We start from the raw sequence: 120200 nt of genomic DNA on the forward strand, positions 1-120200 counted from the left end.
TGGCATAAGGGAGTTACATCTCTTTAAATCTGGCCTCAGGGTCCTATTCTTTCACTCTGCTTTTATGAACAGGTTTCTGATTTTCTTAAGGTAATTTTCCATATTTTTTCTAATTTTTTATTGGTGTTTAACAAGTACTCAACTATAATGGTTTTAATTTGCCAGAAAAATTAATTCCAACTACAGTATTCTTCTGAGTGAATAGGATGTAACAGGGCATTTGGCTCACCTCCAAAGTCTCTATGTGCCCTTGCTTTCAGGTGACTCTGAATGGATGGCACTTACCCATCAGGCCAGGCAGAGACCTTGCTTGCAGTCCCGTCACGGGTGACGTTCCACTCCTAGGCTGCCTTGCTGCAGAAAGATTCCTCCTGTACCTGGGGTGGAACGAGGCCCTGGCTACGCAGGTGCAGATTTGTTACTTAAAAAGTCACACCAGTTTATCAGTCACGCAGGCAGTGATGTTGAACACCCCGCAGCTTGTGTTTGAGCGGGTTAGAAGAGGGGTGACCAACCCATGGCCCTGGAGCCACAGGCAGCATATAAACTGCTCAAATCCCTCCTCGTTCCATGGCTGCTTCACGCAGACAGCTCTGCTGCGGGCTGTGGGGGAACACTGACGTCCCCAGGGCTGGAAGGAGAGAAGCCAGCAGGAGTTGTTGCAGCCATCATCTCCCAGCTGCCCTGGAGCGAGCTCCATGTCCCCCCTCAGCTCCGTGCCGAGACCTCGGGGTGTTACAGCCAGGTCCTTCAGCTGTCCCCGGTGCCCCCTCCCCTGTCTGTGCTATGCGTCCTGTGGCTTGCTGCCTTTTTCGTCTTTGGCTGTTCAGGCCAAAAAGGCTGGGCATAACTGAAGTAACATAGGGGGGAATGGTGGCTTTACATGTCCCGCCTACCGCTTGCGATAAAATCCCACTTGTACATAACTAAGCTAGGAAGTAGTACACATTAAACTATTCAGAATAATAGGTATTTATTTTCAGTGCTATTTTCATTAAATATTGGTATAATATATCCATGTCTGAGGTAATAAATTAAAAATAAATTCAAGATTTCAGTCCCATATTTGTGCTGCATATTTTTTCTACCATTATACATAATTTTGAAGCAAACACACATAGTCCATAATTCTGAATGCAGCTAGGAATATTATTTTAACACAGTCACTTTTTGTTTCACTATAATTTTGCTGATAATGGTTATTGCATGATACACTTTTAATAGCTGTTTTAGTTACACTAGAGTTTTCTATTAAATCACACATACCGTAGTTATAGGAAGATGGGCATGAAGATGTGCTTTGAGCCCAGGAAGGCAAATATTGAATCAGAGTGATAGCACATACTGCAGGATTATTGTCTGCCTGCACTAGAGCCCAGATCCAGCAAAGCCATTTCAGTGTGTGCTTAGCTTTAGACATATGAGTCGTTTCAGTGCCATCCATGGCCTTAAGTGTTTGCTGAATTAAGGACTAGCCAAGTCTGCAGACCTAAAATCAGAGACTTCTTTAACTGTGTGTTATTTGAAAACAGTTTTGCTGGTTTCATATTCTGTAAGATATTTTGTAACAACCTTCATAAGATTTTTCGTATCAGTGAAGCACCCATGAAAGTTTCTAACCTGGTTCATAAATATACTATGAAAAAATAAGCAGCTACAATGACTCTCTTCTACACATTTTGTTAAAAGCAACACCTGGTTTGAAAAGTTATTAAAGTAATTTTTCCCATGGTAAAATATATTTAAAAAAATAAACTCTTCATTTCATCATCTTCCATCAAACATATAAGCTAGTTAAAGGGCGGGGCATACCTCAGGTATTTTCATTTATAAATGCAAGAGATTGAGTGTGTCAATCTTTTTGCACTTAAATGCTGGTGGTAGTGAGGCCCTTTCAGCTAAGTCTCCATCAAGCCCAACATTAGCGAGCTAAAGAAACAAACAAACAAAAATTTTGCTTGCATATAACTTTTTCATAATCCTGAATTGAAAAAAAATCCTCTCTGCTTAGAAAAGAACTCTTATTTAACTGCTGCCATTAAAAGAGTTTACCTCACCTCCATGTTGTTTTAACTTTAATCAGTGATTCTGAATGCAAAGGATTTAAACACTCACTAAAATTATTGTGGCATGCCATCAGACTCTTAATGTTCATAAATTGTGCTAATCCCTGTTTAAATCAGGAAACTATAGTTTCGAGCTAGAGCTAATGGTTGTCTGGGCGTTCAAGGTCTATTTCCACCACATTTTCTTTATTCTATTCTGCAAATGACTGACAGTGCTCATGATGTGATCCTGAAAAACCGTTTGGCGTTATTACCAAAAGCTATAGTCTGTGTGAAAACTCCCCATGCTCATGCAGTGAATTGCCTCGTTGGGGGGACTGTGGCCTGCACTGCCGTGGTCTTGGGCCTGGCCACGAGGGCACGGCTGCGCAGCCCGGGGTCTTCAGTACTCCACCGAGCTCACGATTGCCATGGGTTCATCAAATGTTGCCAACCTTATCTGCTTTGGGGTAGGGATGGAGAGAATTTCCCCGGTGTCAGTTGGTGAGTGAATACCATTGTCTACAATGTTTGAAACGTCCTCCTCGTGATCCTCGTACAGTGTGTTGATGTGCAGCAAAGGGTGGGCTGGGTTGCAGTTCAGTGCAGGTGTTGGCTCTGGCTTGACTTGGTTCAAAGTCATGCTCGTTGCAGCAGCGGCTGTGGCTATATGGTTGTGGTTACATGTGACAAAAGCCCCAGCAGCAGGCACAGTTCTGCATGTCTCAGATGAGTATAGGATCTCTTTTGCAGGATGAGGGGTGTCTGAAAGAAAACAAACCAGCCAGTTAAAAGACAGGTAGTCTTTCACCCTTCCAGTCCATCAGAGAGGAGTGTCCTGAACCAATACAAGTCACTGGCAGTTTTGCCACTGATTTCAGTGGGAGCAGGATTGGACCCAAAAATGAATGGTCTTGGGACCCTTTGAGAAATCCAACAGGACTGTTTCAAAACAACAGGGTTGTAAGCTTGGGGAAATAGGACAAACAACGAATGGGTTTTGTAAATCTCGCTCTTTTTTACGCATGCTCATGCTTCCTTATGTGGATGGTATTTTTGTAAAATGAACAAAAAACAACTGAAAAGTATTTTTTATTCTCCTCTACAGTCTGGCAGGTGTTTTGTAAATGTTATGATTTAATGTTTTGACAAATGTTATGACTGTTGAAATCCACAGGATGGAATACAAAAGGCACTGATATTTTCAATGGGAAAAACTAGTGGTTACACATTGTAAGCCACTTGTCTTTAGAAAGAACTCAGCAATTTGACATTCACTGATGTCTCTTTCCAGAAAACATAAGTCTACCTTACCTGATGGACTGCAATGTAGGTCTAACTCAAAAGCAAAGCTGAAAGTTTTTAATGGGAATGGGGATTAACAGAGCCCCAAAACTACAGTAATTATTTTTTGCCCTTAAAATATTCAAGCACTAATTTAGATAAAGGTAATTGAGACCAGAAAACCCCAGTAGTTTTGAGGAGTTGAAATCAGAGCAGGTGACTGGATAAGGAATGCTGTAGAATAGCTCACATGCATATTGGGGAGTTGGAGGGCTCTAAGGAGCATAGGGATTTGGAAGTGACAGAAACTTTTATACCTCAAATCACTTCTTTGCTGGGCAGTGGGGTGACGGTAGCTGTCAGTCTGTCGAAGCCCAGAGGGAGGTCTTAGCTTGTAATGAGATGAGAGCCATTGCTTTAAGTACGTACAAATCTTTCTGTAACTTCAACTGCATACTGCTTCTTTCTTATATCAGTAGCTTACAAAAATAAACAAGAAGATATCTACCTGTCTATCAGTTTATCTACTGATCTATCACTTTTCTTAATGCTCACATGGCTTTCCCCATCACTCTAGCACCTAATAATTATTGATATATTTGAAACACTCCTTTGAAGTAAGAAAGAGACAGCATTTCCAAGACACACACAGGAAACTGGGGCACAGAAAGAGCATCTCCTGTGAAGCCACATGGGAAGAGAATGGCAGAATTCCTGAACCCCTGACCAGCACCCACACTTCAGACCATCCATCCTCTGGTCCACATGAGACAAAGGATAATTTCAAACACCTCTTGTGTGAACAATATCAATGATCTAAGTTGTGATTTCCTGGGTGGCAAACACATGTCAGCCCCTAAGAATTGGTAGTTAAAGAGATTTTTTTTTCTACAGGCAGCTTTAACTGCCGTTAGCACAGTTTCTCACACACTCCTAAGTGGCTATCACTGGTCAGAATACTGGTCATCTACCATGGCAGTTTCCATATGACTTGAAAATAATGCAGGTTTGAAATGTGCTAGGTGCTGGTGGAGCAGGAAGGGTATCATGGAGGCCAACCTCTCCTCATTTCATTGGCAAGGCATGACCACATTTGTAACTGTGAATATATGCTTACATTTGAAAAATTACCTGCACCAACAGCCTGCAGGCTGTTTTGTACAGCTCTAGCTGTAATAATCCTTATCCTCCATATAGCTATTAAAGAGAGAGAACCTCTGTTTCTGAGGCCTGCAAGCCCTAAGATTATTAGCTATCCCAAAATCTAGCAAGGTAGGTCAAACAGTTCAGATAAGCTTTGAGTTCCTGAAGATAGCTATGCAAATTATGGTCTCTGGAGGTGGTACGGGCATTATGGCATACTGTACCTTTGAGAGAGGAGGTAACGTGTACTACGACATTCTCTTCCTGGTTTAAAAATCCACCTTCTTGGCTTTTTGACGTAGGCATCGAGGGGATGGCTTGAATCTCTGGCTTGGGTTTTTTGCTACTAAGTATATATGGATGAACATCCAAGGAAAAGTGTCGTGTGTGTTTTTTTTCACTGCTTGTGCTTGGGATGGCGTTTGGCTCTGTTTTATGAGTGGACAATTGCTGTGAGGTTTTTGCAGCAGACTCTAACAAAGGAGCTATAAGGCTGTCTGTTGCTGTTTTTCTCCGCACAGGCTTCGGTTTTTCAGGTTTATGGTTTTCAACCTTCATAATGGCTAACTGTTCCTTGAATGGCTGAGGAAGGGGATTGGTAGTTGGGATCCATTTCATCTTCTTCCTTGGCCTCTTAATGATGAGCTGCTCATTAGCATCAATGTCTGCTGGATCAACGCTTGGGTCTATTGTTTGGATCCCTGAATCACGCATGGTTGGAGTGGCATCATGATTGGACTGGGCCAACGCTGCAAGCAGCTGGCGTACCACATTGTCATACATCAGATCGCTTTCATTTGTAATAAAATCCAGACGGTTCAATGATTTTATGTGGTCCCGATTTTCATTACAAAACATGGCCAAAATATTGATATCACAAAACTGGGACTTCTGCCACTGTTTCTTGGTCTTTATTCCAACTTTGTTCAGTTTATCAAATATGAAGTTAGACTTGCGAAATATGAAGAGGTGAATTAAGTTGATGAGGATTATCAAGTTCATGAAGCAGAGGAGAACGATATCTACACCAGCAATAATCCGCTGGAGCTGGACAGATGGCAGTTTACAGTTCACTCTGATATGCAATTTGGAGCTGCTTGTTTTGTCTGGAGGCTCTCCTAGTGCACATGTAAATTCATTTTGCTTCTGTGTAGCATAGTAGGTGGACAAGTATGTAATTGGTATGATGCTTAAAAAGATGATGAACAAATGTCTTGCAAGATAAAGCTTAGCTAAAAAGTTACTTCGTCCTCTTCTTTCCAGGTATTTCTCAAACAAGTTCTGCTCAGGGCTTTTTTCCTTCTCTGCATTCTCAATGATTTCTCTCTTCTCTCTCTCGGTGATCCCTGGGCCTTTGGACTGAATCTGTTTCTCTATTTTGGGTGCCCGCCCTTCAGCTGCACGGTGGTAGCAGTTATCGATCTCCTGAAGCAAAAAATTAAGCTCTGAAGTCAGTCGGGTAGAGGCCAGAAATTCCCAGCCCAGAGCTGGAATGTACATTATCCCAGCAAAAGCCAGCAGTGCATAAGGTAGGAACTTATGCTCAAACAAGGAGGGCCAGTGGCTGGCATCAACTCCTGGCAAGGCATCTTTTAATTCTGTCCAACAATATCCTCTGGCATACAAGGCTTGATCGCGGGTGAAGTTGTGTGGTGTATAACAGTATATTGGCTCCTCTGTATAACAGAGAGAAAAGTCACTGCTGTGCATTTAACCTACAAAAGGAGCTCTGGAAAATAAACATTTCAAATTATATCAATTTTATTTTATTGCATCTTTACATGACCGTCAAGCCCTCCATGTCTATTAGACAGCTCAGCCTGCGCACATCTTCACAAGCCCTCAGGCAAAACTATTTACCTGGAAGTTTTAGAATGAACCTGAGCTAGAAAAGTCAGCAAGAAATACATGTTTTGGTTTAATTACTTCTCTGAGAACAATATCCTAAGCAACTGTGACCTAAACTCTGTAAAGCTGAAAGACCTGATATCCACTATACAGTAGCTGAGGATATGTGCAAATGCTGAAAGGCTCATTTAGGTGAAATTTAAGGTGCATCCCAGCTAAATATTCTTCTAAATAGAAAAAAGTTAGATGTAGTTGAAGGCAATGTTTTTAATCCTTATTAACAAAGTCCACTCATTGGATATAGTAGAAAAAAATTAAAACTTAAAGACATACAAGCATTTAGTCCACTGTATCCCTCCCAGCTAACACTCTTGAATTAAAGTGTGACTGACCAGGACAGAATCTGGTGTGTTAACTGTATTTATCACTATGAAAATTTAATTCTACATTTGAAACTGTAACATTGTTTTTTACACAATGTACAATCAAATGCTGGAACTTGCTGTCATATAGTATTATGGAAGAAACAAATACTGTGGATTAAGAAAGCAATCAGACAAAGTAATGGAAGAAAAAGTATAGCAAGGATTATTAAATACCCAGATAGTGATGCAATTTTTCTCTCAGGACATGTTTAAGCCACAGGCTGCTGGAGGGTGGAAGGGTTTATCAAAAGAAGTATGCTTGTCTATTTTAACGCTCCTCCTGAGCATTTGCTTTTTACCACCATCAGAGACAGGATGTTGGGCTAAAAGGACTTTTGTCTCAACCCAGTAGATAAGTTAGGTTTTTATACAATTACATTTTTCTAGCAATATATGAAAGTAAGATAGAAAAACTTGTGAAAGCTAGAACAATATTAATTGCCCAAATAACAATGACCATTATCAAAACACCTTCTTCAAAGAGGAAGACCATATTTTCATGTTTTGGCAGGTAGTACAAAGGGAATATATTTTACAGGAAGAAGGCATGTTTGCTTGAATTGAGAATCGCTCAAGAACACCAAACTCGCTCCAGTTCTGAACGCAGTCTACAATTCAGATCAAGAACAGCTCACTGGAAGAGAGTGGTGGTACTGTTCTCTTAATAATACAAATCATGAAGAGAAATAATAAAATATTATGTTGTTTGAGAACAATAAATAAAATACTAAAAATTAATAGGCAGGCAAAAACCTCTAATCCTTTTGGCTTAACAGAGGACTCCTTACTTGACCAACTACTTCTCATATGCGAGCAAATCAAAAGCATTTACTAGTTCTTTAGTAAAATGTTGAGGTGTAAACCTCTTCTGTGACCTACAGAGATCTACATGCTGAGGACTGCACAAAAATTGTTTTGGTTTTTTTTTTTTTTAAAAAGTGATTCAGTGAGGATTCTTTTCTAAAAATACAACCAATTTAAACAGAATTGACAGAATAAATGATGTTACCCAAGATAGCATGTAAAGTGAGTAAGCCCTGCAAGTTCTTTAAAATCACTTTTGAATACTATTTTAAAATGATCTAACTTCAACCTCAGAAGAGAGCTTAAAGCAGTCTAATGTTACACAGCTTCCCATTTAGACTATTTTTGTGTATTTACAGCCACGTGTTACAAGAAAAATGCTCACTGACTCTTGGTTTCGGTAATTACATGCCCTCCCAACACCACCCATGAAGGGATGCATACAAATAATTTCAACTTCTACTGTCAAAGAGTTACTGTATGATTTCCCAGGAGGCAAAGTAAATTCCTATGTGAAAATGTTCCCGTGGGAAAAAAAAAGGCAAAGAAGCGTGGTGCATTTCTCATAGGCAGAAATATTTTTAATTGGGTGTCCCTGAGCTCAGTAGAATCTGCCAATATGAAACCTAGTTTCCTGTGACATACATGGGTTCATTTCTCCTAGGTCTCAACACCACGAATACTTGGGAAGACAGCAACAAGTATTCATACAACTCATCTATAAGGATTAGTTTTGGATTCATGTATCAGTTGTTACTACCAAATAAACTGTGAACAGTTCTCTTCACTGAGACCTGAAAGCTAAGGTGACTTCTGCCAAAATTGTATATATACAACAACAATCAAATATATATTTATTTTATAAATAAAAAAAGGGAAACAAATCAAAATGTCTCAGCATTTACATTTATGTTGAACAGATCACTTAGAGACTAATTCTGCACTTTCCATTGCCACTGCTTCAGTGAAAAAAGTCTGAAGAGCTTCACAACTCTGGTTTGGACTGAACAGCTTCATTAGAGGCTACTTCAAAAATGGGGCTGCCCAGCCCAGTAAAGAAAGCAAATGTCATTTTACAGGAATTTGTTTGCTTTTCCTCTGTTAAACACTTTTTTAGCTGCTCCCATTGCCTGGTAAGTTGTGAGAGATCTCTAATTTATTGGGATAGCTGAGCATGGTGTCCCATTCTTATTCAATGTTTTGTTATTTGTTGATGCTAGTCTAGTATTTTCTTTGCTTATTTGTTAAATTGACATGATTTTCATTACATGCCACGTAAATCCCAAGACCCTTCAGATGAAACCCAATCCTCAGTGAAGTCAGTGGGACTTCTGATAACTGATTGAAGTGGGGGCAGTGGGGTTACAACGCAATTTTATTCAAATGGCATTTTCTAATATGTTTGAGCCATACTCACTGTCAGTGAATGACACTAATTTTGGTAAAGTTATTCCACAGGGGAATTTAGCTTAACCTTCTCAGCATAGGACTTGACTCACAAAGCATAGCATCAGGCTTAGGAAACTCATTCATCTAGAAAACAGTCCAGACAACAGAGAAGAGAGGAATACCCTTCCAGACAACGATTCAAAGCAAAAGACTAATTTAGCTGTTGCCTGGAGGAGCCTGTCTCTCTTCATTGACAAGAGGCTGCCAAGCAAGACTGCCACTAGGTTTGAGTTAGCTTTTGTGAATGTTACTTCTTAGGTGATGGCAGCATTTAACCTGGCATTTAACACCATGAAGGTGTTTGATCCCATCATAGTAGCGTATGGACCTGTTTCCCCTCCACTGCAAACTGTGTCAATCAGGAATAAATGAGAAAGAAAAGCGCCATGTCAATAACTAATCTTGTTTGTTATGAAAGGTGGCAGTAACAGATAGCTGGATCTCAACATGCAGATCTGATGAGGATAGGGGAATAACAAGTTGTTCTCACACATATAGCTCACCCTAGCTGTGAGGACCCTACTTAATGCAGTTTCAAGAAGGCACAGCAGATGTACTTTTTTATTTTACAGTGTTCTCCTGATAGGTAAGTAGCATTAAAAAAAAAAGCTGTAACAGTGTTAAAATCATAGCTCTGACATTGGATCATGCAATAAAAAAAATGTATTTGCTTTTAACTTCATATTCATAAATATAGAAAGTTTCTACTGATATTCTTATTTAATCCTGAAAATCCTTGGCAGTTTAGGAAGTTTCTTTTTCATATAATCACTCCAGCCGTCATGAAATGCAGCTTTTTCCCAAGACTTTGCAGTTTAATTGCATACAGCGTAACTGTTTGATTGTGTAGGAAAAGACAATAGAGTAAGCTGCTGTAAAGAAATTTTTTTAAAAGGTTAGGGGACATTATTATGGCTGAGTGGATTGGTCATCTTCTCAATGTTGTCTAGGCTTAAGCCCATAAATATAATCTATCCCTCCACTCTCCTTGATAGCTACATTCTTGTGAGCCCAAGAGACAGAAATTCCTACCAAAAAAAAAATGGAGAGCAAGGTCATCATCTCCAAAATAATCTTTTGCCAGTTGCAAACAATAATGAAAAGGTGGTTCAGGGTGGACACGTGCCTGTGATTTGCGCATGTGTGCATCTGTAGCAAAGGCAAAAAAAAAAAAAGTAAGATAACTAAGCTGCCATTGCTATTGGTGGCTGGAATACTAAAATCAACTTTTCTGCATTAAATGTGATGGCTTACTGCAAGATTTTTAGTTCTGATGCTCAGAGTAAAATCTTAGTAAGTTCAAAGTCTGAAGGTCTGCCCTTAGGTTCACTGACACAAATATGTTAACTGCATGCCAGAATATGAAGTTCAACACAGTTTCAGAAAACATGACTAGGAATACCTAAGAACAAACCCTGTCTTCAGTAATACTTCCCTACAGTCACTGTAATTCCAGGAAATGTTCCTTTTGAATAATTTTTAAGAGACTAAGTAACCCTGTGCTAATGCTGTGCAGAAATAATTACTACATTGGAAAAAAAGTCCTTGATGTTAATATGTTATAAAGTAAATTATACTTTATTTTATACTGACTTGAGTATAAAGATGCATACTAAGAAGCTTAGCTTCCCTTTTTTCAGTACTATTAGATGATCACAGGAGCACTACATCAGAAGTTTTCAACAGTTGTACATAAATACATTGTATTCTGCCTACTATGCATGTAAATAGCTTCTAGAAGTCCACAAATCTATTCTCATGGATAAGGTATGAGAGACATCTCACTGAATTTTTTAGACATGCAAACAAGATGAAATAATCAACACAGAATTACTTAGTTGTGTAATATAATTGATTGTGTTATGCTACTTGAAAAATTAAAATCCCTTGGCAGCTAATTTTTTTCCCATGCTCCATCCTGTACCATCTCATCCCGTCAGTTTAAGTACTACTTAAATGGAGAAAAATGACTTGCAGGAAGTACTGTGGCATGCTTTAGGGGAATGAAAGAGAGTGCATGGTTGTGAAAAGATAGCCAGGGTAGGGAGAGGGATGAAGGAAGGGGCTGTGCTCAAAAAACTCTTCAGAAAGAATCCAAACAGAGAGTATGGAAAGAAGGAGTGAAGGCAAAGTGTGGAAGCTAGGAGCTGCCGAGTCTGCTGCCTGTTAGTAAAGGCTCTGAGAAATGCTTGTGGGATTCCTGCAGGCACAGGCTCCCACTCCTACTGCTCCCAATCCAAGGTCAGCCACGTCCTTTCAGTGGTTCCCAACCTCCATATACTTCAGTATATATTCAACTGCCCTCTTCAAGAGGCCCTGAATGAAACACTGTCAGGCTGCAAGTGCTAGGCATGAAAATATGTTAGATAAATAAATCTCCTGCTTAATTTCAACCAGGAGATATAATACTGTAAGTTCTGAAATTCTTCAAGCAAGGGGCTGGGGTGCTGAGGTTTAGCATTGGAACCCCTGTGAAACTTCCCACTGCAAAAATGCATCTCAGATCTGGAAATGGAGTTACCAATGGAAAAATCTGGTAACTGCTGTTCTAGACTATTCCCTGAAGTTATACCCTAATGCAGAATCATGGAAATGCTGGAAGGAACCTCAGAAGTTACCTAGTCCCACATCCTCTCAAAGCAGGGCAAAGACTGAGTTCAGACAAGCTTGATTAGGGCTTTGTCAGTCTGAAAACCTCCAAAGATGGGCACCACACAAGCTGCCTGTGCAACCTGCTCCAATGCTTGATTGTCCTCAAGGTGAATTTTTTTTTTTGCTTCACATCATGTCCAGCAAGAATGGCTGATTCAGGCAGGAGTAATTTTTTTCACTTTTGAGAAAGGGCCACTTCCAAAAATGAATGCAAGACCAGTCGCACTAAGAACATATTAGGTAAAATATGGCTAGAAGGCTATCATTGAAATACAAGTGGCTAGAGCTTGGGCCTCAGTATTGCATCTCAATTGAATGACGAGGTATCAATAGCATAGTTCACCAAGGAGGCTCTGTGTGTGTGCATTTGCTTATGTATAAAAAAAAAACAACCTTGCAAAAAAACCTGAGCTGGAGTATGGTACGTAGAAACGACATTGTCAAGAAGACACGGTGAAGATGTAGATATGTATCATTCTCCATTACCTTTGCAAAGTTAAGTTTTTACAAGTCTTCCTGGAAAAATGAGTGAATTGCATCTAATACAAACATTCACTTGCCCCTTTAAAATAAAGATAACAATGCCAACCTCTTAGTTTTCGACACACTGTAAATAACTAGACCTGCTCCCAAAAAGACTTTACTCACTCCATGCATTGGGCAGCTCCTTTGAAACCAATGGGATTACTCACAGTGCATAAAATTTGGCACGTGCATCTCTCTTTGAAGAACTGATGCTGTAGGGGGGTCAACTTCAAGCTTTTAAAATACTAGTATGAGCAAAAGTTATTTAAATAAATATGGACAACACATTTACAATGCTTTTGGTAGACATTAAAAAGTAAGAAAGGAAAACATTAGTAATAAACAGTATATGCCCCTATATAAAAAGGCAAATGACTTTTCACACCTATTGTATTCCCAGTGAAATAAAGTATATTCACCCAAAGCAAAATATAAACCATAATAATAAATTGTGTAAGTCTCCTGTGACCTTCAGCTTTTAGATTTATTCTGGAAAAAGAAATCACACCTCATTAATCTTCCAACTGAATTGCATGATTTCAGCATTCCAGTGCAGTAATTCAGTAATGCAGAAGGAATAGCACAATTTTCTAACAGCAGACAGAAAAAAAGATAAAAAAGGAACCCAGTTTTCAGAAAACATAATTAAAAAAATGAAAAAAGATGAAAATTCTTGTGCTTGCTGCACCAAGACAAAGGTAAGTATGCCTCTTGTGCAAAAAACTCTTTGAGGATCTAGAAGTAAACATTCACCCTGACCACCACGGCCCTACATTGGATATAGGCCCCAGAAGAGGTGCTTAGCTGCTGCCAAACAGGCTGGATCTCCCAGCTCCTGGACAAGTGCCTAAACTCTCATGCTGGGGACCCGAGTTAAGTATCAGGTAAGTATATTGATAAGTGTACTTACTGAGTTAAATATACTACAGACTCACCCTGGGCCTAGTGCTTCCTAGCAATTGGCTTTCTGCCCTCTTGAAGAGGGCTGCTAGATCATCCTCATGCTGGTGCCCAACCTGCCTATAAAGAAAAGCTGGCATTCCAGTCAAGTTCTCTGAAGCACTCCTTGTACGGTCCTCTCCGCTTGACTCTAAGGAGAAATTCAGCATTTAGGTAGAATCTCTGAATCTCCCTGCCCATCAGATGCCAGAACACAAGTTTCTAACAGCCAAGATAAACGAGAAACTCCCTGAATTCAGCAATAAATGCCAGTATTTGACAAGGGTAGTCCTTATCGTACTGCTCTCCTTACATTGTGTCACATACGTGTAAACAATCAGATATACATGCTTCATTCATCTTGGGTACTAAAAGGATTGCACAAGAAAGCAGGTAGCAAACTGTTTATTTTGAGAAACAGAAATAATTTATTTAGTAGTTTTTCGGCAATTTTTAAAAGGAAAAGAAGAAATGTCCTGGATCCTCTTCTCTCTGGAAAAAAAGAACAAAAAACATTCATGTTACTGAGGTTGAAAAGGTAGTCTAAGGAAGTATAACATTATCTAAACAGTATACAGGTTTTCCATCTCAGTCACGCAGTCCACAAGGAGTATGTAACTCTCTACTTTGAATGTGATTTTAACAAATGCTGGATAATACCCAAATCAATTCACAGCCAAAGGAAAAACTCCCTTAATTTAACTGGTTTATTTCAACTACTTTATTTAAAGGGTATTTAAAGGTTAGAAATTAGTACAGCATGAGGATGGATTCCTGAAATTACTTTTGTGTGTCAACTGTAGTCATACAGTCCTATTTAACTCACCAAGTTTACTCATATGAATAAGAAAAGAAAACATTCATCAAACTAAGCCTTAACTTAGCAAGCTAATTATTAAGAATTATTACTTTTATTAAAACAAAAAGACAATACCTTTACCTTTCTTAGGGAATATTCTTTCCAAATCTGAATATAGGTTCCATGCCCATGAAGTCTTCCTAAGGTACAAATTTCTCCATGATCAACAAGGTAAGGTATAGCCTTTTTTGCCCACTCTCTGAAACCACTTGTCCTGTTTAAGAAAAAAATCTTGAAAAGAAAGTCCCTAAAGAAATGAGACAGGAAACCACTGCTGCTAGTAAGTTTTACTGGCCTATACTCTACAAGGAATAGTCGTGATGGGTGAGGTGTAAATAAGCAGTTTCAAAGACTGATAGGTAATGGGTTACCCACAGGGGTAACTGCAATGTAAGGGCAGCAGCAGGTGTTCCTGTATTTACAATTTGGATCTTTTTTCCTTGGAGGACTGCTGCTTGAAGTGCATATATTTTGGATCTGCAGAATCAATAAATTAGTAATGCACTTTCCTAGTGTATATATAAATTTACAGAACTGTATTCCCTTTATGTAATGAACATTGGTCTTCTAAAATTAGCTGGTATGCTGAAGTTCACTTACCAGCAATGTGAGGCTTAAAGACTTGTAAACGCCTGCCCAGGTTACTCAGGAGAGAAAGATACCTACTCCTACTTGGTTGGTATGTTGAAGTCTGTTGGAGAAGGTTATTCCAGAAATGGCAACTGTTATGCAGAAGGTGCAGAAGCACCTAAATGAAATCCCTTAAGCTGCTTCTGTAGAGGAATATTTCCTCAATAATGAGCTAACATCTATCATGTGATGGCCATGCAGTATGGTGGTAACATCACTGGAAAGAGAGCATATTTAAAGTGACTGTACTGTTGAACATCACTAGGAGCATTTCTTCCTGTGCTCAAGAGAGCTCTGTGAGAACACAGAAAACACCTGGAAGGAAATTATAATGCTTGTATTTGTACATAGAGGTGTGTTTCTGTATTACAATGTTGCTTTGTATTATGTTAAGATTTGAGGGAAGGTTAGATCTGCATTTAAAAGAACGTATTCATCAAAATATAATTAATGAAATTCAGCCATGCAGACAGCCCTACAAAAGAGATCTGAATACTATTTACTTCTAAATTTAGCACTTACATGAGGAGGTGAGTGGAATTTTGGTGAGGTACAGATCTTCTGCATAGGAGAAGTAATGTGTGAAAATAAATGTTTTAATGTTTTCCAAAGATCAAAAAAACCAGTTTTGGGCAATTCAAAAATTCCCCTCTTGAGATGGAATCCCAAAGCAACTACACAAGCACCCAGACACTATGATAATGTGGACTAGAGTAACACCTAAAGTAAACTGCAAGAACATGTAAATGCCAAAGTGAAATGAATTATGAAAATCCAGTGAAACTGATGATACATAAACAAGGGTGGCTTCTTATGTCAAGAGTCAAGCGCAAAATACAAACACAGGAAGCAACAGGAAACAGCAGGTTTGTTCTATTGCATTATTGTTATTTAATGGCTAGAAATGAAAAAGATGGTTTGTATTAAGTACCTCTTGGCATAAACACAGCACCTGGAAAACTTCATATTGAAAAAGAAGAAAAATGCCAATAGTTAGCTCATTAGGTAATAATGTTATTTTAATAACATAGTATTTAGGAGGCAGAGATGGCTGGTCTATTGCTTTTTGGAAAACTGGTTCCTCCATGTGTAGAGAAATTGGGTTTTGTAAAGTATCAAAACTGTTTTGATCTATCACAACAGAGCCAGGAGAATCAGCCCCCCAAGGCTCCCAGGGGGCTCTGACAGTTCCAGTGTGGAGGTCTCCTGCCCTCCTGAAAGGTCATGGATCCCACAGAAGATAAGGTACCTCAACCTCAAAATGCTGAAATAATTACTTCAGCGTACAACTAAAATGCTCCAGAAATAGTCACTGAGCTCTAAGCTGCAAAAAACACACTACGCATCTCAGCACCTGGCTCCATCACTGCTCTGGTAACTTAGAATCTGCAAGACAGACATGGTGCCGGTAAAGAAAAGAACAAATCCCCAAACCTTGCTATCATAATGAACTGCTGTCTTTTCCAGTTCAAATGCAAGAGTATAATACATGCCTGGGACAAAATCCCTGACGATGTAAATATCTGCACTGATTTCAGTGTTTTTCTTAGAATAAATCCTGTATTGTGAAACAAAGGGAACCTCTACAAGAATCATGCCAGTCTACTGCAAAACTATTCAGCTTTTGTAATTAAACGTGTATACCTACTGAAGGTGCCCATTGCAGTTATTTTTAATACTGACAGAACCCAAGGAACTCAGTGATGACGCAGATTCTTCCTGAAGAGTTTACAGCTCTAAGAAACAATACAAGCTGAGATTTCTACTAGATCATGGTTGTATAATCTCCATGTAGTTTAGGGAGAAAAAAAGCCTCAAATACTTCAGGGTAGCTTTGAAAAACAGTCTCGACCTTACTCTTATTTATTCACAAGGTTTCCTCTTGACAAAGGTGAATGAATTAAGTAGTTCTTAATCAAAAATATTTTTGGCCATCTGTTCAAATTGTTGAAGGTCTCTGAAAGCATGTACTAAGCTAAATCTCATCCACATTTTGGACCTCTTCACATACATGACACTTGAGAAGATGAAGGGCTTAATAGTGCAAACAGGGTCATTAAAGTCCATATGAAAACAAGATGATGTATATGTGTCAATGAAGTTTGAGAAATGGAATTCATGACAGAAAAATATCTGTAGCCACTAGAAACTGAAGTGGAATGATTACATGTGTGAGACTCATGCATTTCCTCAAGAATACCTTTCTATTTAACAGTTAGCTGTGTAACTGCAAATCTTTAAATGATCAAAACTCACGGAGAGCCAGCTCACATATCTTGTGCACACCTTGTGTTTGTGTGTGTGTGAACTGCCCTTACCCTTTGGGAAAAATTCCATCAGCAGTGCAAACAGCCAGCAGTTGAACTGCAGCCAGCCTGTGGTTGCTTGTACGATTTCAGTTCTTTTTAAAAATACATGATTAGAAAGCACTTAAACCCAAGTGGTACTGAGACACTCCTTAAATTCTCTTTTCACTGCTAAGACCGCTTCAGAACCAATTTCTGCACTGGTGTCATCAGGTACATAAAACAATCTGGCCCTACACTCTTAGCACTAACAATAGTCACTTGGAAAAATGTCATCTTCACTTTCTTACTATATGTGGCTTTAAGTTCAGTTAAAGAGAAAAAATGGAAAATAAGATCAAAAGCCATCTATCAGATAAGTCGCCTAAGAAAGCGTATATAAATATCCTGCTCACAGCTTGAAACAGAAACACAAATTAGAAAAGTTGACCAGAAATACAAAATAAAACTCCATCTCATAATACAGAAATCCTCAACATATACTATTTCAAACATACTGTAGGGTGAAATGCATAAAAAGACATTGAACTCACGCATATACTGTATTACACAGTGAAGTAAGCATTGCTTATGCAAATGATTACAAATCAGGAAATAAAACATAAAAACTTGAACTGACCCTTCAGTCATTTAACTTACTGTCTCCTTCCATTACTTCCTCATGAGAATTTTCTAGCAGAAGGGTGGTAGAGGGCTGAGCTACGTAACTGCTAAGAGACATAGAAATACAGTATTTATGAGCAACTTTTTGGTATTTTGTAGTCACTGTTTTATAAACCTAGCAATAAAATCAATGCCAAAGCTTGGCTTTTGACTAAAGTATAAAAATCCAACTGGATGACTGTTTTGTTTTGATTTAATAAAGCATTGGTATTTAACAGCTTCTGAGGGAAAAGCAAACATGATTGCAATATGGAAAGAATAACTCACTGTGAATAGAAAGCACGAGGCACTATACAAGAGGGATATGACTTAGCAATCCCTGTAATTGACCACATCAGTCCTACAGCTTTTGAAAGTTTGGAAACCAAAATATTTCAATACTGTGAAGATAGCACATAACAGAAATAGCAATGTATTGTCCTCTGGGGCCCACCACTCTCTGGTCCCTTACACAGAGAACCTCCCACAGACATTACTGATAGCGTTGCTTCTGAACACAGCACAACACTGAACCGGAATATTTAAACCATTTGCTTACTAAAAACATTAAACAATACAAACAAAGTTGGACATCACGAAAGCCAAGTATCTCTTCATCTACTGGATTGTAGCACAGTGTCTTGCAAGTTCAGCAAATGCCATGAGACGCTTCGCTACAAAAGGCTGCCACTCGCTGCCGGTAGCATCGTTGCTCGTCACAGGGGACAGAATACAGCACTTGCTGCCCAGCAGCGTCCTACCTGTGGCTGTGGTTTGTGTGTAATAGTTCCATGGTAAAAACCAGGATAGTAGAGTAGAGGAAAGGATGAAAAACACATGGAACATCAAACAGACCCACTTCAAACTGGTAATAAATGTTGCAGTCTAATACTCCTCATTCTGTGCATTTTAGAAAGGAAGTGAAAGTGTATTAAAGGACTAATCACTTTTTATCTAGATCCATACTTCTCCAGACTGACCATGCCTTGACAGGAGATACTGAAACATCATAACTAAAAACAACTGCTGAACACCAACATGGACTCTAGCTGAACTAGAACCTTACCTACTAACATTTAATTAAAGTTTGGTGTTTTACCATTTTTTTCACTAAATATTAGCCTAAGGGTAGTCTGCTTCATCAAGGAAACACTTTAAATACTTTATTTAAAAATAACTAAATAGATCACTAACTAACTAAATAAAAAGAACCCCAAAACCTTTATCGTGGGAAAGAAAACAATCTAGCAGGTTCCAACACAGCTAAAATGGAAGGACACAAGTGACAACCTATACTTACAGGCTTACAATTTGCTTCTCCACCAGCCAGTACCTGGTATCATCACCTATTTCTGCACTGGGACAGTGCAGTACTACCAAATCTGAACTCTCCATTCATATTGGTTGTATTTTACTTCTAGTTTGCACAAGAATAACTAACTGTTCAAGCTGTTAGCGAATGAAAAGTCAGGCTTCTGGATCTTCAGGTATGAGAAAACAAACCTCTAACGAGTCAGATACAAGCATGGACCTTTGCAAAGCACTGCATATACATTTGCATGAGTGCTCCAGCAGATGCCTAAGGATATATAGGGTGTGATAGGGGTCATGTCACTGTTCTGACAGAAATTCAAACACACTGGTATCCATATTTAAATAAAAAATTTAATTGCTATCTTTAAAGCGGTAATTTCCAAACAAAAACAGAGCAAACCGAAGTAAGTTCCCTTGGGACTACCAACTGTGTGCACTGCTATTCTCAACAAGGACATTGCTACAGGAAAGGTTTCCTTTAGCCTATGCTGCCTTCTGTAGGCACCTTCACCAGGGCTGAGAGCCCTGTGCCTCCAGAAAACCAATTATACTTAAATACAGATCCATCCACTGGGTCAGAGAAACATGCCGCCAAAACTTTCCTTATTATCCTCAAGGTCAATGTACACTGGCCCCTAAATACAGGATGTCCTGGTTTTATATGAAGTCTGTCTATTGGTGAGTTTTGGAAAGGGAAACAACGTTCATTGTTCTCTTGTGGGTGCTCATGTGGGCTTTCTTTGTGTGGGGTAGCTGACTATTGCTCCTAAATGACTTTATGATGATCTTATGCCCAGTATAAATACGGGACATGGATTTATTTTAATTAACTTTCTAGAGACATCCTTTCTGGAATCACACTGGTTTACTTGAAAAACATTAAAGGAGAATTGGGTGACTCACAAAATAATAATGTAGGTTAGCTGAGTGATTTACTTTTCTCTTATGAAACAAAGTTTAGGAAGTGCAAAAACAGGCTGTATGCATTTCTTTGCAGAGGGGCCAGTGCAAGAATCGTATCTTACTTCAGCCATCAGAGTGAAGTCCTGTTGCCATTGAAATCAATAGTCAAACTCTTACTGACTCCTTTGCAGTTTGAATTTAATTCTCAGGAGCACATCCTAGCAACGTGTATGCCCTACGCCTTCCCTCTGCAGAGAGCTCAATTTCACCCAAAATGCACTGACATCTCGTAGTGAAGTTTGGAAAAAAAATTTTGTCTCCCAATAAATTTTGGTTATGTTACAGATTGATTTATAGGGCAAAAGTGAACCAAGGATGACAGCCTTTTTTTTTTTTTTTTTTTTTTACATTGAGTCAGACTGGAAGGATACTGTAAGCATCCTGGACTGCATAACAAGGAGCGTGACCAGCAGGTTGAGGGAGGTGATTCTGCCCCTCTACTCCACTCTGGGGAGACCCCACCTGCAGTACTGCGTTCAGCTCTGGGGCCCCCAACATAAGAAGGACTGTTGGAGCGGGTCCAGAGGAGGGCCACAAAGATGATCAGAGGGCTGGAGCATCTCCCCTATGAGGACAGGCTGAGAGAGTTGGGGTTGTTCAGCCTGAAGAAAAGAAGGCTCCAGGGAGACCTTACAGCAGCCTTCCAGTACTTAAAGGGGGCCTACAGGAAAGATGGGGAGAGACTTTTTATTAGGGAGTGTAGTGATAGGACGAGGGGTAACGGTTTTAAACTGAAAGAGGGTAGATTTAGATTAGGTATTAGGAAGAAGTTCTTTACCGTGAGGGTGGCGAGACACTGGAACAGGTTGCCCAGAGAAGCTGTGGATGCCCCATCCCTGGAAGTGTCCAAGGCCAGGTTGGATGGGGCTTTGAGCAACCTGGTCTAGTGGAAGGTGTCCCTGCCCATGGCAGGGGGGTTGGAACTAGATGATCTTTAAAGTCTTTTCCAACCCAAACCATTCTATGATTCTATGGTACACGTAATAGAAGAAAAGTGCAATACCTAATTTAAAGCCTTTTGTAACACATTAAGTTCAGCTGGATTGTGATTTATTCAGAAAATCAGCATAGTATCTGCTAAACAACCAGCTCTTGCCTTTTATGCTACTAAAACAGAAATTTATAATTTAATTTCTCCAAAGTGATGTAAAGATCAGAACACTCCAATATGAGGACAAACAAATCACTTACATGAATAGCAAATGCATTAACCTAAACAATGACTTTGCCCGTGGCACCAAAACAACATAATTAACTAAATAACTTTATCTTCACCCACAGGCAAACTACAGTGTACCATATATTATACTACAGACATAATGATTTTTAAGGTTGTTAATTATCATCTTTTAAATAAACAACACACTCGTTCTTTGTCCTGTGTTGTGGGGCCGAACTCTGCTTTCATACGTGCTCCACCGCAGCCTCTGACCCCAGAAGGCTTAGCACGGCCCTGGGACGCCCAGGCCTCCTGGGACGGGGTGCCTTCTGCACTCCCCCAGGGCAGGACGCCCACGCCACTCGGCCAGACAGCTCTCACTACACTTGCACTGGACTGTACAGTTGCTCTTGACTACGCTTTAAGCTACACTTGATCCCACAGACGTAAACTCAAAGGTAGATCAGAGAAGTACATAGGCTTTTATCTCTTCTATGCACTAATCATGCAGGCTCTTCCAATCCAGAGCAAAAAGTTTTGCGAGAAACCACTGCTTTTTGATCACTACATTTTTAAGTCTCAAGTGCACACACCACTGTTTCAAGAGCTTTACCAACACTGATTAAATAAGATGGGATAGACCCCGGAAAAGGGGGTTGTTGTCAGTTTAGTGGCATGATGATAGCTTTCCATGGCTTGCACTGGATATCATAAACGGAAGTAGGAATAATGGTAAGCGTCAGTTTTTGTTTCCTATTCTGAAGAAATAACTGATGCACACAAGGGCTCAAAAGCAAAATTTGGGAATGTATTTTGATATTCACAGCCAAAGGGGCAGCAGGAACCTTACTCAACTTTGTCAGCAAAGTTTGCACTTTTCTTACCTATTATTTAAATTGCACACAGGGAGCAGTATCCAAAGCAAGCAAAGACAGATTTTTGAAAGATCAATGGCAGTGCCTGGGTGAAACATAACACAAACTGCAGAATCAGGAATAAGTATGTATCCAGCTGACTATTGTTATTAGCACCCTCCGTGTCTCTGGACAAGCCTGACTTAGTAAAGAAGTCAGTTTTGTAACAGAGTAACACCTGATTCAGGTGACTTTAAAATTAATAAGAGTTTCGCTCTTGAACTCTGTGGAAGCAGAATTGAATCCACTAATCCTGAGCTCTTCAACTCCACTCCAAACAGGAATCTATTTAGTTTCATCAGACCCTTACAGTGTTTGTATTACATTCCCTTGTATCCTTAATTTTTTTCTTTTTCTCATATTATTTTTCTAACTGCAGACCATCTGAACAAACACATGACATCATATGACAGAAGAGGGTTGTCCCACATTTTTCCAAAGATGTAAGGGTGTCTTCTGTGTTGCCTTGGAAGCTTTGCCCTGGCAGGACACAGTAGGTTACTGACCTATATCTTACTGGGTCAAATGAGCATACATGGTTCGTAAGTAGACACAAATGATACTGCTTTTGATACTTCTGAAAAACAAATTTGGAACACAACCATCAGCCTGGAGAATAGTCTTCCACAGCATAAAATAAACTCAAATGCAGAAATTCAGTAGACCCCCTCTCTTCCACATACTTGTGTGGACCATGGTTTAGACTTGCAGAAGGATGTCCACTGTATTAATCTGAGTCTCTTAGACTTGAGGCTTCCTCCGCAATCTGCAGTCTCAGAAGATTTGTTCACACAGAACAAGTTATTGCTGTCTGCACAAGCAGTGAGTCATCAAAGGACTTCTGCTGGGAAACTTGAACAATGTAGAGGAACACACAGGAAGGGGCACGACCTTTCCTGCCCCCAAGGTTATCTTTAGGCATGCTGAAGTTCAAACCCGTACATCTCAAACAGTATGAAGGCACATATGTAGGTATGCAGTCTCATGAGCTTCTGCAGGATTGCCTTTTTACTAGTTCACTTCTCTACAAACCAAATAGAGGAAGGGATCCCCAAGCTTTTGCATTCTACAGAGGATCACCAAAGGTGACCTTGAATCCTGCCTTTCAGTTGCTATGAAGAGACAGTTTTCAGATGTTTAGCAAGCTCAGCATGCCCTGAAAATACGGTCTCTTTGAGATGCTTCTAGATGACCATCCAAAAAATGAGGCTCTTATCATTAACTGGCTGCAGATCTTGAGCTATATAACTATGTTTAAAAACTGAGGTAGATTGAAAAAGTTTTAACTATAATTAAGAAAAATCTCAAGACTCCATTTGCAAGCAGCTATTCTTCTAGGTAATTTAACTTTATTTTATAATGAAAACGAGTATTAAGGATAAGTAAGTGTTGGAAGTCAATCCCAAGGCAGCGTGCAAAGCAAGATCCTGATGCTGGTATGTTTAGACTGATTGAATACAGCCAATTGCCACTAACCTCACAACCTACAGACTGCCAGGTCAGTCCTGTATATTAAAGCGCTAATAATTTCACATGGAGCTTCAGGGAACCTTAAAAGCAGTCACGCACTGGCAGCTACAGTCATCAGGCCTATATTTCAGAAAGTAAAACCATGTTTACATATCTGCTAATGGCCTAAAAGGCATCATAACAGTTTACTGGGTCAGTAATTTTCAAGGTTCATCAAAACCTGACCTTCCTAGACTGGAAAGACTCTGCACTGGCGGTGACGGGCAATCAAACCAGGCTTTTTAAACTGTTACCGGCTGTATGCAAGATGTAGGCCCTCAACAGAAACAGACATCAGTGACTTCTGCCGTCACGATATGGCAAAGCAGAGCGTGCATGTGTCTCCATATATCCTATCAGTCTCCACGAAAGCATCTGCTTCTCCCTAGCAGGCCAGTTAAATGCTCACGTTGTCGACGCCTGAGCTGACGTCAGGACAAATGCTTGAAGTCAGCCAGGGTCCAGCTCAGGACCTGTCCAGGATCCACCTTGAGGAGGATAAAACCGCCCCCCGTGTCTCCCACACTAGCCCTCAGCCGCTGCAGGGCAGTGGACACCTCCCCGCAACATCGCTGCCTGCAGGTCAGCGACACGGGGCTGCTCGCCGAGCGGGGGCAGCCGGGGCACCCTCCCCACTGGCGGGAAAAGGTGCTCACCCGCCCGCCCACCCGGGCGCCAGGCGGCAGCTGCCCGCCCCCTCAGCGCCGGCGGCCATTAGGGAGCGGCCGCCACCGTGACACCGCTGCCCCCGCCCCCCAAGGCGCGAAGGCCAGGGGCAGCAGCCGCCTCCTCCTCAGCACAGTTGACTGCTAGGGAGCGGCCGCCGCCGCGACGCCGCCGCCGCCCGCCAAGGCGCCAGGGCGAGGGGCGGCAGCGGCCGCCCGTCAAGGCCCCAAGGGTCCCGCTCAGCGGCCATCAGGGCGCGGCCCTGTCCGCCCCGCCCCACCCCACCCGCTGCCGGCGTCCCGCCGCCCTTACCGGCGAAGTTCTTGGTGAAGACGAGGGTGACGAGGAGGATGGGGATGAGGACGGTGCCGATGGTGACCACGCGGTCGAAGGGCAACTCCAGCTTCAGCTGGAGGAGCAGAGCCGCCAGCGCGCCCGCCTTGTCGTCCTGCTGCCCGGGCAGGATGAGCTCCTTCAGCTTCTCGCCCGCCAGCAGCGCGGTGGCCATGTCGGGGTGGTTATCGATGATGTGTTGCATAAGCGGCGGCGGCGGGCGGCCTCGCGCCGCCGGGCCTCCCCGGGGACGGGCGGCGCGCTGCGGCGGGCTGGCTGCGGGCGGCCCCCGCCCGGCCTGCGGGGACAACACCGACAGCGGTAACGGCGGGGCCGCGGCCGGGCTCCGCCGCCGCAGCGGCACCGCGTTCGGGCCGGCGGGACGCTGCCGCTACCCCCGGCCTCCCGCCGGGCCCCGCGCGCGGCTCCCCGGCCGACGGCCCGGCGGGGGCATCCCCCCGCTCGCCCCCCGCAGCCGCGGGGAGAAGCGGCGCAAACGGGCCGGAGCAACGACGCGGCCGGGGGGCCGCAAGCCCCGCAGCGGCGCGGCGGCGGCGGCGGCTGTGCAGCGCGAGGCAGCCTCCCCTCGCCCCGGAGCCGGGCGGGGAGGTGTCCGCGGGAGGCGGGCAACGAAAAGAGCGGCCCGGTGACAGCTGTGCGAGTTAAACGCTGCCTCCGCTTTGCGATTCATGCTGTACAATAGCGGCGAAGCAGCCACGCAGCAAGACGGAGCGGAGCTGCCTCGCTGGAAGTGCTGCGGACAAGGAAGAGGGCATTTACCTGGCGACTTCGGTTCCCTCGGTTCCCGGGGGGTGGTGAGCAAAACCGATGACTTGTAAATAAGAGCGGAAGCCGCAAATAAACTTAGACTGGACCTTCCTGCCGGAAAACGGTCCCCGCACCTCCACAAGTAACGAAATCGCTCCGGATTCGGAGCGGGAGGCGAGTGATGGGTTGACGCGTGTTACTGCAGCGGGTGGCTGGCGCTTGCATGGAAATGCCCGCCTGCACCAAGCAGCAGTAACGTGCGGAGCAATTCAAGAGGGGCTTGCAGCACCCGTGGGGGGGAGGAGGAGGAGGAGGAGGAGGAAGAGGAGGAGGAGGAGGCGAGAGCAGCACCGGAATGAATTGCGGGAACGCAGAGGTCCTTTAAGGTTCTAGAATGAACAGCTGGAGCCTGCCGAGCTGGGAGCAGCAGCCGCAGCAGGGCGGCCGGGAGCGGCGGGCCCGCAGGCAGCCGGTACGGGCACAACCCATGCGAGGCTGCGGCGTGCAACACGTTGCGGCGGCAGCGGCGGCGGCCGCGTCCCCGCAGGAGCCACTGCGTGCCGGCAGGGCGCATGCGCCGGCGCGGCTCGTGGGGCGCGCGGGGCCGGGCGGGCTCGGCGGCCGCGGCCGCCCGCTGAGGGACGCCGAGGCGGGCGGGGGGAGGAGGAGGAGGAGGGCGGGGGGAGGCCCCGGAGGGGACCTGCAGGCAGCCGGGGCGGGTGACCCTGACAGGAGGAGGCCCTGGCTGCCCTCCCCTCTCCTGCCCCCCAGGCCGCCCCGCAGCGCACGCAGGGGAGCTCAGGCCCCGGTACGGCGGTGCCTCCCGCAGCCCAGTGGCTTGTGAGAAGGGGGAGGGGGGGGTGGCGGCCGGGAGGGAAAGGGAGACTCTCACCCGAGCAGGCCGTGCCCTGAAGGTCTGGAACCTGCGGGCACGTCAGGATTTAGGTGCTCCCGTCAGAAACCCTTCCAGCTGCTTGCTTTTTAAAGCTCATGTGGGGTTAGTCATGCCTGATAAAGCAGCCCGAGGGGTGGAGAGCTTGCCAGAAACGCAGAGGGCAGCTTTCGGCTTGCCTCAGCCTGATGGGGTTCGGGCCTGTATCTTCACAGAGGTGAGCAGACCTTGCTGTCCATCTCTGGAAAGGGCTGGGAACGGAGCACGTATTGTCACTCTCTGGGCAAAAGCTGGACCACACGGCATCAAAGGAGGACGTACGTGCTGCATCCTAGCCAGCAGCTATGGCGTTCAGACAAAAGCTTCAGGTCACAGTTCCTCTTTCTTAAGTTGTTTACGGATTTTATATTTAGCAGTACTTAGATGAAAACCAGAGATGCGCTTAAACAGGTATTGCTGACATTTCTTTCAAAGATTTGCAGTTGTCATCTGCAACGCAGCGTAAGGCAGAGATTTTCATCTTTCCCTTGAAATTTCCCATTCCACAGCCACTGTGAACAATATGATGGTCCTGCTTGTTATTCAAGTTTAAATATTTGGTGCAAAATTAAATAGTGCTTCTTGGCAGGGGTCCTTCCATCCAGGGAGGGATGTAATGAGCAAGGCAAGAGGGATGCCCTGATGGCGACAGCCCTGATGAAGGATCCCAGGCAGCAGACACAAAGCTGTCAGTGCCACATGCTGCTGAAGAGTACTGAGGATGAGAAGGCAGGAGAGCCTAAACCTGAAGCTGTCACCATCACTTGTTTCATCTTCCCTGCTCCTCACCTTCCATAGGCTCTGTGGCTTGTTGGTCCTCTGTAAGGACCAACACGCAGTGTCTGCCTCATGGGCAGAAGACGGGGAAGAGAGGTACCATCTCAACAATCGTTCCTGCCTGCGGTGATGAATGGATGCAACAAATTCTCTTGCCATAGCTGTATTTGGGCTGTGCGTGTATTTTGTCAGCCCCTAACATTCCAACAACAAACTGAAACTCCTTATGCACTTGTTATTGCTGCTGCCAGAGGGATGATACTGAGCAAGGTGGACTGACAGCCTGAGGCAGTACAGCTAATCTTCTGCAAAAATTTTGTTCAGACTTTCAACATCGTAGTCGTTTTACCATGCTTTTCTCTGCTGTTGACAATCTTGTCCTGCTCATTGAGAATGTTGCTGAAAGACCATTTTCCTAATCCTCACTTTGTCATCTCCTTTTTGAATCCTTTCTTTTGCCTGTCCAGTTATTTAATTCAAAACAACTGCTTGCTTTTTGCTTTCAGAGGCTTCCTGTGGTATTTCTCCTCCTATCTTCCCCTGCCTAAGCCCTTACCACTTGCCTGCTATCTAGATGCTGACTCTAGATGCTTCCTCGTGTTTTCCCATGCGGAAATAATGCCAGCCTCTAGCAACCATTTCTGAGGAAGCTCGGTGTAAACATCTACAAACTTTAAGAACATAGGAGCAGCCATCCTGGGTCCCTCTAGTCCCTCATTACATCTCCAAGTGTGGCCGTAACTGGACAATTAAGGAAGCGTAAAAATGAGGCAACCTGTGTTGATGCCTTTTCCCTGCCACTGTCCCATCTTTCAACTATGTTCAGGACATTTCCTCATCTTGTGATGGTGTAATAACCCCCAAAAGGTCTCTTCTCACAGTATTCTTTCTGCTCTCCTGTTGGGACTGTGCAAATTTCTGGCATCCACAGCCTTTTTGTTAAGGAATTCCACAGGCTTACAACCTGTTGTATCAACACCACTGTTTGTTTCAGTTTCTGTTTGTTTCAAACACAATGTAATTTGATGGGCCCCAGTTATGGGAAGGTATTTGGATCAATCTCTATTCATCTTTTCCATGACGCATATGCTTTTGTAGACATTTATTGTATCTTCCCCCTAAATTATATCTAGTTTGACATTTAATATGCAAGGAGTCCTACTGGCATAGAAAAATAACCATAAATCAGACACTCCACTTTTAAAATAAGTATGACATCCACAAGTAATTTAAATTTCTCTTTTGAAGCTTACTTCATTATAATACCATTATTTGATTTAATCATATCGATTTTGTAATCTTGCTTGGCAAGATTATGTCTGTATAGCAAGCCAAAGAGACAGTCAAGATGGAACAGTACTGTCAGACCAAAACATGTGGGTAAACAGAAATGTGTAGTAGGGCAGAGACTGGGACACAGAAAATTACTGCCATAATTTACAGACAAATACCATAGCCAAGTTTCTCAGCAATAATACGCTGGCATGTATGCTGCTGGATAATCTAGACAATAAGTAGGCTGTGATAATAATCCTGTGCTAATAAATATTTCACAAACTGCTGGTAGGGTCAGAAATTGATTTACAGATCAAAGTGGAAAGTCATGTGAATGAATTCTAATTAATTCTAACAAAAGATCAAAAAAGGAGTATTATTTTTAGACAGTTTGAATAAATCATTTGGTATTATCATACAGACTGTATTGATTCTTCAAGGTAAAGCGTGTGGCTTTTTAAAATCTTGTTTTCTGAAGTTCTGAAAGTTCAGAAATTTAAAAGCAAATGAGTAAAAGTGAGAGATTGATTGCAAATTCTGATGGGGAGACCTGTAGCATCTAGAATATGCCTTCTAAGCAGAGGGTACATTACCTCTAGGTGCAGGGTGAGATTTATCTGTTCAAATGTGAAGGCATCTGAGCTAGATATTGCAGAGCACTATTCCTGAATCATGTAGGAGGAGAAATAACTAAAAGTAATGGTGCAGTTCATGTGACAAAATGCAGAGGCCCTCTTCAAAATGAGATGAATCATCTCCATTGTAGGTGTCCAGAGTTTACACACGAATCCCACTCACTGTCTCTTATATTACAGTTTGTCCCAGCTTAGCCATTTCCCCAAGGGCAACTGTGTGCTGTCCTTGTCCTTGTCAGTTCCCAGTCACTTCGGAATTGCTGCCTTTTAATCTGGTGGTTTTAACATCGGTCACATTACCATGAATCCTTCATGCAGTCCCCTGGGGTGTCTTTATGGAAAGGATGCAGCTTCTCTGATAACATCGCCAAGGAGCAGAAGGACTGGGAAGCAGCTGTGGGGTGTTTCTTGCCTTCAGCCAAGGCTGTGACTCTAATCCGTGTAGCCTTTGCCCCATCAGCCCACCTTGGGAATCGCATCACTCACCAAGCAGTGGCGTGGGGGCAGTGTGGTCCTCGTGCAGACCAACTACTCCCATGGTTGCATGGATGCTTTTGCTAGGCTAGGTTTGCAGTTAGTGCTGCCACAGCTCTGCAGGTACTGCTGTCTGTCTACGTGAGCAGCAGTCATGCCTTTGGTGAGAGCAGTCATTCCTTTGCAGATGCACCCAGTAAGACAAGACTGTGTAGGGTTGGCAATGGGAACTGCCAGATGGCAGTGAGCTGTGACAGTGGGTCTTGGCACTGAGGTGGGGGTTTTGGCAGTAAAATGAAGTGAGATGCCGGATGATAGTGAAAAGTGGCAACTGGCAATGCAGCCTGGCTGTGGCTGCTGGCACCGAGATGAAGCTTTGGCAGTAAGAGGAGAATCTCTGCTCCCTGTCAAGAAAAAGTGACTCTTAACAGTACGATGTGATACTGTTGCTGACATTGGTGAAGTATTTTTTGCAGCAATGCATGTCTCCTTGCTAATGGATCTCTTCTGGGATTGTTTAGAATAGAATAGACTATTTCAGTTGGAAGGGACCTACAACAATCATCTAGTCCAACTGCCTGACCAATTCAGTGCTGACCAAGAGTTAAAGCATGTCATTAAGGGCATTGTCCAAATGCCTCTTAAACACTGACAGGCTTGGGGCATCGACCACCGCTCTAGGAAGCCTGTTCCAGTGTTTGACTACCCTCTCGGTAAAGAAATGCTTCCTCATGTCCAGTCTAAACCTCCCCTGATGCAGCTTTGAGCCATTCCCTATCACTGGATCCCAGGGAGAAGACCTCAGCACCTCCCTCTCCACTTCCCCTCCTCAGGAAGCTGTAGAGAGCAACGAGGTCGCCCCTCAGCCTCCTGTTCTTCAAACTAGATGACCCCAAATTCCTCAGCCGCTCCTAATAGGACATGCCTTCCAGCCCTTTCACCACCTTTGTTGCCCTCCTCTGGACTCATTCAAGGACCTTCACATCCTTCTTAAATTGTGAGGCCCAGAACTCCACACAGCACTCAAGGTGAGGCCACACTGATGCTAAATACAGCAGGATAATCACGTCTTTTGAGTAGCTGGTTATGCTGTGTTTGATGCACCCCAGGATGCGGTTTGCCCTCTTGGCTACCAGGGCACACCACTGACTGATATTGAGCCTGCTGCCAACCAGCACCCCCAGATCCCCTTCTGCAGGGCTGGTCTCGAGCCACTCCTCTCCCAATTTATGCTTGGGCCCGGCATTACTCCGTCCTAGGTGCAGAATCCTCCATTTTGACTTGTTAAATTTCTTCCCATTAATCATTGCCCAATGCTCCAATCTATTTAGATCCCTCTGCAAGGCCTTTTGTCCCTCAAGAGAGTCAACAGCACCTCCCAGTTTGGTATCATCAGCAAACTTGCTAACGGTGCATTTAACTCCTGCATCCAGATCATTGACTTCCCAACTAGTTATCCACAACAACCAAGAAAATGAAACAGGGAATACTTTTGTGTCCTTTGATGTGGGACTTTTTGCAACATTGACCTAGTTGTTGTGTTAAATGGTAAAGAAGTTTGGCAGAAAATAAACCCCCTTGCATTCCAGCTTATCCTCAGATATCGGACGGGCTGGGGATGGCTAGGTTTAGATGCTGAGTGAGGCCCAATTTAGCACTATAAGTCCAGTCGTGGTCAATATATTGAACTATCATGGTTACGGATGCACAAAAAGCACACTGTACTTTCAATTTAGTCATGTTCAATGAACTAGAATGGCCAGATTTAAGGAGTTTGGTCATGTCCAATGAACTATCATGGCTAGATTAATGAACAGTACAGTTTATTAAAGCAATTGGAGTACAGGTTCTTTTGGATTATCAGTGATAAATACACTGTCTGCAAAGCATATGCAAATAATAATATAGTTGACTACAAGCACACTAAATTATGGAAAAATGCTATAGAGATTTCTAAGTTTCCCAGGGAAGCACTTGGTATAACCGAGAGTTCGAATCTTACCCAATAGGCATCCCTGTGGGGGGGAAGAGAGGTTCAGCATGTCGACTGATCCCAGAAGTCACTGATGTCCTTCCGACTTGTCTATGATGGTATCTTCCCTAGCATTCCTCCACTCTTAAGCCCTTTTATACTATTTTCTTATTTTTAGGTGGAGCTTGAGGGACTCTAGTCATACATACCTTTATTATGATTGGTGTAAAATCTCCTTGCTTTACTTTTGAAGGTATATGCTAGAGGAAATTCAGAGTGCATGCTCAGTGAGGGGTGGTTGCACCTTGAAGGCGGGTAGGTTTTGGGGTGGAGGTGTGTTTTGGTATTATAATGAGATTATAATGAGCAAAGTTCACCCAGAGAACATGATTTAGCACATCACTACTCCAGAACTGGGCACTTCTGATATAAATCAGAAGTAAGGCCATAGCATTGACAGAACCCCATTGTTTCACCTCCTCGCTTCCGTGGATTCAATGCAGGGACCTTCCATTCTTGTTCCAGTAGTTCCAGTTCTCTATCCTTGCAGTGCTATCACAGAGCCTGGCCGTGGTGTCTCCACTCTGCTCCACCCTCCGTGTTGTTTCTCAGAGTCAGCATATCAAGCTCCCCTGGTGTTGCTAAAATCTAAGGTTGCAGGTTACGTTGCTTAGGGAACTATTATGGAACAGATTTCGTGTATATCCACCACATCCCACCCTGGAGGTTCACCTCCTCTTAAGAGGGGATGTATCAATAAGTCACCTCCAGCAACCATTCCACACCTAGTGCTTTTATTCTAATGTCATATGGCATTGATCATTGTGGAGTCAAGAGAACTTACAGTGGTGCAAGCCAAAAGGCTGTCTGGAGTCCAAACGTGGACGTTTTGTGGGGGCTCAATACTGTGGCTGAAGACAGCAAGACATGGTGCTGAAATGCTTCAGCAGCAGGGACTGCAGCTGCATACAGATTGCTCATGGTGGGAAACGCATACAGTATTGGAAAGGTTGGGTTTGACAGTGCATGGGACCTGGAGATGAAATTACCAATGTGAGATTGAAGACACACTCAGACAGAGCCCACCAAAGTACAGAAACTAATACCAAGGGAAAAAACAAAGAAAACAGCATCTTGAAAATTTATTTGAATTTAGTTTTGGCAGTTTGTATTAATTCAGAGAAGACTAAAGACATGAATGCATTGTGTATTGAGTTGATGGTGTCTTTATACTTGTATCTTTCTGTTGCTGGAAGACAGCTTGTTTCTTGTTTTAGTCTCTTGCTTCAAAATTTCAAATTCTGACAAAAGAAAGCAAAGCACATGCTTAACTGCTTTGCTCAGTACAGATTGCAATCAGCAACATTCTTTCAAATTCCACTCTGAAGCTTGCAAAGTAAAGGCTTCATCCTGCCAGGCAGTGGTATTAAGTATCACATGGAAGGCCGTCATAATTCCAGTTCAGTGTAGCAAGGAGCATTTAAAGTTGAAGTAAACTCCTAATGCAAATGAACAAGGAAGTACAGATGAGATGATGATGGCTTTTTTTTTTTCATTAAACCCTAAGTGAAGGGGTAAGAGCCCTGATTTCTGCTGCTAGTCCTGCTTGTTTTGGGCATCATAAGCTAAAATACGTAAGTATCATTTGGAGCAAGGAACAAGACTCTCCAGGACTCATAAACTGCTGGGAGTCCTCTTCTCGCTGTGCTACACACAGGTCGCCTATTGCTTGTCCCCTCTCCCTGGTCCCATTAATCTTGCACTCAGTGCTGTGCATTGGCTCTGCTTCAGCAGGACGGACAGAGAACACTGCTGCTGTAGCCTATTTTGTAGCATGATTAGGCATTTTATTGAGAAGTACAGATTCAAGTTCTTCAGGGTGAAGAGGACCTAAAGGTCAGATATTTCACTTCCCAGGGAAGTGCTCTAACCCCTAGGATACCACGTTGTCTCCTCTGCTACAGGATGTCAGAATTTTCTTTAATGAAAAATAAAGGAAAACGCTCATGTTGTAATTTTACAGTTGCTCAGAGCATTCAGTTATGCTCAATTGTTGCCTTGCTATTTCTGTGCATCAGCCTTCAAATAAATGGTATATTAAGAGGAAGGAAGGTTTTAACCTTACATCTTGACATACAGAAGTAGTACTGGAGGGATCCCTTCTTTTGTTAAGGAGTTGTAGCTGGGTGGGTTCTGCATGGAACTCTAAGATCTGCAAGATAAGCTGTGCTGCCAGAAGGCTGAGCATACTGCTGCTCCTCTGGAGGGAGTTTAGGAAGAGAGCTGTGGAAGATACTGCCGCAGAGGCAAAAGAGAGAGGCCATGTTCCAGGAGGTAGAGAAATGCAGGAGGAACAGAGCAGAGAATTTTGCACATGTCTGCGGAATAAGGAGACAAGTTGAGGTTAGGGAAAGCAATGCTGGTTCACAACCACCTTAAGCAACTTCCAGCACGCTTTCTTGTGGGTCTGTGATTCTGTACAGGGTTATGAGTACACAGCTCCCCTCTCCCTGCAGCGTGGGTCGGACCTCTGTGTCTTGTTCTGGAGAGATGCACATGCCTTTCACTGCAAAGATTCCTTTGCAGATGCTTAACAGGGAGTTAAGCTGGCCTTTCCATTTTTGCTACCACAGAGTGAAGACGATTCCAGGGAGATGGACAGCTCAAGCAAATGAAGGGGAGAAAGAGTTCTCATCCAGGTAGTCTCTAGCCAGCCCTGCATCACATGTCCAAGTACAGACATGAAAGGGAAAGGAAATGAGAAGAGGCAAGGAGGTAAGTGAAACTCCTTCATTTTTCGTCAGTTTTTGTTCATGCAGGTTGCAGTCTTTTTGATGGGGACCATTAACTGTTATTATCAATCAGGTGTTCTAACTACACAACTATTTTAACCCCGTTGCATACATTGGCAAAATTAATACAGGTCATTGTTTAACACTTGGTATTGTCCATTTAATTGTAAGGAAATGAGAAGGAGCAGCTGTGCCAACATATTATTAATGTATTTGGAAACAGTGAGTAATCTACATAGTTCAATTATAGGGATCCCCAGGTACCCAAGCCAGCAATCTGAGATATTTATATTTTAATTGATATTTTATTCTGTGAAGGAAAACAAAGGCCCTCAGCTACCTAAGTCCTTACAATTAATTAGGCACAAAATACTCCATAAAGATTAACAGTGCCCTCATCCCAGGAGTGCTCTTAAAAAAAAAAACAACCAAAAAAACCCCACCCCAAAAGGCAAAAGAAGCACTTTAAAATCTGGAAGCTATCAGTACAACATGTCTAACAACAGTTCACAATCCACAAAACAGCACATATATTTGCAGTGAGTAATTACTCATTAGAATTGTCAGGCGTGGCATGAATTTGAGCACATATGGCATCCCTAATTTCTGTTGCCTGCTTTAACCTTAAGTCTATAGCTCTTATGAGGGCACATGGTTTGGCTAAGGGATCCACCAGTGTGTAGGCTCCGCTCCACAAAAACATATTCGCCTCTAGTTTTCCAGTTGCAGACTGTGACAAAAGCAAGTCATGGCTGTATGTACATGCTTTTGCAATCTTGACATCCAGATGATGTTCAAGCCAGTGCCGTTTTACTTTTGTGTTCCACATGCACAGGCCAACCCTACCCCGAATCTTCTAAATGTACTGGACTGCAAAGTAGAATTGCTGAGAGCCCATTGCAGTACTTGAATAGATTTCTTCAGTCATGTACACTGGCCCTGAAAGGCTGGAGTACCTCCCTTGCAGCCATGACATCCTCCAGACGTTGTGGAGCCATTACTGGTCATCCCATGTTAGCAAGGCAGTATAATCCCACCTACCATGCTGCGTCTTGTTCTGCTGCTCCTTAAGCGTTGATGGATGAGAACGCAGCATTCATCTTGTTTGCCAGATTTATCATATGCTCCGTGTTCAGTCTCCATACTCAATGCCTTCACATAATGATGAACTGTCTCTCTGATCTAGTGTCTCAAACCACAATTGCCAGTAAACACAGAACCAAACAGTGTGCAGGCCCTGCAAAGCCATATGCCTTGGCAGACTAACACAACTTCTGCCCTTGAGCCTGCTAAGAAAAAGCAAGTCTCACAATGCACCACAGGGAAGTGTCCTCCTGGGAACAGCTCTGCATTCTCCCACGGAGAGGGTGGATTTGCCCCTAAACTGCCATAAGACCGTTAGGCACAGCAGGAGCACCAATAACCATTGATTGGAGCCTGTCAGGCATGACAGCATGTGTGGGAGCAAAGGGAGTTTACCGGTCTCAAGCTTGGCATCCACGTGCACAGACGTGTGGATACTTCCTAATATGTTCCTGCCTCATGAGGTCAATTATTTCTTGTATATCGAGTTACGGGGGTCAGGCAGCCTTTCTCACATCTGGCAGATGCCACTGGGTATGAATTTGGACATTGGCCTACCCTCAAGAAATGTTCCAGTGTAAACTGAACCAGATACTGGAAGGACTTAGTGTCCAGAAGACTTCAGCTGGTGACATGCTTCATTGTTAGAAAAAAGTATCACAGAAAAGGTAATGCAGAACCAGAATACAATCTTTAGTGGCTTTTGCTGTGTAATGTTTGCAAATGGGCACATACAAATGGAGATTTCCTGGCATTTATTTCCAGAGGTGGGCATATTTTCTCATGGATGCCAAAACATAAATTTCTGGAACAACAAGATTGGATGAAAACTCCTAATAAAACCAGTGCTTTGCCTAGTTAATAATAAAGCTGTTTTTAATAATAATAATATAGCAACAAAGAGAATGAGTTAAAATAGAAAATCATCTGTTTTTACTATTCAAGAACTCATAATCATGTTTTCCCCTTTGAATGAGCTTTGACTATAGCCTATACATGAATATTTTGGCTTAGTTTCAGCTCAGAGATTTAGAAGTGACTGAAGTAAAGAGCTGAGAAGGAAAAATTCTTGCAGCATTTCTCAAAAAATTCAGAATCCAAATATATGTGAGAAATAGTCAATTCTCAACAGCAATGATCAATATTGGTGCTGCAGATATTACCCTATGCAGCACAGTGAAAACATGTTTTTGCCCCTGTCAGAACCAGCTTGAGTCCAGCAGCAGTAGGCAGCATCTGCATTGCACCCTGCGGTAGTACTGCTGCGTTCCTGTGATTTCCCTGACAGAAGTGCATGAAGTCTGGCACAGATAAGAGAGACTCCTCACAATTTCTACAGGCACGCCACGCCTATTACCTGCCCAGTCCTGTATGTCCTGAATAAGTCAGGTTTGCTATGTGCTAGCAGGCTGTCTGTGCACTAACGCAGTGTTTGCATCCACAAACCCACAGTGTCCCCTGCAGTTGCAGTTCTGATCTGCACAAGTCCAACAGTCTTCAGGATGTCCAGCAGCTGGGTCTGAACCATCACTGCAACCAAACTGCCCAATGCTTAGAAGTAAGTGACAAACAGCAAAGTCCTTCTAGTCCATCCAGTAGCCTTGTCCCAGCTTCCCACAGGGCTTAGTAGCTCAGGTGTAGTGTGGGACAAAGGCAAGAAACCTGCCTGGGCTGAGGAACAGGAACTCGTTCCCCAGGAGTCTGGAGTGCTGTGCCATGCAGGGTCATTAGTGTGACTCTCTCGTTTTTGCTGTCTGCATCTGCGTTATCTAGATTTTAGGGCTATCTATCTGGAGTATCCTAGCCTCTTGTGCCCTTGAACCAAGTAAAACTACAGCTCAAAACCTGAATAATAAATATATTTTCTGTAATTTACATCCTCTGAGTAGTTCTATTGACTTAATGTTAAAATGGTGTGCAAGCAAATTTGATGCCCAAAATTATCACAAGGCAAACTAAACTGATAAAGGTTTGAAGTAATACTAATTCTGTCTTGTTCCAGAGATAGTAATTATCAGTCCTTCAGTAAAGGACAAAATTGCAAACAGATCCTCCCAGATATATTGTAAGAAATTTCTGCTTGCTTCAGACAGTTTTGACAAATTTTTTTATTTGGCTTTACTTTATTTCTCTTATTTTAGAAGATTATTGAAGAAATACTTTTCACCTTCCTATGAGAAGGAAAGAACATGTGTGAGCAATAGGAATGCTAATTAGGTGCAAGAAAAAAAAATTACCATAATGGTGGTCAAACACTGGAAGAGGTTGCTCAGCGAAGCAGTCTCCATCCTTGGAGCTATTAAAAACCCAACTGTACGTGGCCCTAAGCAACCTGACCCTGTTGGATGGGCTCAGAGCAGGAGAGATGGACTAGATGATCTCCAGAGGTCCCTTCCATGCTAAACCTATTCTATAACCTTATGTTACATAGGTAGTATTTCATGTCTCTGTTACATCTGGAAAAATGCCCAAACCCAGAAAGAAAACATGCCCTTGAGAGCTACTGTGGCATTAAGTGCTGTATAGCTGCTGCAAATCATGTCCCTCCATTCCTGGCTGCAAACATTTTGCTTTGTAAGTGATGTCACCCATAAGAGCTATTAGGGTAAGATTACATACATTTACTGAAGAGCTGGATTCTCATCTATCAACAAAACAGGTTTTCCTTGTAATCCTATGAATGTAACTGATGTAGCCTTGGGCAAAACATTTTTAATTCGTGTGCTGTTCTGTTAGTTTTGGCAAACCTGCACATACTGCTGGTTGTGTCCCTCGTTCCATAAAACCTGACACACTTCCTTAATCTTATTGTCCTACAGTCAGCCATACTAAAAAAAGTTTAAACATTCACATTAGTAAGGCTAAGCCACTGCACATGTTTGCACATGGTCTGCATTTGTACATCATTCAGCACAGGCAGGCTGCAGCCTGGCCGAGCTCTCGCTGGGTGCTGCTGTCATCTAGGTGTAATAACATAGAGGTCTCCAGTATTAACTTGACTGTACGGAGCTACTTACCTCTGAACAGAGAATATCAATGGTTGAATAATTTCCCCATTATGCTGAATTTATTTTATAAAATACTGATTTTGGCATAAGCCCCTACTGCTAAAGTTAGAGTATGCCGAAAGCTATAAGCTGAAGTTATTGATCAAATCCCTTTTGTTTGTGGGGATAAAGACAAGTGGCAAAGTTCCTTATATAAAGTTGGAACAGATGTGTCCTGGTTTCAGCTGGGATAGTTAATTTTCTTCCTAGTAGCTGGTACAGTGCTGTGTTCTGGATTCAGTGTGAGAATAATGTTGATAACACACTGATGTTGTTTTAGTTGTTGCTACGGAGTGCTTATCCTAAATCAAGGATTTCTCAGTTTCCCATACTCTGCAAGTGAGGAGGTGCACAAGAAGCTGGGAGGGAGTATAGCTGGGACAGCTGACCTGAACCTGCCAAAGGGATATTCCATACCATAGGATGTCATGGCCCATATACAAACTGGGGGGAGTTGGCCAGGAGGGGCAGATGGCTGCTCAGGCATCGGTCAGTGGGTGGTGAGCAATTGCATGGTGCATCACTTGTCTTTCTTGGATTTTATCTCTCTTTTTGTTATCTTCCTTTTCACTACTATTATTATATTTTATTTCAATTAGTAAACTGTTCTTATCTCAACCCACAAGTTTTACTCTTCCCTCCCCTCCCCCAATTCTCTCCCCCATCCCACTGGGGGAAAATAAGTGGGCAGCTGCACAGCGCCTAGTTGCCAGCTGGGGTTAAACCACAAGAAGATGAAACCCTAACAGCCAAACAGATCAGAGTGTGGGTAGGGAGGGTAAAGCTGTCAGTCATGATGCAGAAAATGGACTTACACTAAATTAGCATTTTCTTTGCAAAGTAGCAGGAAGATAAAATTAATATATTGCAGTAAGGGGGAGATACTTTATATTCCATCATTATCTACTAGAGCTTGTTAAAAAATAACTAGTCATGTGAAAAAACCCCACCAAATTAAGGGAACCAGTTAATCTGCAGTCAGTATATTAAGGAGTTCATTAAAAAATAGATCTGAATAATTTTGAACTTAAACAACTGCTTGAACCCTGAAGAAGTTCTATTTAGTCTGGAAGAAACATACCATTTTACCCATAATTAAGTGCCATGACATGGGGAACTACAGGCCATGCAGCTGGCCCTGAGGAGAAATTGTAGAGACCATGCTGTGTACAGTATAACTAATGCCAATCAACAAGATAAGGGCAGACGCTGCCCCAGGTTGAAGGCTGTGGAATGGATGTGGCTTCTTCCCAACCCTGCTAATGTCAGATCACGTAATATTTTCTGCTGGCAGGAACCAAAGGCTTTCCAGCTTTGCCATTGTGTCACTGTAGCTTCTTCTAACTGATGTATTTTGCTGAGAAGCTGAAGAGAAGACCAGGTGTTACACCAGGAACCCAGAAATTCACATTCGAAGCAAATTGTATCAAAAGCATTTGGACAAAATTACAAATTTGGTTGATAAACTCTGAAATAATTATTTGATGTAACAGCCTTTTTGAAGGCATTTATAAGATATTAAATATGTACTTACTTTTTGATACAGAAAATCACAGCATATGAATAACTTTTATGCTGATTCACAAGCTGCTAGATATATGACAATAACAACAGCATAGGTATTTGATGGAAAAAGCTTATAGGCTTAGATTATTCAATAAAGATTCTGCTGGAGCAGAATTAAATTAGTATATAATGATGTTTTCACATTAGAAGAAAAAGTCAAGTAAAAAACAGTCAAGTCAAGCAAGACAGGTAGTATCTGCAGAAAAACTGATGCTGCCCTTCAGGCATTCAGCTTAGTATCTGTGGGCTGTAGTTGTTCATCATGATCCTAAAACGACAAAAGGAAAATTAGTCTTTGCAATATTAGATCATAATGTATTTTCTTATCTGAATGTAAGATAAATACACATTTTTGATTACTAAAAGAAATGAAGCTGGGAAAAATTATTAAAGGAATATCATAGTGGCAACAATCTTTAACAGTTATCCTGATTAAACCTACAAAAACCTATTATCTGAAGAAAGAAATAAGGTGCCAGTGTAAACATTGCTCTGCATCACCCAATGGCAAGCAGGAGTAACTCCACCAAAGTCTAAAATACATGGCATGAAACTGCTGGCAGTGGGAGTTAAATCAGGCTATGCATTTTCTTTAAATGCAATGGATTTGATCAGTCTGAGGCACTCCAGAGGGTGTGCGGCAATTTCATACTTTGCTAGGGAGAGGGAGGTATATGCCTCCCCAGGCAGTGCTGCCACAGATGATGTTGGTGAGGCAGAAGAATTGGAGGTACCTGTCTCATTCTATCTGTGCTAATGGAACTGCTCAGGCGTTAATGGATTATTACACTGCATACATCTACCACAAAATATGCAGGCAGCTGTTCAAAAATTTGCATTATATGTGTAATGTTCTGTTAAAAGGGGAGAGATTGGATGAGTACCTGACCGAAGGTCATAATTTAAAGGTTTTCAGCCTCAATGCATGCAAATACACACTGATGTAAAGACAATGCACTTCCTGAAAATGTTATTTTCTTTTATTTTTTAAATTGTATTACCTCCTGAGCTTTTAATGGGATTCCTTCCTTTGCAGTCAGTGGAGAGTGGATGACGTCCTTATACAGAACCTGTATCTACACTACACAAAGCACTTGCTTTTCAAAGCATCAAAAACGCTCAGCAAGAACTTGGCTTTCCAGATGCAAACAGTACACTGATATTTTTTAAAAGAAAATGCTTGGGATAACCTTTAACTGGAAACTGGGATGATTTAATTTCTCATGTTCTTAACCTGTTCTGCAGTTACCAATCTTTCATATGAGTTAAGTAAACTGACAACCCCATAGGTCTGACCGCATGGAAGTTGTGGGTTTGTTCACACTTTTAACATACCATTAGCTGTCTACATTTAAATTCAGACACTCAGGACACTGAGTCAACATCTTCCTCAAACATCATGAGGCTTTCTGCATACGTTCCAAACCTACTGCACAAAAAGGAGATGTGGAAAAAAACCCTCTTGAAATAAACAGATCTACAGTTTCCCTTTGCTTCTCAAAGCAGGTTCAAAAAGTCTGTGAAGTCTATGAGGTTACTTACAAGCTTAAATTACATTATTCTTCAAGCATGGAGTGCTCAGCACTGTCTAGGAAAATGCCTGAATTTCAATGCCATTGCTCACATGAGTGAATTTACTTCTTTGTGTCTAGGCCCTATCTTCAGATTACATCAGATAATCCCTTGAGGAGTTGTTTTGTCATTCAGCTGAAGGCTTACTGACAAAAATTTTATTTGGAATTTTGGCTGAATACAGATACCTGCTACCTCAGGCTTGTGGATTACAAGGTACAGCTTGCTACAGGTTTCCAGCCACAAGTCCAATACAAAACCTTCCATTATAAAAACCTGGAAATGGCAAATTCCTTTTACAGTAGGAGCACAAGTAATTACTAAAATAGACATTTTTGGAACACAGTTGCTCCAGGGTCTCAAACATAATTTTACTTTGTAGGAAGTAACAATGAGCTTGATGCACTGCAGACTAACAGAAGAAAAGAGAAGAGAATGTACTTTTAAAGCACTTCATTGTTTTCAAGAGATTTTTTTTAAATGTACCTACCATGTGAGGTTAAGAGTTGATTTCCAGCTGGTTATTTGATTAATTTACTCTTAAAATGTTTGAAGCATCATTTATAAAAGGAACATGTTTGAGACCACATTAATGTGCAATTCAAACCAGTGTCACCAGACCATTCACTACCGTATCTTCAGATATGGTGTACGTAGGGCTGATTCTTGTTCATGACATGTTAGTCCTTCCTCAGTATGTTACGACTAGAGGTAGCACTCTGCTCTTGCCTGGCAATACACAGAGTGATGCAAACACTAGGATGTAAGAATGAAAACCAGAAGGGAAAGCTATCTTGAACTGTTAACACTTCTTCTCATGCTGAGGAAACAATGTTAACTTACTTTATTTCAGGGTATCTCTACAAGCAGGCAGCAGGACAATGAAGATTGGCTTTTGAGTCCAGACCAAATCTTGTTGACTTCAATCCCAGGCAGATCTGCAGTTTAATCTGGGTAAAGATTACATAGTTTACAAACAACAGCATTAATCTGTCTGTAATGAATTTATTTTTATTTCTTCTATTAATAAGTTATGTAAAAATTAATTCTTCCTTTTTGTAATCTGTTTCTTTTCATGTGTACTTCTGCAATGAGTCACTTTTTAAAAAAAATCTGTTATTTAAATTTTCTCTTGCTAGATTTTTCTGTGGTGGTAGCAATGACTCCACACACAAATGAGCTTCACGTACAGGGCACTACCATAAAGGCCATATATGCTTATAGCACACAAGCATTTTTAAGACTTAATTTCAGGACATGCTGAAGTACAAAGGGGTAATATTACAGTTACCCTTTTTAGTGCAAATGGGACTAACATTCACCTGGAATGTACTGGGATGACTTATTACCTAGTTAGTGGTACCTAGTATAACACACTTTAAAAAAAGCTTGGTAGTATTATACTGCAGAAATCTGACTGAAGACTCTGGCAAACAAGTTGCTTTTAAAAATGGGTGGTGGCTTAAGTAAAATTAATGAACACCCTGAGAAAGTTAATTGCACACTATTTACTAGCTTATTATTAGCAATTCCTTTGGTCAGAAGTTAAAAATCGCCACATCTGACAAACATCAAGTCTTCAACCAGGCAACTCCAGCACAACCTCAACACTACAGAAATTTGGACAGGTCAAATGAGTTGCATCACCCGTCAGTGTGACAGCAGTACAGCACACACTGAACTTGACTGCTTCTGCCCACGTCAGCACCTGCCCCTTCCAGCATGGGCTGTTGGGCCAGTGGCAGAAGTAGGGTGCCTACAAAAACCAGCATGCTGTTTCAAGGGTGGAAATACACATCTGGAGGGTTACAGGGCTGATAATTACTGTCACTATCCTTTTCTATAAGCAAGACATGAACAGTCTTCAGAGAGCTCTCCCCAAAACAAATGATAGAGGTGAAAATGCCTTTTGTTTGCTGTCCTGTTCCACACAAAGAATGTCTTCATTTTAGGCACTCTACAGGGAATGTTCATGCTGGATTTCTTCTTCTGCCTCACTTTTCCCATCTGTGCTGTTTCCTCACTAATTTAAGGGAAGCCAAAAGGGAAATTTTGAGTACCCTTCTGTCCTCGCTATCCTGTCCTCTTCATTGCCCCAGGGCACGGCTGTTAGCAACAGAATGGAACCCACCACGAGGCCCTTGGCTTCCCCCAAAAATATTTTCAGCAAATTGCCAAGAGCTGATAATATGCATATTTTTGTGCTTCTCCCCTCCACCCCGCCTGCTGCCAGGGATTCGTACGGGTGCTGCTCCACTCTGCCCCAGATGGCCTAGCATACCCAGTCTGTGCCGAGGGCAGATCCGTAAGTGCTGCAGCAACCGCACCTCGCTCAGGCACCCACTGCTCTGCCGAGCTGTGCCGTGGGCTGCCGCCTGGCCACCCTCCCTCACCCTGGGACACCAACCTTGCCCCCGGGCCACCCTGCTGAAGAGGACCAACTGAAATAACACAGGTTGCAGCACTTTGGCTTTTTCTTTGGAGCACATTTTTGTCTTACGGTCAACATGGTACATGTGGTTGCTTAAGAAAATCTTGCTATTAAGGACAACCCCACTTCCCATTTGCCCCTTGCACTAGCAGGGCTGCTCTTCTGGTTGCTATGACCCCTCTAAACACACTCAAATATTGTGATAGCGATCACCCGCCAGGTTGACAGTGACTGGGATCATCTTCCTGGTACTCATACAGTGACACATTTTGTTGCTTTTCAGACATATTATTTAGGAATACCCAGATCTCTTGCGAAAACACACACTTCTGCCAAGTGTCATTGTACTACAAGGCACATTAAGGGAGAGCTTTCCATTCACAAAAAAGCAGCCAAATACCCCAGCTGTTATTGAAGCAAAGTGTTTTTTGGGACCCTACTTGTATTGTATGCCACTAAAGACATGCCCAAGCATGTTAAAACCTGACACACAGGATATATTTCATGGACCTCCTCCCCGCATTATCATCTGTATGGTTTTATGGAGGAACTGAGAAGCCACAAAGCACTACTCACCCAGCTCCCTCAGCGACCAGCTAGAACAGCACCAGCTACACCTTCAATACCCATGTGCAGATTCAACGCTGCTGCCACGTACCTCTCCTTAAGGAGAGCACTCATGGAAATATTTCTCTATTATTCCTCTCCATTATTCATCTCTGCTATCTTTCCTACTCTGAATTTCCATTACTTCTCACCTTCCCTTAATTTTGATACTTTTCGGATGCACTTTCTTCACAGATGAAAGAACTACAAGGAATGAACCATGAACCACAATATTTACATACTTTTACATTGTGCATACTCCAAAGTATAAACAGAAAAGCGGCAGTATTTTCCTTGAAGATGGTAACTGAATTCTGTTGTATTAAAGTGTACCAAAAGCAAATGAAAAAGGACCCAAGTTCTGTCCAGGACTTTCCTAATGGGAAGTAACATTCCCATATAGACAAGGTATATATTTGAACAACTGCTGAACTCACATGTTTATTTTGCATCACAAACACTGTTAACTGTTCATTCATTTTAAAGTGAGCTAAGATAATTCATGCAAGTCTCTTGGACTTGCAGTGTGGGTGTGATTTGAGGAGTGCTGTCATAATGAATAGATCTCCCCATTTATCAATAAACCAAGGTCTTTGGCACCAGGCTTTTGTAAATTTAGATTTACTGACAAACTTAGTAACACTGTACTTAAATAGGCCTTAATTTATTCTCCACATGATCACTGTTGTTAATGAGAATAGTTTGATGTCAGTTGCACTTAACACCTCAAGTTAACATACTTCCTCACATTAAGATGTACTGAGCTTTGCCATCATGACTCAGAATTATTCTTCTGCTAATGCAGCTTTTCAGTACTTAGTGATCACTGAAGCATTTCCTTTTGTGCTACTATATTCCACAGTAAACCAGTTTACATCAGCAACCTTTACTTCCTCAGCAAGAGAAAAAAAACCCCAAATTCCAGTTGTGTCATTTTTCTGAACATCGTCATATCCCCTCTTAGCTACACTGCTTTTCATTAACTTACAGAAGAGCTGCTTCCTGTGCTTCTGGGAACAGATGACACAGGCAGCTAGGGCAGGTTTCCCCCCTTCACCTAGCTTCAGTTACCCAGAACTTAGCTTGTCTCAGTTTCTAGACTCCCTCTCCAGTCAGTGGAGAGGGACAGGCACCTTCAGGGATTAATTTGCATATTCTAGACACATTTTAGGATGAAGTAAACAGCCTTCCAGAGTAATTTCTCTCCATCAGCGAAAGAGGTAGCCTAGACAATCTAGATGAAACACAACACTCAGGCATTTACATTGCCAGCTGTATACGCACCAGATGACAGAGGAATTGTCTGTTTAGTTCTAGCAGTTCCACATCATCTGCAACTTCCAGTTAGGGAAAAGAAGTCATATACAAAGAGCACTGAAGAGAAACAAGTAAAGGTTAGAAAAGTGACTAATTCTTGTGGAGGTTTTTGTTTGTTTTTCTATGTATATATGTCATTGTTTTGTTTTGGTTTTTTTTTTAAACCAAAAATTGTTTCTGCATTTTCTCTTTATTGACTGTATTCTTTCATTACCTATAGTCTCTTCTGGCTCCTATTTTTTTCCTTCCTTGACATTAGTATTCTTTAAAACTATTAGTTCTAGACTAGAACTATTCATCTGTGCCTTTCGGACAAATTCTAAGCCTTTCCAAATTTAACATTTCAACAGCACTTTGTTCTTTATTTAAATAGAAGTCTTCATTCCACCGTCTGCAGTTTGACTTCTGTCCTTCTACAGCACATCACCTCCTCACTTACTGTACTTCTGTGAGATGCCACAGTAGAAGCATTTCCTTTTTGCTCTTGTAGAACAATTCTCAAGAAACTGGCACTGAAATATCTTTAGAGAGATATTGAGACAAAATGACACTTAAAGCTGTAAGAAAATTTAAACAGTTCAAAAGGATTATTTTACACTCCCACTCTTCATCATGTGCTGGAAGAACACCCTTCCCCACAGCCTAGAGGCGTATTGAATTTTCCTTACCATTACTATTAAAAAAAAAAAAAAAAAGCCAATTGTTTAAATAATCAGAGTATATAAATTTTAACAAGGCTGGTAAAACTGAGACAAATGAATTGTTTCTGAATCTATGAATAAATGCTGTTCTCCTCTTTTGTTAGTTGCAAAAAACCAATACTGCTTTTTAAAAGAGCCTGTTTCTTATTAAGATTTAGAATACTCATTATTCTGCTATCTAAGCTCCAAAATGTGCAGCACAGTACTCTTGACACCTTGAAGCTATTTTATTTAAAGAAGAAAAGCGTACTAAACTTTCATAATATTGTCAAATCAAGGTTGCAGAAGACAGTAAATAGCACGTGCAGTTGCCTGCACACTGAATTCTATTTCTTGCCCTATTGATTTAATATTCTTAGTGGGATAATAGGCCCTATGGAAAAAAACACAATCACACAAAGTGTTGAATACAGGTTGTAACTACAGCCTCAATTTTTTTCCCTTCAGGTGTAGACCGACCATTTTTCAGGAGGATGAATAACAGAGGCTCCAACCCCCCTTTATCTGGAAAAATACACATAGCATATCTGCGAAGCCTGATCAGCGTGGCATGAGGCAGCATCCAGTCATGCATGTGTCTTGGACTACCGAAGTGGTATGACTTGAATAATTAGGCTCATGTCAGAGGCCCACAGTTTGATCTTCAAGATGTTGCTATTTAGTTGGCAGGGATGTAACTTCTATTAGATAAAGCACAGTTAAACAGCTGTTAGGAAAAAAAATGTAGAACTAGCAGAAATAACAAATGAAACATATAAAAATACTTACCCAGCAACTCCTGCATCAATCAGTGACTTAGTGTGGCATGACCTACATTGCACCAGCATGGACAGATGAACAACAGCAATTTAAAGGGAACTTAAAAACATTAAAAATAGTCAGTAGAAGACTATAATAAGCAACACAAGGGATTGCCACTCTAATAAAGCCTTCATATTCTAAAATACTATTAGAAGTGCACACTTTTCCTTTTACTTGTGATCTAAATGCAGCCACCTACAAGTTAAGGTACTTTTTTCAAAAAGCAAAGGCCATCCAGTGAGGGAACTCTTGCTGCCACAGTACAGAATTCAGCTGTTGGAACCGCTGCAAGGTTGAGACCGCTACAACATGTAACAGACTTCTCAGACCTTTGCTACCATTTGAAATATACTGAGAAAACGACAAGAACCCATTTAGTGTGCACTTGAGTACTACGTGCTTTGTTTCTGGCAAGAAAACCTCTGAGGTTTTTTCAATGGCTTGACTGGTCTTTCAAAGGTTTTCAAATTTCAGCTCTTAACTGCTTATGTTAAATGGCTCAGGCATTGTCTGCTTTACAGACTACCTCTTTCTCAGTTTCTTGCTTTTCTTAAGCCCACAATGTCTAATACAATATTTGGAGGGAAGTGAGGAAACAGAGAAATTTGTAATAGCGTTCCTACGTTCCCTGACTTGATGTACTCCTGATGTACTTCTGACATGCTCCTCAAGACGTGGTGGAAACCCTCTGTCTGGCTTTTGTAATTTTTTAGTAAGGCAAGGAATTAATAGATCAGAAACAGCCGTGACAGAGTTGTGTTTTTGTTTTTTTCTTTTTTTGGGAAAAGACTGTTCCTGTAAACAGAACTGAGTAACTAGAACATGGTTTTCATGCAAAATAAGACTTAGATCAACTGTCTCTTTCTTTCAGAGACTGACTCAACTGACTCTGTCATTGCTACTTTTGCATGCAGTGGCTGATTCTTTCTTCACATATCCCAAAAGAAACTTATGTAACTATCTGTCACAGTAAAAATGAAAGATGATTTTAACCAATATCGAGAACTCATACTGTTTTCTCCCTATTCCTCATTCCAGCTCATCAGGCCATATGTCTTCATCAAAGAGATGACTAGAATATTGAAGCTAACACCTCTGGAACAGCCAGCTCTGCCTGCACATCAAGCTGCCAGAAGAAACTGTTCTGAAGTTGCAAACACTGTTTAATCCTGTACAGTTCCGATGGGTAGGCCTCTCTTCAAACAAGGTTTTCAGTAGCAGCTGGGTAGGCAGAAAGAAATGAGAAACATTGCAAGAGAAGGAGGAAGACAGTCATTTCATATCACACAGTACAGCTTCTCAGTCATTAATAAGCAGCAGCACACAGTGTGAGGTGAAAGAGTTAGAAATAAAATGTAGTTTTAAATGCATAACAATAGAAACAGGGACAGAAATCCCCCCTCTCCAACATAAAGCTTGCTTTGTGCAGCCATCGCAACGAGGCATAAGCACTTCTTTGTAAGCACTTTTTAAAGACGGTCAGAGGCTATTCCTAGTAACTCAGGGAAAAGGTTTCCACATTTTAGTTGTGGGTGATATGAGTTACAGTTAAGAATAGTTATCAGTGAAAAAAGTATATGAGTTCCTCCATTGGCAAAACGTAGTTGTTGGATGAAAGATTTTTTTTTTCTTCCCTCAAAAATGTGTACTTGCCCCTTAAACTAAGAACTCTTCTAGAAAAAATAAACACTACGTATGATAATAGGCATTTATCATTTGACTTTTGCTGAGTAATAAAAGCACAATGTTCAAAAATAAAACTAGTTTTTTATCTTTGTAGAAACTGGTGTCAACATGCAAACTATTATGGTTAAAAGATTATTAACTTGTAGCTATTAAGTATCACAATATAATCAGTCCTCTGCTACTTTGCTATGCAGAGGTCATGGAAATACTGATCAGAAGTTTTGGATTATATCTTGCAATAAAGTAAGCATCATCCATCTCCATTACAATCTCTTCACTGCTCTCTGAAGACAGCACAAGCACACTGACAAAGAGCAAGGCTGGCAGTAAGTCCAAGCAGTGGTAGGTCTAAACAGTGTTTTGTGAGATGTGGTACGTCGTAACACAATCCTGAAGCAAGAGGTCTTTCAATAGGCAACAACTAGGACAGATTCTTAGTTAAACAACTTCCTGAGTTTGATGTAGAATACTGGCATAGCATCATTGATGCTGGTATTTTCAGCATCATTCTGCAACAACAGAAACCATCTATCCTGGGCTGCCATGAGTGAAAGCAACTTAGCCAGCATAACTTCATGCCAAAGAGGCTGGGCTGAATACTCCAAGTGCTGTTCATAAGCAGCTGTGACTCAGACTAGATACACTCACACAGTGTAGTCTGGGTGAGAGGTAGTTCTGGGTTCTCCACACCATGTGTCACAGTACAGTGTACCCTGCGTAGTATCTGGCTTTGGTGTTTTACCATGTTTGCCATCTTGTAAGTTGCAGTATCTACATATTGTGCATTGCAGAGGAAAATAGTACAGTGCACGCCAGGAATGGAAGTGATGGTAATGGCTTTAAACTGAAAGAAGGTGCATTTAGATTAGATGTAAGGAAGAAGTTCTTTACTGTGAGGGTGGTGAGACACTGGAACAGGTTGCCCAGAGAAGCTGTGGATGCCCCATCCCTGGAAGTGTTCAAGGCCAGGTTGGATGGGGCTTTGAGCAACCTGGTCTAGTGGAAGGTGTCCCTGCCCATGGCAGGGGGGTTGGAACTAGATGATCTCTGAAGGTCCCTTCCAAGCCAAACCATTCTGTGATTCTATGAGTGGACTGTAAACAAGCAAATAAAAGCTTGCTATCTTTTTTTCCCCTCCATTTGTTTCTCTATAGGCTATAGTCCTACCCAAAATACTTCTGTCTGTTACAGAAAGCCGTCTTGTTGTACTGACAGTTCCTAAACACAGTGGCTAGTTGTCCAACTATTCCTGAAGTGTTGTGTGGCAAGACTTAGTCATCAAGGAGAAGACAAGAAAGAAAAACACTGTTTAAGAGTACAGCACAGTACCCAATGAAGCTGATAGCAGGAATACTGCTAAGCCATCAGTTATTTTAATTTTGTCAAAATAAAACAAGATACTTTATTCTACAGCATATTTGTAGAAACGCAAAACATTTTTTTTTTTCCCCTCTCTCTTCAACCCACCATTTGAGGTATTGTTTTGACATACACCACAGCAGATAGCTAGACTGCAGTAGAAAACCAGGAAAATCCTGTGAGATCTCATCTGTATATACAAAGGCCTTAAGAACTGGAAGCAGGGTTTTTAAGTATGCTTGGCTTAAGATACTCAACATCAGTAAAGTGGAGATACTCATGTATCATTACAGTTCACATTCTGGATATATTACTGTAACAGTCCCATAATAAAATTACAAGACACATATATGTCCTTGGGATGGTCCAGTTTTAGGAGGCACTACAGAAGTCTGAGAAAATTGAGAAGCTGAAAAAATTATAAAGTAAGAAAAAGCTAATGTAAGAGTTCATCAATTTCTTCTCTGAAACTTGTAGGATTCAGGCATACTGTTATAGATTCAGGCATACTGTTCTATGCAGAGGCATAAAATTGTACACATTTTAAACAGAAAAGCAAGTAAGTTGCCACTACTATTGTATACTGTTAAATTTCAACTTTTTCGCTCCTTAAAAAAAAGTATTAAAAGTCTTGTTTGGAGAAATTTCCAACCATTTCAGAACATGTGCCTTTCCCTCAGGACAAAAGGTGCTGGATTTGCTCATTACCAAATTTCTGTTAAATATTTTTAATTTCAAAACAGATGAGGACTGAATGCATCTTGAACACTGAAAAACTAGTCACATCTGTCAGTTAAAGGGACTAAGATAAAAATTTTGCTTATCTTTCCACAAACAACAATTTTGATTAAAAAAGAAAAAAATGTTTGATCTAGTAGATAATACTCCTTTAACAACGTATTACACGTTACTAGAAGGGACATGTTTAAATCAATCTTCAAGCAATTTTCTTTAATTACAGTACAGTCACGTTAGACATTTCCCCTGCACCCCCCCCCCCCCCCCGCAACCCCAAATCCTTATGGTCATCAAATATGTAATGCAACATTTAGAGATACATACAATACCAAAGTTAACAACAGCTCTTATTTAATAGTTAGTGCTTAGACTCTTCTTATGGGAAGTGAGAAAATACAATTGCATTACATGTTATTATGTCTACAGTACTTAAGACTGCAAAATCAAATCTTACTATGATATGACAGGTTGTTGTATTTATCAATCTTTCAAATGATTACTAGCTTTAAAAATATTGTAAACTGATCCATATCTAGCAAGGTTAAAGTGAAGACCAGACACTCACTTCTGCAGGCATTCCAGCTCTGAAGGCAGGTCACAACCTACATAAACTCTATTCATTAAACTGTATTCTAACAGTGCACAAAAACAGGGATCCTACAAGAGAAGATTAATGTTTAATTTAAATCATGCTGCTCTGTGAAGTTAATTTTCAAACAAATTAACATGGCACATGAATGCAGGAGATTTAATAGGATCTTTTCCAGAAACAGAACTCTACAAATGGTGCAAGCATGGTGCAACATGGGAGGAAGATACCTACAGCTGCTGTAAGTTACATTTGTTGCATGTAGCTGTAGGGAGACTAAACTTTCTATTCCGACCATTTCTGGAATACTGCTTTCCTTCTTATCCAGAAAGTCAAACATAACATCTTAGCAGATATTAAGAAAAACTCACCTTATTCCTACGGAAGGACTGTGCATGGGTTCAAAAGGAGACCGCCTCCCTGGTAGGCAGTTATATTAATTGGGAACAATCACTTCTACCGCCCTCCATTTAAAAAGTGAAGCAACTGCATTTTGTGAAGAATCTGATTGCATCAGATTATTCAGAACATGCTTACTGGACTTGCAGGCTGCTGGAGAACTTCAGCATCGAGGTTCTGACCTCTTTGAGACAGAAAAAGGAGGTAGGAACCCGTATGCACAGATCAGCATTACAATTTCCTTTGTGCTTGGAAGGCTACTATGTAGGTGCCTGAACAGTCCATACTTATAGCAACCTATGGAGTTCAGATATTCCCAAATGCAGACTGAGTACAGCGTACCAATTCTTAACATAATCTGATGTTCCTTCACATCAGATCAACCCCCCAAATCATTCACTTACTGTAGCAAATACCACATGCAATCCAAAGATATAAAAACAAAACTTACTTTCACAAGAACATGAGGATTTCCCACGACAATCAGCAAAGCTTTTGCTCTAGTAATTGCTACATTAAATCTCTTCGGATTAGACAGAAAGCCCAAACAGTACATGTCATCACCAAATAAGCCTTCATGAGATCGCACCTAAAATTAATCATAGATAATTTTAGAAATAGAGTAATGAGAAAGCAACTTATCTAGCCATAGTGTAACCTTAACATAATATTTGCTTACTGCAGCAATCCATAGCTCAATGTCAACAATGCACAAGTTAGCTTCATAATCCAAATTTCAGCTAGCTAACTATTTCCCACCATTGGCCTTCCCACAGAAGGTCTATTCTCCAACAGTCTGCTAATGCAACTTCAGCAATTTCAAGAGAATGGTGTACTAGTTTTAGTTTAGCATCAGGACTATCCACTATAATTTGAAACACAAGATACCAGAATTGCTTCATAAAAAAAAAGTGATTTTATCTTGTCAGTAGAAGAAATGCTAGAGCTGCTGGTATTCTAATTTTTACAGTTGAATGACAATTCACAGTGTGTCTTTCTGCAAGTCTTCTTCAGTAGTCTCATCAGTGTGCTTTGACTAGCTTAGAAAAAACAGCCAAAGCAACTAGTGTGCTGTAACTACTGCTCATTAAATTTCACCTCTCTTTCATCTATATTTGAACCAATCTTTGATAAAAGAAGATTTTCATGACCTAAATAATGAGTTCTTATAAATAGGGGCATAGTACATAGTTAGAACTACTTTAAGAGAGATACAATGCTGGACTGAAAAGCTATGGTATGACACAGAACAAAGAAAGTAAGAATAGTACCACTATGAAAATACTACAAACTCTTCTCCCAAGCCACAAAAGAACGCCCAAAAACCAACTGTTCCTCCACCCCAGCATTCACCCTGCTTTTCCAGTGATCCAGCACAGATTTTTACTCCTGTCCAGGAGTTCAGTGTGCCTACAACAGTGCATATTTGATGGATGTTGTCTCACGACACAAAGGATTGGTATCACATATCCTGGTAGCAAGATGCCATCTGCAAAAAGCCTCAGTAGCTGTCAGCTGACTTATCAGCTGCTGCTTACACTTCTCAACTCCACACTGATTTCTGTTTAAAAGCACAAAGAACTGTCTCCTGTCAAGAGCCCCAGCCAACAATCTTACATGCTTGAGAAGACAAAGGACAGAAAAGTAGGACATAAAGAACCTGCTGTAGTTTTTCCCTTTATGGGGCTTTCATGTGAATTCAAACACCAGGGATATGTGCATGCACTGGCATAATATCTAGCATTTAGAGAGGGAACTGGCATAGGCCTGCACCTAACCTCAGCTCAACCGCCAAATCTTCTGAAACCTGATGTCTCAGCTGCTCAGGGAGGATTTCCACACTCTAGTTAACTGCCCGAAAACTATGACTACATCTTTGTCTGTCATCTGCAGGTAATGTGCACTGAGATCTTTCAGAAAAAAGAGACATCTGCTGAAGCACGCTGATCATCAAGTTTGCAAAAGAAGGTGAGACAAGGGCTGCCAGCTTCCAAATAATAACAGCAACTCCCTCCCAGTACTCTGAGACACAATCTTCTTTCCCCCTTTGTCAAATGCAAGGGATGGGCTGAACACGAATCCACAAACATCATCTTCCCAAACGTGTGCATCTTCCCACATTTCCTGAATGCTCCCTTTTGTCAGCACTTTTCCGAAAGACCCATTCATTGCACAGAGCGAAACTAAATATCTCTGCATTTTCATGGTTATCTAAAAATCTCCAGTGATGCAGTTTACACCCCTATACCTTCACATTTCCATAGATGTGGTCAACCAAAACCAACTGTGAATAAAGGAGGTGATGTACTATTAAAATGATAGCCTCTGACTAGCATACTGCTGAAGTAGAAACACAGCATGGATTATTTTTTTTTCCCGGACCCTTTCTTCAAGGCATTTGATAGCTTCAGATTCAAAAAGCTAGCACCTTTACCAACATCCCTATAATACAACCAGCACAGCACTTAAAGTGCACCATCAAGATGATCAAGAAAGACTACCAAGTGCTCTCTTACCAATGCAAAATAAATAAATTGTGATAAAGGGTATTCAGCTTCTAGGCACAGTCAGCATTGGTGTCTAGAAAGTCGTCAGCTGTATACCATTAAGTGACAATTCTCAAACTGAAGGTGAAAAAGAATGAAAGAACCTACATCAGCTTTTTAAAATCAAATAGCAATTGCTTTTTAATACTGTGACTTCCACAGTTGTCTCTCTAATATTTATAATACATCCAGTTTCCATTCTCCCTATGCACACTTAAGTGAAAGGTACACTATCCACATGAAACTCTAAAATAAATTCAGCACGAGTATCTACAAAGGTTTAAGGTTTACCCCAAAATCACAGATGCTGTACTGTTTCATGCATTTAAAAATAAGCTCTGTTTTCAAATACTGTGACAGACTGACAAAAACATAGCTTTCAAAAATTTATATTTTTAAAAGCTCAATATCAAAAAGGAAACATAGACAGTTAGACATATACAAAAACTCCCCACAGGACCACAACAAATATACATACTGTTGATAAGATGATAACCATGTACTCCTGCCCTTGAAACTCTTCTACTGTGCCAACTTTAATGTCTGCCAAATCAATACTTCTCAGAAGAAATCGAATTTTTTCCACCTACCAAGAAAAAAAAAAGTGTTTGAAGGAATTTATTTTTACGTTTGAGAGTGTATTACTTCAAAACTGAAAACATACTACAATATACAAGTATGTGATTTAACAAAGGGAATGCCTACACCAAGCTTAGCCATCATCCATTCCTAAGGTTTTAAAATAAACTAGTAACTTTTCCTAAGAAGTATCACACTTATTACACAACTTAGAAGGTGAAGCACTCACTACCATCATTTAAAAAGAAATCAACAGATTTTTAATAATCCAGATTTTAATGAGAAGAACAACTTAGATCCATCAACCCTCTTCTTCCAGTGTGCATTATATCCAAAACCGTGCTTACCACAGATGTGGTAGGGCAAGCAGCTTCCCTCAGCCCCTCAAGACTGTGCAGAGATTCCACCTTTGCTTGCCAGCTCCATCATGCAGAGTGAAAGACAGAGGTGAGATGTGACCTTAAGTACCCTCCCCAAAAGAGAAAGGGAACAAGGAGTCTCACGCACTGGAATGCTGGTATGCATGGGATCAGTATATTACCATCTGCTAAAAGCTGCTTGGAGACTATACCTTAAGTGCTCCAAGAAATTTACCAAGAAATCATGCCTGGCTAAGCTAAGGATTACAGTCAATGACTACTTTCTAATCAGTGTTCCTGCAATACAAGGTGACTTTCTTGAAGCAGACGTTGCTATTATATAGCTTGCATCATAGGCAGGCAGATGAAGGACATAATCATATTAAATGATGTGAAATGTTTTATGGAGTATAAGAGGTTCAGTCACATCAATACTATACATAAATATTTGAAAAATAAACAGTAACTGTAAACATAGGCAGGTGCATACACCTGACCAGTAGGATCAGTACAGGCAGAGCTCTAATTTGCAAGTGAGATTTCTTCAGAAGGGGTTGGGCTTTTCCACATACCTCACAGTGTTTCCCCCAACCCACACATGCAAAGCCACGAATACTGAGATGTGAACATCAAGAAAAACCAATATGCACACAGTCCAGAGCATCCTCTGGAAATGAAAGGAGATTTAATCTTCTTTTAAAATGAAAGCAGACATCACATACTTAACAGACTTGAATATAAATAGTTTTAAAAATAAAAGCACAGCATTTGAAGTTGACATTCAACATTCTCTACAGGTTTAAATAGCAGCACAAACGTCAAGTCTGACTACAGGACAGGTAAGAAGTCCCAATTCCTCTCGTTTCCTCAAAGCCATAACAAGGTGACATGCCACCTACTTCACTACATTTCCCTTTTGTTCCACTCCTCAGTGCAGAGAGTGACAGAATCAGATTGCTGTTCCAGCTGTTAGATAATAAATTCTTGACTTGCGCTCTTTACTCTCAACAACTGAAAAAATCTGCTTCTGTCTCCAAAACTGCAAGCAGATCTGTCCTTTATAATTTCCTGATTTTTAAAACTAAAAAAAGTAGAAGGCCATTACTGCTGTCTTTCTCTAGGTTTAGATTTCAACGGAAACATCATTAATGATTGATAATACACTGTGTAATACGACACACAACAGTGAAGTTTTGAGATATGCCTCCTTGCTTTAACAAACCACAGCCACAATGTGAATGTATTTCACCACAAGATGAAATACGGCAACTGTGAAGTTCTTAGACATCAGTTATACCTGTTTACGATATGGTGTAATCACTCCAATATCAGTCACTGACACTGCAGCATTTTCATTTTTAGCAAGGTGGCAACAGTACTGCATTACTTGAACTGCTTCAGTTGGATTAAACCATGAAGGACTGTGACCTTCACGTGTTTCACTGCCCTGTATTAGTGGAAAGGAAACAAGATGATGAAGACTGGGTGCAGAAGTGACTATATATTTATTAATAGATTATTCTTATACATCCTAAATGCAAAAAAACGTGATGTGATGTTATATACAATTTCTCCTCTTTGCTATACACCCTTTCTGATGAACAAGTATCAGCTGACATTTTATATTGTTTTTTTTAAGCTGGAGAATTTATGGTAAGACTACTTTAAGCATGCAACAAAGGAGTTCAATCTCAACTCAGAATAACGTGTGTTAGCAAGCTGGTATCTTGGTTTTGTGCAAGGTAGAAGAGTTCAAAACCAAGCATCTCCAAGCAGTGGATATTATCACTTTTTACTAACTTCTTGGAAGACTAAAGAAAAGTTTTTTTCCAAAGTACTATTTTTTCCCCTGCCTACTTAAGCCTTAATAGTCCTCTAGTTTTTAGAGGCTTGTATTCACTCTAATGTAGCAAACTCTCATCAAAAGCAATCTAAAGGCAGCTGAGTGTAGCCCCATCTTGGTCAATCTGCTATGAATTTAAATTTGTACCCAAACGTCTCCACAATACACTTCAATGGACAGCTGCTCGCATTCTTAGCAAACTTTTGACTTCAGTAGTTGTTTCTAAAACCAGATGGTCAGGAAGTCACATTACTTGCAAAAGAGAGTTTATTCTTTTTTTCATATTCTTTCTAGAATTCATTCTACAGAAAACTCATCTACAACATCAGCAAACTTCTATCAGGCCTCCTTATTCATACCTTCACTACATCTACATTTTACATACCCTTATTCCATGAAAAATTAATGGAAATCCCTTCCTGGGCAATTTCCCCCAGTGCAACAAAGAAGTTACTACTGAAGCATCTGCACAAACTTCTAGCTCCTTATGATAAAACAATTTAGATGGCAAGGCAAGCAATGCAGAATGTGACCTGTAGTTCTTTACAAGTTTTGTGATCTGCAAAGACAAAAACCAAAGTCTGTAACAGGTAATTATTCATCAGACTTCATAGTACACAGCTCCCAAGCAGATACTATCTTACCACCCATTTAGCTTTTCTAAAGCTGCCGAAGAACTGTATTAAAGGCAAAAACTGCAGGTGTGATCTTATATAAGTAAATACTAAATAAAAGCAGTTTTGAAGGACCACCTCCTTCCCCTCCAAAGGAAAAAGAAAAAAGAAAGAAAAAAAGAACAGAATGTACATGATAGATGAATTGGTCATTCTCCAGTTTCTTAAAACATTTGATCTAAAGGCACGTTCTCTCTCTCTCTCTTTTTTTTTTTTTTTTTTTTTTTTTTTTTTAAGAGAGTCAGATTCTTTTCATGGGGTTTCCATGGATGTAACATGTTTTTCTGAGGAAGTCTTGACAGGCAGAAAGGGACCATGAGAATAGCTAATAGAAGCTGGCCTTAGAAACCAGAAATGTATTTGTCTTTAAATGAAAGAATGGCCGTAAGGAAGCATTCCAGTCAGCAATAACCAGCTCAGAAAAAATATGTCCTGTAAAAAGACTAACATATGATACTCAAGTCCAATGGTATCCCTAAAGCCCTCACACTTCCTGCTCTCTCACTGTGCCAATTCTCCTTAAGCATTGTATAACAAACACAATAATTGAAAAGTTTGCCCTAACAGATTTTAGGAGGAAGCATGACAGGTTTTTCGGTAGGCTGAACCCAACCTAAAGCATAGGGCCAAACACTCTCACTTTCCCCCTTAACGTCTGCCATCAGATTTCCTCCCTCCTCTGCTTACATGGTCATCTAGTCATCTTTTGCTCCCAGTTTAATTCTTCAAATATATTACCACAAGAATGGGAAGACGAGTTAGTAAGTTTAACTTTAATCCTATATTTCAGATTCAGACAATAATCTAAAGCAGCTGAAACATCTGTGCTCATTTATGTACTATGCTACCTCTGCCACTTAACATTAGACTTCAGGTACTTCACCACACAAGAGTTTTGGGAAGCCATCCTTCAGAGGAAGAGGTGATAAAGAAACAGGAACAGTTTCTTTTTTCCCTTCCTGAAATGTGATGTTTGCAAAATTAATCTTTATGTTTAAAAAGAAGGCTTTGTTTATCTTTTTATGTTGAAAGTAGAAGTTCTACTTGCTTATTTGTGGAAAATTAAGTTGTTACGGTAAATGTGGACAATGGAGATGGAAGGGAATTTTAAGCCACTATTTAGAACTCTGCTTTGTGCACATATTTGACTTATTCTGCTTATGAATAGAGAACCCCTTCAAAGAAGGGTTTTAACATGCTGGAGGGCTCAGCATCCTTGCTATTCAGAGTATATATTCAAAATAATCAAGCTCTCCTAGAGAACTAAAGCTCAAGCTAGACTTATCACTAAGTATCAGGGAGCAAAAAGGTGGAAAGGAAACAGCAGGAACCACAGTTTCTCCTTTTTTCATTTAGATGAAAAAATTAATTAAAATTGTAGTTTCACTCACCAACAAAGGATTATATGCTCCACAGGCACTAAAAGCATCCTCATCTCTCAGATATATCTCTCTTGATGTCAGTCTTTCCAGCAAGGACATATTTAATCCAAAAGTCAGTGCAATTTTAGATTTTATTACTGGCCCTAACTGCTTTGGATCTCCAACAAGAACTATCTGTATATGCAATGAAAAAAATCCATCTTGTATTAAATCAGTTATTAAAAAAAATATAGTTTCAATAACAACATACACACTTCAGAATTCAAAGATTAATTTATATCAAGTATTCTGCTTTCCCCCAAACATCTAATCTGTTTGCAAAGAAGTGTTAGGCCTAGGACAGAAGTACATCATTGTTTTAAACTAAGAAAGCATATTTTTATTTTGACATCTTCCACACACTGAATCCTGTCCTACCAACGTAGACTTTTTTTTGATGTAAACCCACTTGTTTAAGTGTGGGAAATGGATATTGTGCATGAATAAGATTTATTACAAGTATTCAGAGTTCCATACTCATTACTAGGAAGTGGCTGCTTGCATGCTACGTCATTCAGAAAAATAAAAACCAGTAAACCATAACTTTTTTCCTTTCAGTAAATGATGTTAAGAGAACTACCTGTCCATTAGCTTCTGAAATCAACCCAATAGGAATCAGGCTCTCTGGTTCATTTGCTTGCCCTGCCTCATCCAGAATCACATGAGTGAAGTGTCCAAGCCTAGAATTAAATAATATGAACCCAAAAAAGGGCTGTTTTCAGATTAGTTCATTCTGCCACCCTGTGGTTGACCTCAGCAATTCTGTTAACTTCCTTGTCAAGTGTGCCAGGCAACTCCACACACACAGAGCAAAGATGGTTATTTTCAACACAGAATATACAAAAACCAACCCAGTAACTTTAATTTGCCATTTGATTTCGCTTACATACTCAGGTATACATAACCACTGGTTATCTTAATTAAAGCATTGTTTACACTACAGTTAAGACACTTGGAAAAGCTTTTGTTTTTCTTGATTTCCTTCAGCTATTTAACTAGAACAATGCACTTGGTATAGCAAAGACAATCCCCAGGCTTTGTTTCTACCAAACAACTCAAGCCAGTTAGGCTTCAGAGTGTCCTTTTACAAAGTTAAAATCAAAGCGGAATCTTTAGTTAACAACACTTGACATGGTGGTTGTTTACAGTTAGTAAAGGTGGCTTGATAAAAACCAAATACAACATAATTTTTAGTGTGATAATCATTTTGAGCCACAGTGTTTGTCAACAGCAATATGATTTCCAAGGCTCCCACTGGTAGTGGAGGAGAAATTATTGTGTCAAAAATGTGTAACATTATTCAAGATAATTCTTAAATTTACCATGGAGAAAGTCTCTGCTGAAACATTACTAAAACCAAGTGGTCTTCTAGGATGACAATTTCAAAATAGAGGCACATGCAATAAACTGTATTACAATAGCTCAAGTTACAGTACAGAGGGTATCTAAAAACTCTGGGTTTTGTAGCATCCAGCTATCTCTGATATTCATATCCATAGTACTCTACCGTGTTGCTGTTTGATAAAACATTCCTGCACTGCTGCATGTGGTAATTATTATTCTGAACCACAATGCTTTCCGAATATCATCACCATCTTTGCAGTAAGGTTTCACCATGTCATCAATTTGCTGCAGAAACAAAAAGGTATTTTGTAAAACTAAATGCCGCTCTAAAACTAGACATTTTAATTTGAATAAAAAAGCCCACTGAAGTCTATTTTAGAAGCTGAGCAAAACACTTAGATTTAGACCTATTCAAACAGTGAAATGAATTCTTCATTAATTTGCCTAAACAAATCAGTGCATATGCAACACATCTGTTTTTTCTTTATTGTAAGAATCAAAATTGAACATATGGATGTTTCATATACATATTTGTATATATATACATACATATACACAAAATGCACACATGATGTGTGTGTACTGTATAAAGATGACAATCCCACTTGCTTACTTTTCTGTGTAAGTAGTCTTAACTTGGAGTCAAAGGCTTGACTTCAGTAACACATTCTAGGATTGCTTTGTAAGTCAAAGCATCTTAACACATTAAAAACCCCACTGATATGTATGTGCTGCTTGTGGAGTTAAGCACTGCAGGAAAGAGGTTAAGATTCTATGCTCATACAATCAGATTAAGGACCATGATCAACATTTTCCAGTTAATCTTCTGGAAAAGCTGAAGTAGTATGTTCATACTTTGGATCCTAAACAAGCCTAACCAGCCTAATAACCACTGATAGTGACATAACTAAATCAGTATTTTAAGATCAAAATATTAAAATGGAAATGTTAAGTGGCAAATATCTATAATATTTACCTCTGCTGACCTGAAGCTAGCATTAACTCGGACCATAGCTCCTGGTTTTAACAGATTGCTTTGATGCAGCCGTAAGCAAATCAGATCTGTTGCAGCATTTGATGGTGCACAAACCAAAATTCGACTACCTGGTAGAGTATAATGTATCTACATTAAAGAAGAGGGACATTAAAAAAGGTTATTTAGAGAAGTGGCAATAGGTCAAACATGCCTATTTTTTTTTTTTTTCACTGAATACAGAATCCAGAAGAGTTTTGCATACACCTTATAGTCATCTATCCTTTTGCAGTTCAAGAACACTAGTCTTAACATTCATGACTAAGTACTCTCAAACTGAGTGTACCAACAGCAGAATTAATTTATGGATAACATACCTGTGCTTCATGAATATATTATGCACTACTATATTATGCACTACTGGAATCACAAATTAGATACTATTCACTAAAGCTTTAAAGACAAAGACATAAAGACTTAAAAATAAGCCATTCAGGAATTCTGTTAAATTCATAAAGATCTTTCTGCTTTCATGGAGCTATAGAAAATGATCTTAAAAAGAGTATTTTGAAAACTCCTTGGGAAAAAAATATGACGGTACTTACAGAATTACTATAAGTCTTCCAACACTGAAAAGATTAGAGATCACTGATTTGTCATCCACCATTACCTGTAAAATAGCTTCAATTACTGTTAATGTTTTTCCAGTTCCTGGTGGTCCAAAGAGAACATAAGGTGTTGGACGACATTCACCACTCAGTATCCTTTTCACTGCCAGTTTCTGTTGCTCATTCAGCATAGGATTGAAAAATTCACCAGCTCTCTGTTTAAGTGGCACAGTTTCACAAACTATAATAAAGATAAGCAAATATTAAAAGTCCACATAAATTTTTTTTAACATATGTAGATTAAAGCAGTTCCAATTCACATTATGCTTCAAAAAGTTTTCATTTTCCTTATGTGGTAACAACCAATGAATTTTTCAAAAATTCTGATTTCATAGAATAGCATGTAGGAAATAAGCCATTAATATTTCAGAAGTGTATTGGATCTTTAACAAAATTGAAGGCCAGAAAAAGAACTGTGATTACATAACCCAACAATCTGTAAAAACTAATCAGTAATTTTAGGATCAAGCTCACCGTTCTATCCTAGAATAGCAAAAATTTCAGTAACTTTCAGTAACTGGTACTTCAGGGATAGTACCAGTACTAGATGACCAGTAGTAAGTCATGACTACAGAAATTTTTTTTTTTAATCCTGTCTGAATTAGTCTAGCTTTAGCTTTCCACAGCAGAATCTTACTAACCCCTGGACAGAAGTGCATTCTAGGTAAACTATTCCATATTTCTTTAGGTATCCTATTGCTACAGAGTGATAAAATCACCCTCTTTGGCAATTAAGTACACTGATTATTTAAAGTCACATGTTCCAGAAAAGCATAGGAATGGTCTAGGCTTTCTGAGAACTTTTCTAAAGTTTTAGCATCTTTGGCAAAGTAGCTATCCCAAGGATGAGACACAGCATCCCAGTAACAAGTTGGAAACTTTGAACATGACCAAAAATTTTCCAGTAAACAATGGGGAAATGATAATTTATTCAGCACAAAATATATCACTAGATGTCTGCTGCCCCCTCCCTGGAAGTGTTCAAGGCCAGGGTGGATGGGGCTTTGAGCAACCTGGTCTAGTGGAAGGTGTCCCTGCCTATGACACGGGAGTTGGAACTAAGGTCCCTTCCAACCCAAACCGTTCTATGATTCTATGAACTGGAGATGTTTAAGTAATCCACAGAAAGACTCTAATGCAACTTCCTGCTAGCACCATTCTAGAATTTGTCTTTAAAAGACAGAGCACAAGGACATCTAAAAGGTATCTTACTCAGCCCTGGTTTACTGAAGTGGTTGCAATCCTGAACTGTCTATACTTGAATATAAAGTATTAAAGTATACCAAGTTGGCTTGTTTGCGCAGCTACTTTTATCACATCTGTTATGTTCATCTCCCTTGATGCCATGCATTTTGCTTGATGGTTCTGCAGTTTTTTTACCTGAAAACAGCAAGTGAAGATAAATGCATTTATAACCTTAAGATGACAGGAAACCATCTTCACTAACACTTTTGAAGTTGCTAGGATTTAATTTTTCCCATTAAATAGCATTATCCCATTAAATAGAATATCTACTGTGAAGACAGAAAGATAGAGTAGTAGAAGGTGGTGCTAGGAATCCCCACCTTTTAAATTTAAGACTTCTAAAAGTTTGGCTTATGTTAACATTAAACATTTATTTTGCAGTCAGCCATGGCTGAATAACTTGTTTCCTTCCACAAAAGCTAACGTTCACACTCCATACCACTAAGCAAGATGATACCTCTTTCAGATTGCAGCATGGAAGAAAACTGCTTGTAGGGAATGTGGTGTTTGCAAGGTTCTAGACCAGATGCCTCAATCATCTCATAATACTGATCCCAATCCAGTAAAGTGATGAGTGTTAAAGGTTGATTACTCCTTCTTGTACAGGACAGAGGTATCATCCAGATATGTTTGCTGCTTCCCCAGAGCCAGGATGTCATGGAAAGACTGCAAGGCTCATCTAGTCCTTCTGACTACTCCTTTTGCTGATTACCCATGTGGATAAGTGACACCTTGAATAGATCAAGGGGAGGATCATATAGCTTTGGGGTAAGCATGAGGGGTCCAGGTGATGTTCTCCACCACACTTCTAGTCAAACAGAAAGGCCCCAGCAGAAGCAGGCATCTTGCAGAACAATAACTAGCTGTGCTGCTGCTCTCACCAGCACAGCTCTGGGTCTATGTGCAGGAGCTCCTTGACTGCACATTATTAATCGCAAAACCAGAGACATGTCTGAGTTGTTCCATCCTGCTGTGGTAACAGCAATCATACTGTCTGGTGGACTGTAACAAATCCCCACCAGAAGGAAGACAACATGGATGAGACTTCTGACAAACAGTTCACATCAGTGTCCTGATCACAGGTTGTGCAGCTTCCTGGAGATTTCAACCATTCACATGCCTGCTGCAATTCACCCAGGAAATGTCTAGAATTTCTAGACTGAGTTGGTGACAGCTTCCTAACGTAAATGGCTGACATACTGATCAGAAACAACACTCTACTAGACTTGCTGCTCATATACAGGAAAGAGCATGTGTCCATACGCCAGCTTTTGTTGCAGAGATTGCAAGATTGGAGGAGGGCTAAGAAGGTAAAGCAGCGGAGTCAGAAAACTCTGGCCGTTCTAGAGCAAACCTCAGTTTCTAAGAAATCACCAGGCAAAATCCTCTGGGAAGCTACCATGTGGGGAAAAAGGTGCCCAGGAGAGCTAAAAGTTGCTTATTGAGAGCTCATAAACAAACCATCCTGTTGCACAAGATCATCAGGAATTTCAGTAGAAGGCCTGCTTAGCTAAGCTTGTAGCTTCTTGATGAATTTATAAAAAGCTTAGTACAAGCAGAAACAAGGACAGGCAAAATATAAAAACACTGCTTGGACAATTGGACAAAATCAGGAAGGTCAAAGAGATCAAAGCACAGCTGAAGCTAAAAAGTGGCAGGAACAGAGTAATAAGAAGGGATTTAGCAAGTGTTGTGGTGGAAGAGAGACAGTTCAAGGATTATGGAGGCTCACAGATGGGTAAGAGAAGACAATTTATTGATGGATGATATGGGAAAGAACTCAATGTTCTTTCTGCCTCACATGCAGGGCTCCAGACTCCTGTGCAAAGTAACAGTATGGGAAGGAAATGGACAAGTAACAGAAGGGGAGGACCATGCTACAAACTGCTTAGAGACACTGGATAGGGTAGATGTGATTCACCACGCTGATTCCATTGTGGACACTGCTGCCTATTATCTACAATAAAAACATAATCATGACAAGCCAGGGAATGTCTCTGACAGCAGGAAAAAGCTAATATTGCTCCAATTTAAGACGGACAAGGAAGATCTGGGGAACTATAGCTCATCAGTCTCACTCCAGTCCCTGAGAATATCATGGAGCAAATTCTTCCAGATTCCATGTCCTTCACACGATTGGAAAAAAGGGTGACCAGGAATATTCAACACAGCTAAACCAAGGGGCAGACCTTTCATGACCAACCTGATTTTCCTCTATGATGAAGAGACTATTATGTGGACAGACTACTACGTGGACAAAAGAAAAGCAGTCATTGTAATACTCCTTGACTTCAGCAAGGCTTTTGAAATGGTTTACTTACCACATTGTTATTTGTAGCCTGAGGACATATTAGCCAGATTAACAGACAGTTAGATGAGTTGAAAATTGACTGAATTGCTGGGCTCAAAGAGTATTAATCAATAGTTCGATACTCAGCTGGAAGATGGTGAAAAGGTAAGAAACCCAGGGTTGTTGTTGGGACTGATATTATTCAGTATCTTCATTAATGACTACAATGAGACCAAATAACACCCTCAACAAATCTGCAGACAACACAAAATCAGGAGTCATACCTCAAATGCCTGATGGTGCATCTTCAGTTCAGAGAGACCACGAGAAGCTTGGCAACAGAGCCAACAGAAAAACTCATGAAATTCAGTAAGGAGAAGTGGAAAGCTCCACACCTGGGATTGAATAACTGTGAACTAAGATAGGTCGAGAACCTGCTGACTGAGTAGTAATCCTCAGGCCCTTCTCAAGATCCTGGGTTACTGTGGATGGTAGAACTGTATATGAGCCAAAATCATGTTCTTGTTATGAACGGGAGAACCTGAGAGAGCTTGAGTTTTTAGTTTGGCCAAGAGGAGGTAAAGAGGCAGTCTAATAGCCCATGATGGCTTAAATCAGAGTTACAAAAGAGACAAAATCTTCTTTGTAGTCACATGTGATATAACAATGGACCACATCCACAAGTTACAGATGGAAGATTCATACTGGGAATTAGGAAAAAAAGCCTCGAGTGGAGAGGTGGTGAAACACAGGTTATGCAGAGGCTGTGGAACCTCTAGACAAAAATAAAGAAATACCTTCCTCACCACCCCCAAAGCGAACTTGATTTAGTGTTGGTGACAGTCCTGCTTCAAATAGGAAGGAGGACTAGGGAACCTGCTGAATTCCTAAGACAGATTTCTACATTTTCTCCATATAATTTAATTAGAAGTTAAGAAACCTTGGTAAACCTACTCAGAACAGGATGATTACTTTCTATCATAAAATTATTTCCTGCCACAGTGACAGGACTTAAGTATCTACTCAATAGTAGCTACAAAAACTAGTCTAAGGCAAATCTGGCAATTCCAATTATAAATCATACAGTTTTTTTATAAGCACTTTCCATTTGAGATGGGAGTGTTAGCTTAATAGTATCAGTTATCATAAAATCCCCTGTCCCCAGGCAGCAAACAAAAACTTCTGTCATCAGAAAGCAGCAGAATACAACTTTGATTCTTTGATACTCCACATTATGCAAATCCTTTCTAACAATAGCTGTACAGTAGGTGTCTGTTACCAATCTGAATGGTAGTCAGCATTTTAAGGAACATTTACAGAATAGATACCTTACATTCCTGCTGGGAACACTGTTCAAGGCCATCATCAACACCACAATACTCAGTAGCATTCTGGGTCTTGATAACTTGCGGTGATTGTAAGACAAGCCTTTCTGGAAATAACACTTCAAATTTAAAGGAGAAAGAGAGAGTAGAGAAACTTGAAAGCCACACAAACACTGTGCACATTTCACTGACTACATTACTGCTGATACGTCAGCTTGCTCCGAGTTGCCAAAACTGGTTTATTAGAACTAAAATGGGTAAAGACCTGTGTGAAGGTCATATGGATCGTTCTACTCAATCATAAAACAGGAAATCAGTGCTTTTTAATAAATTCTGAGGTAACACAAAACACTGCCATTTCATTTGCTATTGTTCTAACAGTATGATTTCTACAGTTCTTATTGGCTCAAACAGTTCACAGAAGTTTGTTTCCACTCCTCTCCCTGTGATCACCAACAGATGAAATCATTCTGATGACTCTTACTCTAGATTCAGAGAGTTGTTTGTAAATAAATAAATAAATAATAATAAAAAAATTTACAGAAAACTCCTCTAAGAACAAATTACAATGCATTCCTCTCAGTATGCCCTGATGTGAAAGCAATATAAAACACAAGACTCCCAACAAACAAACTCCTCTAGACAGCTTAAGTCAACTGAAGTGTACCTTTTTCACCCAGGTAGATAGCTTGCTCAACTGCCAAATGGCATCGCCTGCTAGTAAGCCTGTTATCAGAATACAAATTTGTAGATTAAAGTAAAAGCTTACATTTCCATAAACTACAACAGCATACACCTACAAAGTATCTGGTATTTTTTTTACTATGCACCAGTGCATATAAAAATAGGAGTTTTTTTTATGTAAAACACTTTTTTTTTTAAAGAAGCATCTATTGAGAAATATGCTGCAGAAGCATCAATCAACAGCTTTGCTATGAATAATATTGATACATACATTCTCAAGCTCTTCAGTGAGAAAAAGATGGCCTAGTGTTCCAGACTTAGATAGCTTTGCACAGAAGATTAAGCAACTGTATACAGATAATAACATCCCATGAACAAAACAAAAGTAAAAAAGGATGGGTCGTTAACATCAGCAATTTTTTTTGCTTAGTCTTGCAGCCATATTAGCATATTTTTTTTCTTTAAAAAAACCCCCCAAACCCAAGAACCTCCCCCACCCCCCTCCAAAACAAAACACTCCCCCCCGCATTTGACTGCTTGGCTTTGGTGCAATCATTTAGAGAGGCTTAATGTGAGAATTCTTCGTACATAGTGACTACAGTTGCAGTCTTTTACTAATGAACGTAGTGGCAAAGGTGTGTTGAGGGAAAGAGGTGAAAGAATTGGCAAGATCTTAATTATGTCCTTCTATCTGCATCCACCAAAACAACCAATTGACAGTCATGTATATTTTAGAAGTCACTCTAGTAGAGAAATCATTAAATACCACTTTTTGGAAACTTATAAAAATACCTGCAGTGAACAAATTCCACATCCATGGGTTCCAAGTTGTAAGTCTGTTCAAAGTCTGCATTAAATTTAAGAGTAACATCTTCATTACATATCTGTTGCAATGATAAAAAAAAAAGTCAGTTTACTAATGAAGGTTTAGCACTTTAAACACAAAGAAGCATCTCTGAAAGCACTGAACACCCCCCCTCACCCCCCCATTACCTCCAGAAAGAACATCTATATTTACCTTCTATCAACACATTGCATATCTAGATTACGAGTGCTTTCAGAGCAGGTAAAGATTATAATCTAGAAAGAATAGGGAAGCCAAAGACTTAAAAAAATACAGTAAAAATTCAAAATCACCACTCAGAATGTAGATAAAAAACATCTGGCTTCCTGAAAGTCAGGTTAAACTAGTCTTTAACTCCATGAATTGCCAGCTTCCCCTCTGAAACCTGTGGGCCACAGTATTTTCAACAGCACATACACCTTGCTTACCTCAGTAATATAGGCAACGTACTCTATTATATGCTCAGAGTAGACCTGACTTTTCAGTATCACCTTATCACCTAATTGTAAACAAAGTTAAAAGGCAACATACTGTTACAAGGAATAGTAAAATTCTCACCACACCACTTAATTTCTTCCTCTTTTGCGTGGTTAAACATCTAGCATCCTGCAAATTCCTAAACTAACTTCAGCAAAGTTGCTGTATTCGTGAATACCTGTTCTGAAATGCCATATGCAGTTGTATATTACATTTTAAAAGGCACCTAATATTGACGCCATCAGACAACATATCCTGAAAACAATATCTTGTATATTATTTGAGATTCTGAATTCAATTGTAACTACTTTCCCAACTTTTGCTTTTGATATACCTATTGTCTTTTATTACTACAACGCACACTTTATTTTTGCTGAAAGCCCCATATAAGAACATACTGCTTCAGACAGCAGTCACTGTAATACTCACACTGAGACACTAACAGTGCAGTTCACCTGTCTAGTAGCCTAGATGAATAACTCTGTGTTCAAATATATGAAAGACTTCTTTAAACAAATGAATAAGCAATGGAGTTTGTATTGCACTGAAAATATTGATCAACATGCTTTATCTCATGTTAATTACTACCTGTAATCAGGTGAGGTCTGCCCTCTTCTACTCCTGGCACTTCCAATACTAAGAAGTTCCCATTTCTTTTCAAAGTAACCCCACTCATGTTAAAGTCTTTCATCTCCATTTCTGCATGGATTTCTTCAAGCCACAAGAGAGCAGAAAAGTTTGCTTTATAATTATCTAGATTAAGAGGCTGAAAAACAAAACAGTATACATTACTGTTGTAACTTCTACACTAAAATATGGAACCCACTATTCTTAACATTATACAAAATACCTCTTAAGACAGACTGCACAGCAACTGAGCTGCCAATTAAGGCACCTAAATACATGTATCTATACACTAGCTAATATTCTAAGCTCCCCCAGTAGTCAAAGCAGAATTAGCATAGTCCTTGGAGCTCAAATACAATAGCCAGCCAGCTACCAAGTCTCTCCCTGCTACAATGGCACTTTCAACATCTGAATTCAGGGGCAGTCTACAAACTGACTCTATGCTCAGTGCTCCCAGAGAGCAGTACACTGCCCAGAGGTGGGTGAAGAGATAGTCATGTCAGTCTTGGCCTGACTGATTATACAACTTATGGCAAGCTGAAAGAACCTGAACTTTCTCCCTCTGAGCTTAATGCATCTCACTGAAGAGGTATTCTCTAACAGTACAAAGCTCTATCTAAACAATGGCTGATAGCACAGAATGCTTCCTATTTGGTATCTTCTCACTCAAATACAAGACAAATGAGCAGTGCTTTCTGGAGCAGACTTAAAACAGTCACCAGTACCAGACAGATCTTAAGGTGTGGTTAAAAAAATTTACCATTAATGGCAGGCTTTCAGTATAAAATTATTTTAAACACTACAGAGTTTTATCTTCTTTTTGAGAGAGGGTCACTAACCTGCTATCTTAATGCTGTGATCTCAGGTTTTGTGAGCTGTTTAGAAAGCAGACAACAGCCTTTTACATTTTTGAAAAATTAGTTATCAGTCCCAGTTAAGTCCTTAAAAAGTTAGGGGAAAAAAAAGTGTTGCAGCAATGTTCTACCAGAAATCAGGACAAAGTTTTGGAGAAGGAATCACTGTAATCACTGTAATATTCTTGTTAGACTTCAGGTTTGGTGGTGTTTTTTTGGTTTTGGAGTTTGGTTTGTTTTTTTTTTAATGTATTCTGAAATCACTATACTTGCTGGAAGAATTTGAACAAGCCATAGTGAATGAAATCTGAGGATTTTTTTTGAAAAAGTTTTGAACAACCAGAAAAGAAACCTCTATTATTGCAATAACTTAAGAATTTCTGCTTTCATTTGCTATGAAACAACTGCTGGACTACTGTTCTGACACCCCCAAAACCCCTTTCCAATGATGCCTAAAAAGCGAGACTGAAGAATAATCTTTGTTCAGCTTCTGTAATATCCCCCCGGCAGTATACTTCTACTTCCTTTTCCGTTTGTCACATTTACCCTTTTGTACTCTTGTAAGTTTGGATTCTGTGACATACTGAAACCCACGGAAGTTACGGAATACAGACTAAAGTCTTAAGTCTACTTGATAACAGTATTACATCATCTTCTATTACACCAAGGGCTATACATTTTTGATAAATTAAGGCCAGCTTGAACAAACACACTTACATAAAATATACCTTCTTACATAAACCTACACTTGCATACCTCTGCTAGGAAAGGCTGAAAGGTCAGTATGTCTAACTTCTGCTCCACACATCTTCTTAAGTCATCTGGTATGGTATAATGTGGGAGAAAGCTTGGCAAATACTTTCTGTGATTTCTAAAACAAAAATGTATGACATATCATTTAGCATTCTCAATTTATGTTATGTGAAAAACAGCTAATGAACATGCCACATCACCAAGGCTACAAAACCAAAACACACACACACCAAACCCAATGATTCCTTCAAAGTGACAATTGAGAAGTTTGCTATACTGGGAAGAAAGGTAGAGTGTTCCAGTTACAGATTATTTGAAAACATCATTTGTCTGCTTTTTCAGTTTAGGGATATTTTTATAACTAAGCAAATACTATAAGCATAATGGAAGCTTATTTGCGAAAGGAAAATTTCTGAATGAAAGATAGGAAGCATTTATCAGATATAGATGTCGAAGTTGCTTGAGGAGTTAAGCTCTCTCTGAAAACTTTCTGATTTTCCATCTTTTTTATTAGTAACACTATTGTTACTTGTAGATTACTATGCAACAGTGTTCATCTTGTTTATCACCTCATTATATAGTGGGAAGAGCTCCTGTTTGACAAAGAAATCAAGCAGTTCATTACTAAAACAACCTCTTCTATCAGTAATGTCCACAATTACCTTGTTTACAACATACATGTATAAACACGTACAGACTCTCCCAGTTTCACATTTTCTTTGTGAGCATTGTAGAACAGATACTGCTCTATTTGGTATTGCTGTATTAGGTAAGTGTTATTTTTTTTGTCTAATTCACACTACCTTCTGTATTTAGGGGCAACCACTGTTGTCTTCCTTGGCTGAGGTTCTGCAATAATTTTAGGCTTTCTTGGAGAAAATGGTTCCACAGGTGCTATTAGTAATTCTTCCTGATTTGTTATGGTGGCTTCAATATAGCGTCCAACAGTAAAATCAGAAAAACCAAGCAACAGGAGTTCTCTACTGTGTCCAGGATTTCTTCAAGTAAGCAGAAGTTATGTTCTTAAAACCATCATGTTCACACTTTATTTTCCCCAGCCACAAGTATTTTTTTTAAAATAAAATTGTAGATTTTCATTTCAGTAACATGTGAGAACTGCTCACTTAAGGTAATTCCTCTTACTTACTCCCCACCCTGAGTTCAATACAGGTATCGTAAATAATAATATATATATTAAAAAAAAAAAAAAGAAAGTCTCAAAATCCCAATTTCATCAAAAGCTTGGGTAAAGAGATCCCTCCCCTAACATACTAGGCACAGAATTAATACTTCTTTCACAAGGAATACCTTGGAATTACTGTTACTGAAAAAGATTAGCAAAACATTTCAAATCAGAGGAACCTGAAGCATATCGCTTCACTGCAGCAACAGCTTTGCTCTACCTTGCTTAAGGCTGCTCAGAACTGAACCCTAACTGTAAAGGCATCAAATGGAGAAAATAGGAAAGATCCTATGTTTCTGAAAAAGCACACTTTATATGTGTAAGCAGTGCTTGGGGAGTGACAGAGGGGGGGAACCCCCCCCCAAAACCCAGAGGGAACAGTTTCTTCAGATTGGTTTCTAAGGAACTCAAGACAAAAGATCGAACACACACCATCTGCTCTGAAATCCCTTAATGAACTCATCCCAGCACTACCCAGAGCCCAATTCTCTCCTCGGCACTAACTATATGGTCCAGCACCGTTACTATGTGTCTGAAACAAAAGCATCCCAGTAGGATACCAGCTTACTTTCTCTTTGCCAGGAGTACCACTTTTTCATATCAACTAACACTACCTGCTCAGGTTAAAGCTATAGCCTGGTTTTCTCTGATACATGAACTCAGTGCAGACACTGAACTGTCCAGATTTATAGTCTAAATTTTCAGTCTCTATGGTCTCTGTGGCCAGCAAGCACTTGTTACCTTCATGCTGCTGCCTCCATGGAATTGTGTGTGGCTTGTTCCAAATTATTAGAAGATTTTCAGACTTCGTGGCATTTACAGATCTACAGTGAAATATAAATTGTTCTTTCCACACGCCTTTCTCCACAAAGGCAGGCCATGCTTGCATCTTATCTTTCAAACTGCAGTTAAAACATCCTCCTAAGAAAATTTCTACCCCTTGCCTCAGTATTCAAAATGGTAACAGAAGTAGTTTGAAAGTTAATGCAGTGTTACTTTAATGAATGAAACCATTTGACCTTGATTTCCCCTGTTCAACTTTCAAATTATGATCATAAGAATCAATGGTTGTGGTACACAGTTTGTAGAGCTACAGCTGGAAGTAACTGAAAAGTACATGAAAGTAAGCTTTCCAGCATGAGGGTCCTACTTGAATTCTGAAAGAGCTCACACAAACCCACTTCTTATTCTTAACTAAATCCATGAAATATTTTGTACAGCAAAGTATTTTTGTTTTTTAAGGGTTTTCCAAGATCTACAAACCACTTCCTCTATTAATTACACCTTCAAGGAAGAAAGCTTTTTTTTTTTTATGTCAGCATAGATAATCTGCATTTAATATCACAGGACAGGGAAGTTTAAGATCCAGCCATGTAGCAACATGAGTATGACGTCAGGGTACCAAGACTGGAAGAAACATATCAGACATAACTCAAATTCCCAGGAAATCTACGTTAGCTCTAGTGCTCATGGAGCAATGGGTCTCCTGAAAAGAATATAGCCAGCTGTAGGCATTATCTTCACCTTACTGTGGTGTTTTTTTTTTTTTTTTTTTTTTTTTTTTTTTTTTAAAGAGAAGTTATCTACTCCCACTATATTTCTTCATTTACTACTACCATTTTCTTCCGACAAAAATCAGAATCAAGCATTAAAACGCTAACTACTTTCAAGGTCTAATATAGGATTCCACATCATTTGCTAATATGTACTGGCTTACTTTATCCTACACCAAAGAGAACTGTGCCCAGAATAAGGGAACTATTAAGTCAATTTTTATGACTTGTTGCCATTGTATCAGTCAGAACCAATGGAAAGAAATACTTACACAGCTGTGCATATGATCACTATGTATGTTTTTCCACCTGGTGGTATGACAATTTCTCCAGTAATATTGACATGCTCTATTGGTTGTTCCACATCTTCTCTTTGCTCATTTTCTCCATTATGTAGATTGTCATCTTTCACCAAGGAAAAGTTTTCTTTTGTCTTTGATAAATTCGTATCCTGAGAATTAATTTCTTCTGTAGTAAACACATTATAATAAATTCTGTTACAACAATTGCTATGGCTAGCATAGGCAAGTCTTCTCAAGCAACCCTACAGGTCTTCTAAGGAATTAATACTCAGCATTCAAATGTTAACATTTCACTCTACCTGGAATGACTCCATTCTTCATAATGGATGTATTATTCAGTGACTCATATGTTGTTCCTCCACTGTCATTATATGAATTAATCGCAGCTTTTGAGAGGTTTTCTTGATTTATTGGAAAAGACGACAGATATGCTTCTGGACTATTCTCACATTTTTGAGGAATCTGAAGACTGAATTGCTTGTCTTTCACCCATCCAGCTAATCCGCAGCTGATTAAGGACTGTGGTACACTCCCTTTATTCCTGGAAGTAGTTATGTAATTAATTACATAATTAAATGCATAGTTTATATTCTTGGGAAGCTTAATTCTACCTGAAGTCAAATACAACTGTCTGTAGCAGCTTAGTTCACTATTATTTCATAACTGCTATCAGGAAGAAATTGCACTGCTGCTTCTAACTCATGAGAACTAGAACCTCTCCTAAATGTTAATATTTCTAGGTCATATCAACTACCATATGAAGCATACAGAAATATGATGTGTAAAAAAACTATGGTAACTTAAAATTTATCACTGTGTAACTAACTCTTAGGATATGTAGTTACAAATAGAGGGTATTCAGGTGTGACTTCATTCGAGCCTGTATGCCCAGATGTGAAAAAAACCCAACAAAACCCAAGAGAAAACCACCAAAACAAAAAAACCCCCTCAAGGATACACCAACATCATTCTTCAGCATCCAAGTTACCCCCCCCACCCCCAAAACAAAACAAAAAACCCCACCCCCCCCCAAAAACCACCACCACAAAAAAAACCACCACCAAAGAACACTTAGGAAAAAAAAATCTGGTCTGCTTTTAATACATGAGTATGCAACAGTCCTCTTGTTCTAAGATTTTGAGAACAGCGTATCTGCATTTTAAATTAAACACACTTACAAGTAAAAACATTTACTTTAATCCTCATTCTAGAAAGGATTTTATTAGGATTGAAAAGGCACATAGGACTGGGGAGTCTCAAAGCACTATCTGCAAGATAGGCGCTCAATAAAAAGACTATCCTGAAGACACCTAATTCAATATGAAATTCTCTTTAATTCCATAGTATTTGGGGGTCACCTGAAGACCATGAACCACAAGGCTCAACTGTGAGAGGCTTCTGTATGAAAGACAGGTTTACAGACTAGAGAATGATGGAAAGGAAGAAAGCTTAGAAAATCAGAAAGGCTTACTCTATCCAAATGATCATTCTTTTAGATTCCCCCTGCTTCAGAGTTCCAAAATTAGTCATTCTTGATACTTCCAACCCTCCTTTGTCTCTCATTAAGTTTTCATAAGGCTCATCCAGACTGACTCGATTAGAGTGAGATTGTCTGTAAAAATAATTTTTAATTTTAGCTAGCGATTTTGAAACACAAATAGACTCAGCAAATATCTTTGATTCAGCACAAGTTTAAGAATCACTATACCAAAGCATAGTCACAGTATTTAGGAAGAAGCAGGTGAGGGTGAGAGGGTTCATTTTTTCTCTGCTATTTATACTTCCAGGACAATGAGATTACCTTTACCAATCTAAGCAGCAAATTAAAAACAACAAGCCTTTTGTCAGCAGCACAATAAACCAGCACAAAACCTTGGATACAAGGGTAAAGTGATTAAGAAGCTAGCTACTCTTTGGTGAAGAACTGAATCAAATTGTGGCTGAAGCTGTTATGGATCTGTTTGGGAGCTGAACCAAGCCACAACAAAGAGCAGCTCCTTAGCAAAAGTCCTGATTAGCACTGGAGCTGAAGAGGTAAAATGACCAGACCGGAAGTGTTTCTACATGTACCCCAAGCACTTATTTATGTCTTCTGCTTACTACTACAATCTGAAAGCAGCAGACTGAAGAAGAAATTGAAAAAAGCTGAAAACCAAAAAGCACTCTGAAAAACTACCACACATATTACTGATGAAAAATGCCTATGAAACACAAGTCACATGCTCTTTCCTGCGACAGTGACCATAACTAACCTGTCAGTTTCAGCTACCTGTAGAAACCATTAAAAAAAAAAAGTTTCTATTGTACAATTAAGAAACTATTCAGTTAGATAAACTGGCACTAAAATAACTTGGAAATATTTTAACAATCTCACCAATATTTACATACCCTAAGTATTCCTTAGTTATCTAATACAATAAAGTAGAAAATGACTGCAGCTGTTCTTTATTAGCTACATCAATTTACTAGCAAAGCCCACTAGATGTCTCCCATTGCAGCTCAAGCTGCCTCAATTTTTTGATATGGTAGGAAATACACTAAAACTGAGAGATCAACCCTAAGGTCTACTTTTGTAACATTACTTTAGTAATAATTTTCCATATAAAATCCGTCATTAAAAACAGGTCCAACTGACAAAATAAATGAACAAATTGTACTGTTGTGCAGAGTGATGTAAACACCTCAAGCTCCATCTAGGTACAATTTAAATCTATTATATCCTTTATCTCCAGTGAAAACAAACATCTTATTCCATTCCTCGTAGTTCCTTTGAGGACATATGTACCGCCCTTAGCTATATTTCCTAGAGATCAAACAAGGCAAGTTCTCCCAAAGGCTATGTTTGAGAGGTATCTGAATGTCCTTTTTGCTCTCCTGTGGACTTTCCAGTTGGTTGATAGCTTATTTTTGGCCTGCAGAATCAGGCTTGGTAATCCTACCAAGGCCTTGTTAGCGTTGAAAGTGACAGATTTTACAGGTAATAGCCCTATTTATACACATTTGAGCAGTATTTGTGTTTTTCACAGGACAGACACCTGAACTCACAAGTCAAACTCCAGATCTTTCCTGCAGAACTGCTACTGACTAGTTGTTGCCCATTCTATATTTGTGTAGTTGATTATTTCACAAAATTTTGCTCCTTCTCCATACTGAATATCATCTACTTTTTCCAGCCTTTTCTGCAATCTGTCCAGATCCTCCTCACATCACATATGCCATCTAAAATGCCTGCAGAACCTCCCAGTTTGATATTTGCAAGCCTACTGAATGTCTATTATTGAGATCATGGAACTATTATTTTAGGACAGATATCTGAAGAATCATTAGAACTTAAGCAAAATGGATTAAAGAAACATCCATTTTACATCAGTTTTGCTGAGAATGGTTTTCAAACAGTAAAGTCCTCACTAGAAGAACACAGATGAAAAGAAACACAAAGTCAGAGCATGAGCTTGGCATTTTTCTAACATAACCATGCAAAATTCCTTCCTTGCCTAGCAATATCCCCGAGCTCAGCTGCTACTAGTTTTGCTTCTCCAGTAACCACAGATGTCTCCACCTTCTGGAAAAGAAGAAAAAGCAAGGGCCAAAACATACCACACTCTGATCTTCCCAATGATCTATCACGCCTTCTAGTCAACTAGTGAAGAATTCACAGTATTTCTTGCTTAATAGATGCAACAAATTTAAGCTGCATAATTACAATTCATCTGTAGTTGTTATTAAGTGGAAAGAGAAAGAATGAATATTACCTATCCTGGCTGACTGGCACCAAGCAGAGAGCTCTCCAAATATAACACGACTGATTGCTCTCCACCACAATCGTGTTCACTAGATCATGTTTACAAGGTGAATAGCCATCAGGAAGTCTCAATGAATCCAAAGTGAAAAATATACTGTCATCTACTGTACCACTTCTTCCACAGATGCTGGAAATGCGAACCTGTAACAGTTTGTTATTCAGTGTTACTTGGTATTATCTGCTTAAGCTAATAGGCATACTACCACTGCATAGTTTTTTCCTACAACAGTCATCCTAGCATTAATAGAGCTGCATTCTGAAGTTTCAGTTATTCATGGGAGATAAACATACAGCCCTAACCTAGAATCACTGTGCTTGTCTTCAGATTTAAAAGTGTAAAGGAACACAAATACTTCAGGTAAGCATTAGGTTCCACTTAAGCGCATACTACAACATGTACATTTGACTTAATCATGGTACCTGCCTTGCAACTTACCAACTTATCTAATTTATACTTCAGTACTAGCAGTCGCAAGAGAAATTTTTTTTCCTGTGCTTGACATGCAAATATTATTCAATATATTACAGTTAAGTCAAATACAATAAACCTAATATATGTATTCCTAGAGGGAACAAATATTTTCATTAAAATAAAAACGGTTGTTTTTAAGGCAAAATACTTGGCTAAAGTCAAGTAAACATGATAAATTTTACAATCATTACTTAAAAAAAGTTTGAAAATCCACACATCCTCATTACAACCAACGTAACTAAAACAGTAAGCATCCAAATCAACAGTTGGTAGCCAGTAAATAAGTTACTCTTCCTGTTCTAACCAAAATGTGTATGCTTTTTCAAAAAGCTTTATTATTTTAGAAATAATCCTATAAATGGATGAGTTGATATGCTTTATCTTTTAAATAAGTGTTACAGAAGATCTACCAATATTAGCAACTTAAAACCATCTTCGAAACCCCACTGCACACAAGATTCCTCTTGCCAAAACCAATGTGTAAAACATTTACCTTATCTATTTGCTTATATCTCAAAGGCTTTACAGCAACTGCTTCACTGTTCCATGTTGTTGGGTTAATAAAATATTTCGCTTGCACCCAGTCACCTTCACAAGGTTTGAAACCTATGCAAAACAGAACATTTTTCAATTGCTACTGATGACATTTACATTACTCCCATACAGAACTAGTTTAAATTAAATAAAATGACCAGCCAGAACAATGCAGTATTCAGACCCACTGAGTTCAAAGGTCTCTTCGCAGTTCTTCCCCAGTAGCTTATGACAAACTACATAAGAGATGCTAGTGGAAAAATACACTTGCTTACATGTAACTTAGGCTTACATGACTGTTTGCAAGTTATGCTCAGTGAGAATGAACAGGTAGCTTTCTTCACCCAAATCCCTATATATGTTTCACTACATACACTCTATTAGAACTTTCTTGGGATGTGGACTGCAAGTTTACCAGAAGATATTTCTATTGTACATATAAAAAAAAAAATTAAGGAAGAGCAAACAAGAAAGCCCCAACACACCTTCACAGACGTCTTCCATTGCAAAAAAAGTATTCTGATTAATATAGCCACCATCCTTAGAGAGAGAGGTAATATTGCCAATTAATATTTTCATATTTAGTTCAGAAGCATCACAGGTAGGATTGGACTCTCCCCACGTATTCTGGGCTGCATCTACCTATTAATACAAAAAACCCCAACATTCAAACAGCTGATACTTAGAATTGTATGTTAAACATACATTCCTACAATAAATATCAGAATTTCAACTGCTTATGGATGTCAAGCTCCTTATTCTATACTCACTGTAGCTCTTCATTTCTGTACACAAAAACATGAATAGTAAACAGTAAGTAACTTCTCTTAGAAGTCTGCTGTATGCTGCAACACTGACAACTACTATAATTACATGTTGATTTGTCAAATCTTTCTCATGATTCCCTTGCTTTAGGTCTACTTAAGAATTTTCTTCATATTGACAAGAGGACTTTGCCCCCCCCAGCAATCTGATTGTACACAAGTGGAACTAGAACATCACTATTTCAGAAAGAAAGAAAAAAAAAAAGTTTTCAAGATGCTATCTATAAACACTATGTATTTCAGACTGCCCCTCAGTTGCTCTTTAATAAGCTGAATAAAAAAAAACAAACTCTAAAGAGCTGCTTCTTACAGACTCTCCGTATCACCATCTCAAATGTAAGTTTGCTCACTTAAACAGCCCTCTGCAGAACACAAGCTACAAATTATCGAGGTATACAAACCATTTTTTCTGCCCAGCTATTTCGGGGCAAGGATATAGCATCTCTGCTCTTAATTACTAGAATTCCTAGAACTGTGAGTTCTCTTCCTTGGAGGCACAATTTTCATAACGAACACCTACATTATAAAGCAAGAAGAAACAGTTCAAACATTAACTGCTTTGTCTTGATCACAGGGATCCTATTCCAGCTGCTGAGGTCCCAAAATAAAAACTGGTAAGGGAAGCTATCTGGACTAGCCTGTGAGTTGGCACCTTTTACAATGGAGACTTGGTCAGCAAAGGAACTGGCAAAAAAATTCCACATGAAAGTACTTGCTGAAAATTTACATAGTGTTTATGCAGGCAGACTCATCCTTGGCTAGGACAAGGACACTTTCTACGTACGTGCTGAGGTGGCATATATACCCACTGCAGAGCTAACAGCAGGACTGGTGATATTATCCCAGCACACTCCATTGCAGTGACCATTACACTGTTCACTTTAAACAACACTATGCTGTTTCCACAAGTGAAATGTAACCCCAACAACAGGTGTACTAGTCTAGACTAATTACTAGTCTAAATCCGTTTATTTCAGAAAACTTACAAAATACACTGGCCATTACCTAGCACATACAGCAAAACATGCCCCAACTGATAAAATATCCTAAGTTTTTTTGGAAATCCTTATGTAGTTTTCAGTTACCAGATTTATGTATTTTGGAGTGATGACAATATTTCAACAGTATTGTGAAAGCTGTCAGTCAGAAGGAAAATAAGGAAGGAGAATGAAGATTTAAAGTAATTTATTTTTTGACTGTGTGTGTGAGTACTATTTTACCAGCAAGCACTGATATTGCTTGCTGGACTTAAAATACTTAGTTTTCACATAGGAAAGTCATTCCACTTAAAGAAAATAAAAAGACATAAAGTTATCTTACTAGTTACCTAAGACACTAGGTTTTTTGATAGCACTAGAGCTGGTAATATTTTAGAAATGAGACTTCTCTTTCACATTCCTTTTATGTTTCATTTTAGATCATACAATAAAACTCTCTCCCCGCTAAAATTCTTTCCTCAGTTTTATTTAATCAATGAAACTGCATTGGTTTCAAAATGAAATGGATTTGCTAAGACAAACTCCCCTCAAAATTTTGTATCTAATTGGAGTTCATTTTACAATTTAGTGTTGCTCTCTTATCTAGTTCTAATCTTTAGTATGAAGCATCTTTCTTACTTTAGCCTTCAGGAATTGTTCTTGTTGGTATTTTGAGTTAAAGGAAGGACAGAACAGAGAAAAAAGGAAGCATGCAACCTTTTAAATCTTCCTGAAATAAAGTATTAAAAAACAGATGCCTAACAAACCCAGATTAAAAAAAAAAAACCAAAATACCCAACTGATTGTTAACTGCCAACATCTCAGAAATAGTTTTCATGAGATCGTTAGTTATTACTACATCAGCAACAGAGCTTCAAAAAAGTCTACACAAGTAACTCTACTGCATTTCCTCAGTAGTCTACAGAATTCAAGAATACAGAAAAGTGCATCTAAACCCCCACACATTACACAGAGTAAAATGCAAATCAAGTTAGTCTTCTAGTGTCTTTATCTTCTGTCTACTACTCCTGCTTGAAAAGTCACATTTCTAGTCAACTTCATTTTATCAGACACAGTACAGTTACTGCAAATTCAACCATTAGAGGAAAAAAGTTCTCATAGGTGTGCATTTATTTTAAGCTTAAGTCCAGCCTCTAGGGAGGAGTTTATCATGTTCAATTCATTACTTTGGCAAGAAAACTTGTCTTCCCCCTTAGCCTGACATACATCTCATGGACTATTATCATGTTCAGATGAAAAGCATATTTATTATTGACAAATAATGATTACAGTAAAGGCTTTCAGCAGGCATTCAGCATCTTTGCATTGGTTTCCTATTTATATGTTAATTAGATAAAGATCTTTCCCTAAGATTAACAGCTATAGTGGCTGATGAAGTTAGAGCTTTGAATCCTAGTGAGACTTTTAAATTCAACATAAAAAAGATGAGAAATATAATAAAGTAACCTACCAGACTAACACCTGTACTAACGTGTTTTACAAGAGGCAACTCTTTCTCACAGAAAAGACCAACCTTCACTTATCCTTCATCCACACAGTCGTACTCAAAGGAAGACCATTACAGTGATTGGAACCGTATTGTACTAAACTGCTCATGTGAACACTCACAAAGCAGCCTGGTATCTGGTCATTCTTTACGGAGACTCTACTGGCCTTAAGTGCAGCTCTTCAAAATCTAAGTTTCATCAACAGGCAGTGTTAAAATTTTTAGTATACTTCCAGTCATAGATGTGTATGTGAGTTTTATGTACATACAACATGTGGCCTCCACAATATGCATCCTTTTCACAATTTTAATTAGATGTTTTATGCAACAATGACACTGGCAGTTCAGTCTCCTGCACATCACAGATACATTGTAGAGGACTCTGCACATGTACATGACCCCCTGGATTTCCAAGTGTTCAGTAGTTTATGGAGTTAGCCTGACCTTCAGACACATGGAACATTAAAACATGTGGGTCAAATTCTCAAATTCTGAGGGGGATAGGGAGCAAGGAACAGAGTACATCATACAACCTTGCTTTCCATAGACGTGTCAATGCCTCTACTGATATTCAGGGCCTTACTTAAAAGCCATGAGGCTCTTTTCCAAAAGAGTGCACAGAAAAATCCAGCGGAGCTTCAGCTGCTCAAGTTTATCATCAAGAGAAGACCCACGTCTAACAGAAGAGAAATATAAATAAGAAGTAACCCCATGGTGACAGATGAAAGTATTTTTAAAGGTATGTCTCTGCTCACCATTAGTATGAACGGTTTCAGGACTGGTCAACAGACTAATTCTGAAAAGTGTGCAGTACATTACCAACTGTAATTCACTCTATTAATATATGCCACCTGGTACCAACAGAATTACCAAATGTGCCAAAATAGTACAAACTCACTTCCATATGACAGACAGCTGATTATGTCTGGACACTGCTGGCAACTGACCAAAATGTCTCTGAAGTACCAAAATCAGGATGGTGCATAAAAGAAAGGCATGAGGAATCAGAAACTCTATATGCTAATCGATGCAGGATTTTGATCTCCTTTTGCCAAGTTAGGTATCATTTGCTAATTTAACACAGTAATGACAAAGTCTTTAATCTGGTAACTTACTTATTAAACCTGCGTATCAGAGCTTTAGTAATAAGATTACTAGCTACATTAGAATACTTTGGCTAATCATTACCTTCCTATTATCTGAAACATGATCCCTGAAGCCACTATGTTTGCTGATTACATTCTTTATAGACAGCATGAGTTAAGATGTTTAATTATAAAACATCCATTTACTAGATAACACAAGTTAACTTTTAAACTAGTTACACTGTTGTATTGGGTTTGCATGGCAAGGTTTTGGTAGCTGGGGGGCTACAGGGGTGACTTTTGTAAGAAGCTACTAGAAGTTTCCCCCATGTCTGACAGAGCCAATGCCAGTCAGCTTCAAGACGGACCTGCCGCTGGACAAGGCCAAGCCCATCAGCAACAGTGGTAACGCCTCTGGGATAATGTATTTAAGAAGGGGGAAAAACCCCATGCAACAGCAACTGCAGCCAGAGAGAGGAGTGAGAATATGTGAGAGAAGCAACCCTGCAGACACCCAGGTCAGTGAAGAAGGAGGGGGAGGAGGTGCTCCAGGAGCCAGAGCAGAGATTCCCCTGCAGCCCGTGGGGAACACCATGGTGAGGCAGGCTGTCCCCCTGCAGCCCAAGGAGGTCCACGGTGGAACAGATATCCACCTGCAGCCCGGGGAGGACCCCACACTGGAGCAGGTGGATGCCCGAAGGAGGCTGTGACCCTGTGGGAAGGCCCCACTGGAACAGGCTCCTGGGAGGGCGTGTGGACCCACGGAGAAACTAGAGCAGATTTCCTGGCAGGACTTGTGACCCTGCAGGAGACCCACACTGGAGCAGTCTGTGCGTGAAGGATTGCAGCCTGCAGAAGGGACCCATGCTGGAGCAGTCTGTGAAGAACTGCTGCCCGTGGAAAGGACTTACACTGGAGAAGTTCATGGAGAACCATCTCCTGTGGGAGGGACCCCACACCGGAGCATGGGAAGAGTGAGGAGTCCTCCCCCTGAGGAGGAAGGAGCAGCAGAGACAACGTGTGATGAACTGACCCCAACCCCCGTTCCCCTTCCCCCTGCGCCACCAGTGGGAGGAGGTAGAGAAAGTAAGAATTAAAGTTAAGCCTAGGAAGAAAGGAGGGGTGGGGGGAAGGTGTTTTAAGATTTAGTTTTATTTCTCATTATCCTACTCTGATTTGATTGGTAATAAATTAAACTAATTTCCCCAAGTCAAGTCTGTTTTGCCCGTGACAGTAACTGATGAGTGGTCTCTCCCTGTCTTTATCTCAACCCACGAGCCTTTTGTTATATTTTCTCTCCCCTGTCCAGCTGAGGAGGGCAGTGAAAGTGGCTTTGGTGGGCACCTGGCATCCAGCCAGGGTCAACCCACCACAACTGTGATTTGCTCTGTACAGCTGCTAAAGCTTTAGCTCAGACTTTTGGTCAGGGTGAGTTTATTACATGAAGTACACTAGTCTAGTGCTGTACTTAAAGTATAATGCAGCTAAGCCAAGCAGATACAAGCCAAGAAGATGGGTTCTGTACCACCCAGTTATCAACTGCTTTTGCACTGCTGTCAGTCTTTGTCAGGTAGATTATTATAGGCACCCAAGAGTGGAGCCTATAAGATTAAAAAAATTACAGTAGTTTAAAGTTTTGACAAAGTATAGTCAAGCTTGAAGTAGGTTTACAAATGAAGTGTTAAGCAAGAAAGTTACTGAAATCTCCATTTTTATAACTCCATGACATTTAGTTGCTGACTTTTTACAAGAAGTTTTGAAATTCACTTCTGTGCAAACAAGAGTAAACTAACAGCCCCTGCTTTTACTTTGTTTTCCATTCATATAACAATAACATAAAATTGACTTTGAAGCTCAAAAAGGTTAATACACAGAGATTTGAACTAGGTATGATTAAACAAATTCTGATGCAATTTTATCAACCAATAGTTTCATACTCACTACATCTAGACCTATATGCAGAGAATCAGTATTAAAGGAACAACATTTTAAATGAGATAGAATAAAATAACAATAAAAAACCCAAAACAACTTATAGCCACTAGGTAAAGGGCTGGCAATTTCTACTATTTTGTAGAATTTGGAAGGCTAAAACTATAGTAACCTCCAAAAGAAAGTCTCAAGGAATTTACAGAGAAAGTGAGACTACTATTTTTCTTCACCTCTTACCCTGATAGCCTTCAAGCCACCTGATGTTTTATCCTCTTCAACAGTGGCAGTAACTTCCTGTCCAACAGTCAGAGGCATATTTTTTGTAACAGCATCCTTCGTGAAGATTATCATGTCATCTATCATCCCATAATCATGGCAAAATCTTGTCACTACTCCTTGTACAGTTTTTAATTCTTTATCACCTGCAACCAGAGGAAAAGCACTGACATAAAAACGAATCACTTGTTTACAGAACTATGCAACAGGTAATTAAAGCTACTAAAAGTGCCATCCCTTCTATCAAGAAGTCATTCTCTTGTTCAACTAACAATACCAACAGGTTTCAACTAATTAGTTTCACATTTCAGTCTTGAAGTCTTATGGCAAGTTATGGTTTCAACCAATTAAGAAAGCTAGTTAAATACAAACTACATTGTAAAAACAACATTCTTTAAGCTGCATGAGAAAAATCATAGAATATCTTGAGTTGGAAGGGATCCATAAGGATCAAAGTCCAACTCCCTGCTCCTTGCAGGACTACTTGGAAGTAAACCATAGGACTAAGAGCATTGTCCAGGTGCTCCTTGAACTGACAGGCTTGGTGCTGTGACCACTTCCCTGGGGAGCTTGTTCCAGTGACCGACCACCCTCCCAGTGAAGAACCTTTTCCTAATGTCCAAGCTGAACTTCCCTGACACAGCTTTATTGCATTTCCTCGTGTCCTATCGCTGGTCACCAGAGAGAGATCAGCACCTCTCCCTCTGCTGCCCCCCGTGAGGAAGCTGTAGACTGCCATGAGGTCACCCCTCAGCCTTCTCTTCTCCAAGCTGAACAAACCAAGTGACCTCAGCCGCTTCTCATAAGTCTTGCCCTCGAGGCCTTCCATCATCTTGGTCACCCTCCTCTGGACACACCCTGATGTCCTTCTTATATTGAGGTGCCCAAAACCACACTCAGTACTCGAAGGTGGGGCCGCACCAGTGTGGTGTAGAGTGGGACAATCACCTCCCTCGGCCGGCCAGCTATGCTGTGCTTGACACGCAGGACACGGTTGGCCCTTTTTGCTGCCAGGCACACTGTTGACTCATATTCAACTTGCCATCAACACAAACCCCCAGATCTCTTTCCACATGGCTGCTCTTCAGCCTCTCATTCCCCAATTTGTATGTATAACTGTAAAATCATAATATCATTTAGGTTGGAAAAGACCTTTAAGATCATCGAGTCCAATTGATAACCTAACACTACCAAGCCCACCACTAAACCATGTCCCTAAGCACCACATCTACACATCTTTTAAATATCTCCAGGGATGGCAAATCAACCACTTCCCTAGTTCCTAGGCCTGACAACCCTTTCAGTGAAGAAATTTTTCCTAGTATCCAGTCTAAACCTCCCCTGGTACAACTGGAGGCTGTTTCCTCTCGTCCTATCGCTTGTTACTTGGGAGAAAAGATGGACACTCACCTCACTAGAAGCTCCTTTCAGGTAGTTGGAAAGAGCAATAAGGTCTCCCCTCAGCCTCCTTTTTTCCAGACTAAACAACCCCAGTTCCCTCAGCCACTCCTCATAGGACTTGTTCTCTAGACTCTTCAGCAGCTTCATTGCTCTTGTTTGGACATGCTCCAGCACCTCCATATCCTTCTTGTAGTGAGGGCCCCAACCAAACACAGTATTTGAGGTGCAGCCTCACCAGTGCTGAGCACAAAGGGATGATCACTTCCCTAGTCCTGCTGGCCACACTATTTCTGATACAAGCCAGGATGCTATCGGCCTTCTTGGCCACCTGGGCACACTGCTGGCTCATATTCAGCCGGCTGTTGACCAACACCCCCAGGTCCTTTCCCACCGGGCAGCTTTCCAGCCACTCTTCCCCAGGCCTGTAGCATTGCATGGGGTTGTTGCGACTCAAGTGCAGGACTGGGCACTTGGCCTTGTTGAAGCTCATACAATTGGCCTCAGTCCAATGATCCAGCTTGTCCAGGTCCCTCTGTGGAGCCTTCCTACCCTCACGCACATCAACACTCCCACCCAACTTGGTGTCATCTGCAAACTTACTGAGGGTGCACTCAATCCCCTCGTCCAGATCATTGACAAAGACTTTAAACAGAACTGGCCCCAATACTGAGCCCTGGGGAACACTACTTGTGACCAGCCACCAACTGGATTTAACTCCATTTGTTGCAATTGAAAACGGGACTCCGAAGCTGGTTGCAAACGAAGACCCTTTATTGAACAAAACGAGTCCTTTTATCTACTACTTGTGGCCGACGCAACAGCCAGCAATCATAGGCAGAAACTTCCCAAAATTTTCCACTCAGCAGCAACTACCTTATCTCTACACAATTCTTGGCTCCGTGTTCTTTCAGCATGATTACTTCGCCAGGAACCTCACTGTTCCCATGGCTTTCTGCCAACCAGAGCAATAATATCATTATTTTCACAGGTGGTCACTGAGTCAAGTGTTCCCACATCCATTCACCACCACTCTTTGGGCCCAGCCATCCAACCTGTTTTGTTTTTTTGTTTTTTTTTTTTCTAAAATGCAAAGTGTACACCCATCTAAGCCATGAACAGCCAGTTTCTCCAGGAGAATGCTGTGGGAAATGGTGACAAAGTCTTTAATAAAGTCTAGGTAAACAACATCCACAGCCTTTCCCTCATCCACTAAGCAGGTCACCTTGTCATAGAAGGAGATCGGGTTAGCCAAGCAGGACCTGCCCTTCATAAATCCATGCTGACTGGGCCTGATCACCTGGTTGTCCTGTACATGCTGTGTGATGGCACTCAAGATGATCTGCTCCATAACCTTCCCCGGCACCGAGGTCAGACTGACAGGTCTGTAGTTCCCTGGATCCGCCTTCTGGCCCTTCTTGTAGATGGGCATCACAAGCGCTAACCTCCAGTCAACTGGGACCTCCCCAGTTAGCCAGGACTGCTGATAAATGGTTGAAAGTGGCTTGGTGAGTACTTCTGCCAGCTCCCTCAGTACCCTTGGGTGGATCCCATCCGGCCCCATAGACTTGAGTATGTCTAAGTGGTGTAGCAGGTCGCTAACCATTTCCTCTTGGATATGGGGGCTTCATTCTGCTCTCCATCCCTGTCTTCCAGCTCAGGGGGCTGGGTACCCCAAGAACAACTAGTCTTACTATTAAAGACTGAGGCAAAGGCGGCATTAAGTACCTCAGCCTTTTCCTCATCCTTTGTCACTATGTTTCCCCCGCATCCAATAAAGGATGGAGATTCTCCATAGCCCTCCTTTTGTTGCTAATGTATTTATAGAAACTTTTTTTATTGTCTTTTACAGCAGTAGCCAGATTAAGTTCTAGTTGGGCTTTGGCCCTTCTAATTTTCTGCCTGCATAACCTCACGACATCCTTGTAGTCCTCCTGAGCTGCCTGCTCCTTCTGCCAAAGGACATAAACTCTCTCTTTTTTTTTTTTTTTCCTGAGTTGCAGCCAAAGCTCTCTGTTTAGCCAGGCCAGTACTACCCCATTTCAGGTGCAGAATCCAGCACTTGAATATATAAAATATATATATTCAAATACCTTGAAAAATTTGAGATAAAAAAAATACCTTCAAGCTAAACAGCTTTTTGCAAAAGCTCGGGGCCAACAACTATTTTCAAGATTTTCCATAGCAAAAGAAAGTTCTCAGCATAGTTTGCATGGGGAATCCAACACATTTAAAATTTCTATACTGAAAAAGCAGGAAAAGTAAATAAACTATACAAATTAATTCTTCAAATTCTTTATATAATATTATAGTTAATACACTTCTGAAGTGAGATGTGGTGCTGTTTCTCTGGAGACCTAGGAGTTTCAAGTCTTTTGGATTAGAAGTAGCATCTACTTAGATATCACACAAACACTCACTCAACAGCACTGCAGTACAACTTCAGGCTTAAAGCTGGACTTAAGTATGCTAGTTTATATTTCTAGCATATTATTAGCTACACTCACAGTCAAGACTATTAGTACAGTAAGTAATCTTTTTTGTTTTCTGTATTCATAAATATAAAAAAGCACTTTTTACTACATTGAGTAATGCTACCAAAGGCATCTTAAATGTACACCATTTTGGAGCCTCAAAACATCAAAGCTACACTATCATTTCCATTCTACAGCACAAGAAAGATGAAGAAGGTTTATTTATTAATACAATATCACAAGGGAAAGCCCAAAGCATCCACCATCCACCACCACAACACTCCCTTTACACCTCACTCCATACTCTAAGTAGCAACAGTAATCTGTCCTACTCAGGAAACATAGCAAAAAAAGTACTGCTAGGAACCCTCCCACACACTCTGTAGTCAAAAAGCTGTCTTCTTTTCCTGATTTCCTTTCTTAAGGCAACAGGTCTTCACTCAGCCACACTCACGTGGGGGACAAGACCACCAACGCCCTCAAGACTCTGAAGCTGCACACAGGCCCTGCAAACCCAGAACGGGCCCAGGAACTCCTACCTGAGGCCGCCCATCTCTCATCTTCTCTTTCCTCGTCACCTGCACGTCTCCAGAAGTAGGAGAGCACCTTAGAAAAGAGGCCGAGCATCCCCGAGCACCCTACAGCAAACACCTCCCTCCAACAACCCCCCTCAGTGCCCTCTCCTACGGCCGCGTTTCAAGCCCCCACGACGCCGCCGGCCAATCACGCGGCTCGCTCCTAGTCACGTGAAAGAGCGCACGCCACGTGCCATGGGGTGGGGGAGGTGTTAGGGCTCCAGGAGGCCTTTCCCGCTGCGGGCGCGCGGGCTGGAGCCAGCGGCTTCGCCTGGCACCGCGCTGTGGGAGCCGCGCCGCAGCCCGCGCGCCTCGAGCGTGACGTCACGGGGCGTTGAGCGGTGGCAGCCTACTTCCCTCGCGCCTTCCCTGAGGGGTGCTGCGCGCCCCCCCCCCCCCCGCCGTGAGGAGACGGCCCTGTGAGGCACCTCTGCCCGCGGCTCGGAGGGGACGATGTCCGTGGAGCTGGGGAGGGGCGGGCTGTTGTCAGGCCCGCCGCCTCCTCGCCACAGGCGGCACAGGGCCCTCTCCTGGCCCGCCGAGTGGTGGGGACCGTTGGCAGAAAGGAGGGTGAGAGGACTGCCTTCGGTAGGGTTTCAGGGCAGCAGGGGTTGAGGAGACATTGAAGGTGGTGGGGTGTGGTTACCACAAAAAGCTTAAAGCAAAGTGATGGTGATGCTGTCTGGAATTGTGGTCATAGTGTATGACAGGTTTTCTGGGTTTCTGTAAGCAAGGAGTCCTGAGCACGCAAAGTGCACAGGCAGGCTGCCATCTCACCTGGGCTGAGGGTACTTGGTGCGTTTGTGTGGCACCGGGAATAAGTCAGACATGGAGTCTGTCCAGAGTGGTAAAATGGAGTGCATGGGAGAGTATGTATGTGCTAATGGTGTATTGTTGAATTGCTATACTCTCAGTAGCAGCCAGTTTCAAAACGATAGAATAAGCTCTAGAACATTGTAAACTTGATTAACCAAAAAAATACGTATTTTTGTTGTATCAATGTAGGAGCTGCTCTGGTTCTAGAGGAAACAAAATTTTATTGACTGCTGCTTACCATTTCCATAGTTGGTATTTTTACCAGTTCTCTTCACGCAATGCACTTTTAAGTATTTTGTATAACCCCCCTTTACATTTTGTTTAACGAATAGTGTTTCACAAAGCATGGTTTTTGAGTTGATGAGCTCAGCATCCCAGTAATTTCAATGGGAACTGCCACATAAGACTGTTACAGGAGATCGTTTCAGGAAGTTGGGAAGAGCAGTGTATATTTTATGGGAAACTACTTTATGGCTGTTGTAGAAAGGCAGCATAGTCTTGGGATTAGATTCTGAGACTAGAGTAGCAGTTGACTTTGGCAACCTTTTATTTTCTACTCGTATGGTTAGCTCAGCATTATTCAGGCAAAAAAAGGCTAGGAGTGCATTGCAGATTGTTTAACACCTTTATAGAGGTCTATACAGTTCCTAGACCAGAAGAAATTCTGGTTGCCAGTAATTACACACAGGTTCCAGTGTCTTGCTCTGAAGAGACAGAGGTGATGCTATTGGGAGGAGAAATGTGCATGAGTGTCTGTAGTAAGTGGTCTTTTTAGAAAAGTGCTGAGGGAGTGACAGCCTCCACTTCTAGATACATTGATTTAAAGCATTTTAACTACTGTTTTCTTTCACTAAGATTCCTATGGAGTGCAGCCAGAGGACTGTTGGTTGGCAAAAATGTGACAGATGAAGAAATTGTTTTTCTGGAGGAGTAATTATACATGCATAAATTCCTGTCTGAAGGTCCTGTAGTTTGTAACAGCCTTCCCAGGCTGTGCTTCTCAGGAATCTTACTGCAAGAAAATGGCCTAGGCAGAAAAGATCAGTATTCAGTCTGGATGTCCTTTAAAATGCTAACATGATGTGTTTATGACATCCGTAAAACTAGAAGTATTTTGTATTTTAATAGCATACAATGGATAGGATATATACTGATCGAACCTGTTTAAACTCTTCAGATCATGATTCACGTGAAGGACTAAATCCAAAGAAGTTTATATTATACTAGGGGAGCAAGACATCCCTTTGAAGCTATTGGGCCTACGTTTTGCTCTTGATTCAGTACATGCCCCAAGACATGAGCTGGTAAACAAGGATTGAGGAATCGGCTCCAGAGAAACAAAGTACTTCAAAGACCTGATTTTCAAAGAGCTGAAAATATTGAACAAGGAATAGAGGTAATGAGCTAAAACAGTGTAATTAAATATTGTGTGAAAGAATGCATAGGTAGTGTAGCTAATAAAAACTCATCAGAAAAAGGAAGAGTTGGTCAGCATGATAAGCATAAATTTCACCAGAGCTTCAGGTGCTGCATATTTTTGTGTTTAGATTTGGGAACATGGGCATGAGCCTGGGTTCAGTGCTAGGGAAACTGGTCCAGGACAGAATGCCTTTTTATTAATTACTGATACAAAAGTAGGACTATGACAAGTTTATGTACCTTTTTATCATGTTGTTGCTTGGCAGATCAGTTATAGTTGTCAATCTGTTTTTCATCTTTTGTGGTTATTGTGGGGGATGCTCTCATGGCACAGCCCTGGCAAATGACCTGGTGTCTTCTATAGCTGCTTCAGGCAGTCTGGACTTGTTCAGTGGTCATTTCAGTGGTGAAAGTAGTTCTTCATAGCCTCTCATGATTTGATTTGATTGTCATCCCTTGACATCTTTTGGCCTAACTTAGAATAAAACCACTTAATTTGTAAATCCTTTTCAGAAGCCTGTAATGTTCTGTTGGCATTGTTATATTTTCTACAGTCTTGGTGTAGGTTTCCTATGCGCTCTTTAGAATTAGGAGGAATCTCTTTGTACAGCACCTTTGTACCTTACCTAGCATTATAAGGTCTTGGCCTGTGACTTGGGCTCTGGCTACCAGATCTTGCCTTGTGTTTGTGTATACGCAAAAACAACCCAAGACTTTTTATGGAATCAGGAACATTAACTGAAGGGAACCTAAAATAAGGGCCCCAGAAAATTTTTTAGAGTAGAAACTGAACTGTGAGGTTTAAGTGTTTTCATTGACACTGATGCCAAATGCAGAGGATACAGTAAGTGTGTTGTGAACCTCTGTGCAAAAAAGGAAAACAGCAAATACTGAGAAGTGCACAGGAAAAGGGACAGAAGGAATTTCAACATAACTTGAGGAAACACTGTAGTGCCTGCCATGCTTGAGAGAGGGAGCTTTCAGGTGTGATACTGGCTGAAACACTTGGAATTGCAAATAAGAATTTCTAGGGTTTGAGCCCTGCTCTGTTCAGTGGTGCAGGACTTTATAAATTCTTTTTATTCAAAGAGATTAGGTCAAGTAAATACCTGAATATCTCACCAATTTTGTGTAAGAAATAAGTTCATCTCCCTCAATTGGTGGAAAGAGATAAAATATGATCCTGGTTTTATCTATGGTGATTTGTGTTAGAGCAAACCAGTACCTAGCATTCATTGAAAAAGATGTGAAGTATTACCCATTTTCCATTAAACCATAGTCTTTGAAAAGTTACAGATAATGGAAATATTTGCATAGTGTTTCCTCTGTGAACAGAGGAACAGAAGGGCTTAATTACTTAAGACAGTTTTGCTTGGCTACACATTCTATTTTCTCCTCCTTTTCTAACACAGTTTTACAGCTGTGTCTAGTGCTGCGTATGGTGTATTAATTTCCATGTTTCAGTCTATTAAAACAACTGTAACACTTCAATATTCTTTCAGTATTGGCTGACATTATGAGAAGAGCAAAATCTGCAGTCCGTACAAACTGAGAAGTAGTGCTGTTCTGAAGGTTTTTTAGCATACTTTAAAGGTGATGCCCTTCAGAGTACTGAAGATTTAATTGTGTCTTGGTTACAAGAGTGTTTAAAGTTCAGACAAAAGTCCCTGTCATTGCTGTAGCTGTCAAGGTGCCAACATCTTCAAGATAAAAGCTTTTTTTTTTTTTCATTGCCTAATAAGCAGGAGGACTGGATCCAATGTATGCTGGCATTGCATGTCACTGCTGCCTGCTAGATTTAAAATATGTGGTTTAGTCATCATGGTGTTCTGTAAGTATGAATGTCAGCACGATTGAAGTGTGCAGGGTTTATCTGAACGCTCTAGAAAACTAGGGTTAGTACAAAAAGATGAAGAAGAGTTCTACAGTGGAGATAATATTCTTGACAGATTTCTAACCTCTAACTTTCTAACCTCCCAAACTTGTTGGGATACTTGAATACTTGAATTTTTATCTGTAGTTTATTCTAGGAGAGTACTGCATTGTAAGTAGCTTTTGCTCTTTTGAAACAAGAACTAGATTGTTGAATATTGTTATCACTGGCTATTATAATAACTAAAACTGGTAAACTATGAGGAGGGTTTTATTTAAGATGCCAAGTAAGGGGTAGTACTCAAATAAAAAAGAGACTTGAAACTTTTTTTATTTGTTGGTCTGATTTGGAAGCAGCCCTATGAGAATGTAGTACAGTCATTTTCTAGTGTGTTCTGTTAATTAAAATTCAGGAGGCATTTTCCTGTTCCCTGGCTTAGCTGAAGTTTTTGCTGTGCTTTTGTTCCATATCTGAATAGATGTTGTTGAAAGCCAAAGTGTAAGGGAGAACTTTTCAAAGACAGCATGACTCACTGAACGGTGAGAATATCACAAAGTGCACAGGCAGCTGTGTTCACAAGACTGTTTTAAACTGACAATTAACTTTTCATTTGAAGGTAAGCATGAAGGTTTTTAACTGTTGAAAAATCTGCAATAACTTAATTCTACTATAAGATACTTCTCCAGGTATTTGAACAGATTGGCAAGCAGTGAGATGAATAAAAAAGGGCTAAGTGAACAAGAGAAATGCTTGATACTGGGTAAATTAGAAACAGTTTGCTGTAGCTGAGTTATTGTGAGTATATGAGTTCATCGGACTCATAGTGAAGTCTGTCATTTTAGATACCTGATAAGAAATGTTAAGATCAAATGGAAGTTAATATCCAAACATGTTTAAATATCTTTTCTGTCCTAGAATTAAAAAAAAAAAGAAAAAAGAAAAAAGCTTTGGTTATAGAGTTACACTCAAACTAAACACCTCCAAAAATGGTTCTGAGATCTTGAAATAAAAGTCTGTTGAGGTATCATAGATACACAAACTTTCATTTTGTTGGTATTTATACTGTATTATTATGAACTGTGGCTATAAGATGTAATTTACTTACTGTATGCAAGTAAGTTGTTAGAATGCTTACGTATTTTGAAATGTAAATACAGCTCATTACTAAATATTGCTTTTACTTATTTTATCTTAAATAGACAAAATCATAGTTGAGCACTGATCTGAGTATGTGAAGGAACTAAATTATATTTTTGGTTTTTCTTCATCATTTGCATTTCCATTATTATTAATTAATTGCCTTTGTGAAGTGTTATGACCAGGGAAGAAGGTTACAGAGAAGAATTTAGCTATGACAGGATGCCAACTTTGGAGCGGGGAAAGCAAGAGAATGGAAATTATATACCAGATATCAAATCCAGTGACCTTCAGCTATCAAAGAGGCTGCATCCTTGCTTTAGTTACAGAACATGGATCTTTTCTTTGCTGATGGGAGTAAGTACTTTAAATGATACAAAATCTGAAAATGTCGGTAATGTCTCAGTGCGTAGTAAGCTGTTCTGTTTCACATCATTTGGGAACTCAGAATTTCATCACTGATAATATTGAATATAAATATTTGTACAGAAAAGAACATTTAACAAATTTAGAATGTAACACTTAATTGACTAACAGTATTCTTTGGATAATTCTGCACTAATCAAAGATGCTATACAAAGGCTGATTTTTATCTTTAATATTAATCATATAGCATAAACATAGAATAACTATGGTAGTGGTAAATATCAACCCATATGTATGTATAAGCAGTGCCTTTTGGTAAAGAATGTAAAGTGTCCTCATCGTATGCATTCTTTTAACATATTTTTAATTGTTAATAGTGTTTTGGCATTAAAAATAAGTGTCGTACTTAACTGCCACATTCATCTGTCAAGGTTCAATAATCATGTAGTTATTTGGTAGAATCTTCATGTAGGGAGGTGTATACTTGTGTTTCTTACATGAACGTCACAGTGATTTGAATTTTTGTGTCACTGCTAGAATCATAGGACACTGATCTTGCATGTACGTCATATGCTTCTTCATGTTCTGAGCCAAGTTAATTAAAGTTCATTATAGCAATTAGAATTTGATCTTTTCTTTTTCTGTCAGTTTGTGTGTTTTGAAGAGTAATTTTTATTAAGAGCTAAAAATGTTTCACTGTTAATGTGGTAATTACGTGTTTTTTCACAGTGAATAAAAGCCTTGCGTTATTTTCATGGAAACAGCTGAAAATTTTTTCCTTTCTGACAATCTGCAAAACTTGGATTTCCTTTCATATGTACTGTTACATAAAAAGAGAGCAAAAGAAGAGCTGGCTTTCTTTGCATTAAATTTTCTCAAAATTAATTGTCAAAAAGGACAACTGTCTTTTAATTAATTTTTTCCTTTTTACTGAGTTGTTGTGAATGATTGAAGATATTAATGTTTACTGATCATTTGCTGAAGTCATATTATCAAGAAGCATGAATTTTATGGATAAATGAAAATGCAGTTTTATTAATAAGCTAATCCAATAAATTCCAATTAGATTTTTCTCCCAAGTATTATAGTGGTTCATGTCTCTCAACTCTTCTGAAAGACAGTGTCCAGAAAGGAAAGTCTGTATGCTGAGCAACAGACGTCACACTGAACAGAACTGTCTACTTCAGGGAGCAGTTGCAAACCGTAGAGTGACATCAAAGTAGCTGCCAGTATGGGCTGTTCTTGTGCAGGAACAATTCAATATGCTTCAAGCAAAATTTCAAGTTGTGTTCTATAAATACTGTTCTTTCAGTCTGCCAGAACTCTCTGTGTGTGTGCTTATACATGCACATACGCTATCCTTATTTTCTGTTATTTTTTGAGAAGGACTTTTTAAAGACCCCCATAATTTTGTAACATGAAAAAAATGCCCCAATAAAACAAAAGAGCCATTCTGTCTGTCATCTTCCCCAGCCCCTTCAAAGAAATGCCTACTCAGAGGAGCAACAAGCAAAAAGAAAAAATGTTAGTAGAATACACTAATCGTTTATTGCTGAGAGTGTAACTCTGATAATTATGAAATAAATGGAATAGTTAGCAAGGGAACAGGAGGACTTGAACATTTATGGGTGTGCCACTGGACCAAAGCAGGAAGAGAGTTTGGAGGGAGACAGGAATGTAGGTGTAGGAATCTTTATCAGTGTATCCTAATATTATTTTTGTTACTGTGTTCTAGTTGGTAATTGCCCAGCAGCCCATACACATAATGAATGTTGGTGGCGCCAAGCAGAGAATGCAAAGTAGAGGCTTAGTTGAGGTTTCTGAAACATTTTTACTACCGAACACTGCTATTACCTTTTGAGCATTTTATTAGGTATTTGCCAAGTCAGAGCACAATGCTTGATTCAAACATGATTATGTTGTTCGGTACTAAGTGTTGGTAACCAGAAAAACATCATCTTCAGAACTCAGCATGTTTTGATATTTTTCTTCAACATTATTCAGACATAGACTGCATTATTAAGTGTTCAGCAGTAGCTTAATTTGAAAGGAGTTACTGATTTCTATCTGATTAGTTGCTTTTTTTTAAAAAATAGTTTTATTCATATTAAATTATCTTATTTGTTGCTTTGCAGACTTGCCTCCTTATTACTTCTGGATTTTCACTATATCTGGGAAATATTTTTCCATCTGAAATGGATTATTTACGTTGTGCAGCAGGTTCAGTAAGCATTCTTAATTATTTGCTGTGGCTGTTTGACAGCAAGATCAATAGTAAATATTTTTTGTGGGTTTATTGTCTTTTATTCTGTCTGTCTTTTTACTACTAACTTTCTTCATGGAAGATTTAATTCTATTTAACAGTTCATTAAATGCATTTTAATCCCATGGTTAAGGGAGTAATGGTTGTCATAAAGACAGCTGGTTTGTGCTACTATTTTTGTTAACCAGCTCACCACTGGCATGCAGTAGTTATCTGCATGAACAGTTTTTGTGTGCTTGATTTAAGAAAATTTGCATTGTTATCTATTTAGGGAATTTCCTGGCTAAATGCTATCAGAATGTATTTCAGATTGTATTTCAAAGTATTACTTTTTAAGTTTATTTTGCCATAATATCCAAGTACTGAAGCAGACTAAATTTTCTTGAATATTATTATTTTATTAGTAAAATATGCGTTAAAGATGTCTGACATTTTCTGAAGTCCAGTATTTTTTACTATATTTTTAAGACTCATATTTTTTACTGTATTATATATGCTTAATCTACACTTTAGATCTACGTGCATAAGATAAGTATGATGTACTTGCTTTGTTCATGGCAGGATTCTGTTCTGTCATTGTTATTTTCGCAACTTGACTTGTAGATTTGTTTTAAATTAGCTGCAAGACTAATGCTTTACTTTAAACAAACAAGTTCCAGGAGTTTCTCTGTGAATGAGTTGTCGCTTATGTTTCTGCTAGAGGTGTTAAAATAAAGTTGAAGCAGTTTTTGAAGGTAGTATCTGCAACATTAGTGTTAGTTACTGAGATGCCTCTTTTTTTGCCCCAAGTCTTGTCTCTTTGAACTTTGTATTTATGGGGAATTTCCAAAGATCTGGTAGATGCAGAAGGTTATCACGTTGGGTTTGAATGGCTTGCTGTGGGTGAAGATGTATACATTTGGGTGTCTGTATGTGAGCAAGGTGTTACAGCTCCTACTATAGATAATGGAGTCAATATAGTTGGAAGAGCCTAGAGAGCTGCATAGCCAATTAACCACTAAGTGTCTAGTTTAGCATAAGCTGAATTGCTCTGTAGACTTTTTTAACCATCTTGACTAGTAGTAGGATTCAGTTGCTTAAACATAGTCATGCAGTGTTCTAGAGACTCTAGGCATCCAGGACATAAAAGGATGTTTTAATGATGTTAAATACAGGTAATTTAGGTGTTAAGGAAGTGCTGCCAAGAATTTTAAATGTCAATATTAATCTAGTTACAGTGGTTCCATTGTTAAGCCATCAGCATTCAGGTGTATGAAAAGGTAATTAGTAAAGAAATGCAGCATTTGTTACATGTTTCCATGTTAAATAATGAATCATTTTTAATAGTTTTAGTTGAGTATATTTTTATTTTCCTTATTAGGATGTTGTAACATTATGTATTTGTGTAAATTAGAGTTGGAACTGTAATGGTACCGTATCTGTTGTGGTGGGGAACTGCTAAGGGATAGAGAAATTACTTTGTGAAACTTTTCTTTTATGCATGATTTTCCCATTTAGCTCTGTCCTTAAGTATAGAAACACAGTTGCTGGTGAACATAGTGGAGATCCCAGGCACAATTCTTAAAGTGTCATTTGACTCAACAGATCAGTTTTAACGAAGTTCTTCAGAACTGTGTTGAGACTGGCCAAATTTTAGCTTACACAACCATGACTTTGTCTGTTTAAAAGAATGTGGAGGCCCAGTTTGGGAGTAGCAGTGTTTTTCTTTTCCTGCTCAAGGTTCTCAGGCCTTCTAGAGTTAATTTAAACTAACAAAGGCATGAAATGCCTCATGAAAGACTTTCTTTCTTTCCTTTACTCATCACGTTGTGCTGGGTAGCTAGTCAGAACTGAGGGATATGGAAGGCATATTTAAACCTCTTGTAATCCTCAGATACCGATTGTAATTAATGAGCTCAGACAAGAGTGACAGACTTTCCTCAGAGTTTCTGATCTGTTTGTCTAAGTTAACTGAAATATGAATTCAGACCAAATAAATTACATGTATAGAAATATATATAAAATTCTTTGTGCAGAATATCCCACTAGTCTTCTCTTTTAATTTTCCTAGTGTATTCCTTCAGCAGTTGTGAGCTTTGCTATAGCAAGGAATAAAATTAATGTGGTAAGTATAAGATTTTATTGGCAGTTATATGCCCCCCCCCAATTAAAATGAGAAACCCATTCTGAAACTGTTTTTCAGATACCTAATTTTCAGATTCTGTTCGTCTCTACATTTGCTGTTACAACAACGTGTTTAATTTGGTTTGGATGCAAACTTGTCCTTAATCCATCAGCTATAAATGTAAGTTACCAAAACAATTACTAATTAATGCTACATTTATCTTTGTTAAAAAAAAAGGGGGGGGGGAATCAAATGTAATTAAATTGTTGTCAATACCTGAGTATTCCCACTTAGTCTGTGAGGAGAGATCATCTAGCAGTAACTTTACTTTTCTGAGTAAGACAAGACTGGAAAGTTGACATTGGAGATGAAAACTTATATGGCTAAAAGATGCACAGTATAGCTAACTTAGAGGAGATTAATATGGAAATGATTTTCCTGTCTTGTATTCAAAGTTCGAAAACATGAATTAGATCTTCAAATGTGATCCAGTTTGATGAACTGACTGTTTATTTTTCTATTGACTGTAGCAAGTTTTGTTGGGTTTTTTGTTTGGGTTTTTTCGGGGTTTTTTTTTTTTTTTTTGAAAGAGCGGGGTCAGAAGAGAAAATTGAAAATTAATTAGTAGCTCATCTGTAGATTAGCCAGTTTTTAGGGTTGAATTTTACTGAAATGAGAAGGTGTCCCAAACAGTTCTACTTCTAGGACATTTCATCATCAGATTAAGTACAATCCTTTGCTGGACCTTCTTCAATGCATAGTTTTGCTTGTGAGGCCACCAGGAAAGAAACTTTTGATGAACATTTTTTTTATACATCATCAACAAAGAGAATGCAACAGTTACATCATTTGAAGCACACATATTTTATGCTGGGAAAAGTTCGCTGGTTTTGAGACACAACCTTTTAACATCTGTCTTTGGTAGTCTGAGCCAAACAGTAGAACTATAAGGTGGTTTTGGTTTTTTTTTGCTATAGTAAAATATTTCGAGACCTCTGTACTACATAAGAATATTACATGTATGAGTAAATAGCATAGCAATAGGTATTATCGTTGATGAATGTTCATAATAGACTATCACAGAATAGCAGTACTCAACTACGTCATACATTTCGTATGAAGGTTAATGACTGTTCTCATGTGCTGTTGTTCAGTTCTTCTCCCCCATCATATCAGCTGTTGTGATACTAAATGCTCAGCAGTAATAATAGCTCCCTATAATAATATAGCAGATCTGAATTAGTGTTAGTAACAAAAGACTTTTCTAACAGAAAAACAGTGCAGAGATGGAGTTTGCTTTGGAGTTATCTATGTTAGTTTAATATCTGGTTAGCTCCAGATTTCACAGATGTTGAGCTTTCAAATTAACTGTGTTTACTTCCCCTTAGAAAGTGCAGTATATTAGGCCAATACTTACAAACCTGCTTTTTAAATTGGGTAACTAAGTCTAGCTTCACATTTCTGTGTAGCTGGCCCAATTTTCAGAGAGATGGAGTACTGCAGTCGGTCGGAGCTGTGGAGATTTAGGACTCTGGACAGTCAGATCACTTGAATTCAAGTAGTACTGGCTTTAGATGTGGGCAGTTTTGCCCTGTGTTTGATGGGACAATGTCATGGCCCCCTAGGTTCTGTGTGTATCTCAGGACAGTTTACACCAGTCAATTCTTTGCACAGCCTTTGCTAGCTTATTGCTAGTGTAGCAGTTCACTCTTGCATTTGCCCCCTCAAGTGTTTTAGGCTGTTGGGGATGAATGAATTATGTACAAGACACGGGGGTACTGCCTTTTGCCTTCTTTTCTTGGTAGAGAGTTCAAATATTAGAAACCAGTCCAAGCATTCTGAAAGAAAACAGCAGAGAAGTGTGACTGGAGACTGCCAGACCCTTTGCATCCCCTTCCCCTGGTAGACAGTATCACAGCGCTGTCGTAACAGTGGAAGGCTATGTCTGCCCAGGAAAGGTGGGCCCAGGGGACTCATTTTGCCACCACAATAAATAGTTATTTTGTCATGAGCCCCAATGTGACAAAATCAATTTTGCTTATGTTCTTGAGACGCTTGGAGCTGGCCCTGTGTGTAAGAGCTTAACTTTAGTTGCATACTTCTGAAGTGAGTAGTTTTTAGATTGCATAAAAATTTGCATTTTCTATTATTAAATATTAACAGCTTTTGTACTTTCAAGGCTGATCAAACAATTTGAAAAAAGAGATTATATTAGACTGGAAAAGTTTAAGTGACAAACATTAAATTTATAACAAGGCAAATTCTCTCTTTGCCAAATGTTAGTTATCTACAATAATATCCACATGACATCCTTGGTTACATGGTTTTAATTCTTTTCACTTGCCTATTGCATGTCCATACTATGTCGTTGATCACTGAATAAAGATAAGTCAGGATAACAGTGTGTGCAAAGCTGGCTCTGAAGCTGTTTTGAACCTTTCTGTCTTAAAAGTTATTCATGGTGCTGACTTGCTCTCCTCTTTGAAGGATACTGTTTCAGTGAGACAGTCTCACTGTTTGGCAGCTCACTGCCAGCTGTTTTCATTACCCATGTGGTACAAAGAAAATGTAGAATACCATCTCTTTAACTGTTCTTTCATCATCATATGTATTTCCCCCCCCCCCCCCATGGGAAACTGCACAAGAAAATAATACTAGGTCTGATGCAAAATCACTGTCAGTAGTTTAAAGGCAGTAAGACTCATAAAAAAAGATAAGTTTATCCAATTAAGACAATTCACATTTAACCCGCCCTCCTCCCCCTTTATAAAGGACCTGAGTAATACTTCATTAGTGTTACTCATGTTGATGGATAACTCTATGAAATTCCTTTAGATGGATAAATGGAATGCAAGGTACAAGCCATGTCCTAGACTGTGGCTGTGTGACACCACTCCAGTAGGGTGCAGTTCTGTAGTTAGTACACTATTAACAGGAAGGATATGATGTGTCAAAGATGCAAACTGCCACTGCTGCCACTCTGTTCCTTCCCAGCTCTTGGAGTAGGAAGCCTGATGGACAAAAATGAGTGGAATCTCATGCACGCTGGCCACTGCAACTGAAAGCGTTCAGAGCTTGAACAGGATTCAAATTAACTCCAAACTGAGTACATACATTTATTGTCTCCTTGCGAGTTGAGTGTACCTCCATTACAGTTGAGATGATCCAGTCGCTGGGACCCTGCCATACAATCTTGTTGCCTCAGCACAGATGGCTAAGGCAGGATTCCGTGGCCTGAACTTAGACGTCTCTTATTTTAAAAGTGCTGTGAGATATTCTGCCTGACTGCTGCTTCTACTCTGGATGGGTGAGAATCTCCTACCAGTCCTGTGTCTTACATCCCATTCATGCAGGCACGTTCAATATGCTTGAGTATTTCATATGGCACTAGCAGCCAGTATAATTGAACTCCACTCCTAGTGACTGGTTGGCCAAGTAGCTTTTGGGGTTCCCTCTCTTGTCTGTAGAGACTAGGTCTCTACTGACAGTAGTGGAAGTGTAGGCAATGTGGGTGCACACAGATACTGGAGTGTAGATTTAGCTGCCTAACCGTAAGTGTCTCCATTAGGGATGTGCTGGCTTGTCCTGCCTTGCTCCACCTGCTGATCCAAGAGGGCATGTCTCCTTTAGGTCATCTGTCATTATTTGTCAGACCTGTGCAGATGTCTTGAAACATCTGTAAGATCTCTTAAATCGTGTTAAAAGTATGCATTTAAGCAACTATGTTGAACTTTAAATTATTTAATGTTGAAATTAATTCAACCCTTTCATACAGTTTCAGTGAACCATGTTTTTAATACCTGCTGCAGGTTCAGAGCAAGTTGGATTCAGGTTGTACTAATCTACTACTTTCTACCCAGTTGCACTTGCATGTTCTTTAGTCATGGAAGAGGATTAGGAACACAGCTTATTTGGTTCTCTCCATCTGTTGATAGATCTTATGTACAGTGGTAGTTGTAGAGAGAATTTTCGTTAGTGCTTAGAAATCTAACATTGAATTTCCCATTGTTACAGATGGTATAAAAAAGTACTTACTTCTAGCTTTAGCTGTATTTCCGTTTAAAAAATAAAAACAAAACCACCTAAACTCCAAAACTGGAGATGAGATATTTTTACTTTGGTCTAGGGACATTGAACTGATTTTATGAGTGGAAGGCTCTATCTGATATTCTAGACATGTCATACCAGAAAAAACATACTGGAAAGATAAAAGTTAAATTAAAGTATCTAATTTATTTACTATTACTTTTTCAATTTCTGTCATTTACTACTTATAGCATTAAATGAGCTAGCACTAAATGAGCTAGTCCATCAATGTAGTTACACTGGTTCTGGACTTAAACTTGTACATCTACTTGGCACTGCAGTGCACAGTGTGGCCTTGCCAGCCCACGTCAGTACCAGCAGTATGTGTCAGAACATGTCCAAATCATGGGAATTTATGGGCTCGATTAAATTGTTCTGCAGGCCACATTTGACACATCTTCTTTTGCCAAATAATGTCTTTATTCTTTATGCTAGCACTTTCCCTAGAAGCTTACCACTATGACATTTATTGCTGTTTGTGGCTCTAGTACAACTGTACAGTCTGTTGTGTACTGCAAGGCACATAGTTCCAATTATGATTTCCTGAGAAGGATGAATTTCAGTGCCCAAAAAAGCCTCTCAAATCTGCTACTTATAATCTTTTTCAAAAAACATGCGCTGCAAGATACGTGTCAGAGAAAAACTGAGATTTGATCATCTACAAAGCAGGTCTGACATAAGGTAAAAATATAATTCTTTTCTAAGTCATTGAACAATGGTTTGCTGTGATTGTATAGGTTCTGAATGGAGTCAGTTCTCCCTGAACTTTTGGTACTTTGCCCAATGGCCTGACCTAACCACCAAATGTTTTCTTGGGCTGCCAGTGGAAAAACATGGTGTTTTTGAAGACGGAGGGAGATCCACTCTGCCTAACTTGCATGCCTCTAGGAAATGATTCAGCCCATGTAGAGTAGGTATCTACCTCTTTTCATGAGGCAATAAGGAACCAAAGAGAAATGTGAAGTATTACATTCACTAATTTGTCTCTTGAAGATGAGCAATGGCAGGAGGACTGACAGCATCCATGTTTTTACACAATAATGTAGTCTGTTAGACCTGCAAGAGTTATGAAACCACAAAGAGTGTTCATCAGTGCTCTACTAGCACTAGGTAGAGCACATAGGAGTCTTGGCCCAGGTCTTTGGATTGTGTTTTCATTCAGCATTAGACATTGTATTGCACCATTTGGATTGCAGCATAGGGGCTGGGAGCCTGTGGCCCTCCTTCCCTCCCTCAGTGGATTGCCTTAGCTCCTGGGCTAGTTAGGCTTGGTCTTATTTGTCCTCTTTCTGTTCCTGTGAATCTTCCATGATTTGCTGCAGTGTTCTGGTTTCACAGGGAAGGTCCTGCAAAATGCAAACGTACCCAGCAATCACCCTCTTGTCATTAAGTGCTCTTCTGGAAGACAGTGATAAAATCTTCAGGCAGAACGTTCCCATAAATGAAAGCAATGTTTCTTTCTTAGATTAGGCATTCTGAGTATCATGTAGACAACTAAGTGTTGTCCTAGAAATTAATCAAGAACCAAGAAAAAGGTTAACAAGATATCTAATTAATAATGTCTAAATGTCACAGAAAATAGCCTGCTGCATCCTGCTAGAACCCACCCCCTCCTTTATTTTTAGTATGGAAGTTGTAACTCATTTATGTCTGGGGTTTTATTGGCAGATAAATTTCAACTTGATTCTACTTATTCTGCTGGAAATCTTCATGGCAACCACTGTAATAATTTCAGCTAGGTCTACTGAAGAGTGCTGTATGAGAAAGAAAGTAGGTACCCTTACGGATTAAAAATGTCTTTTTTTTTTTTTTTTTTTTTGGTGTTAGAAAATATTTGATTTTTCCTGTATTACATACATTGACAAGTTACTGGCAACTCCCGTATATAACTTCATATTACATGGTAAAACTAGATTTGAACAATAAATAAAAGTACCGTACTAAACAGTAATAGCCTCTTCTATCTTTAAGAGTGCAATGGGCCCTCTGCAAAATGAACTGTTGCTATTATACAGCACTGGGTTGTTTGAATATCTTATGAACAGGCATGGCAAATGTTTTATTTCTGTTTTGTAGAACAAAACTTAATGATGTATAAAACATTAGAATACTGTGATTTTTATGTGTGCAAGCAATGCCTTTTTGAAGCTTGAGGTGGAGAAAGTATTCGTCAAGTATGCCAGTTTGGTGGTATCTGGACAACGAATATTGGCTTCAGGATTTGGGGCTATAGATAAGATTTTCTTTAGTCACAAGTACTCTCCCAAATCCCACCCTCATTTTTCTACAACAGTACTTCTTTTAGGTACTAATGAAGCAAATGTGCTGTGCCATTTTGTGTTCCAGTAGAAGTATTGCTTGCTAGATAAAGTCGTGTAGTGTACTGTCCTCCTTCAGTTACTGTTTATCCACATCAGTAAAATCTGAAGGCTCAGGAAGAAAGTATGTATTTTGAAGGTGGAAAGGGGAGACAAGGTGACCATGTTTCATTGTTGAACAGTGGTTGTGTAACAGCTCATCTGGGACTACCTCATTTGTTTTTAATGTGAGTGATGTGGTCTGACACTAGCGAACACTGTGGTGTGTCACTGCCAGCTCTGATGGGCCAGCCAGACATTGCATGGCACCGTTAGGACCTGTAACAGGTACAAGTTGTACAGGATATTAGAAAGAAATGTATTGCTTTGTGTGGTTTTTTTGATCATGATTTTTTTATTCACCTCTAGAATACTGCACATGACAGTACCGTTGTTTTGAGCAATGTCAGCTTTCCTACTCGAATTCTGAAGTCATACTCAGTAAGAAAAGTATTGTTTTCTTTCATTAAATCCATTTGTTCCTTTATGTTTCTAAGTCCTAAGCTTCTTTAAAGCCATGAAGGGATCAGTGTAGGTAAGAGCTGAAAGAATAAAAACAGAAATGAGAGATATATCTTAAAATATTTCCTTTTAGAATATTGCAAGATAAATGATAACTGCTGTGTATAATAGGAAGGAGACTACTTAATGACTGAAGGATAAATAGTGTAAACTGAACTGTTGTTCAGTGGAGCTAATAAATGAGAGCATAAATATGTATAATGAAGCTGATCTTGTTTTCACTTAAGCCAGCTGGGGTTTTGCAATATTTTAGATCTGAAAAACATTGACTTCATGCATAGCTAATAGCATAAATGCATTTTTTTCCTTCCAGTGAGTTCCTTTCTATATGCAAATAGGAAATTTGGTGTTCAAATGCACTGTTAATAATTTGCGTGCTCTTCTTTGTTTTAGGTAATTGAGGTGATTATTGGAATTTCATCAGTATTTGGTGGAATAATTGCTTTGAATATGGATGTTCTAGTCTCAGGTCCATATCTTTCAGTAACATTCTTTTGGATCTTAGTTGCTGTAAGTAGTGCAAAACGAAGGTACTCTTTTAAAACAATGTCTTTGATTTTTTTTTTTTTTTAATTTTTTTTTTATTTTTGCCCTCCCTACTGGAATACTTATTTGGCCCTAATACTAAATGGCAATTGCTGCTTAGCAAATGAATTAGCGCTTCAATATACTTAATATATTTATGCAATATGCTTGTTCTATTTTGATTTACAATACTTTGGTTCTTATAAAATGTTCTGATACGTTTTCAGTCCTTAGTTCGGTAAAATGGAAATGAGTAATAAAACAAGGGTATTGGAAGTAAAGTGTTTTGTCAAATAAGTCTTAGGTTTTAGAATATTTCAGGCTGCAAAATAAAAAGTTGAGTTTAGTTTCAGCATGGTAGAATCCTTAGAACATCATCTTTAGCCTGTCAGCCTTAACTGTCTTAAAAGCCTGAGACTGTGATTGGTAACCCTTGTCACAAGTTACAGCCTGTACCTAGGAGCAGTGGATTCATAAAGGATGCTGTGCTACCCTGCTTGCCACAAATTGAACCCGTTGAGAAAGAAGACAATGAACGTTAGGTTTATATATGGCTCCCATGTCTGGAAAATCCCTCAGCATGAAGTGGAAAAAGATCACAAGTTTTTCAGCATTCAGAATTAACAAAGTTCAGTAGGGTTCATTAGGTTTTTATGTAGAGGTGTCAAGTTTTGAGGATTATCATATTTGAGCATGTGTAGGTTTAATACATGATACTTGTTAAATGCAAATTAAATGAAGATTGGTTTTATCTCCATTTCAATAATTGATTCCTAATACTGTCATAATAAGTCTATACAGTTTTACCTTTTCAGGAAATTTAGGATGCGATCTGTGACTAGTGGGAATCACTGTAACTCAATTGTAATTTTTGTAATTTTCAAGCAGGTAAATATTGTTATGCTTTTTTGTTTAGTGCTTTCCAAGTGCTATTGCAAGTCATGTAGCTGCTGAATATCCAAGTAAATGTCTGGTAAGTGTGTAATTCTTGGATTTTGTCATTAGAGTGGAATAATGCTAAGAAAGCCTGCCTGTGATAGTGGGCACTACTCATATTTGCTCACTTGTTTTCAGTTACTTCTACAAAATGTGACAGAAATATGTAGCATGAGTGTATGCTGATATTCCTGAAAAGAAATCGAGTAGTTCCTTTGGAGACTTAATTCCACCAGTGCTAGAAAAGAATTCAGAGGACTGTTGGGGTTTTTTGTTACTGGTTCCTTTGGAATGGATAGGAAAATGACATACCTGACATGGTATGCCCAGAACTGCTCTCATGCTCCTGAGCTGAGGTCCCTTCTGTTCTGTCATCTGCATGACTAGCAACAAGGACTAAGAATATTCAGTAGAGTGTATTTATTCCTTGACTGTCCCAGATGTGTAGTTAAGCCTCCTTAAAACATCTGTTTTAAGTTATAATCATGCAACCATATTTAAGTCAGTAATGATGCATGACCACAACTGAAGTCAGAATTTGATCCTGTAGGGATGATATTTGAATGAAAACTCAGCTGCTATTGTATGGCAATAAATTTGCCTCAAAGCACTCAAATTTATTTGCGTAGTTATTTTAGGTTGTAAGTCTGCAATATCTGCTGTTAATTCTCATTATTTCATACAAACTGAACAATAAATGATAATTCTATACTGGCTTTCTAAACTGGGTATTGCTTCCTCTATCTGCATATGAAAGGCACTTTTAAAATCAAACAAAAAACCCGTCATCCATATTAAATGGAAAATGAATTACAAAACAATAGTGTTTTGGCTAGGAAACTTAGTCTATTCAAAGCTTGCTTCTGTATCTCTGTGCAGTATGGATGGCTCTTAATGTTTGTCTCATATGTGTGATCTTATATGCTTTTACACACTTTTGTTATGCTTACTTCGAGGAGATATAGCTGACAAACTGAAGTGTTAACTTGTTCTTATTCTTATTTAACATTTATTATCTTTTATTTTTTAGGTTGAGGTCCTGATTGCCATTAGCAGTGTTACCTCTCCATTGTTGTTCACTGCTGCTGCATACTTATCCTTCAGTATCATGCAAGTTGTTGACATCTTTAAAAATTATCCACCTGCTGTTAAAGTATGTATTTTTATGCAATTGGAAAATTAACATCTATCTATTACAGTAGCAACACAAGAATAAATTAGGAAGTATAAGAAGACAAGGTACTGCATTATAAAGATTGAATAAAATGTTACAGAAATTATTCAAAAACTCTTATTTAATGATGTAATTTTAAGTATGTTAAATCTATTGCCACCCTGGAATTATAGTTTTAAAAAAAAAGGGATATTATTCTAAAGAATCAGTAAGAATAATATGTAATATGCTGGCGTCCTTGAGGTTTTTATAAATTTGTAGTATATAAATGAAAGATTCTAGGTTTACTTGAAGAATACATTTTTCTGTTTCTTAGGATGTCTACCAACAGTTGGGATTGTAAGCTTACACCTGGATTCATTCAAAGCCTGGCCTGGGGCAGAGAAGAAAAAAAGTTTGCAAATCTTAAAGCATTTCCATATGAAGTGTTACCAGTGTATTGCTGAAGAGCTTTCTAGGGCTTTACCGTCTAAGTGTTTAGCAATCTGTGATGATGTTCAGTCCTGCAGTACCCAAAAAAAGAAAAACAAGGCAGGTCCGGCCATGCTAACCAGGTTCAGCCAATAGTTCAGTGATTGCCAGACAAGTCCATAGTAGTGAGGCAGATCCAAGGTCAGCCAGGAATTCAGGTCAGCAGGGCAAGGTTGCAGCCAGCAAGGCACAGGGCCAGGCCCAGGCATAGCTGTGACATTGCTCAGGTCAGAACCAACAGTGAGGCTTTATATTTCAGAGGATGCTTTCCTCAATTCTGTTCTATTTCTAGAGGAAAAGATCATTTGGCAAATTAACATTTTATTAAAAATTATTGATCTGTTCTACTTTGAGCAAACTCAGGCACTCAAATTTTAATTGAAGCTTCATGCTGAAATAAACTGTAAATTATAATTTGAGTTAATGAAATCTAGATACAAATCTCAAGAATATGGGGTGAGAATGGCAGAAAATATTTTATTCAAGTAGTTAACGTATTCATGTCCCTATTTTCAGCAATCTTATGATGTACTCCTGTTGCTTCTGATGTTGATGCTGCTAATTCAGGCATGCCTTACTATTGGAACTGTAATACAGTGTGTAAATTACAAGACAAAAATGAAACTACATGATTCATCGTGGACAGTGTCACAGGTTAAAAAACAGGAATACAGAACAACAGAGGTATGTATTTATACCCATGTTAAATTTAAAAATCTGTATTTTAAAAGTTTTTTTTGGATAATGTTTTGTGTTACTTAATTCAGATCACAATTAAAAGCTGCTCTTTAAAACTGTGAAGATGTTAATGCACTGGTGAATTTTGTAATAAAGAGATAATATTTTGCTGGTTAAACGATAACTGGGGCATGACAGACACAATATCTGTATGTCTGTGACAAGTCCTGTTAAGAGAAAAACAGTTGTAATGTTAAAGCCCCCTTTTGTTCTTATTTGTAGTATGGACTCCCAATTAGAGATGAGGTTCATCATTGTACTAAGATAAAATGGTAGTCCCTACTCCACAGGATGCAGATCCATAGTAGCTGTTTATATGTCAGAATGAAGTTACAGAAAAGATGATGGGCCTTGCATGACCGTGTTCTAATAATGAGATAGCCATCTATTAAGAAAGGAATGGATTTTTACCCTTTCAGTGTGAGCAGAAGTTTTGGGCTATAGAATGAGAGTGTTCGATATAGTTGTACCTTTCCAAGACCTGCTGTGGGGGAGTGAATTTACTAAGCCGAGTTAGTTCTCTTAAGGTCCCTAAACTTTGAATGGGAAGAGTTAAGAACCTGGAGCGTAGGAACAACAATGCGCAAGCTGAGTGAGTGGCTATCTGTGCTGGACAGTATGAAGTAGTGTGCAGAGGAGGGTGCCTGGAATCCCAGGTCTCTCTGTGTCCTAATTACACTACCAAAGTTGGTCATAAAGATCAGAATTTATATTTCCCTCCATTTCCCTCCTGCACTTACATGTTCAAGCTATCCTTTCAGACACAGATTTGGCACATACTTTTTTTAGAGCATGGTGGTGCCAGTATTATATTACTGCTACCACTTTTCATGTAGTCATTCAGGGCTAGAGTGCTATTTCAGGGACTGATGGAACCCAGCTTTCTTCAGCCCACATAGGTTAACTACATCCATCTCCTAGTACAGCACGGTAGCCCTTAGACTTTCCTCACCTCTGCTGTACAGAGCAAAGTGCTGTATCTTTAAAGACTAGGAGAGAGTAACTCATGTTAGCTGAATGCTTACTGCATGAGCGCTAGAGTGCTGGATTCAGTCCCTGCTCTAGAAAGAGCATCTGCATTGAAACAGCACTGGATAGAAAGCATTGGGAGCAGGGACTGAAATTCAGTCAAGTCATCATACAGCTGGTAACAGAATGTGGAAGGTGTAGATTTATGTGCCCTCAGGCTGCTGGGGGCATTTGGTGTAGGTGGCTTATTTTCTGGATCTGTGTCCCGAGAGTTACATTCTGTATAAAAGATGAAGCACAGCAGCACTTCCACTGCAGCAAGTCACATTTTAGAGCATAGGTCATGGTATGGCTAAACAGATCTGTTCCAGGGTTTATTTACATAATACATAAGTATTCCTAGTTTGTGAGTCACTGAGATGTTTGGTGAGAGTTAAATGCTAAAAGGAGCACTTTGTCCAGAAAAGCAAAACCTTTTTGCTTACCTTTTAGTATTGAAACACACGAATATTGTTACAGCTGAAGTTGTAGGTCTCTCTGGCTTCTTAGAAGTCTGTGTTCTTGGGCAAGACCTTAGTTTGCTTGCATGTATGTAGATAAATCTTGCTTCAGTTGGACTGTAGGGGGCTACTTCTGGCTTTGGGTTTAGAGATTAAGGTGCTAGGGCTTTCAGTCACATTTTGGAAAAAATCTTGAAAAAATGTCCTAAGTAACATGTTTAAAATAGGAATTTGGCCAAGTTTCTTTGACCCAAATGTCTCGAGTATTATACAGTTTACAGTATTATGTTTTATATCGTAAATGTATACTATACAATATACAAAACTATACAATTTACAATGCATAGAATATTTTAATAGCTCTGACTAACTATTCATGTTTACATTCTCCTAGCTTCTCTCAGATATTTATTTGCTTGAACTTCAGTTTTTAACCAAACCATTGTTTCATGTTTCCATTTGTCTGAAATTTGTTTACTTTTAGGTTTCCAATAATACCTTAAAGGATTTTGACAAAGACAAAGCCTGGAAAGCAGTTGTGGTGCAGATGGCTCAGTAGTTTGGATTCTGCAAATGCAGCCAATACAGTACAACCCAATACAGTAAATCAACTGTTTGAATTAAGGCTTAAAAAATTTTCAGTTTATAAACAGCAATAGAGTTACAGCAGTAGGAGCCAAGGAATAACACAGTAAATAATGTGTCTTTCTAATAATTTTGAGATATATTGATAATACTTTTAACACATCTGTCTTTTCTGTTGGTATCTGTATCCTGGTGTTGCTTTAGAACATACCTTTAGAAAAAAGGTAATGAGTCACATGGATTTATGCTGATGGCAAAGTAAAATATGACTATGTAGTAGGCTTCATATATTTGCAAGAGATTGTTATAACTGCAGTTATGCAGTCAGTGTAACTGATAAATGCTTTTGTAAAGTTATGAGTACAAGTCATAATTGATATTTTTGCTTATACTTCACTTTTGTAGGAGTTGTGAAGTTGTTTTGCATCTCATTGCTTTTATATAAATAAAAGTCTTTATTATGTGGAAACTCAAGAATGTGGATTGACATTCTAATTGGAGAGGTGAAAACAGAATATTCTTTCCCATTAAGCTTCCATTTCTGGACTGTTAAAGGGGAAGGGGCTTCTTCTGAGTGGTCAGGCACAAAATCTACTAGCCAAAACAAAAACATAACAAACAGAAGCAATCAGCCAAATAACAGGAGATACTACTGATATTAAGAGTTTTTTCACCTATGAAAATGTATTTTTAGGAATATTACTTTTCATTTATCTATTTTCCTAACTATCTTTAAAACTTACAGAACCTAGCTGCCCTTAAACATGGGATATCTCCCATACAGATTGCCTTTTCCTCCTAGCTGAATTATGTGTATGATCATGTAGATTAAGAACACTATAAGAATTTCCATGTTAATAGGCTTTTTGGTGTAACTAGGGTAATAGCTGCTGACAAGGTGGTGGGTTTTTTATTGTTTTATTGATGGTTTTTGAGAAGTTCTAGACTTGGAAGTTCATTCTTTTTTAATCTGAAACAGCCCAAATAATTTGTTCAGAGCATGCTGCAAAGCTTGCCTCTTTGCTTTTGGGGAGAGGAAATAGAGAGAAAGGTACATACAGTGCAGAGCACTTCAGGTATGCTAGCATGTTTTCTTTTGTTTTTGGGAATGCTGACAATTATTACAGCATTTTAATACATAAAGAATACTCTTTCAGGTTTAGAGCAGTGCTTCTTCAGAGCTTGTATGTAGCAACCTCTCTGATCACCTAAAATAGTGTGTGGTTTTGGTCCAGACTAATACATCAACAATGAGAGGCTGCAGCTTCTGTTTCTTAAATATTGCCACATCTCATGCCTCTACTGGTGGTACTTGTGTGAACATTCTCTCAACAAGGCAGATAGGTTATTATCTGTCTGCTACAATCTGACCATTTTTATAGATAGAACAAGTTAGTTTTTGATTGTACACTAATTTTTTGAAAGTTGCAAAGAAATAGTGACAGTTCTACCTAAAAATAAACATCCAAACAACTTTCTAAATCTCACGCATGGATTGAAACTGGACAGACTGTAGATAGACACAAAGTAAATCTTGATTGCTTGTAGCTTTAATTAGGGTGTGCTGGTAGAGAATTTGTTTCCACAGCACAGCAGGGAAGCCTGTTAAAGGCAAAAAAATCATACCCCTCTCTGAGGTCAGCTTGGTTGAGATAACAGTGTATGTGCCATGTTACAAGGGTTTCTGCTTGGAACTGGGTGGAGAATGCCCATTCCAGCCTTGCTGGGTTTCAGTAGAACTAATGCCATGGACTACTGCTTAGCTTATACCAGGAGTTGGGGTCCTAGCTTAAAAGAAAAAAAAAAAATAGCCCTAGGTAAAATAAACAAACAAATCTGGCTGAAGCATCTTCTGAAAAAATAAAATTGTGTGCACCTGGTGCATGAATGCTTCCTCAGCTACCAACTTAGCTAGGAAAAGCCAGGAAAGCAGAAGCAGTTTTAAGAGCATTTTTTAATGCTCTCTGTTCCTGCAGGCAAATTTCTTGTAGCATCTCACCAGGAACAAGAACACACAGTTGACTATTGATATATATTTTTTTGTTTTTAGTAGTAACCTGCCTTATAAGAACAGACCGGTGAGGAGGAAAACTGCAGTTAGGATCCAATGTATCAAGTCTCACCTTTGGTGTTTCTGCCTACTGTTTTTCTGTTAAGAGCCATGGCTAGTTATAGTTGGAAAAGCAGTATGTCTGTAGTTTTGTTGGACCTAAGCTTCTGTTGTGAACCTGGGCTTAAAGTACCTTAGGAGCTCAACTGGAATGAGGCATCTGGAAGAAATGGTACAATGCCTACCCCACAACAGCAATACAGACCTCTCTGTATCCAGAAATGTCTCTGTGTCAAATGGACTGTGCATATGCGTTTTTACATGTACATATATGTTCTGCATGGAGAGTTTTGAGTTGTTAGGAGTGTTTTAGATCTTTCCTACCATTTGTCTCCAGCAACTGAAGGGGGAGATTTTTACAAGGCAAATGAGCTGATCTAAGTGCTGAAAGGGGTTGTCTCCTCTGGCCTCTACCCTTGTGCTAGCCATGGCTGGTATCTGATTAAACTGGCAGAAATCTATCGATTAAAAAAAATGAATAGTTTCCTGCTTAATTAGTCAGCTTAGCACACTGCAGACTCATAGTGGCCCTCTTTGAGATCTTGGATATGACTTCATATCAACTGGAGGTAGAATTGGACTTCTGCCTCATTGGAAGTAGATCAACAGAGTATTTGTCTTTTGTTAGTACTTCCTTTGTCCCTTCCTATCACATTCCTTCGCTATGTTTTGCCTTGGTCATATGACCCTTCTCTTCTCCATTCCCCATTTGAAAAATTAGACTTGTACACGATCCGTACCAGGAATTACAACTTTAGACTGACCATGTAATCAGCTGGTTTGTGTGTAGATCACTGTCAATTATAGTTGGAGTTAAAGGAGTTTCTCAAATAAAAAATTGCATGTTTTGTGATCTGGGTCTTTTGTTTCTGAAGTGAATCCATGAGATCAGAATAATATATTCTGAATTAGTTTCAGAAACTGGGATAGTCAGGCTTCCCTGGCAATTGATTTGGTTTTATAATGGTTTCCTGTTTTTTCAAATGTTAGAAGTACTTTTGTTTGAGTGGGAAGTCCCTCAGGGAGACACTGACAGAAGAATATGTTGGTATCATCCATTTTATGAATAGTAGTATCTTAGATAAGTATCTTTGAAAGATGAGTTTTGGATTTTTTTTTTCCCCCCTTATCTGGTGTTACCTGTCTAATGCTAATATGAGATATCTCACAGTAAACTGTTTTTCTGCCCCTATATTTATAGGGAAAACAGCCAATGAGTGAAATAACAATGAGAGCTGAATGTGTTATGATGAATCAGATTCATGTGAAAGGAAAACTATGCCTGCTAGCTTTAAGCGATGAAGAAAGAAATGCCCATGAAAACAGTTTGTGTTGGCCAATTACTTTCTAATCAGTGTTTTGTTAATATCAAGTTATGACCATCAAATATAAGCAAAAATTGCTTTTCATACTTCCTGTTTCAAGACAGGAGATGTCTCCAGGTATAAAATAGCCTTATATAATGCTCACTGGAGTTTTCTTCGGAGTTTTTTTTTTTAACAACTATTTCCTACTTAACCTTTCTGTTTCATTCGTTCAAAAGTTATAACCTCTTTAGTGAACAGGTTATAATTATTCTTTTTTGTTCTGTAAAGATAAACCATTTCTGGAGAAAAAATATAAAACTGATATTGAATGGCTTTTTTGAACAATTTTTCCCCTAGCTGACTCTGTTATTAAAATTTGATGTAGCTTCTAATCCAAGAAACACCTTTTATATAGGTGCTTGGTAGTGGCCATTTTCTCAAACACAGGGCAGAGTGTTTAGGTTTAAACAGGCCCTGTTCTTTTCTCTTCTGCTTATTGTGAACCATGGAGGCTGAAATCCAGATATCCAGAGTTTGTAGGGATTCTTACCACCTGTAGGTTCTGGAAAGGGAAAATAAGACTGTTCAAACACTGTGTGCATAAGATGATTTGCTGTTTTGTATTTCATGGTTTTATGCTTTATGCCATCAGACTTTGGGCATCCAGAAGGAACTTGGAAATGTGTTCCTGTATTACAAGCTCTGCTTTCCAGCAGCTACAGGAGGCCAAGTGCTTCTGCAGGGGCTGAGTTGCTGGAGGTTGCCCCAACATTGCTTATTTTCAGAAGTGCCAGCAGAGTGGGGATGCTGATGGAGTGCCTCCTACCTCCATAGCTCCTACCTCTGTATCTCTACACTGTTTGTATAGGGTGTAGCCTGTCTTTCCTACTGGCCCCTATTGACAGTGCAGAGATTGTGACTGGTTCTTGGTTGTTCCCAGGCTCACCGTTTAACAAATAACCAGGATTAATATCAACTACTCTGGAGCTTGTTTTTCTAGACAGAGGCCTTGAGTCACTCAGGCTCAGTTCTGAGGATATGTACTCTTTGCCAGCAGTCTTGGTTTAAATTGTTCCATTGTGTTCTGCTGCTCATTTACCCATTTCCATTGAAGTCTATGGAAAGAGTCTCATTTATTTCAATATGGTTCATCTTGGAGTTCTTGTATTTATTTTTATGTTCTTTCCAACTTATGATTTATATAAAAAGTTACATAAAATCAGAATGATTTTATCTGCATTATATAAACACTGAAGTTCATGGTTGAAATGGGAAGGAAAAAAGATAGCATTAAAATGTCAACCTGCTCTATAGTGTCTGCTGCTACACTGAGTTCCACCAGCACACCTGTGATGCTTCAGACTGATCCGCCTAAAAACCCCCAAATCACTCAAATCGCACAAAATCACACTTTGTTCTGAAGAAGTTTTAAAGCTGCATTGGTTTCCTTATTCAGTTTACAGTGTGGCTTCACGCTCTCAGTTCATCTGAAGGATTGAGATGCTACAGCACAGGACAGCAATATTCGGTGTTATCTTAAGCCAGCATTTTTGCCACTTACAACATTTGCAAACCCTATCCTAGACTTCTTGTTTTTTGAGGGCTACATAGCATCACTTTGTTGATAGTTGCCATTCTACCAGTCTTTCCAGACTTCCCCATATCCCTGTCATTTGCTGGTCCGTGCTTTTCAAGGAAAGACTTTTCCTAGATCTGGTGAGAAAGGAGAACATGGTGAGAAGCAGCTTTCCTTTTTTTCTGTGACTCAACTTATTTTTATTTCTTGTTTGGTCCTGGTGTTAATACAGTCTAAAATCTGAAATCCTACCCTGCTGACCTCAGCTGAAGTTTTGATAGTTGGGAAGGAGTTTTTATTTCAATCCTGCCAGATGATTAAGGGTTACTTTCTGTTCTAGAAATTGCTGGTGTCCTCATGTACAGCATCTCGTGTATGTTAACCTCCATTTTTTGAGTGTCATGACCCAATACTTCAGTATCTATTCTATTAATAATCTGATCCATTGATCTAGTATTTAATTACAGAGTATATATTTCTCTCTCAAATCCAGTCTGTCCTCATAATGATGCACTAGGACTTTAAAGGCGAGCCATAATGGTTCTCATGGAGATGTCATGGTCTATCAGAGAATCCTCTGCCCCCCAACAAACCAAAGCAAAAAAAAAAGTTATTATCACCAGAATGAAGTAATACTTGTGATAAATAATCCGAGAAGATTTTTGCAATGCATTTTCAGTTAGTAGAATGGCTGAATTGGTTTTAATATACAGTGAGGTGGAGAACTGAGAGCTTTTCATACAAATGGATATAACATTGTTCTCCACAGAGGCAGTTGGGTCTGTTTATTATTACTTGTGATTGCTTGCACTGAGGAGGGTTTAGTATTTAAATCTTACTTTGTGCCACCAAGGCTCACTGGCAGGTGGGATCCTCACACATTTGAGAATAAGTGAGCAGAACAAGGCACTTCAGCCTGTGTTATTTCTAATGGTGTGAATCCTAAATGCACTACAGCTCTTTAGATAAGGATAACTTCCAATTCACTCACTAGTGTTATTCCTTTAAGTAACCATGATTGAAAAATATTGTGGTCATAGCAGAAAACCAAATCTGATAAAATTAATATTTTTTTATTGCTAAAATCAAAGGAACAAAGTATTTCAAGTACTTAGTTGCACTCGTAGCTGTGGTCTGGTGAAAAAAAAGGGTAAGTTACATGTATTGCAGTTCATATTGGGGAAATTGGTTCCTAAGAACTTGCCTTTAAATGCTTTTCTTTTTCCAGGTCATCAAATTTTCATCTGCATTAGGAAACAAAGTTGGTTTATATAAGCCCATAGTAAACTCAGGACTTTGTGTTGTATTTTTGCAGTGTTGCTTTATTTACATTCCAATGTTACTGATGTTGTTATATAGTTGTGGGAATATGTGATGATAACAAAATCAGTATATACATCTGAATTTGAGAAATGTAATAATTTTTTTGATTTTTAGAAAATTTAATCTGAACAAAGTCAGCTCTTACAAAAGTAATTCATCACAAGGTTTATGCTCTTCCCTACCTAACAGTAATCAGCAGTCTCAGAGTTCAGGTAAAAGTGTTTTCTATCAAATCTGAAAAATTCCAGATCTCTAAGCCTTTCAGTATGTTAGTATTAATTTAAGTAGTAAAACTGAATAAATAGATAGATGTAGTCCTTAGCATAGAAATGAGAGAAAATTTTCCAATACTGCTTTTATTTATTGCTGCTTGGATTATAGTTGCTTTTGCTTCTTTTCTTCTATAAGGCTAAACCATAGAAACACACAACAACTACTTTCTACCCCAAAACCAGACAAATACAATTTGGTAAGATTTCTAGAAATGCAATTAAGGTAAATATGTTTGGTAATTTATTTACTCTTAAATGCAAAACCCCCATATTTGCTAATAACTCTAGTCTCTCTGAGCTTTAAGTTCTTAAAAGTATAGACTGTCTACAAAAAGGTTGGAAAATTGTGAATATACTTCCTTTTTTTTCTTTTTTTCTTTTTTTAAGAGGATTATTTTGAACACTCAAGTTTGTAGCTTTTTCTCTAATAATTTTATTAACAA

The 120200-nt window shown here is 39.6% G+C and overlaps 4 protein-coding genes and 2 long non-coding RNA genes across 16 annotated transcripts; 2 read left to right on the forward strand and 4 right to left on the reverse strand.

Annotated features, from left to right (window-relative positions):
• Positions 1-956: 956 nt before the first annotated feature.
• On the reverse strand, positions 957-25729 carry PANX2 (pannexin 2). Of its 4 annotated transcripts, XM_052789713.1 has the most exons (5): positions 25190-25729; positions 24389-24707; positions 4697-6148; positions 3647-3720; positions 2708-2810 (listed from the first exon to the last, which is right to left on the reverse strand). In XM_052789713.1, exons 2-4 carry the CDS (start codon positions 24612-24614, stop codon positions 3689-3691), a joined length of 1710 nt encoding a protein of 569 aa, XP_052645673.1. In that variant the 5' UTR covers positions 24615-24707; positions 25190-25729; the 3' UTR covers positions 2708-2810; positions 3647-3688. The 4 variants fall into 4 exon arrangements, with proteins under 4 accessions (XP_052645671.1, XP_052645674.1, XP_052645672.1 ...); XM_052789711.1 differs by lacking the exon at positions 3647-3720 and having other exon boundaries at positions 957-2810; positions 25190-25494; XM_052789714.1 differs by lacking the exons at positions 3647-3720; positions 24389-24707 and having other exon boundaries at positions 957-2810; positions 25190-25372.
• Positions 13504-17522, reverse strand: LOC128142960 (uncharacterized). Its single transcript, XR_008235575.1, has 2 exons — positions 14055-17522; positions 13504-13606 (listed from the first exon to the last, which is right to left on the reverse strand). It is a non-coding gene; the product is annotated as an uncharacterized LOC128142960 (long non-coding RNA).
• On the forward strand, positions 25540-48499 carry LOC128142961 (uncharacterized). 2 transcript variants are annotated; one of them, XR_008235577.1, is made up of 4 exons: positions 25541-25649; positions 26285-26437; positions 33875-34016; positions 48196-48499. It is a non-coding gene; the product is annotated as an uncharacterized LOC128142961 (long non-coding RNA). The 2 variants fall into 2 exon arrangements; XR_008235576.1 differs by lacking the exon at positions 26285-26437 and having other exon boundaries at positions 25540-25649.
• Positions 48500-51227: 2728 nt separating this feature from the next.
• On the reverse strand, positions 51228-74852 carry MOV10L1 (Mov10 like RISC complex RNA helicase 1). The gene is made up of 20 exons (XM_052790950.1): positions 74772-74852; positions 74443-74638; positions 72238-72432; positions 71438-71552; positions 69789-69966; positions 69152-69222; positions 68672-68763; positions 67863-67921; positions 67199-67314; positions 63619-63715; positions 62338-62516; positions 61671-61817; positions 60858-60979; positions 59931-60030; positions 59321-59485; positions 57641-57814; positions 56710-56859; positions 54953-55060; positions 52380-52517; positions 51228-51597 (listed from the first exon to the last, which is right to left on the reverse strand). Exons 1-20 carry the CDS (start codon positions 74791-74793, stop codon positions 51502-51504), a joined length of 2520 nt encoding a protein of 839 aa, XP_052646910.1. The 5' UTR covers positions 74794-74852; the 3' UTR covers positions 51228-51501.
• Positions 74853-77860: 3008 nt separating this feature from the next.
• LOC128143591 (RNA helicase Mov10l1-like) lies at positions 77861-90380 on the reverse strand. The gene is made up of 6 exons (XM_052790951.1): positions 90293-90380; positions 85843-86027; positions 79766-79922; positions 79240-79352; positions 78225-78415; positions 77861-77879 (listed from the first exon to the last, which is right to left on the reverse strand). Exons 1-6 carry the CDS (start codon positions 90378-90380, stop codon positions 77861-77863), a joined length of 753 nt encoding a protein of 250 aa, XP_052646911.1.
• Positions 90381-94300: 3920 nt separating this feature from the next.
• MLC1 (modulator of VRAC current 1) lies at positions 94301-113638 on the forward strand. Of its 7 annotated transcripts, XM_052790583.1 has the most exons (13): positions 94301-94394; positions 94915-95052; positions 95747-95930; positions 98075-98164; positions 100253-100306; positions 100385-100486; positions 106061-106162; positions 107119-107190; positions 107665-107781; positions 108713-108769; positions 109763-109885; positions 110894-111061; positions 113069-113638. In XM_052790583.1, the coding sequence occupies exons 3-13, from the start codon at positions 95751-95753 to the stop codon at positions 113141-113143; spliced, it is 1140 nt and encodes a 379-aa protein (XP_052646543.1). In that variant the 5' UTR covers positions 94301-94394; positions 94915-95052; positions 95747-95750; the 3' UTR covers positions 113144-113638. The 7 variants fall into 7 exon arrangements, with proteins under 7 accessions (XP_052646543.1, XP_052646544.1, XP_052646546.1 ...); XM_052790584.1 differs by lacking the exon at positions 100253-100306 and having other exon boundaries at positions 100400-100486; XM_052790586.1 differs by lacking the exon at positions 98075-98164.
• The last annotated feature ends 6562 nt before the right edge of the window (positions 113639-120200 follow it).

This window comes from Harpia harpyja, chromosome 6 (assembly GCF_026419915.1).
Source record: "Harpia harpyja isolate bHarHar1 chromosome 6, bHarHar1 primary haplotype, whole genome shotgun sequence".
NCBI lineage: Eukaryota > Metazoa > Chordata > Aves > Accipitriformes > Accipitridae > Harpia > Harpia harpyja.

What these genes read in the sequence shown, in the direction of transcription:
- PANX2 (XM_052789711.1), bottom strand. Translation starts at nt 24,614, where the DNA reads ATGCAACACATCATCGATAACCACCCCGACATGGCCACCGCGCTGCTG. An exon ending in CTTCACCAAGAACTTCGCCG is followed by an intron (nt 6,149 to 24,388) that starts GTAAGGGCGGCG and finishes TCTGTTATACAG; the next exon opens with AGGAGCCAATATACTGTTAT. An exon ending in CGTTACCTCCTCTCTCAAAG is followed by an intron (nt 2,811 to 4,696) that starts GTACAGTATGCC and finishes GTTTTCTTTCAG; the next exon opens with ACACCCCTCATCCTGCAAAA.
- MOV10L1 (XM_052790950.1), bottom strand. Translation starts at nt 74,793, where the DNA reads ATGAAGAATGGAGTCATTCCAG. An exon ending in GTTCCCAGCAGGAATGTAAG is followed by an intron (nt 63,716 to 67,198) that starts GTATCTATTCTG and finishes TGCTGTTTTCAG; the next exon opens with GTAAAAAAACTGCAGAACCA. An exon ending in TGCGCAAACAAGCCAACTTG is followed by an intron (nt 62,517 to 63,618) that starts GTATACTTTAAT and finishes TCTTTATTATAG; the next exon opens with TTTGTGAAACTGTGCCACTT.
- LOC128143591 (XM_052790951.1), bottom strand. Translation starts at nt 90,380, where the DNA reads ATGCTCGGCCTCTTTTCTAAGGTGCTCTCCTACTTCTGGAGACGTGCA. An exon ending in TGAGAGATGGGCGGCCTCAG is followed by an intron (nt 86,028 to 90,292) that starts GTAGGAGTTCCT and finishes CTCTGGTTGCAG; the next exon opens with GTGATAAAGAATTAAAAACT. An exon ending in GATATAAGCAAATAGATAAG is followed by an intron (nt 78,416 to 79,239) that starts GTAAATGTTTTA and finishes AAACTGTTACAG; the next exon opens with GTTCGCATTTCCAGCATCTG.
- MLC1 (XM_052790583.1), top strand. Translation starts at nt 95,751, where the DNA reads ATGACCAGGGAAGAAGGTTACAGAGAAGAATTTAGCTATGACAGGATG. An exon ending in TCTTTTGGATCTTAGTTGCT is followed by an intron (nt 107,782 to 108,712) that starts GTAAGTAGTGCA and finishes TTTTTTGTTTAG; the next exon opens with TGCTTTCCAAGTGCTATTGC. An exon ending in AGGAATACAGAACAACAGAG is followed by an intron (nt 111,062 to 113,068) that starts GTATGTATTTAT and finishes GTTTACTTTTAG; the next exon opens with GTTTCCAATAATACCTTAAA.